The sequence below is a fragment of the Micrasema longulum genome, unplaced genomic scaffold, assembly GCF_059751315.1.
Source record: "Micrasema longulum isolate JH-2025_06_02 unplaced genomic scaffold, ASM5975131v1 h1tg000689l, whole genome shotgun sequence".
NCBI classification, from domain to species: Eukaryota; Metazoa; Arthropoda; class Insecta; order Trichoptera; family Brachycentridae; genus Micrasema; species Micrasema longulum.
Genome location: NW_028277885.1, coordinates 237 through 144,415, shown reverse-complemented (window position 1 = coordinate 144,415; position 144,179 = coordinate 237). Strand labels below are relative to the sequence as shown.

At 32.0% G+C, this 144,179-nt stretch overlaps 2 protein-coding genes and 1 pseudogene across 4 annotated transcripts; 1 reads left to right on the top strand and 2 right to left on the bottom strand.

The window, feature by feature from the left end:
• Window positions 1-23,788: 23,788 nt before the first annotated feature.
• LOC148279646 (sodium/potassium/calcium exchanger Nckx30C-like) lies at window positions 23,789-38,947 on the bottom strand. The gene is made up of 4 exons (XM_088229631.1): window positions 38,932-38,947; window positions 37,257-37,480; window positions 33,450-33,582; window positions 23,789-24,045 (listed from the first exon to the last, which is right to left on the bottom strand). Exons 1-4 carry the CDS (start codon window positions 38,945-38,947, stop codon window positions 23,789-23,791), a joined length of 630 nt encoding a protein of 209 aa, XP_088085757.1.
• Window positions 38,948-70,323: 31,376 nt separating this feature from the next.
• Window positions 70,324-118,768, bottom strand: LOC148279645 (sodium/potassium/calcium exchanger Nckx30C pseudogene; annotated as a pseudogene). Its single transcript, XR_015822822.1, has 3 exons — window positions 118,687-118,768; window positions 116,300-117,132; window positions 70,324-70,745 (listed from the first exon to the last, which is right to left on the bottom strand). The product of XR_015822822.1 is annotated as a sodium/potassium/calcium exchanger Nckx30C pseudogene (transcript).
• Window positions 118,769-131,088: 12,320 nt separating this feature from the next.
• On the top strand, window positions 131,089-143,572 carry LOC148279644 (uncharacterized). 2 transcript variants are annotated; one of them, XM_088229629.1, is made up of 4 exons: window positions 131,089-131,159; window positions 134,401-134,614; window positions 138,161-138,332; window positions 143,192-143,572. In XM_088229629.1, exons 1-4 carry the CDS (start codon window positions 131,105-131,107, stop codon window positions 143,513-143,515), a joined length of 765 nt encoding a protein of 254 aa, XP_088085755.1. In that variant the 5' UTR covers window positions 131,089-131,104; the 3' UTR covers window positions 143,516-143,572. The 2 variants fall into 2 exon arrangements, with proteins under 2 accessions (XP_088085755.1, XP_088085756.1); XM_088229630.1 differs by lacking the exons at window positions 131,089-131,159; window positions 134,401-134,614 and adding an exon at window positions 137,796-138,030.
• Window positions 143,573-144,179: the final 607 nt, after the last annotated feature.

Below are 144,179 nucleotides of genomic sequence, written 5' to 3'. Positions count from 1 at the left end.
CGTGATTTTCACAAAAATGGCGCCATATAAATCAGCCAATTATAATTATCATCATCATTACAGTAGGCTAGCGAGCACGCGTGAGTAGGATATTTTATACGTGAGTAGGATATTTAAAAACACATTTTTCGTAGGTACATGAGTCAACAATACCTCAAACGACGCGACCGATTATAACCTTTTAATATTTTATACGTAACTACTTATTAAGTAATGAAAAAGTTCAGTGCCTTCTTTTAATTTTTTATTTGTTAATAGACTATCAAACTAAGTCAAAAATTTTATATTTTATTTTTATATCTCATTTTATCAGCGTTTTGATTTTTTCAAGTTTTGTATTTCTAAAATAACTCCGCGCGTGACGTCAGAGGTTGTTCTGCATTAGTTCTTCAGATTAGTTCATTTACGGTAAGCCAACCGGATACCCTTTACAGCTTTTATATCATTGGTTGGTTTATATGAACTAGTGACGTCAATCAAAAGAGTGCATTTTTATTTCAATATGTTTTATTATTTTTTTCGTACATTTTCAAGAAACTTTGCAGTAAAATTTTAATGCTCAAATTTTTACCGCGCGCAAGAAAACATTTTTGTATCCAATTTCCCGTAGGACTGAAGTTCCTTATTGCGATTACGTCAAGAAAACTTAGTGAAAATGTACATTTGAAATTAAATGTTAGTAAAACAAAATATATGGAAATAGGTAATAAAGCACATGGCATAACAATGAATGTAAATATTGATGGTAAAATTATTGAAAGGGTTGATGAAATGAAATACTTAGGAATTATTTTTGACTCCAGATTAAATTTAACATCACACTTTGAATATATACATAAGAAAATTTCAAAAAAGATTTTCTTCCTAGGAAGAATTCGAAAAAAAAAAAATAAAAAGAGTGCAGAACTTATATACAAAACAATAATTGCCCCTCATTGGGACTATTGCTCTACTATATTATATTTAGCTAACGAGGGAGACATAAACAAGTTTGAAATACTACAAAATAGAGCAATGAGAATTATACTGAAAAAAAGCAAATATAATAGTGTTGAAAAAATGAGAAAACAATTGAACTGGATAGGAATAAAGAAAAGACTATTGTATAATGTATTTGTATTTATATATAAAGTGTTTAATAATCTCATGCCAAAGTATTTTATAAGTGAAATTATATTAAATAGAAATGTACATAAATATAGGACAAGAAATAGAAATAGGATAAGACTACCACTTAAGAAAAAAACAAAATCACAAAATAGCTTAATGTATAAAGGGTTAAAACTGTATGATGAGATGCCTGAAAGTATGAAGAATGAAAGAAAACTTACGGATTTAAAAAAAAAATCTTATGTTTATTGTAATAATGTAGTTTTGTAAGAAATATTTAATAAGTATTCGTTATAAATGTAAATATATTAGTTAATATACAATGTAATATTAACTAACTTAAGTAAATAAATAAAATAAAATAAATTTAATTTAAGAAATTGAGAACTTTGCAATACTTAAGTTAAGGTTGTCAGGTTTGCAACAAACCTAATTATTTGAAAATCATGTTCTCACAAACAAAGCATTATTTTGAACTTGTAATGTTTTAATTATTGTAAACAATTGTATTCTCCATAAGTTTCAATTCATATTCCTCTTTTTAAGATTTTGGTTCACAAGTAATACTCTCACTTTTTTATGCCCGTTAGTTGAATTGACAATAATTTAAAAGGTTTTAAAATGAAATTATTTACGATCAGAATTTAATAAATTGTTTTGTTGATAAAATTACAAAAATTTTATGAATTCTTTCTCCGATTTTCCATTATTAATCATTTGTCATTTCATTTGGTTTCAATTAACGAGAAATATGCTGTCACTCTAAAAAACGAAAATAAAACCCATACACCAAAATAATAATTTTGCTAAGCCTTTCGCTATATTCAGGAGCACTGTCGATATTAGCACTTCAAAAACAGAGCGTTTTTAATCCTCATCAAATGGCGGCTGTAAAAAGCTTTACAGACAGACAGTGAGTACTTTAACATACAAACGATTTTTATTTGTGATGAATGTGGCTAATAGCAGGTTTTACAAATATCTATAAGTAAGCTTCATAAATATGTATAAATTATTCGATGGCTTCATCCCATTCTTAACTAATATGTGGTATGACTCCCATGGCGTTTTATAAACTTTCGTAGCGTCACGAGTCGTTAAAACAATGGTTAAATGTCAACTACCCAGTTTCTGCCGTGTAAATAGCTAATCTTAGGCATGTTTCACATTTTGTAAAATGTTTCCCTCGGCACGGGACACCCCAGTGAGGGAACATTATTATGTTTAAAAAAATAATACAAACAATGTAAAAGTCTAAAGAAACAAATAAATAAATGCATTATGATTCGTTATCTTTACTCCTACGCCGTATTTGACACTGACAGATGAAGATCACAAGTTTTATTTTCTCAAACTGAACGGTTTAAGTAGGTAGGAAGATATGTACCTCTTTAAGCTAGTAATAAAGCATTTTGATGAAGGAAAAACCCTGCTCAGTCACTAACATGGAACAAGATCGCAACAGCCATGAAACTGGTAGAGTCTAGAGCACAAAACTTCTGAGAGGACGACAGAATATATTGTACCGAAGCTATTTAATAAGCTTCCTGCCGATCGCGATGCGATGTAAACAACTCTACCAGTTTGCAGTAAAGAAGCAAACGATTGAAGGATTTCCTCATCGAGAATCAAAACTTCAAGGTGTAAAGTTGTGTTTATCCAGTCCAAATATATTTGTGTTGTTTAATTTTTACAGTGGTTTTTTTTTGTATTTATTTGTTTTTTTTTTTGTTGATAATTTACCATTAGGAACGCGCCGATAAACTTGTATTTATTCCTAGTTTAGCGCGATCTAGATTTTGTTTACCTTTGTACATTAATTTGAATATATTATAAAAATTTTAAAAAAGCAATATGCCCGCCCTTTTTTGCATACAAAATGTATATGTACAAAACATAAAGTGTAAAATAAATAAACAATGTTTTGAGTATGTTCAAATGTTTGTAGACAGGTTGAAATAATGAAAGTAATTGAAAGTGAAATAATTGAAAGTGAAATAATTCAAGCAGATAATTATTACCCACATCAACAAACTTTTCAGCAAAAGTAAACGGATGGAAGAGTTGAGGAGATATAATAAAAATTTTAAAAAGGCAATATGCCCGCCCTTATTTGCATACAAAATGTATATGTACAATACATAAAGTGTAAAATAAATAAACAATGTTTTGAGTATGTTCAAATGTTTGTAGACAGGTTGGATTAACAGGTAAAATAATTCAACCAGATAATTATTACCCACATCAACAAAGTTTTCAGCAAAAGTAAACGGATGGAAGAGTTGAAGAAATATTGATGTTTAAATATAGGTAGGATGGTGAAATTTACACAGTGTGTGATATGGCCACTTAAACCAACCAATGACAGGTTATAAGCCCTGTAAATACATAGACTTCCATATTTTCCATCTCTGTTGCTATAAATGTAAACGTTATTATGTTGATATGTGTTAGGCTGTCTTCTTTGACACAGAAAGATTAGGATAAGACTCATCTTTGCAGTTTTGCATACGGGACGGGATATTGTCGGGGCGCGGATTGAACACGGAACGCGGAACCGGGAACAAGGGAGTCGGCACACCGCGGTGGAACAATGGCGGAAGTGGGCCGGAAGTAGGCTTCACTTGACCTGAAAAGGCCGGAAGAATGGAGCGTCAAATGTCGAGAGGAATTACTCAAACGAGCTAAAAATGCCACACTGCACTGTTTACTATCTCTTCTCTAACTAAGTCCGCCCGACAGACGAGGATCGTAATTTAATACGCAAAAGACCTTCGGTGCACAACTCATCTGATATCACTGGTCAACAGGCGGCCTCCGTGGTGTAGTGGTGAAGACGCTTGACTCACGCACGGAAGGTTCCGGGTTCGATTCCCGGTGAGAACACAAAAATTTAAAAATGTGATTTTTCTCAACCCTGGTTGTTCTGTAATGTAATTCATCACTGTAATTGGGCCTCCTGGCCTGTTGTGGTGCAAAAAAAATGAAACGAAATGAAAAAAACATAATTTTTGTCTCACGGGTACCAGTAGCTCAATCACAAATAACTATCGCCGTGATAACAATTTTTCACCATGGTTGTTTATCGTATTCGCGATCACAATGGAACATCCGTGAACACCTTATATTAATGATATATTTTGTTGCCTTCTAAAAATAAGGAACATTTTATGTTTTTTTATATTTTTTATTTCCTTTTTCAATTACTATAAAAAAAAATCCATATTATCATTTACAGAATATTTTATTTTCTCTTTCTTATGTTTTACAAAAATATTATAAGTGTCTATTTATTATGGTAGCAAAAATCAATTAACATTTTCTTGTATACCCACGAATAGGCCATGCCTTTGTGGAATTTTTTCGTTTACTATTTTTACTTTAAATATGTATTTCATTGCTATGTAATTATCCTTTATTTTTTTAATTCTCTGTTTTACCTCTTTCATATGTAAATTGTAAAAAAAAAAATCAATTAAATTAAATAGCAAAATATTTACGTTTCGCGACGTATAATCTCACTGCGCAATCACACATTTGAATTTCACCGGTGTAAATATTCCAAAACCGCAATTTTCATTTATTTATTTATTATTTATCATGCTATTTATTGCATTTAGCCGTCGGTTGGCAAGCCAAAGGTCAGGAAAGCAGTTGCCATAGTAATTGTAATAGAATTTTCACTTTTTTGTATTAGATACTCCTTACTATTTTGCAAATGCATATTGTATTATTTTTATAGTAAACGCCAATTTTTCGCCAATGAGCTGTATTTATTTACAAGGAAAACAAAAAACAAACCAACACGAGCGTTGACTTAGAGATTACGCACGTGTTGACTTAAGCATTTTCATTATTGTTCATTGTGATCGTTTAAATGTTTAGCATGTTTTTAAACACGTCGATAGTTATTTGTGATTGAGCTACAGTAGATGAAATGAAGAAGTTCAGTGGTTTTTGTTTGTTTTTTAATAGACTAGTAAACTAAGCCAAAAACTTATTTTTTAATTTTTTATGTTTATTTATTTATTTTACAGAAACAAACAGTAAACAATGATATAATAACATAAAAATATACAGTTTAAAGACAGACCTGCGAAGTTTCTAAATAAAAAATCATACATATTAAATTGTGGCACGACAAAAAAGTGTGTTTATGTGTATTTGTATGAGAGTAAGTGTAGAGGTGTGTTTATGTGTATTTGTGTGGGAGTAAGTGTTCAGGCGTGTGTCAGTGTGAGCATCATTAAATAGCAAGTGGGAGCATATTGCTGCCAGAAAGAATAAGTCTTAATTTATTTTTAAATAAATTAAGGGGCATTTTAAATATATCAATAGATGAGAAAAAAGCATTTTAAATTGAGCAAAAACGATAGAGGAAAGAATGTTGTTCATGGTTAGTGCTACAGACGTGCAAGGGGACATTAATATTAATTTTGAAGAGTAGGTTAAAAGAATCTATTTTATAATCTATTGGCGGCCTCCGTGGTGTAGTGGTCAAGACGCTTGACTCACAAACGGAAGGTTCCGGGTTCGATTCCCGGTGAGAACACAAAAATTAAATGTGATTTTTCTCAAGCCTGGGTGTTCTGTTATGTAATTCATCACTGTAATTGGGCCTCCTGGCCTGTTGTGGTGCAAAAAAAAAAAAAAAATTATTTAATAATTTATATAAATAGCATAATTCAGATATTGTGCGTCTATTTGTTTAGCAGACTGGCTGTAAGTGCAAAGCGTTTATATATCGTATTATCAGCGCTACGATTTTTTTCAGGTTTTGTATTTTTAAAATAACTCCACGTGTGACGTCAGAGGCCCTTTTCCGCTTATTCTCATTCAGTTCTTCTCGTTGGTCTATCCATGCTAAGCAAACTGGAAATCTTCCATTGCTCTCATATCATAGGTTGATTCATATGAATCAGTGACGTCATTTAAAGTTGTCCGTTTTTATTCAAATGTTTTTTTTTTTTTATATATTTGCCGGAAACTTGGCCGTACAATTTGATGCTCCAATTTTTATCACTAGCAAGAAAACATTTATTGTTTCCAATTTTCCGTAGGGCTGAAGTTCCTCATTGATGCAGTTTTATATCCTGTTTTCAAATATGTATTCGGAACTTCTCTGTCACCCACAGAATTTCGTCAAAAGCATGGACCATACTCCAGGGGCGAATCGTCAAAGTAAGCGATTATGCACAGCTTACCATTATATTTAACTTTTAATAATAATCATTTATAGTAACCATGTTTATGGGAAAATAAATAAAGTAATTGTTATTTATTATAAATCACCGTTTATATATTTCTACAAAAAAAATTCTATGAAGTGCGCCCAGCCCATTCTTACTGAACGATGAAACTAGCCGATTACCTCAGCTTATTCTTCCATACAAAAAGTACACTGTATGTTTCGTCTTTAACCCAAGTCGGCTTTTTTAGTACTAACACAAACTTGCAGATTACAAATATTATTATAAGATTCTCTATTTGGAAACTAGTATTTCGAACATTATTTCCGAAGTACTATTTTTCTTTGATGGGCTACCGTTGACATATTATGTATCACATAGGACAGGTGGCGTTCGCAGTGGCCGTTTTAGGCATTATTCATTTAAAAAGAAATCGGCAAGTGCTCAAGTCTGGACAGTACTGTCAATGACAGATCATAATAGAAATATTTGCGGAATGTCATTGTGGTATCTGTTAATAAACTTTTGTACAAGTATTGTATTAAAATAGTGTATAATAATGCCACGTTTATCGCGCGGTTAATAATAATTGTTGTTTGAGTTGATTTTCACAGAACCACAAAAAAGTAATCATTTATAATTACATTACTTACATGTTATGTAAGTACTTATATGTAGTACAAATTAATGAATATTTTTAATAGATTACCTATAAAATAAAGCACGGCTCGCCACTGCCATACTCCTGGTTTCATGTACCTCAAATAGAAGGTTCCTTAAATTAGTTATGGAAAAATTAAATAAGAAATATTTGTGGGTCCACAAATACAATCACTTATGCTTGATGAAAAGTTTAAGGAGCTATTAAATCCACTGGAGAATGCAGCTTGGCAAACTCTTAGGTAAGTCAAAACGTTTGAATATCGAGCAGTTAAGAATGCATAAAGTATTTAAATTTTTGAAATCGTAAATGCCTGTTTCTTGAAAACCTTGCGTGATAAATAAAAACCAGATTATCATATTTGAATTCAGGAGAAAAAATACTATCAGAATCACAAATTTTTCGTAATGAATTTTTTTTTGGTTCCCAGTGTCTTCAATATAAATAATAGTCAATGAACTCTTTGCTATTATCATAGATGAAGAGTATAGGATATAAAGGCTAAATGTCAAAAAATGTTTGAGATGGAGGTATAACGATTTTGAGTTTTCAAACCTCTTGGACATTAAAATAAACTAATAAGTATTATGAAACATGCTTAATGTTGACAGCCTATCTTGTTTTATATGATCTAAAATTGGTTTTATTCATATTAAATTATCGCTTTATTTACAGTATTTAACTAACATCAATCCACAAAAGTGAAAAGGTTGCTCTTTTTTTACTATAGCGTTTTTTTAAATATTTTTTTATTCTTTACTTTTTACAATTAACGTTACAAATACATTATCACATAAACAAATCAAAATCCCATAAAGGCATGGCCTGTGTGTAGTAATATATTAAAACAAATTCTTTGTATGCGTTTTCCATACCTTTTTAAGTAAAATATTGAACTAATATTTAAAATGCGGTCTATCGGGACAGTTTTTTTTCTGAATAAAGACTTGCATGAAAAAAAACACGTAATTTTCACCTCTTTGAGACCTTTCTGTGATATTTTAGTGATCTTATCTTCTACATTTCTTTTATTTTACACAATTTGAATAACTGTCTTCAGTGTAACCAATTTTTTGGTGCGTGCATGGGTGTCCTGAACTAATATACATTTTCGACACTTCTTGTTTACCCAATAAAATAAATAAAAATCTTGTAAATGCAAACAATATAAATACGAAACATGATTTGCTCTGATATGGTATAAGATTGATAGGACACTTAAAAGGCTAAGTGACAAAGTCTTGTTGTTAGCGTCGTGAGATCTTTATGTCCCAAAAAACGTTATCTACAAAATAGGACATTTACTTTAATACACATATTGTTATTATTTATCGGCCATCTTCCGGGAAATTTATGACGCTGGCGTCATCTATCGCAGGGGTGCTAAACATTTGCTAAAATCTCTGAAAAAACTAATCTTTAAAAGAAATACAAATACCTTTATATCGGGTGTACCTAAACTCACGCAAGAAGTCATTTGGACAGAAAATACAGGCCTTTAATTAAAGATTGTAATTTTTTTATCGGTTCATAAAGTTTACAGTATAGGATTAAGTATAGTATATCATATCGGATAAATGGCCATCACTGCTTGGTTGGCACTTACGTACTCTTTTGTCGTAATTTTCCATGACCGTTTTGCATAAATGTGAGTGAATTTCGTTAATACTGCGCACCACTTAAATTCCTCCTTCATGGTGTCAGTGGTCGTGGACTTGTTGACATAAACCTTAGCTTTTAAATAACTTAAAAGAAAAAATTCCAACGGCGTTAAATTGCATAGCCAACTCTGATAACTAAAACGGAAAATTACACGACTATGGGTGATATTCCAAACGTTCTCGCAGCCGTAGAAAAAACATTTATCTCGCGTATACATACAAAATACACGAGATAAAATTATTTTCTACGGCTGCGAGAGCGGTTCAGAATAGCACCGCAGTAAATAAATATTGCAGTAATTGAGTCGTTTCTCCGGCTGTATGGCATGTGACACCATAGTGTTGAAACCGCGTGTTGCTTTCACCCATATATTGCAATTTAGGCACAAAAACTGGATTATCATGTCACGATAGCGAGCAACATTAACACATTTTGCCTGATCTGCCGTATTTTCTAAGAACGGTCCGATGATGCATTCACCCCAAAATCCACACCAAACAGTGACACGTTATGGAAGTAAGGGATTCATAATCATGATCGATGACACACACGTGCTAAATAATTTTACCTGAAATATAGGGTCATGACTCCAAGAAGAAACTCAGCGTTTTCTATTGAATTCAATTCTGCGAAACACGTCTTGCAGTACATTAACATCGTCCCTGCCATAGAGATATGAAGAACAAAATAACTTGGCCTATTAAGAGACCATATAGCGCAGTCAACGCCCAGTCTAGTAAAATTCAGCCTGTTCAGTTCAGTCCAGTAAAGTTCAGTCAGTCAGTCATCTAGTTCTAGCCTGTAGTTTAAGTGCAGTCTCTTCAACTCATCGCCGCTACGCTCGTGCTACACAACCAAGTGCTGTATCTTATTCGCCATGTAATAAATACGCATTAAACAGCAACCTCGTGTCTTCTGTCAATCTCTAGCTGGGGTTAAACTCCACGAACCCTCAACAACCAAAATCCTACAGAAGCGTTTGTTTCTCAACAATTGGTCGTTGATTTATAAATCCTAATTGCGACAGTTTTGACGATTAACGAAGCCATAAAGATGAAAATTAGCCCCACGAAATTGCGAACTGGCTGCCAAACCTTTCATTATTTTCAAAATATTACTGAACAGTGGAAACTGCATTGTTTTTTCATTTAGCACTCCATTTTCAATAACTTTTTTTTTTAACTTTCGGCAATTAGTCTATCTTTTTTTTAGTTGGCAACATTTTACCGCACAAACGGCGCAAAATTCAAATCTTGTGTGAATTCTGGGACAATAATTAAAATAAATCTTTTTACCGGACTTGCTATATTTGTGTGACCAATAAACATTGTAAATTGGTTAGCTCGGTTGTTAAATAATGTCATGGCGTCACTAATTCCTATGTCCGTCCTTCTTGCACTTTGCTAACTCCAATCTTTTGTCCCTTGCAAATCTGAAAAGGATTACAGCGAAGCGAATTAATATTGGTGATTTTTTCGCTTAGGCAGTGACCGAATTGACCCCAATAGATATACTCGTATAATCACCGCTAATCGACTCACACGATTCACGCCTCGAAAATAAAAATATAATAATTATTCAAAATAATACGTCGCATTCGCATAAATTTAAAACAAATAGATAACCAAAAGATCTTCCACCAAGTAAAAACTACTGTGATTAAAAAACTATTGATACTATGTTGTGGAGTTTGCGGTGAACGCCATCCATAGGAATTGCATAATATTAAAAATTATAATAATCTTGTTTTAACCTCAAATATCACGAACCAACAATTTTGCAGTTGAGTTCTTGAAGTTATTACCATGGTTTTGCCAAGGTTTTAAATATCAATATGAAGAAGTGAAGGCTTGTCAGTACCGAGGTTAATAAACAAGTATGGCTAAAGAACATTTCATTATACAATTACTTAAATCTTCCATAAGATTCCTTTGCCGATCTTAAAAAAAATGTTGACAAAACTTTTAAGAAAAAAATAATTCAATGGGTAATCTGTAACAAGGATTTATTTTGATTATTATTTTATTTTAACAGTCATCTATTTAAATTTGTGCAGAAAAATACGTTTGCTCTTAGTACTTAATAATGTTTATATTACTTTTTAAATTTATATAATTTCTCCAACTTTTTTCTTTGTAGAGGTGCTGACAAGCCGGTTTCACGGTTTAGCGGGTTTCATTATTTTTCCTTTTGCTTAATCTGTTCATGTTTACTTTCTTAAACAAAATAAATACAAAAAAAGATTAATCGAAAGGAAATAATTATTTCAGTTGATCGAGAGAAAGTTATTTTTTTTATACCGTGATTATTGAAAATTGTTTGTTTGAGATACTGTTTTATATATTTTTACTGTACGTAATTTTAACAGTAAAGTGCAAATGCGTCTGAAAAAAAAGGTAACATTTGTTATCAATCGTTTCATTTTATTTATTATAAAATACATATTAAAAACCTAACAGGACGCGTTATAAAGCGATTTTATGAACATAAATTATAATCTGACTCAGTATCTTGTGTTGTCATTTTGATTGAAAAAATAGATAGGTTTTATTGTATAAATAAAAGACTAGACAGAACATTATTGTCCCATCCTTCGTGAGTGTGTTAAAAATAAAATACTTAAACTCATTAAAATAGCATTATATCAACCCATTAGTTAACCCAATTTTTTTTTTGATAATGATCCTTAAGATAAAAAAACCTTTATTTAATTAACTTTCATATGATTTTGAATTATCTATCCTTACTTCTGTTTTGTATAAATACATTGAACTCCTTAATAAAGATACCAGTCTCGAAGATGTCGCGAAAGCGATGAAACCGGTTACTGAAACGGATATTTCAAATGTGTGGATTAAAGTATCACTCGTCTTTAATTTATAAAATAAATTACAATGAACTTCAATCAAGAATTTTCACTTACAAACTTAAATGTTTTATATAGGTTTTATTTATTTGTTTCTGAAACATCACTTCACTCTTGCCATTTTCACACCCCAGCAAAAATCCATCCGGCCCAATATAATAACATAGGGTGGATTGACTTTTATCGTACAATATATATTTTTTTTATTACTGTTAGGTAAACGCATGAACCAGTACCGTGAGGCCGGCTAATCTTCACTCAATTTCCTTCACCAAAATTATAAATAAGTATTCACCCACCCTTATCTTACGGGGCCGGGAGTATTGGCACAATATGTGTGAAATGAGCCTTTCGTAGTTCTACTGCGAGAGCATTCTATGCTATACGGCCCTCGACGCAAACGTTTACAAAATTTAATGCGCTGATTACGCAGGGTTAAGATGCCGACAATGGCTTAGGTGGGTAGTGCGGATCAAGCACATAAAAGTATAAGGACCACAACTTAATCTTCCTCACAGTAAGAAGGTCTCATAGGGCAAACAAATCACGAAGGGCGTCCATTTTTTTTTTTTTGAGTACGAAAATTAATTTTAAAAGGTTGTTTTCGTTGTTTCTTATCTGATAAGCATGTATCATTTGCATATGGCATTGATTTTATTGTAAACTACGTGCACTCTGGTAACTATCATGAAAAAACTTAGTAATTTGTGTTTGTTTGACTACGAAATCAAAATGGCCGCATGGGGTACAGTGGATCAAATACTGTAGTACACAGTGAATCATGATCCATTGTGCACCTAAGCAAGTACTCGTAAAAGTATTTCTTATGCTGCCCACATATTCACTTAAGTCCGTGTACTTGAATGGGTCACTGTTTATTTATTTATTTTGTTCATTAACGCCCAAAAGGCATTTACAAAAGATAAAAATGAAATACATGCTAACATACTAAATAATAAACACAGAATATACAAAAAAAAATATGTGTAATTAGTTAGAAAGGATATAATAAAAAGTTTTACAAAGTGAAAAAAAAACCAATAATAACGGTATGCAAGAAAATACAGTGAGCATATAAACAAAAAATGCAAAGATTTAAGCTTATGAAATAAATTCTGTAAAGCAAACAATAAATAAAGTGTTACGGTAAGCAAGAAAGACAAATTTGAGTTGAATTAATAAACAAGCAAGCATATATTATCGCGAAAAAAGAAGAAATAAAAATATGTATATATGAAATGCGTATTTGTCAATACTACAATGCAATTTGATATAATAGTAAAAAATAAAAAAACAAGTATAAGGTAATAAAAATAAACAAGTAAGTATTTTTTAATTTATGGAATTAAATTGTCAATAATAGTTTGACAAGCAGCTACAAATAAACTTGATATTGTGGACTTATAAGATAATAAAGAATTGGACAGGATGTCTGCAGCCGTTCCATAAGTGTTACCTAACCTATGCAGTCTCGGTATCAATGAATTGTTGGTTGGAAGAAGTACTGGAGCAATGAAACAATAAAGTACTCCTAGTGTTGACAGCAGGTACTCTAAATCAATCAATTCAAGTATTTTTGGTACGTCAAAAAGAGAGTTTACAATTTTATACAGTACTGCTGATTCATTTGTGATCCACTGTACCCAACCTAGAGTACACGGTGAAACACTTCTCATTCTTTATATACTATGACCGTTGTAACTCTTGATATTGTTAATAAATCTAAAAATAAATGCAGTTCAAAAACACGATAATTGAGCTACAGTGATACCAAATTCTAGCTTTCGTGTTCAAACCATTACAAAATTACAGCCCTCCAAAAAAAGGATCATTTACTATCGGCACCTTGACCCTACAGGTATTATGACTTTTCCTATCGCTATATACAGCAGATCTATTCGTGTCATCTAGTTATTAAAACATTTATTACGCCTTCCCAAGGCAAACTGCAACTATTTATTTCACATACATAAAATAAATAAGTTCCTAATTCTAGAACAAGTGAGATATTCACGATATTCGACCCAAAAAGGTTCTTCACTCGCGATTCAAAATAACACAGCAATATTTTTGTTTCTGTTTATCGCTTCACCGAGCTATTCCACAACTCTTTAACAATCGTTTGTCCTTGTCGCGTGATAAATATCCGACACCCCACCATAACTGGCAAATATCTCCCTCGAATCTCGGCCCGATCTCAAAGGGTTAGTTCTTATGCTTAGCCAAAGGGCAGATCGCTAGATTAGCCAAGCCATCATAATACATCTCACGAGGAAAAAACGTATTATGGTATTTAAAAAATGAAAACAATGTTTTATTTACAAACAAGCGCAAGATTAAACCCTTGGGGGTTTCATTGTTCTTGGACTTAGCAACAATGGTGATTGTATAAATGAAAGCATTAAAGTAGGTGGGTAATTGACCAAAAACAATGACCTTAAAAAATTTAACTACTACTACCATCACGCCATTTCCCCGTAGGAGTAGGCAAAGAGAATGGACCGCCACACACGTCTATCCTGGCATACATTCCTAGCTTCTTCCATATGCATCTTGTCATACATCCCCTTTGGTTATATCTGCTTTTGACATGACCAGACTTAAGATTTTGATTTATCTGATCATGCCACGTCTTCCTTGGTCGTCATCGTCTCATGTTACCACCCAGGCAGAATGGTGAATGTTACACAGTGTGTAAAGTGGCCACTTAAACCAGCCAATGACAAGTCATAAGCCCATAAATGCCTAGAATTCCATATTCCCTTCTTTAAGGTATTCTCCACCCCTGTTGAAATTTGTTAATCTTTATGACTCCCGAGGGGGTGAAATCAAGTATTTTGTCTACAAACATTTGGACATTCTCAACACATTACAAAATATACACATCAGATTTATTAAATAGAAAAGAGAAAAAATGTCATGTAAAATGGACATATGTACATATTTCAATTAGTAAATTGCCTTCCTAAGAGAAATCCCACTGTCATGAAATATATCGATGTCCGAGGCGATACGATTGAATCGGGTTGTGGTCCTGTGGCTGGTATCTCGGACTCACGGACCAAAGGTCCGTGGTTCGAATCCCATTCTACCCCAATTTGATTACCATTTTCTAATAGTGAATTATTTACAACTCGTTGAAAATGGCCGTCAAAATTTAATATTTGGGAAAATCATAAGAGCGCATATATCTCTTTTTAAAAAAAAAAAGTACAACACGATTGCTCTACCTACCGGCATAACATTGGCAGGTAGGTTCTGCATTGTGGTAGGTAGAAAAATAGACCGAATTCATTCAGAATATCGGAATTATGTATGCGACCACCAATGAGTTGAAAACAGTGAACACCCAAATGAATATCCCGTCTCCTCAATAATGATTGGTAGCCCTGCATTCCTAGTAAGAGGTCAGTCGGGAAAAGCCACGGGTAATATCCATACTCTGCGAGATACAGATAACGCAGAAAATTTTTCTGCACCCCCTCTATCATCAAGGAATATGTGGTTTTATTTGGCGAACAAATGATGAAACTAAATTCCAAGCGACTTCTAACAAAGGAATATTTTCAGAACCTTAATATTTGAAAAAATCTTGGCATTTTTAAGAACAAATCCAAGTATTTTAAGGGAGTTATTGCAGAACGATATTATATGTAGATTAAATGATAACTTTGCGTCAAACAGCACCCCGAGATCCGCACGTCGACGCTTGTTCGAGCTTTACTTCATCCATGATATAACGGAAATACATTGTTTTGGACGCTCTTGTGTACGACATGACAAAACATTAAGAGACATTGAAGAACAGTTTGTTTCGTTTACTCCATTGTATAATATTTTGAAAGTCGTACTGAAGTTTCGAACAGTCTAAAGGAGTTTGTATTTCACAGAAAATTTTCACGTCGTCAGCAAATAACAAATATTTGGAAAATATTACTTCATAATAAAATACTAATAAATCGAAATTAAAACCTCTCGAATATGCTCAAAAATCAATAATTAAAATATTTTTTAAAAAGCTCTTCGGGTATCCTAGCTTCAAGTTATTTGAGGAATTTGAGATCTTAGATATAAAGGCAATTACATATTTTTAGATAATAATGTTTGTGAAAGCAAATTATTCTATCAAATCCCAAAAGGAACACTCCCACACTACCAGAAGTCAAACTAGAGGATGGGTCATGGGGTCTACCACAATTTCTGAATTCGGGCAAAGAAATCTCAGGCTTCTAGGCCCTAAAATATTTAATATGTTACCCGAACATTGCAAAACCATGACCCGGATTCAATTTAATAAATTTGTAAAAAATTGGTTACTGAAAATTTGAAAATTTACTCAAAAACATTATTACATAATAAATGGCATAAATTAATATTGTATAACTGTATATTTTATTAACTAACAGGTAGTAATATTATTCATATTTAAATTTATTTCAACAGAGAGGGAAAACATTTTTGAGAAGGGAATATGGAAGTCCAGGTATTTACAGGGCTTATGACCTGTCATTGGCTAGTGCCTTCTCAAAAATGTTTTCCCTATCTGTTGAAATAAATTTAAATATGAATGACTCCCTAGGAAGGAAATCCAGCCAGTCTGCAAGCATTTGGACATACTCAAACATTGTTGAAATAATATTATTGTTTATTTTGCATAAAAATATCTGCTTTAAAACAGGTCTATCTAGTTAGGCAGACTAGACATGATCCAGAGAAATCTATTACCTATGAGTGTATGTAGTAGATAAAGTAATTGTTATTTTTGTTAATAAAACATTATTATTATTATTGCTAATGTCATTTATGAATATTGTGAACAACATTGGTCCTAAATTAGACCCCTGGGGCACTCCCGAAGAGATGTGAAAAGCTGCACACATGACTTTTTTTTTCTTTTTTTTTATATGGGAGTTGCTTTATTATTTACCTTGCTTATAATATACAAGGTTTATATATAAAAAGGTTGATTTTTCTGCAATTAAATTTCTTTAGATTTATCTAAACTGTTAGGATCAGAAGGGATATACTTATGTGGACCAATCGGGAACTTCTCAGCATGACAGCATGCAGACATGACTGTAAGATTACTTATTACAAGCGATCAAACTTTTTGTACATCTATATATATAAAAAGCGATTTCGTATGTGTGTCCTCGGTGGACTGAAAAACTATTGGACCGATTTCCGTGCGGTTTTCAGCAAAACGAGCGTATTTATATCTCTTAGTTTTGTCAATTTATTAAGTAGAAAGAAGCGTAAATGTCTATTTAATCCTTTACCCGGACTGCACTTGCCTAAAATGCATATATAAAAAAAATAGAAGGACGTTATTTTTTTTAAGCAAAAAAAATTGATTTTGAATGTTTACAAACAACATTCGTTTTTATGGATCCCAATCAGATTATTTCCTTAAATTCTTTATAATTTCTACCCATTCATATCTTATCTATTGGATTTTCTGGTAATACTAAAATAATGTTAACTGACATTCAATACATTTTTGAACATCGCATTCCTGAATAGAGTGTACCCCTTTTTATGAGAAGAGCAGAGTTTGACATTTACAAAAAGATTTGAAAATTAATTATTTTATGTTTTGGAATTCAAACGTAAACAAGTACCAAGGTTCCTACTTTTCAATGAAAAGTTACACCATCTGTTTTCGTGACAACGAAACGACGATTTTGTATATTTTAGTTGGGCATACAAAGTCCGAAATGCAGTTGTCTTTTTTGCATAGCATCAGGAAGGTATCTTCAAGACAGTAACAGGAAAACAATGTTCAAATACCTATTTATCAAAATTCCCCATCATTGCATATCCTCACAATTTATGTAATCCGAAACACAAAAACAATAATGTTTATGTACATATTTAATTTTAACTAAATACAATAATTGATATCAAACTTTCGATTGTGTTCATTTAATATATATGTACGAGTAAGTACTCAAACTTAGCAATTGCAAAGCATTGCCGGGTTCAGCTCGTAAATAATACAAAGTCATTTAATGAAGTTAAAGTGGCATTCTGCCTACGTTTGAACATCCCCAATAATTCGTTTATATGTTGATTTTCAGAATACAAAAACAACTGAGGATCAAGTCTAGTACTTGCGTTAAGGCTTTTGGGTAAATCATTTTTTGTCTAAAAACAACTGGTCCAAAAGGAGGAATAATTTTTTTATAGTATTTTCAGACATCATTGAGAAGGTGAAGAATTTTGAGGAATCTCACATACTGAGCCGATAATTTGTTTCGATGTATTTTAGCCAGAAAAGTCATATGGGAGTAGATACTGGCTAATTTTGGTTTGTGAGGTTTCTACGCCTGACTGGACATTTTTGGTTCGGCAACACTGTTTTCTCCCGCGCGCGCCACTTCGCTTTTTCGACGTTTATATGCACGCACGCTATTTAAATTCATCTGTGAGCGAAAAAAATATTTTCCGCTGTTCGCCGTGTAAGTTTTTTATAGCTACGCCTGCACCCGCACAACGCCGCAAACATTGAATATATCATCATCCATCGTCTTTCATCGTCATCCTTTGTCTCCAGACGAAATTGTGTGCGTACAGTGTTCCTAAAAACCAATTTCACTGATCATGAGCTAATGGCCGACAAGGAAAAAAACTTAACACCAGATTAATCAGTGTTATTACATGTTGATTTTCTCGATTCCGAGTATATCTCTAATAAATGGTCGGCTGCGTAATACACTAGCTCACATCGTCAGTTTGGAGACATTAATTTATTGGTCTGTCTGCTATCGCAAATTTGATTTTACACGCAAAAGGTGAATCTATTTACACGATTCACCACTACTTGTATAGTCGTATATCTAATCAACAAATGAGCCAACCGTTTTACTTCACAAAAAAAACAAATGGAAGGTTTAAGGATGTTCAACCCTAGGCTGAATAGTAAATGTTATGCAGTGGGGTAATAATGATATGTCGTATCGTGTGTTATAATAGTTAAACAAATTTATTCGTTCTCAATCCATATTGATATCTGTCAGATAAGTATTTTCTCTACATTGTGCTTATAAAACCGAGAAATTGATCATAAAAATATGCATGGATATGTCTTCATTACACACATCATGAATATAACATTATGATACTTTTATATCCTGTAAAGCGGTGATACTGAATATTCGACTTTATTTATTGGTCGTCCCGCTTTACCAATTATCTTGTATTCGTTTATGGTATAATATAAAATAGTAATAAACGTTAAACAAAGAACGTAAACACGTAAACGAAGCTTTTTTTATGCGGTTATATAGACTCTAGTTGTAATGAAACATTGAACAATAATATATTTAGTCAAATACGAATGTTACTCTGAATTGCTTGATAAGTTAGAACGATTGCAGAATATTTGTATTCGTTATATCTTTAATCTTCGCAATTTGACCACATATCCGAGTATTGCACGCAACTACACTGGCTCAGTATCAGGCATAGAAGAAACATTCACATTCTATCACTTCTTCACAATATTTTAAATAATCCCACTTCGCCTGTTTATCTGAGAGAGCTCATCCAACCTCTTTCACAACACGGACTATCTCTTCGTTCTAGTAACGAGAGAACCCTTTTAATACCCTGTCACCGCTCTATTTTTTTTGCCTCCTCTTTCACAGTAGTAGCCGCTCGATTGTGGAATAATCTACCCACTAATGCCCCTTCTTTATTTACATTTAAGTCAAGATTGAAATGTCACTATCTAAATATTTAAATTGTTCCTTTATCCTTCTTCTTTCCTTCCCATCCCCTCTCCTCTCTTCATAGTTTAGTGTTATTTTAATATATATATCTATTTTCATTAATCTTTGCTTTTAATTTTTGTATAAAATTGTAAGATTCAATATGTCCATGTATTTATAATTTTCTCAAACTGAACGGTTTGGGTAGGTAGGAAGAAATTGCCTTAAGGCAATATGTCCGCCCTTATATGTATATTTATTGTATATGTATATAAAGTGTCAAATAAATAAATAAATATGTTATATCCAACTGAAGAATACAAAAAAATCAGTTATAACCCTTAAGAAAAGCTTTAACTCATCCACGAATAGTAAAATCACGAGTTAATTCCACTTTTAATGTCGTTATTAAAACGTACAATAGCAATGGTCCGAGGTCAAAACCTTGCGGAACCCCGTATATTATTTGTAGTGTCTTTATATAAATCGTCGTGATCGTAAAACAACTACGGATGTGTGAAAAATGCAACTTTGACTTTCTTTTATATTTGATTATGAAAGGGCTTAGCATTCCTGGTTTGAAAAAAAATGTATAACTTACCTAAGTATCAAATGATATATTTTTGCACTTATCAAATTGTCATATAAAGTGTCAAAAAAAAATCCTAAGCTGCTGTCATATAAAGTTGAAAAAAATCACATGCTTCGTTGTTCTACGCTCATGATGAAATAGTTGTAATCATGGCGCATAGTATACTGTAATTTTTAATAATTACTTTTTTTTTATAAAATCGCAAAAACTTTACACTAACCCTTTAATGCCCAATTTTTCTAATTCTAACTAAAAACATATTTTTACGTATGTTTTTTGTTTGCAAATACTGGGAAAAATAATGGAAAAAAAGTTGAATTTCTTCAGTTTTCATTTCATATTTTTGTTTATGTGGACAATATGCTACACCGGACATTAAAAGGTTAAAAAATACAAGAATGTTAGGAAAACAAGAGATAACGATACTTATGAACATATTTATATACAAAATAATTAGAGTTGCGGAAACAATTATGCCTACATTCTATGTTGCAAATACATGACGAAAATTATGCGTTCGTAAATAATTTTCCGATACCGGGAAATGGAAAATAAAATTCTAGTTTTCGAATTTAATTCGAGTTTGGGCCAAAGGACCTCGGTTCAAATCCCACTCTACCACAACTCGATTTCTTTTTTTTCAACACGAGTTATTTGTGGCTTTTAGGAAATGGTCTTAACATTGAAATATTTGAGTAAATAATAAGAACTCAAGAATTTCTCTTTATCGGAAAAGAATTCTGCGGAGATGCAAGAAAATTAAGTGTTAACGATGGAGAAAAAAATATTTATTCGGACAGGATGCTGTTGAACACCGTCGTAAACATGCATGACTAGTAGATAAAATCTTAGTCGATATACCAGAAAACCATTTTAAAGACCATGGGTCTTCCTGTCGGTTTCCCTTATAGAAAAAAAAAATGTTTAAAATCGATAAGCATTAATTTTTTTTCTATGAAGTTTATATTTGAAGCACTTACTTTGTAGTTATTCGTTTTAATAAAATAAATAAAACAACTTTGTTTTTAACCACTATTTTTTCAATTATTTTTTTTTCACCGACCGGTTTTAAAGCAAACAAGCTTCTTCGTCAAAGTTTACGTAACTAATGAATTAATTCCTATTTTATTTTTATGATATTAACTAAATACTACACGTGGACCCAATAAATCAAGTCTTTTTTTTCTTACAAGGGTGGTAATTTGATATCAATATTTTCGAAGCTAAACAGGAGAGGATTAAAAGAAATATTGTTTATTTGGTTATTCATTATTTTTTTCGCTTTTTTAATTTCTAAGATTTCTAAGTTGTCTAATTTTAATATTTTATTTTCAACATGAAGTTATTTTTTTAACATGAAGTATCCAGTGTATTTATTGAAGTTATGATTATTATCTATCAGATGATTTGCGAATTCAGAAAAATTATTATTATTTAAGCATCTTAAGTGTTCTCTTACTTTATTGTTAAGTTTCTTTTAGTTATTCTAATGTAGGTTGAATCGCAATCGTTACAATTTAATTGGTATATCCCAGATTTATTATATTTATGGACTTTGCCTTTGTGATTTTTTAACAATGTTCCTATATTATTAGTTGTGTTGAAAGCCGTTTTAATGTTTGATGGTAGGGAATTAGATAATTGTTTTGAAAAAATGTCATTTATAAAAAAAATCCGCCTCCAAAATTAGAAAAAAAAAATAATAACCAAATAAACAATATTTATTCTAGTCCTCTCCTGTCCAGCTTCGAAAATATTGATATCAAATTACCATCCTTGTAAGGAAAAAAAGACTTGATTTATTGGGTCCACGTGTAGTATTTAGTGAACATGATAAAAATAAAATGGGAATTAATTTATTAGTTACGTAAACCTTGACGAAGAAGCTTGTTTGCTTTGAAACCGGTCGGTGAAAAAAAATAAAATTTAGTGGTTAAAAACATAGTTGTTTTATTTATTTTATTAATTACTTTCATTTAAAATGTCATAAATCACGATTTTAATTTGATTTAACTTTAATGCTTTCATTCTCCCTTTCACTGAGCGTTCGTGTAATTATATAAGGAGCTTATTTCGGATATTATTCACAGGCATAGGTCGTTCCTGATTGTGTCGCAATGAACTGTGTCTCTGTCCCTAATAAATGTATGTATAATGTTATTAATAAATAAATAATAAATTGTCTTTCTCCATCGTGATCAAATTGCAATAACGCAAACAGAAGCAAAAACTATTTATTCACTTGCGTAATCTAGTTAAAAAGCCATTATATTATAATCGTCATTATTTTTAAGGATTACCTAACTACCGACACCCTTCACACAAGTCCACCAATTAATTTCAAAATTATAAACTCTTAAAAGGCTGTGCTACAAAATTCCTTTACACGCGGCTATGTTACATCGTGTTACCTCAAGCAAAAGACAGAATATTCTGAAGTTCAGACATTTGAAAAAAACGTAGAGACATACTGTTCAATAATTCCTTTTATCTAATTGAAATCACTCTTACTCTTACAAATTTTCTTCATTTTTAATATTATTTCCATTTGTAAATACTCACTACAAACTACAAACCTTAAAATATCTTTTTTTCACTTAAATTTTAATTTTTAAACAACTTTCATTTATGTTTTCTTTTTCCTTCTCTTTTTTATACTTTCATGATTAACTTTACATATAATTGCTTTTTAATATGGAAACTTCACTGGTCCATTAGAATTAAGTCTAATTGTGTAAAATATTAAACTTTGTAACTGTACTGTATGTTTCCCGAATAAAAGAAAAAAAAAAACAAAAGAAATACAAATTCATAATTAAGCCGGTCATAAACTATAGTCCTTAAAATATTATCATCGCTTTCATTCTTATAATCATTCTTTGCATAGTAAGGGTAAATGTTTTTTTGTATTAAAATCCAGCATATTTATACACATTTTGCTTTCCAAATCCGATGTGAAAATGTCAATTTGAAGATTACAAAAAATATAACTTCATCATTTAAAATAAGAGAGATATATTTATTTATTTAACTTTTTGTACATAATTTTATTTGTTCATTGGTGGGCTTATTTTCAAATGGCAATTTCTTCCAACCAACCAATAAAATAAAAGTTTTATTTTTATAATTCAAGTTACATAACATATTCAATAGAAAAAAAAAGATTTAAAAGCTAAAGATACACAAAAATAGAAATAAACGTATTTGTTTATAAATTACCTTAAATCAAATCTATTACTCAGTGGGAAAAAAAGGAAAGAGGAAAAAGGAAAGGAGGAGAGATTAAGGGAGAGAAAAGAGATGTTTCTTCAGACGTGATTTAAACAGATATAATTTAGTAACATCTTTGATGGTGGATGGGAGATGATTCCACAGTCGAGCCGGATAGACACTATATGAGTTAGAAAAGAAAGAGGAATTGTGGATGGGTATTAAGAGTGTGCCTTGAGAATTAGAACGAAGAATAAACGTTGAAATTTTTTACGCAGGTATATAGGAGCGTTAGGACTATGAAGTACATTGAACAGAAGTGAGAGGGAGTGATAGTATCTTCGCTGTCTAATTTTGAGCCATTTCAGTTGCCTACGATAATCAGAAATGTGGTCATATTTCCTAAGACCAAAAATGTACCTTATGCATGTATTCTGAAGTCGTTCAAGTTTATCGAGTTGCTCACAGCTTAAATCAGTCATGGAAACATCAGCGTAATCTAGAATGGGTAGTAGTAATGCTTGTACAAGGGTGCATTTAGTATTAATATTAATGTATTCATATATCAGGTCCTGTATCATATGTAGACTCTTGTTACATCATAGCCACAATAGAGTTTACTATTTTAATTTAATCTTGTCACAGCGAAATGATTGTAAGTTCTTTCTACATTGCACGATTGTGCGAATTGTAACCTACCCCGCAAATCATTATTTCATTTTACCCCGCTGAAGACCGCTATGTTAAAGGACGGTCAAAGATGGATATGCTAACATGAACTGTGACTCACCCGACTGTGACGTCGAAGATGTTGCTCCCCACGCTGCTGGAGACGGCCATGTCCCCGAACCCCTTGCGGGCCACGATGACGGAGGTGATGAGGTCGGGGATGGACGTGCCCGCGGCCAGGAAGGTCAGGCCCATGACCTCGGGCGGGATGCGGGCCGTGTCGCCCACCACGTTGGCCCACCACACCATGAGATAGGAGTAGGCGGCGATCCACATTATGGAGCCCAGAAACGTGATGGGGAACCATCGCTTTCCTGAGGACAAGTTTGAGAATAATTAATGTGTGAATATTTTTTCAACTAGACGCTGATGTTGTCACAGAACACAATATTGTGAATAATGTTATAGATTGTCTATGTCTATGATTGTCTACTAATAGTGAACTGACATTTGTTGATAAATACATAATATTTCAAATTTCTGCCTTCTAATAACATACGAAATGATCTATCAAACCGCTCATACACGCGTTTGTGTAATATTCATGTAAAAAGTGAATTGAACAGGAATGTTGCGTCTCATAAAACGAAATAATACGTACCAAAATGGACACCAAGTCGTTGGAACAATAGGCATAATCCCCCAGTAACTACGCACGTGCGTTTCCAGAAATTATCATCATCATATCAATTATATCAATTATAACACTTGATTAATTTACTACAATGCTCTATTTTTTGTAAATTTATTGATATTATTTTAAACTTGCTAGAACTCCACTCGTCCATGCGCTTTGTAGCTGCTCGATTATTGGTTATCTAGCTTTAATTAATCAACTTTAAAATACCTAAATTTTGTAAATGGGGTCTAGAATTCCAATCTTCTATACGCTTAGTAGCTGCAAGACGTGTTGTAATCTTACTCCTTTTTATTACTCATATTTTTTTTTTTAAATATCATTAATACAATAAACTTATTTGTCAATTTTTTAAATGTGTGAATGGGGGCTGAATTTCTAACTGTCTATGCGCTCTGTAGCTGCAAGACGTCCTGTAATCTAGCTCTTATCTGTTATAATTTTTTATTGATCTTAATTGAAAACGAGGAACTAGAATCCCAAGCGTCCATGTGCTCTGTAGCTGCAAGACGTACTGGGATATTTATAAATTGTACAGCGCCCTTGAGGTGATTTTCACAAAAATGGCGCTATATAAATTATCCTACTAAATATATATATATATATATATGCTTGCTAAATGAAAATTCCATTTAAGACCAACAGACTTAGATGTACTTTTCACACAAAATTATTTCAAACAAATTATGCTCAGTTCTCTCCGTTAAGCTAGGGTTTCTTAGGACAGCGGTGCCCGTATTTTAACGGCCGTAGTGAACGGTGATGCGGCAGACAGCCGTCGTAACGACGACTAGAGAGTGGTTTCCTAGTGAAACGGTGTTAAATGGTGTTGATAACACCGTTTTCCTAGGAAACCACACTCTAGTCACCGTTACGACGGTTATCCACCGCATCACCGTTCACTAAGGCCGTTAAAATACGGGCACCGCTGTCCTAGGAAACCCTAGCTTTAATGATTTACACATAAATGCCAATAAATTGAGTGATCTTTTTGATGCGATTACATATCCTCAAAAATGCCAATAAACTGAGTGATCTTTTTGATATATTTAATACTTCGCCTGCGTTAATCAAATCAAAAATTATGTAAAGTACAATATAATAAGTAATGGCGGCCTCCGTGGTGTAGTGGTCAAGACGCTTGAAAATTAAAATGTGATTTTTCTCAAGCCTGGGTGTTTTGTGGTGTAATTCTCAACTGTTATTGGGCCTTCTGGCCAGTTGTGATACAAAAAAAATAAATAATTAAAATTAAAAACGATTTTAAAATTAGTCACTCTTTCGCCACTTAATTATTATATTGATGAAATAACCTTTCCATATTTGTATATATATACACATGTGCGTGCATTTTTTATTTCTTTATTTTCAGTTTTCTTATTTTAGATATTAAGTTACACTTTGTAGAAGTAAATTGGGTATTTTTAAATAACGCCTGTTGTATATTTTAAAACATGTTTTTATTACCTTACTTGCCACCTATTATTGTTTATGAACTGAATCATGTATTACAAATAAGCGAATTTGTATTATAAAAGCCCTATGAGCGTTTAATGTATAAAAAATAAAATTAAAAACACGACATCAAAAATACATACTAACAAACAACAAACAAACTATCACGCCGTTTTCCCGTAGGGGTAGGTGGAGATGATAGAACATCACATCACTCTGTCTTTGCATACAAACCTCGCTTCTTCTAAATTTATATTTATTTATTTAAACACTTTATACAGTTTGCAAACATATGCATAAGGGCGGGCATATTTTACTTTTTTTTTATTGTTATTTTTCTCATAAAAACAAAACACATTATAGAACAACATGACAGAGAGAGAGTCAGAAAAGTTAATGCATGCCACGGATTGGAGATTCTAACTGGGTGTCGAAAATAAAATATGATAATAAGGAATAATTTTAAAAAATATATTTATAGATGGCAACCATGAAGTTTCGCATAAATAAATTGTCTATGTTTTTATGAATGTATGTATGTGTATGCGCATGGGTGTATGTATGTGTGTGTATGTGTTGTGTGTATATATGTTTGTATATATGCGTATGTGTGTATGTATATGTATCAAAATGTGTATACGAATAAGTTTATATTTTATTTGTCTGTGCTCACTATTCATTTGTAAACTTTTATTATATATTAGAATGTAATTGCCTAGCTTGGAACGGGGTATGTACCCTTGTTAGCTCGGCAAAGTGAACGTAAAAATGTATTTTGATAAAAGGCGTAAATAAATAAATATAGTTTAAAAAAAAAAAATATATATATACAGTGGTTTTAATATATCGGTAAAAATATATATGTACATAAAATGTGTCTCAATTACATTATGAAGATAACTTTTATTATACGTAAAATAATAATATTATTCATGCTAAGTACTTGTTTTAGTGTAATCAGTTTTATTATTGTACATGTTAGTGAGGGTGAGTATAGCAGGGGCGAATGCTCCTTATAATCGATTACATGCAGCTTACCATATTTTTTTGACATCGAAAGTTATGTTTTATGTTACAGTATTATTAGGAAAAAACATATCACCAAAAAAATATATTACTTTTCTTGGGTAAGTAAATTTATATCATATTCCTTTATTCCATACAGCGACCAGTTGCGCCTCTATTGGCCAAAATTATTACTACTAGATTACACGAGATTACTCGGCTGACTTGAAAACACGAATTCAAATACGTCTTAAACCTAAAATTTTAGAATCTGGTTCGAAAAATTACACTTGCGATTACAGTAAAATCTTGCAGCTTTCATTTATGCAATTAGTCTTTCAATACTTCTTCATAAGGGCTAGTATTCTTTAAAATACATCAATTTGACTTACGACCGTCTAAGGTCGGTGACAATATACGCACTCGTTATGTGTGAGAAAGAGATAACGAATATATTTTGTATGTCTTAACACGGAAGTTACAATAATAAGTAAGTAATTGACAGTAATTGATCATACTTATGTTTCGGTGGTTTGAAAGTAAATTTGCTTTAAAATAAATTAATATTTTGATATTTTAATCGATATTTTAATCCATAATATAGTATAAATCCTTTAGTGGGTTTTTTTTTTTTTTTTTTTAAATTAATTTCATTCGATATTTCATTACTTCATTTCATTTTTTTTTGCACCACAACAGGCCAGGAGACCCAATTACAGTGGTGAATTACATTACAGAACAACCAGGCTTGAGAAAAATCACATTTATAATTTTTGTGTTCTCACCGGGAATCGAACCCGGAACCTTCCGTGCGTGAGTCAAGCGTCTTGACCACTACACCACGGAGGCCGCCATTTTAAAAAACAAAGATTCGCTAATTGTTTTTTAACTGTAATTCGTTTTTGTGCATACGATGACAGTTAAATATTGTAGGTTATTCTTCAGTATCCATTTAAACTTTAAAAATTAAGTTAGAGTTATGATAAAAACGTTACTAGTGTATAGTGTTAAGAATAAATATATTTGAAAAATTATAAAACGTAAAACTTATGTCGTTTTGTGAATAATAATGTGAAATAAAAGTCGATGAAACAATAATTCTTAAAACGTAATTTATGTTTTGTTTGGTGAACTATCGTACTCGGTAAGGAATACTTTAAAATTATTTAGTTTTTATCTTACTTACTAAGAAATATTGTTTTATTTCAAGACAAGTTGTAATAGTTAGACTTAAACAATATGCACCGGTACGCTTATTTTTTTTCCGGTTTTAATTATGAATTTTTCAGCGCTTCACCCAAAACACGTAATAGCTGCGCGGATGGGTCGTTACTTTCTAATGACCGGGGGCAGTTAATGTTTTGTTCGAGTCCTCACGGGTTCCAGTTTTTTTGACAATCATGTTTTTTTTTATGCATTTTAAAAAATCAAATGTTTGTTCATTTATTAAGAAATAGTGTTTAATTTCAAGACAAGTTATAATAGTCAGACTTAAACAAGATGCACCGGTACGCTAATGAATTATCCAGTTTTAATTATGACTTTTTCAGCGCTTCACCCAAAACACGTAATAGCTGCGCGGATGGGTCGTTGCTTTCTAATGACGAAGGCGGGGGTTCGAATCCTTAGAGGATTTCATTTTTTTATTGCAATTATATTTTTTTAAATTGTATTCTTTAAATCAATCAATCAAATGTTTGTGCTACATTAGAAAATATTTGTAAACTTATAATATTAGAAATCAAACACTGATTTTCGTCTACGAACACTGTTTTAGATTAAAACTTATTGCAAAAGTGAAGGCAAAAATTTTTGAGAGAGGTGTATGGAAGTCTAGGAATTCACATGGCTTATGACCCGTCTAAGCTGGTTTAAGTGGGCTTACAAACTGTGTAAAATTTACCATTCTGCCTATGTTAAAACATCCTCATTTTCTCAACTCTTCCATCTGTTGACTTTTGTGAAATAAAAGAGCTGAAACCTTTATCATGTGGGTGAGATTTATTCACCCACTAGCCAACGCCATCCACGTTCCCTTCTCAAAAATATTTTCCCTTTCCGTTGCAATAAATTTGGATTTAAATAACTCCTTAGGGAGGAAATCCAGCCTGGCTACAAACATTTGTACATTCTCAAAATATTGATTATTTTACTGTCTGTGTACGCATTATAATGTAAATTATTAATAAAGCTGTAGTTTCCTTGGAAAGAGGTGCCATTATCTTTCTCAATTTAAGTTTATTTTATTCTAAGACTCTACAATACGCATATATGTAAAAATAAATATGCTTTTTGTTCCAAATAAATAATTAAAAACACGTAGACTCGTAAGCCAATACTCGAAACATATTATTTTGTAAGCAATATTTTTAATAGTGAAAATACACCTGCATAATGTACTAATGAGAAAGCACGAAATTAAAGATCTTGGGATTGTTTTAGACTCAAAACTACTTTTTGAATCGCATATCAATAAAATTACCTCCAAAGCATTGAGCATGTTAGGTTTCATAATTCGAATGAGTAAACACTTTGATAATCCAAAGGCCCTTATTTCATTATATTATACATTTGTCAGAAGCCATTTGGAATACGCCTCTCAGATATGGAATCCCCAGTATGCCATATATATAAGTAGAATAGAAAATATTCAAAACAAATTTATAAAGTACCTTAAATACAAAACCGGCATTTCTTATGTATCTACTCTCACTGCCTCCACCTTCCATGGAATCATTTCTCTACAATACCGCAGAGTGTGTGCGGACCAACTACTGCTTTGCAAAGTTATGACAGGAATGGTTGACTGTACAGAGCTGCTTGGTTTAATAACAATACATGTGCCAGACAGGATTTGTAGACGGTACAACCTGTTTCATGTACCAATAAGTAAAACATCGTATGTTAAAAATGCTTTTTTTCGTAGGACTTTTTCAATGTACAATACAAAATTTAAAAATATAGATTACACAAACATCACTCTGTCAGATTTAAAATTTACACTCAAAATGTATTATGTAACTTAGTAGACAATAATAAATATGTACATCTCACTTCCCCTCCTTATCCTCTCTTCAAGCATTCTTGTCCTAATCCCGCCCAATTTACAGTAACTTAATGTTCTCAAAATTAATATTTAAAAAATCTTTGATTATTGAGTACATGAAAATAACATTTTTATATGTAGAAATTATTGTATTTATTTGATATGTAATATATTTTCTTTACTAACTTTGTATACTATGTGGAAATCTGTTATTAGTTCTGAGTATCTGTACTCTATATCTGTTTGTTTACTAAAAATATATATGTAGAACTGTTGATTTCCCTATTAAAATAAAATATTACAGGGTTTCATTTTGTTATCAACGAAACAGCACAATGGTAATTTCCACAGGGATCCATAAAAACTTATTGTAAACATTTTACACTAATTGAAAGCTATTATTTGAAATTAGAAATATGAAGAAGGATTTTTTAAATTTTGCAAAACTATTGTAATACCTTCCGCGAACCACAAAGCGGAAATGAAAGTTCCCCCAGTGTTGGAAACGTGATTTTTTTGTTCGGCTTCATTGTTTGCTTATGTCTACCCAGAACAGATTGGAAACTGGGTCAGAAGTTTCAACCCTTAACTACAATCGTCCAAGAAATATTACGTCCCCACCGTGTATGGGTCAATTTGGACCACAATTTTTATTAAAGTTTAATGTGTATAATAACAATATTTATATATATAATTCCTCTGTACGTTTGATGTCACAAAACTCTTCCTTAACGGCTAAACCGATTTACGTTCGGTTTTCAGAGAAATATAGATCTTTACGCCGTGCGTGTTCGTAGATATTGAAATCTTCAATCCAATATGTAAAAAAATAAGTAAGGAGCATAAATATTTTATTCATCGATCTACCAGGGTTACATTCGAGGAAAATGCATTTACAAAAAATGGAAAGATGTTTTTTAAGTATAAAAAAGTTTGTTTTTACATGTTTACAAAAAGCATTTGTTTTTTGTGGATCTTAATCAGATTCATTCCTTAAGCTCCTTGTAATTTCTACCCATTTAATTCTTTTTACTGAATTTTTGGTAATACTAAATAAATTTTAATTCAATACATAAAAAAAAAAACGTTTTTTACATAAATACACCCCTCTGTTGGTGAGAAGACCGTAGTTTAACGTTTGCAAAAAGAATGGCATATTTGAAAAAATAATATATTATATATTATAGATAGTAAGTTATAAAAATAAAATATTTTTATAACTTACTATCAATATTACATTTTATCAATTTTTTTTTTACTCAAAGTTTTACTTTTGATTTTGCATTACAGCGTGCTTTTTTGGTTTATACACATCTTGAAAAATCGTGCTCTTGCTATATTAGGCGGCCTTCGTGGTGTAGTGGTCAAGACGCTTGACTCACACACGAAAGATTCCGGGTTCGATTCCCGGTGAGAACACAAAAAAATTAAAGTGTGTATTTTCTCAAGCCTGGGTGTTCTGTGATGTAATTCACCACTGTATTTGGGCCTCCTGGCCTGTTGTGGTGCAAAAATAAATAAAATAAAATAAAAAATTAAAATTAAAATTATTACCATGTTTTCACTTACCTGTATTTTTTGTAAATGGGCGTATTGTAAAATTAAATAAATAAATAACAACGAACCAAAAAGCGATAAAAATCCAAAATTTACTCATAAAATTTACGCCTTTTATTTCATTTGTAAGTATTTTATTTAAGACACATGTATTTAAATAAATTAATAAGGTTTAACAATAAAAATGCCTCAATTTGGGGGCGTGTTGTAGCGATTTTTAACTTAACATTGTTTTGAGAATGTCCAAATACTTGCAGACTGGCAGAATTTCCTCCCTAGAAAGTTTTTTTTTTTAATTTGTGACCACAGAGAGGGAAATCATTTTTGAGAAATAAATATGAAGGTTTACAGGGCTTATGGACCTGTCATTGACTAATTTAAGTGGTCATTTTACACACTGTGTAACACTCACCATTCTGCTGTTAAAACATCCCTATTTTCTCAACTCTTCCATCTGACATTCATCCGGCTGAACCACATAATAAGGGTTTCAGCTCTTTTACTTCACAAAAGTCAACAGATTGATGGGCTGGGGAAATGTAGATGTTCAAACATAGGCAGAATGGTGAAGTTACACAATGCGTAAATTGGCCACTTAAACCAGCCAATAACAAGTCATAAGCCCTATAAATGCCTGGACCTTCATATTCCCTTCGCAAAAACGTTTTCCCTATCTGTGGTCACAAATTTAAACTTTTAACTTATTTAAATATGTTATTGTTATCGAAAACATTTTTCACTTTGTGGTATGACATTTTACACTTATTTGTTTATAAATTTGTATAAACCACTTAATTTTATTTATTTTTAATTACACTTCGACCGGTTTCGAGGTTACTAACTCATCGTCAGGAATTTAACTAACTTATAATTACACGCGTTGCTATTTATATAATAAAATATTGTATGAAAGAGACAGAAAATTGAAATAAAGAGATAATAATAATAATTTTTCAGAATTCGCAAATCATCTTATATCTGAAAACCATGAATTCAATCAAGAAACGTGTGTAGAAATTTTGCATGTCAATAAAAATGGTTTTCGTTTAGATAATTTAGAACGATTAGAAATTAGTAAAGCCATTAATCAAAAACTTCAAATAATAAATAATCAATTAAATTTAACTTCGAGTCCTCTTTTAAAACTATTCCCGTTATGATTTATTTTATCTTCTTTCTCTCTCTTTCTTTCAATTTTCTGTCTCTTTCATACAATATTTTATTATATAAATCGTGTAATTATAAGTTAGTTAAATTCCTGACGATGAGGTAGTAACCTCGAAACCGGTCGAGTGTAATTTTAAAAAAATTAAGTGGTTTATACAAATTTATAAACAAATAAGTGTATTTTAATATGTTTCAGTTTTGGCTGAAACTAAAGCAGAAGCCGCAATTCGGTTTCAGATTAGGTTAAAAGTTAAAACTCTTGTTTTGATCGGTCACTAAAAAATGAGTTGTCAATGGGCTTTTTTTACTCATACATAGTAGTTACGGGTTAAGTCTTTGATAAAACAAATAGTGTAGCACAGTCCGGCTTCAAGATGCTCAAACTTTCTTCGGGACAATTTATCACAAAACTGCTCAGTGTAAATAGGTTATCAAAAGCCGTCAAACGTAAGAGCGCAGTTTTTATTTTCATTAAATTTTAAATCACTTCAGTGATGTAGAAATTCTAGACTATAGAAAGAACATAAATACACGTCAGCAAATTTTCGCAAAATTAACAAATTTGTTGTTTTATTACACTGTATACTCAGAATACCACACATAAAATTTAAAAAAAAAAATAATTTAATTCTCGTCCGTAATATAAATTTACCATCTAAACAGTTACAACAAACAAGTGTGATTTTCCTCAAGCCTGGGTTTTCTGCCCCTGCGATTTACCACTACTCTTTAGCAACGCTTTCATTACCTCCTAGAGAGCGTCTTGAATGGCACTGTTGTCTTGGTTGAGGTGAGAAAATACAAATAATATTTCGAGCATGGTGATTATTATAAAGGCTCAAGGGTCTCACCTTTGGGCGTCCTGGTGTCAGGTAAGGTAATCCACAGCGGAAAGATGATAGGGGCAACGAGAAGATAAGTAAGGCGCTTCTTCCACCCCTGAGGCCAGGACATGTCCAAGGGCGCTGGGGGTGGCTCGTCATCCTAAATAAAAACAGGCTATTAGGAAAGATATATAAATGATACAAAATACATACATATTGTTACTTTGGGAAATAAGCAATGGTTATTTTTATATTACGATGTGTTGTGGCCAGAGGTTCAATTTACGCGATGATTATCCATGTCAAGAAGAGGTAAATTAAATCGATTTATTGACTGCACATTTAATTGAATTTCGAATCAAATGTGTAGTTGAATCCTTCGCCCAGATATGGCGGGATCGTTTTCGCTTGGTCAGTATGATCGCGCTCGAGGCAGATCCGTAGTGCGAACGAAAAAACAGGCGGACTTAATAGTTTACGTTTGTTCACGCTCTGGCTTGTTCTGCAAGATTGATTTGTTCTTCAAGATTTTCATCGCGCATTGTGCTCATTAAAACTATACAAATTACCACATTGAAGTGCTCAACAAATAGCGGATAGAAGTGGACCACCATTGGATATTCAAAGGTCAGTTTTCTTTATCCTTTCTTGACGGGTAATTATTTGTCGTGTTTTGAACTGCTGGCCGTAAATATTGTATGACATTTTCTATTGAATATGAGAAACTAAACACATAGCTTAAAAAAGTGTTTATAAAATTAATGTACTATTTACACGTACCGGAATTTATTATACACGATGTTTGTATTGTACCTTGGCCCATCTCTAATATTTCATGAATGGAATAAACTATTACTTGGTACATTATTAATAAAAAATAAAATAATATTTAGGAGTATTCTAATTTTACTGTACTGTGTAACACTTCATGCCTTGATGCCCGAAATCCTCTAACTCAGTCCAACCAAGTCACCGAAAGGGTCGAGAGTTTCAAATACCTGGGAGTATATGTTTTTTTTTCTGTCTGGTAGACATAATTATTTTGTAAATTATCCAATCGTCAGACTACACTGACTCGGAAACGAGTATGGAGAAGTTGGTATGCTTCGATTGCAATTGTCAGTTTTTAAATCATGAATCAGCGCCTTGAATCAGTTCAACATCGTTTTATAAGAAAAATTGCATGGAAGATGGGATTGGAAAGAGGAGACTATTCATATTCTGATATGGAGAGGTTTTTAAGCATATCAAGTCTTGAAAAACGCAGATGCATTGCAGATATAATCTGCATGTATAAAATTATGAACTGTCTCATTGATGCCCCTGAAATTTTGCAAAAGATTCTTTTTAACGTTCCCACCCGTAGACTAAGAAATAATGAAATGCTTTTCCTCGGTCACTACAGGACCAATTATGGTGCACAGTCGCCTTTGCCCAGAATGATCAGGCGGGTGAACGATCATCAAGATCTTGATTATTATGGTGTAAGGATGTCTTTCTTTACAAATCAGCTAAAGAATCTGTATAGTTAGCCTATGCTTTTTACTTAATCTAAAAAATCTATCATCTGTCTTTGCTGCTTATTTCTGTTCCTTATATTTTTTTATTCCTTTGTAAAAATTTCTTTTAATTGTAATGTTTATAATGGACTTTGTCCGTAAATAAATAAATAAATAAATAAAGTAAAAATTCTTGCGGTGATAAAATCAAAATAAACTGCATTATTCTAAAGCCGTAAAAATCACTCTGACCTTTTCTATTTTACTTACCTATACATTAATAATACATTTTGTAAACTTTTTTATTTTTCCCTAGAACTGCTATTATTTAGCGAACACATTTAATTATGTACCAACCTACTTTGACGTATTGTGTGTTAATTTCAGTTGTGTTCGTTTTTTTCCGATTTAAAAATGAGCACTAAAAGTAAATCAAAATACAAAAAGTTCTACGCCATTCGAAAAAAAATATTCTGCTCTACGAGATATTATACTTACTTTCGTGTTGCAAATTTTATTACAAGCCTTTAAAATGAAATGTCAAGTAGACGAAAGTGAGCATTTTAAACACCGTCCTACAGAATAAGATGAATACATTATTGATTAGTTTTTTTGTAAAATAATGCAAGAAAATACATTTTTGACTAATTTGTTGTGTTATCGTGTAGTCTTCAATAAATAAAAAATACAATTAAAAATAACTGTCGTTATCATTGTCATACTGAAGGTTAAGTGATCATTTGAATGCTTCAGGGACAATTAGTTCAGTTTTCCAAATTAGACAGTTTGCAACAAAGCACAATTAAAGAAAATATTTCATATCAACCTTGCCAAGAGTTAAAACCAAAACTTCGGGCATGGTAGGCGAACGTTAATAAAACTGGGAGCTTTAACAGGTTTTTGTATGGTTCTAACTCCTATAGTAAACAATTTATCCTAACCCTTTTTTTCTATGATATATTTTGTTTCTATTTAAATTTATTTCAACAGAGAGGGAAAAAGTTTTCGAGAAGGGAATTTGGAAGTCTAGGCATTTACAGGGTTTATGACCTGTCATTGGCTGGTTTGAGTGGCCACTTTACACACTGTGACAGGTCATAAGCCCTGTAAATGCCTAGACTTCCATATTCCCTTCTTGAAAACTTTTTCCCTCTCTGTTGAAATAAATTTAAATACGAACAACTCCCTAGGGAGGACATCCAGCCAGTCTGCAAGCATTTGGACATAATCAAACATTGTTATTTTGTTTCTCTTTAATGATAAGGAATATTTTAATGTTTTTTTTTACTTTTTTTATTTCTTTTTTTATTTGCTGTAAAATAAAAAAAGTACGTCCTTATCTTTTACGAAATATTTTTTTCTCATTCTCATATTTTTCAAAAATATTATGCCTATTTTTAATTGAAGCAAAAGTTCATAAACATTTATTGTAACCTCACGAGCAGGCCATGCCTTTGTGGGATTTTTTTGTTTACTATTCTAACTGTTAATATGTTTTTCATGGTTATGTAATTATTCTTTATTTTTTTAATACTCTGTTTTACCTCTTATGATTATTGTAAAAAAAAAACAAAAAATTAGTAAAAAAAAAAAATTATAAAAAATCCAAAATTTATCATTGAACTCATATTTTCTGTTCATTTACGACTTTTAACCTTAATAAAATATGTTCTTTTTAAAGATAATAAACATATTGCACTAGAAACAGCTGAGTGGAAGACTGATTCAGCAGTACACGTTATAATTTATTTATTTTTATTTGGGAAAAAAACAACAGTGTTAACATACTTTTATATAGAAAATAAGAATACATATAAACAAAAATTGGGAAAACAGTCAATATAAATTTTCCACAGTGGTGTAAGCTATTGATTAAGTTCAATATCGGTATAAAAAAAAGCAATTTAATAATTAAGAAATGTTAGGCACTTAGAAGTTGCAAATAAAATAAAAATACATATATTTATACACAGTAATAAAAATAAAGTAAACAGAAACAAGATAAATTTTAATTTAAAGGATAAGGAAAGAAAAGTTTTATGAAAATAATGTAAGAGGTACAAAATATGATAATGAACATACGAGTACATACATAATTACGGACATCGTATAACTAAATTACCACAGATATAGTGTATTATCTATTCAGTGGTTATTACGATAATCTTGAGACATTAAATTTATTGTTCTGTTGGTATATGCAAGTAAAGTCGTCGCCAAATAAGAATGCCTACATCTTTCACTCTGCGGTCAGCAAAGGCATTCTTTTCTGGCGATGAGTATACCACTTAGTTTCAGGTGTCCTATAATGAGTTAAGCAATAATAATGTCTCACTATGTCTGGCGGGTCGGGCGGTATGCCGTTGGGCAGGTCGCTGGCGTTGGCGGACGCCGTGCTAGCGGTGGACAGCGCCGCGCCGCCCGCCGCGACGCCGGCCGCGCCGCTGGCGCCGCTGCCGCCCGCGCCGCCGCTCACGGAGCCGCCGGGCCGCGTCGCGTCCAGCAGTACCTTCAGGGAGGCGATGGCGTGCAGCTGCGTGGCCTTCTCGTCGACCTTGCCTGAAAATTTACCACATTTACACTATCGACAATTGCAACAGATGGAAAATTATTTTGGGAAGAAAATACGGAATCCAGCATACAGGCAATTTTCATTCTATATTTCAATGTTAGGGTTCGAAGGTCGCAGTGAGTCACATCTTTCTGAAGAGTGTGATATTCAAACATTGGCAGAATGGTGAATGTTACACAGTGTGTAAATTGGCCACTTAAACCAGCCAATGACAGGTCATAAGCCCTGTAAATGCCTAGACTTCCATATTCCCTTCTCAAAAATATTTTTCCTCTCTGTTGAAATAAATTTAAATATGAATAACTCACTAGGGAGGAAATTTAGCCACTCTGCAAGCATTTAGACATACGCAAACATTGTTGAATTAACTACCTGGTAAAAGAAGAAGTATAAAAATAGGGAAATTGTTTTCAGGCGTTGCCTAGTAGGTGATTTGGTTCAGCCGGATGAATCTCACCCACGTGATAAAGATTTCAGCTCTTTAATTCACAAAAGTCAACAGATGGAAGAGTTGAGGAAATGTGGATGTTCAAACATGGGCAGAATGGTGAATGTTACACCATGTGTAAAGCGGCCACTTAAATCAGTCAATGACAGGTGATAAGCCCTGTAAATGCCTAGACTTACATATTCTCTTTTCAAAAATGTGTTCCCCTCTCCGTTGAATTAAATTTAAATATGAATAACTCCCTAGGGAGGAAATCCAGCCAGTCTGCAAGTATCTGGACATACACAAACATTGTTGTAAAAATATGAATAACAAAATACAAAAATAACGAGATACGTTCTTGACATAGCTGCGATAAACGAAATTTCACGATCAACGAAGGATTTTTCAAGGAACTGGAATATTAAATATTTTTCAGCTGATTCTGATTCTGATGTTTACACTACTAAAATGTTATTTTTCATGCAATTTTTTCGAATATTTTTTATATGTGTGCCATATACTTACATCTTAAACACTTAATGTGAATTAATTTTTGTTATTAATTTTGAATATTTGTTAAAACTTTTTTTTTCACATCGTTTTGTTTATTTTATTTACAATTGTTTTTAAAATATTGCTTTATTTGTACTTACCTGCATTATTGTTGTAAATGCCCTTTGGGTGTATTTTAAAATTAATAACTGAAAAATAAATAAATGAGGAGCGGATAGGGTGTTGCTGATGATGAAACATGAATCTCATTTTTCAAAACACTGCGGGCAAGTCGCTAACTTTGTTTCTCGTGATAAACAACTTGAAAGTGTATGAAAAAATCTGCCATGAATACTCTCATTAAAAGAGGGGGAGAGACAAGCTAATGAGACCCCTACTTCCACCGCCTACTAGCCAACTGAGCACCTTCCCCAGGCTGAATAATTTATAGCGGACAATCAACGTAATGAAAAGCGGAGCGCTTTTAAAATAGTTTGACAGAAATGAGAAGATTACCCTCAAGGACCGACATACAAGCAGGGGCGCGCAACCAGAGAAAAATGGGATTAAAAAATTTGGTTCTGCTTTTAGATTGTGTTTATTTGATATCAATTTTTTTTTTCTATAAGTCGAGAAAATCTTATCGGCCAAGAGGCCGCCGCCAGAATTGATGACCATACGCGCCCGATTTATGGCATTTTTCTATATTCTTTCCAGAACTAAATTAAAAGTTGTATTTCTAGGTCATAAAACGTAAGTACGCGACCTAGAAAAGGTGGTAATATCTTAATTCCTAAATTAAAAACAACTACTGCCCGACATCATTATACTTACAGAGGAATATTTTTCTTTAATGAAATGTACAAAGATAATAAAAAGTACAGTCAGGAATACAATATACGTAAGAAGTGAAAAATTACGTCTATAACTCTTATTTATGTAACACTGATTGAAAACGTCGTTTATATCTTTTTTGTAATTTATTTATGTTATCCTAAAAACATTATTAATTAAAATAAAATGAACTATTGTAAGACGTCACTCTCCATTATGTACACAATAATTGTTTATTTCTTTTACGTAATGGGAAACGTTAATGTAAATATATGTATTTGATTAATGTAAAAAATTGTATTTAGTTGTGATATTTTATTTTTATTTGTTATTAATAAAAATAAAAAAACGAAACTTCCGGCTCTAGGTTTTCGCATTCATGACGAATATTCTCTTTGAAGACTTCAAGGGTCTAAAGCTTTTTAAAAAAGACTCTTGACTTCAAGAAACCCCACAAAAAGAAGTCTGGAATGGTTAAATCGTGTGATCTTGCCGGCCAGTGCAAATCACCAAAACGAGAGGTCGCTTAGACCCGGAAATACAGTCCTCAGAATATCGGTTGTGGCTCGTGCAGTATGCGTCATTGACCCATCCTGTTGGAACCACATGTTTTCCAGTCCCAAAATTCTCAGCCAAGACCGCCAATTGATGCCCAATTGCGTGGTATAGTAGAGTTTGCTGGTTAGTGCAATTAGTGTCTTGATGAAGAGACGGGTACGTCTCAAAACCGGTAGACATAGAAAAGTTGTCAAATGTTCCATACAAATAAATACTAACTTGTTCGTATTCACTTCTCAAAAAATATTTTTCTTGTCTTAGTTGAAACCACTGGGACCAAACTTATTTTTTTTTAGTTTAATAGACAAAAAAGTTTTAAGTATGTCAAAATGTTAGTAAGGCCTTTCAACGCACAGATTTCTATATTCCCTTCTCAAAACGCAAACATTTGGACATAGTAAAAATATTGTTGAATTAAATAACTGGTATTAAAATAAGTGTGAACATTGGAAAATAGTTTTCAGGCATTGCCTCTTAAGGTAAATTAGTTCAGACAGATGAATCCTCACCTACATGATAAAAGTTTCAGTTCTTTCACTTCACAAAAGTTAACAGATGGAAAAATTCAGGAAATGTGAATGTTTAAACATAGGCAGAATAGTGAGTATTACACAATGTGTAAAATGACAACTTTAACCAGTCAATGATAGTCTAAAAAGTCTGTAAATGAAAGTACTTCCATATTTCCTTCATTAAAACGTTTTTCCTCTGTGTTGCAATAAATTTGAGCAAACGTACATATCAAGGTATATTTATTATTTTTTGGGACAGTGAGTTATAAATACGTATTTTCTAATAGTCAGTATAGTTTTGAAATCAGAGTCTCTATTTAACTATAAAACAGGTGAAAAATCAAACTCAACCGAAATTGTGTTAAAAATCCCCAGCTTGTTCACAAAAAATAAACGTAAGAACAATGTTCTTAAACTAATTAACTAATAGTTATATCGTGTATTTTAATTGTTATTTATTAAAAGATAAATTCGCATGCTTCCACACCCCCTGCCTTAATATATATTCAATCATCTTCCAAACTTTTTTATTTCTAGCTTTTACCCGTGGCTTCGCTAGCATGGTATTCGGGAGAAATGAGTTAAGTAGTTAATTAGGTATGTCGTTTATCAATAAGAATTTTCTTGACGAAATAATATACCTTTTCGACACAGAAAGTAGCTTGTATCAATTGCCGGTCGATTAATCGTGCTACATAACTAAAACGAAAAGTAAAAAGTAAAGTAAAGTAAAAGTAAGAGGGAGTCAGAGAAATTGTTGTCCGATGTAGAAGGGCGTAAGCTGATTTCTTGTTTTACTAGTAATGACTTAGGATTTAGGATATAGAGATTTTGGTATTATTTATGTTTTCATTGTATATTTATTATATACTTTTAAGACTGAAAAAGCACACATAATAATAAAACTGTAATTACTTTTTAATATTATTATAAAATATATAATTTACTGTCTTAGAACTGGGAAGCTATCTCTAGTTAGGAAGTTTTGATGAACCACTAGCAAAAATAAAACATATGTACGAGTATGTTTACTTTTACTACCTCATTAATTTGTTGTATAAATAATTCATCGTAAATTGCTGTAAAAAATATGCAAAAAAAAAAAAAAATTATAAAAAAATTAAAAATTAAAAAACCAAACTAACCATAGACAAAGCAAGTCAACTATTGAAATTTAAAGGATAAATTTCAAATTGATTAATTTTGACATCCCACCTTATCGCCCACTCATTTTCAAATAATGTTGCTCATTTTCCACATATTATATATATTTTTTTCTTTTTACTTTTATTTATTCGGGGTGGAAAAACAAGTAGGGTGTTTCAATGGCAATGCGATTTGAATTTGAAAAAAAAAACCTTTTGTCATTTAAACTTTATGCACGCCGAAAGGTAACTAATTTTTCTTAATGGTAAAACCAAAATCATAACACTTTCCACCGGTTAAATACATTTATAGATGTAACGTTCAATGTGGGTTCACTGGGTATCAACTGTTGAATTTCGTCAACACGTATATCTATGTAGGTACAATTTACTTTTTGTTTAAATGGGCCTACTCTGGCGCTACATGGCCATCCTGGCAACACCGCGAACACGGAAACCGGAAACAGGCGGATTGCACAACGCCGCGATAGGAGAATCAGAAGTCGTTTGTCTACGATCGGCTTTGGTCTGAACCATCTGAATGCGCTGTCGCTCCCTATAACCCAACCCTATAATTACCCGCATATTATAAACCTTGAGTCACGGTTAAATTCATTCAGTGTTTGTATTTTAGTATATGATAACCTTTGTGTAATGGCATTGAATTTCATATTCAACTAGCGGACCCGACAGACGTTGTCCTGCCCGAAGCCCGAACGTTGGCAAAACACTTTTCATTTATAAGTAGGTACCTGGATACTTGTTTGTGATTAAATTCCAAAACTAAAAATTGTTCATGTTCAAATATTGAATTCAAGTAAGTACCTTGGTACTTGTTTATGGTTGAATTCCAAAACATAAAATAATTATTTTTTCAAATATGGCATTCTTTTTACAAACGTTTTTTCGATTTTAGAATTTTCGATATTGTAAGGATTATATAAGTATGAATTGATTAATGAAAACTTTGTTATGAATTTACACATATATAGTTGGATAATTTATAAAGCGCCATTTTTTTGTGAAAATCACCTCAAGGACGCTGTAAAATAAATACATTTCCCAGCACGTCTTGCACCCACAGAGCGCATGGACGATTGGGATTCTAGTTCCTCGTTTCCAATTAAGATCTATTTGAATTTTTTTAAAACCAACTTAACTTTAAAACACAGTTCTATATTTTATTACAGTATATTGTATTTTTTTAAAAAATTTATGTTGTTAATACACTCATCTTTTTATTTTTATACCAACTATACTTCTTAACACTGTTCCTTTATTTTGTTCCTTTATTTTATTTCTTTATATTGTGTTTTTTTTTAAATCTATGCTGTTTATATACTCATCTTCTTTTTTTATACCAACTTTACTTCTTAACACCGTTCTATCTTTTGTTGCTTTATATTGTATTTTTTAAATTTAATGTTGTTTATATACTTATATTTTGTAAAATTTTCATGTATTTAAAAGCCTTATGGGCGTGAAAAAATAATAAAATAAAAATAAATAAAATAAAAAATTATTAGAGATAGGAGCTTGATTACAGCACGTCTTGCAGCTACAGAGAGCATGGACAGTAAGAAATATAGCCCCCATTCATACATTTTGAAAATTGACAAAGAAATTTGGTGTATTAAAAAAAATTCAATAACAATAATATCAATAATAAAAAAGAGGAAGATTACAACACGTCTTGCAGCTACTAAGCGCATGGATGGTTGGAATTTTAAACCCCATTTACAAAATTTAGGTATTTTATAGTTGATAACATTTACACATGGAAACTAGATTACCAAGTCGCGTCGTGCAGTTACAAAGCGCATGCACGAGTGGAATTCCAGCAAGTTAAAATGATATCAATAAAATTACAAAAATAAACGTAAACATAGAGCATAGTAGTACATTTAGAAAATAATAATAATAAATAAATTTAGTTAGAGACCCTTCTTTATTTACATTTTAGTCAAGATTGAAATGTCACCATCTAAATATTTGAGTTACTTTATATAAGTGCTAAATAAATAAATAAATTTGGCGAGTGTTCATGCCAAAAAGTAAATAATATAACAATATATGTATCGATGCTGATATTTTTTGTGACAATGTATGTAAATTTAGGTCAAAAATTTTAGAAATTTTGAGAGAAGCAGATATTTAACTTTATTATCAAATACATATTTTTTCATTTTAATCTTTTACTTTTATTATATTGAACATAATTTAAATTATTGTATTAAGTGTAAAAATTTTTTTTTGGTGTGTGCATGAGTGTCTTACACTAATATACAAAGAAGTTTGCAATATTTGTGTACATACTGTTTGTTTACCTAATTAAATAAATAAAGCACTGTTTCAACCTTGAATATATCTTCTCTTCAAGACCGTCGAAATAAATCCGAGCCATAGTCCTATTTAAAACTGTCAACTCACTGTAAAATTAAATATCCTAACTAGAAACCTCAGACAAAACTAACTCTTTCATACCAATAACCATATAAGTAACTGTGGTTTTCATTCCCCTATGCGCAGAATTCTTAGGTCTGCCAACAAACATACCAGTCTTGATTTCTTTGATAACAAGTTGTCTTCTTTCAAACGATCACTGAATCAAATTCAATTATAAACACCTCTTCCGCTTCCACTCCCACAAAGTCTACTATAAACAGTTGAGTTTCTTTCTACTTTCTACTACTATCTAATTTTTTTATAATAATTTTCAATGTATAAATGTGTCCAGAAAAATGCCCAATGGGCGTATATATATGTATAAATAAATAAATTATGATTAGCAAAATTAAGATAGATGTCTGAAGAGAAGCTTTTGTAGATAGTACCTATTATCTACTACCTACCTATCTACCTAGATATCGCCGCTATGTGGCCTACTGGCTGCTTGATAATTCCAGGAAGATGGATTATACACATGTGTCGTTACAGAAGGATGATGCCTAATTTTCCAATGACTTGGTGTCCATTTTGGTCCTTATTGATCATTTTATGAGTTCAATTAACTTTTTTACATTAATATAAGACAAACGCGTGTAAAGGAGAAAATATACAGGCGCCGTGGCGCAGTTGGTTAGACGGCCGACTGTGAAACTGGCGTCGCGGGTTCGATTCCCGCCAGTTGCAAGAAAAATATCCATGAAAGATTTATTTCTCAATTGGTCCGGGCGTTGTGGTGTATTTTTCATTACCTCCTTCCATATTCCCTCTATCCCACCTGCTGACAAGCCTCAAAATAGAGGCTTAGCGGGTTATTCCTTAGATTATTTTTTTTTTAAATACCTACATTAAAGAAGAAAGTTATCTAAGCTCTGTTTTTCGATCCTAGGCAATAAATTGCGTTTTAAGTTTGTAATTAACAATGCTTTAAAATTTGTTATTTTTGGTATTTACTCCTTAGTCTCATTGAGGGGTGTGAAAATTTTTCTTGACCTATTTTTTTTTGCTACAAAACGTTTGGTAATCCCTGCCAGTGGATATGCGGAGAATTGCGTTCTACAAATGAAGATATTTCTACATTTTCATTTATTTTTATGGAACTGACAAATGGGGTCCACTTCGTCAATGCTATTGTAAACTATGTATAACTTGTATTTCCATATAATTTATAAGCACAGTCGTTTGTGGAAATGATATAACTTTTATTACGTGCAGACTGATTACTAAGCCATCCATTCCAGGAACTGATTGAAAGAGATGTACTTGATTTCTTTAGCTAATTTGCTAGCAAAATATGTTATTTTAGTTATGAACACATGTATGTTGGATAATTGTGTTTTATAAAAAAACATTTAAAACTAAATGTAGGGAAAGGGAAAAGGGTCCCCTCAATGAGGGTGATATGTTCCCCCCACAAGGGTTATTTTTGTTCCCTATATATTGATATGGAAAATGTCATTAGACATACCACGAAAGTCATAAATAAAACTCTTATTTAATAACCAAAAAAGATTTATTAACTTTAAACTATATATATATATTATGATTGTAGGAAAGAAAAGAAAAGATAACATAAAATAATTATTTATTTAGGCTTTCATTATCCAAAACTTGCTTTTTTTTCGTGTATATTTTTTATTGATCAACACAAAATCAAAGTCTCGTTTTCTGGCAAATGAAGTTATTTAAGAAAGTTATGTTTATGACAAAAATAACTTTGAAAAATACATTATTTACTGCCTTAGAACGGGGAAGCTATCCTAAGTCAGGCAGTTTAGATGACTCACAAGCAAAAACAAAAAAAAAATATGTTTACTTTTATTACTCAAATAACCTACTGTATAAATAATTAAGAGTAAATTGCTGTAGTAAATATGCGAATTTGTAACAATAAAAAAAAACAGCAATCACTCACCCTCGTGTAAAAAACCAAATACCGAAGTTGAAAGATTGAAAAAAATCGTTTGACAGACGTTTTTTTTTTTATTTTCATTTTATTTATCTTTTTTTCCATGCACATATTATTTACATAGAAATATAATTACAAAAATACACTTAAGAAAAATACATCTTAAAATTAAGCTGTGACTCTATATCTGTATCTCTTACTCTACTGATTTTCACGACTCTAACAAACTCTGACGTCTATGGTAAATGACAGGTAGAGAGTGTTGCCAGCATTGGAAGAAATTTTTCATTAAGTTAATAGATCCAAGTCTCTCGAGGGATAGAATGTCCCTTATTTACCATATATACTTAAATTTGGTAAAAGAAAACTTTCAATACCTCGCAACTCCGTGGTTACTAAAATAACCGAGCGAAGAAATACGAATACAGATTCCGAAAAGCAGAAATTCGATTGGGCGGTATTAGGAATTGAGCCACCGGCATGCGGCATAGTGGTGTGCGTAACCGACAGAAGTTATCCAGTTCTTTATTCATAACGCGTTACGTAAATAACTCGTCGATCATAATATTCAAAGAACGGTTAAATCATTTGCTGATTTCTTCGAAAGTTCGAACGAATATGACAATAACAATGAAATATTTATTTGTAGGCCGACGCCTTTTCTGCCAGGAGCCTTTTGCTGGAAAGATGTGACATTTTGTCACCCACTCGACAATAGTTGCTTGAGCATCTCGATTGCTTTTTCATAATGCTATTCTCGAAAACCCTCCGACACTTAAATTACAAAGACGAATGAAAAAGTGGCAACACTAACAAATCCGTATTTATCTATGGCTCTCTTGCCACACGTAAACAGACTTCTTGTCAGTCTTCTTCCGATGAATATTTCGTCTATGGAATATTATGAGAAAAATAAAAGATAATGTTTTACTGAGACACTTCAACATTTATAATTATTATTTGCCTTTGACATAACACACATCTACATGTTATTAGAAATATTTCATATCAATTTAATGGATTTTAAAAACCTATTTTGTAATATAAATCTCAAATACGTATTTTGACAGTGACTAGCAATAAAATAGTTTTAAAATCATGTTTCTAGAGAAACTGAATTTGATAATGGATTAAAAATAAGTACAGTTATATTTGTTGCACATTTGTTGATACGCCAACATCATAACATTGATCAGTGTTGTAAATTTTAAGTTAAAATACAGCAAAAATACCTACTTGTCATTCAAACGTGAATGCCGAGCGTTTTACAAGAAGGTAGTTTGACGGCTGAAGTTTCGATGTCGCATTTGATTGTCAATGTCGAGTGCTTTGTGGCACTCGAGATAAAGTCGATTGGTTTTCAATCGACTGCATTCATATGGGTGGTTTAAGAATGCTGTCACTCGTCAAATTGCGGAAGTCGCATACGATTCTAAAGACGAACGAGTCCAGCATAAGACCCCAGAAATTAAACCCAAAACCTCAAGAATCCGGTTGTGGTCCCGTGTTAAGGACTGGAGGATCAGTTATCAATACAATACAGTTTTATTATCAATAAATAAATAATAAAATAAATAAATAAATAAAATTGCCATTTTCTAAGTGAGTTATTTACAACTTGTTGAAAATGGCCACCAACCTTGAAATATTTGAGTAAATTATAAAAACGCTAATATTCATTTTTCAATAATAAAAAAAAGATAGATAAGCAAAACCGCCAATCATTAATTTCACGAGGAGACAAAACTACAAGGTGAACACATCTCCTTTTTTTTATTTAGAATGTTTACCTGAGAACAGCCATCGAGTCGAAAACACCCATCCGGGGTTCATAATTTAAAAAATATATAATTCAAGTTATTTTGAGTCCTCATCACTAGGAAAACCTGTTTTAAAGACTAGGAAAACCTGTTTTAAAGACAAAAAAATCATTTATCTGAGTGAATCGAATACCGAAATAATCAAATTGAAAGATAATCGTCTGTCTGTCTCTAAGTCACTGCTATTCGACGAATATAAGGGTTGTTGTGGGTGGGAAGGCAAATAATCATAATTACGCAGCATATCTATATCGACCACACAAACCTTTAAAGTGTAGTCACGGATAGAATTTAACCTACACTTCGTGATAGACAAATCTCAGCAGAGACGAAAAAAAAAATTTATGTACAGAAGATATAAATGTCTATTTATTTATACACTTATATACACATACAGTTTATATTAATCATATTGCCTTAAACCTTTGCTCCTTGGCGGTACAAATTTCATCAGAAAATGAAATTGTTGGCATATGGGAACTTGCGAAATCGATTGGACGTGACATTTTTACCATATAATATGTAAAAAGCCTATGTAAAATCCGTAATATGTTTTACTACTACCCATTCTAGACCACGCTGATGTTTCCATGACTGATTTAAGCTGTGAAAAACTCGTTAAACTTGAACGACTTCTGAATACATGCATAAGGTATATTTTTGGTTTTAGAAAATATGACCACATTTCTTATTATCTTAGGCAACCGAAATCGCTCAAAATAAGACATCGCCAGCGGAGAGACTATCACTCCCTCTTACTTCTGTTCACTATACTTCATAGTCCTAACGCTCCTATATACCTCTGTGAAAAATGCTTTCCCTCTCTGTTGAAATATTTAAAAAAAAAAGACTTAACCTTTACAAAAGATGTTTAAAATATTATTATTAAAAATAGAATATGAATTTGGAAAAGAACAAATATTTTGTTAAATGAATGTAATCCGTAAGGGTTTATAAATAAATCTATTTTAAATAAAGAGCATACAGAACTATCAAGATGGAAGATGAAATCAGCGAAGCAGATTTGCCGCAAATGGCTTCAGAAGTTCAAATCGATTTAGAGGAGAATAACAGTGATGAAGATTGAAAAATAAAAGAATTGACTTTAAAAAAATTTAAAAGAGGTTAAACCTTAGCAGTTAATCTAAAAAAAAAACTAAATGTAGATCTATCCGTTGAAAGAAGCCAAAAAATAAAAAAAAGAGCTGCAAAATTGTCTTTTTCTCTACCACAAAATCTACAACAATATAAGGAACAGCAGCAAACCAAAATCACAGACTTTTTAAAGATGGCGTATAGCGCAAATGACAAAAAAAACTGAGAGTGAAGATGTCAATTTTATCATTTAACAGAAAACTGAGAGTGAAGATGTCAATATTATCATTTAACAGAAAACTGAGAGTGAAGATGTCAATATTATCATTTAACAGAAAACACGTTTAAGTTTAGTTGTATTGAGCAGCAATGAGAAAGAACAGATAAATATGATATTTTTTGATTATCTTTATTTATTTATTTATTTATACACTATAAACCTATACAGTTTACATAAATATGCATAAGGGCAGGCATATAAATATTTCAGAATATTTTGAGTTTGTCCAAATTTTTGTAGACAAGGACTGGATTTAACTCCCTGGGGAGCTGTTTATATTAACATATGACAACAGAGATGAAGAACATTTAAGATAAGGTAATATAGAAGTCTAGGCATCTACAGGGCTTATGACTTGTCAATGGCTGGTTTAAGTACCGTAAGTATGAGAGAAGAGGGTGAAGGGGGAGGAGAAGGGAAATAATATTCAGGAAGTGAAATTTCATACGTGATTTGAATGTAAATAAAAAAGGGGCGTCTCTGACATTGGTAGGTAGATTATTCCAAAATCAAGCTGCTACTACTGTGAAAAAGGGGGCAAACAAATTAGATCATTGAATGAGTATTAAAAAGGTTTTCTCGTTACTAGAACGAAGAGGTATTATTATTTAATTATTCTTCAATGTAGGTATAATTTACACGCTTATTGAAAGTCTATATACACATATGAATAAACGGAACAACACAAAAAGATAGTCAGGTTTAATAAATAACTACAAATTCTAAAAATAGTCAAATAAATTGACACAAATAAAATAATATTGTCAGTTACATATACAGCTGTCTTCCATGTACTAATTTAGTCTATAATAGACCTTTTTAAGAAGTACGCCTTTTATAAATAAATAAAAAATATTGTCCGTCATAATTAGGACATTGTCGGGTATTCTATTGTAGAAGCGTGCGCAGTGCCTCACAAACGATGTGGTTTCATTACTCAGCTTTAATTTCGGGATTAATAATTTGTCTTTACTTCTAGTATTGTAATTATGTTTGTCGCTATTTTTTTTTTAAAGAGAGATATATTCTTACGCACATACATATTATTCTCATAAATATACTGACACTGGCTTTTACCATCGTAATGTTTATTTCTTAGTAAATCTTAGATAGTCCATGTTGTGATAGAGGTTAGAAGAGCTCTCTCAGAGAAACGGACGAAGTGGGATTATTAAAAATATTGCGAAGAATAGATATATTGTGAATGTCTCTTCTATATCTAATACCAAAGCAGAGTAGTTGCATGCGATATTCAGTGGTCGAATTTACGAAGATTTAAAGATAAAACGTAAATAAACATTCTGAAATCGTTCCAACTTTTCAAGCAATTCAGAATTAGCATCTAGATAACATACATCTGCATAATTAAGGAGTAGAAAAAGTCAGCTCTGGACTAATGTTTGCTTAACATTAATTAGAATATTTTTAGAACCTAACACCGCTTTTTGTAATGACTCTGAGTTTCCTATAACACTGTTTTACATAACACTGCGTTTTATAGGAACCTATCTACCGTGTAGTAGGAGGGTTACCTGTAATCGAAAAGTTTTTTTTCATTTTTCAAAGAAATACCCAAATACCTAATACCTATATTTCTTCTTATGAATTAAGACTACGTAATTCATAAGAAGACGTAGAATCACTATGTTCTTGCGTGGGCTGCACCAAAATTCTGAAGGCAGTAGGCATAAAACTTAAATAGAATGGCAGGTACAAGATAAGGGTCGATATACGAGTCGAGCCAATAGCGGGCAACCTTTGCACATACAGAGCTAGATAGGTCAAGGGGTAGGTTTATTTATATTTTCCATAAACGTGCTTGATTCACTACAGGAATATAGATTGCCTGAAATGAGATTAGGCTCAGGTCTATACAAATCCTTACAAAGGGATGTTTGATTTCTCTGGTATTTCTCGGTACCCTATCCAAGTGTCTTTGTAGATAGTTACTCATGTTTGAAATTTATGCAAAAATACATTTAGTTAAGTATTATACATTATGATTAATGGGAGAATCAAGCTATAGTAAAATCAATACCTTGAGTTTGCACAAAATTTTGTTTTGGAGGTGAAGACTGGAGTTTTCAATATAAACGTGTTTATATATTCATTAAAAATAATTTACATAGGCTAACAGTTTACATACATTTAAAATGCGTGATTGTTTGTGTTTCCTTCAAGTCTCAACGGAGCAATTATGTTTTGCGTAGGAATAGCCGGAGAGGAGAGAAGAAAATCAAAATACTTATTTTTCTTTACTAACCAGTCCAACTCGTTAGCGTCCACGTCGCGAACCCTGGGTAATGTGATCACCCTCATAACGGTGTGATCACAGCAGATAACGAGAGGATGAAAGGCGAGTTTCTGGCGCCTCCAAACCAGAACCAACCAACTAAGGGAAGGTAAATCCGTAAAAAATCTAGGAGTACTAATGAATGAACATCTATGCTGGCGAGCTCATACTAATGAATTAAGTCGCAAAATATTTTTCAGTCTACAATCACTTAGAAGGTTGCAAAAATTCTTACCCATTCATACTAAATGCACTCTCGTACAAGCATTACTACTACCCATTCTAGATTACGCTGATGTTTCCATGACTGATTTAAGCTGTGAGTAACTCGATAAACTTGAACGACTTAAAAATACATGCATAAGGTACATTTTTGGTCTTAGGAATTTTTACCACATTTCTGATTATCGTAGGCAATTGAAATGGCTCAAAATTAGACAGCGTAGAGACTATCACTCCCTCTCACTTCTGTTCAATGTACTTCATAGTCTTAACGCTCCAATATACCTGCGTGAAAAATATCAACGCTTTTCAGTTCATGGTTTACCTCTTCGTTCTAATTCTCAAGACACTCTTTTAATACCCATCCACAATTCCTCTTTCTTCTCTAACTCATAAAGTGTCCATGCGGCTTGACTATGAAATCATCTCCAATGCGCTATCAAAAATATTACTACAAATCACGTCTGAAGAAACATTTCTTTTCTCTTCCTTAATCTCTCCTCCTTTCCCTGTTCCTCTTTTTTCCTTTTTCCCATTGAGTAATAGTTTTTATTTAAAGTTATTAATAAACAAATACGTTTATTATATCTGCTGTAACTTGAATGACAAAAATAAAACTATTATTTTATTGGTTGGTTTGAAGAAATTGCCATTTGGCAATAAGCTCGCTGATGTACAAATAACATTATGTACAAAAAGTTGAATAAATAAACCCCGACGAAAAATCCACCAGAGAAGGCAACGGGAAACCACTCTGTTCATCTATTCCCAGGAATCAATATGGCGAGTACATCCAATAAGCAGTTGTCCTGGCTGCGGAATATAAGAGTATCACAGAACCGAGATGTTTTCGCTGTAGCGATCGCCAACATCGGTGTGACCTGACAAGGCACCGCAAGAAGAAAATTTATTGAGATAATAACTAACAACAAGATTTTAATTTCTGATTTGGAAGATCACGACAGAAAACTTTTCCACGTTCCTTACAAAAAACCAACCAACACCATCGAATTCTAAATTGGCATTGCTGTATGCAATAAAACTCTCCATAGTACGATTATGCTGCACTCTGTCGGCAGACTATAAAAAAAACAACAAACACATAGAATTCTAAATTGGCATTGCTGTAGGCAATAAAACTCTCCATAGTACGATTATGCTGCACTCTGTCGGCAGACTACAAAAAAAACAGCCAACACATCGAATTCTAAATTGGCATTGCTGTAGGCAATAAAACTCTCCATGGTGCGATTATGCTGCACTCTGTCGGCAGACTACAAAAAAAACAACAAACACATAGAATTCTAAATTGGCATTGCTGTAGGCAATAAAACTCTCCATAGTACGATTATGCTGCACTCTGTCGGCAGACTACAAAAAAAACAACCATAACATCGAATTCTAAATTGGCATTGCTGTAAGCAATAAAACAAAGAAAATTAATTTATTTTTTTATTATTTTTTTTTATTATTTTAAACTTCTACTGAATGTGTTGAATAATTTTAAGGTTTAATTTTTGTTTCTAAATCTTAGGTAAAAAGTAAAAGTATTGTATGCGTTTTTTATGAAACAGTGCTTTATGGTTTTATTTTCATATTAATCCATTAAAATATTTTATTATCTAATTTGATTTTAACATTTATTTTTTAATTTTTTAAACTTCTTTTGAATGTGTTACTTATATAATTTTTAGGTTTGATTTTTCTTTCTAAATCTTGGGTAAAAAGACCAGCCTGAAGATGCCCATTAGAGGGTGAAAGCACTAATTGGTCAAAATATATAAGTGGAAGTGTACCAAGTATTTTTTTAATTAATAACATATGTAAATATAAGTAATTACATCATTACAATGGAATTTCATCAAGAATTGTCAATAAATAATTTAAATGAAAAAAAGTATTGTATGCGTTTTTTATGAAACAGTGCTTTATGATTTTATTTTGATATTAATCCTTTAAAATATTTTATTATCTAATTTGATTTTAACCTTTATTTTTTAATTTTTTAAACTTCTTTTGAATGTGTTACTTATATAATTTTTAGGTTTGATTTTTGTTTCTTTATCTTGGGTAAAAAGTATTATATGCGTTAATTAAACCAAATATGTTTATTTTATAATTTTCGTAAAAGGCATTTTTGCCATATATGTTAATAAAATAAAATAAAATATCGTTAAAGAGAAACTATTGTTGGTTTATTAGAAAAAATTGTAAATATTTAAGTTAGTTTGAAACGTTCTAACAAGACGAAACGCGTCACAGTATACGAGTTCTCTTGTATTAAAAAAAAAAAGTTTTTTATTTTGGATACCGTAAAAAATTTAAAAAAAATATTTTATTCACCCCACATTACCGGTACCAATTCAATAAATGAAAAAACGTGAACAAAATCACGACTGACCCATAGTATAAAAGAAACCGTAAAACTGGAAGATATGAACATAATTTTTATTTTAACTTAAAGCAAAGAGATAAATTTGAAATTAAGATCAAAACGTAAATGAAAGTTTCTAAAGTAGTGATTCTAGAAATAAATCAGCTTATCGGTTTGTAAATGTCTGGATTTAATACTCCGGAGTAGGTAGTTAGGGGGTTAAGGAAGAATTCACTCATCCGAAAACGCTACTAAACGACTAGCCATTATCTTGGTCCTTAACCTTTTCGAACCGCGGTATTATAAAATACTGTTTTTATGTTTACTTATTTGAAAATATTAACAGTCAACCCTTTATATGAGTGATGAGTATTTTGAACAGAACGAATCGAAAAAACTGAATGTTTTTAAGAGCATGCGATAAGGATTAAGACCTAAATATGAAAAAGCAAAAACACAACATATTTTAACACAGAGAAAAGTTTAAGAATTATATTGCAAAAGAAAAAAATTAATCAGACTAGTTTTAACATTTTTAACATTTTTTTTGCACCACAACAGGCCAGGAGGCCTAATTACAGGGGTGAATTACATCACAGAGCACCCAGGCTTGAGAAAAATCACACTTTTAATTTTTGTGTTCTCACCGGGAATCGAACCCGGAACCTTCCGTGCGTGAGTCAAGCGTCTTGACCACTACACCACGGGGCCGCCTCCGGAGGCTTTTATAACTATCAAGTCCAGAACTAAATACATCAACCTTGTCCTTATACTGATTACCATATCTGTGGAGTCGATAGATAGACGAGTGCATTTGATAGTTAGTCCTAGAACTTGCAGAACAAACAAGAGATGTGTGGGTATAGATATGCAGCTTTAAAACAGATATTTTTTGTATCTAGTGAAGCTGTTAGAAATGTTTTCTTGAAATTTTACTTGTTCAATCATTACTTATATTTTATTGAATTTTTGTATTGCATGCATGTATTTGATTTTTTAATAGCCTTATGCGTCAACGTTAAAGATAATAGTAATACGTTTTTTTTTTAAATATGACATTATGATTCTTTAGGACCGTGGCGCTAAAGAGTTACGGTAAGGGCTTTTCTTCTTAGATAATAATATGAAGTTATCTCCTTTAAGGAAACTCAACTTAATAAGCAGGCATAAATTCCACGGTTAAATGTAAATGCCTAAAAAAATAAACAAATTTATTTTGGGAAGGATTACAAAGGATTTCTCACTTGAGCGACTTGGAAAAGCGTAACGCGAACGCGGGAATGTCCTTTTTAAAATTGAGATTCACATTTACTAAAAGTACATTTTCCGCTTATGGCGAAAAAAGTATTTTAAACATGCAAATAACACGAAGAAAGCTATTAAAATTTTATTTTAGTATAAAGCGAAAAATTAATAATTATGAATAAGTTGCTAAAAATATGTTTATCTTTATATAGGGACGGGGTTGTAAATTTAAAGTTCGAGATTAGCAATTATCAAAAATAGATAAATCTGCTTTTCTTCCATACTTTAACTTTTATTTGGTTTTCATATATCCTTATATTTTTATGTTTTTTCATTATATATTTTTGTATTATTTAATTAAGTTCTCTCTGGTTTGGCATATTATTTATTACTCCTATTTCTTCAATTAAATATATAGTGAGTTTCTATAAAACCATATCTCAATTATCCTTTCAATTTTGTTTGTAAATATATATTCTTTTTCTTTTGATTTCATTGATACTATTATTTTGTTTTTTTTCAAGACTTCTATATTTTACAATTATTTTGTATATTTAATTATGGATGAACTTAATTTGTATAATTTATATTTTAATATTTATATCTGATTATCTGATTATCTTTGTCGGCCTCGTAATGTAATGGTCAGCGCGTTAGCCTGCCATGCAAGAGGTCTCGGGTTCGATTCCCGACATGGTTGACGTGAAATATTTATTTAAATGGGTGTTTTCACATTAGAATATTTCTTAGTCCCTAGACTGGTTCCTGAAGCGTAAGACTGATCATCTTACCTTCATGTAACAAAAACGATCAAGATACGCTGCGATTGGTGTACCAATGCAGTGCCCTATGCACCATTAGGTGCGGAAAGGGAACGATGATGATGATTTATGTTTATGTTTATATTTTATTTTAATGGGTGATTGAAAAAATACCATTTGATAATAAGCTCGCCAATGTACGAATACATAAAATGAAACTACAAAAAAATAAATAAATTATTTATTCATAGCTAACTAAAAATGCCCTCAAATGTGAAATATTTCGGTAAATCAGAAGAAATCCTATGTCCTATCAAAAGTAATATAATGATGAACCAATAAAATTAAAGCTTAGTATTTTGCAAAGCTTCGCCGACTACTTAAGATGACTAAAATAAAATTTGGATACGAAACGTTTCAGTAAATTAGCATAAAATATGGACCAAGAGACCTTCAATTTGTGAACAAAGGAAAAAACATTTAACAAATGTTGTGGTACAGTGAAAAACGGCAATTAATTATCTACTGAAATGCGAATCGAGGAACAAGAACAGAAAATACAAAAGACAAAATTATACAAAAAAATATATCATTTCGATTCGTGATATTTATTCGTAAAGTTTTATTATAAAGATGCTAAGTTATTCCGCGTTCTTTTGGAATAACGATTCTGAACTAATTTATTTATTTATTATATATACGGCCTAAGCGAATCACAATAGTTACATGAAGAAACATAAATGCAAGAAACTGAACAAAAAAAACGTAAAACTATGTAGCAAAGACGAAAAAGGGCAAAACAATAATGGTATACAATATATTCATAAAAACGGAAGACATTAGACTTCGAGCTAAACCATGCCAATCCAGATTCATCCCACACTGTTTCGTCGCGAAGAGATCTACGAAAAGCCGGAAGATCAATCCCAAAGAATTCCAAGTCGTGTGATGAATGGACTAATCTACACATTCTGGACATTGGGGCATAAAAACAAAAGTTGATCTTAGAAGATTTTATAAATAGTAGATTTTGACTTCTGGTGACGCAGTTGGGAACATGAAAAGAAATTGATTGCAACAGAGATGGGATATCAAATATAGTATTAAGTATTTTGAAAATGCATATAAGGTCCATCTCAGTTCTACGTCTCTCCAATGAAGACTTATATGACAAGAGCGAAAAAGTTACCAGTTCAAGTGAAATAAAGCACTCCCTGCTAGAAAAGGGGCACCACTAAAAAAATAGACTTTTGAGCATATAATTAAGAATAGTCCAGATGCGCATCAAACAGAAGGCGACTAAACTACTCTTAAACGAGTATTTTTAGGTTTTGACCCATTAGTTTCTTTGTAGACGTCGCTCAGTACGCAACTTCCTATTTGAATTCAACTATGCCGTGTTGTGTCGTTTTAAAGTGTACAAATAATGCTGGGATCAAAAAGAAACAGGGTGGGATCACATTTCATGTGTAAGTAGCAAATGCATTACTTAAAAATTTAATTATTTTTGCATCAGTTGGATTGTCAAAGAAAACAAAACGGACATTTTGTTCGTGTTGCCAGGGTAGTCAAATTTTTAAGCTACTTTGCTCCTCATATATTATTTAACATAACGTAAAAATATCCGCTTTATGCAAAATAAAATTTTCATTAATTCAATTACTTTTATTAAATGAACCTTTCCTTATCTATGTACTCTGTTGTGTCAAACAATGTTTCCGCGCGTACAATAAAATTTTAGAGAACTTATCAAATATATCTCATATATATTTTTTTATTTATTTTCCATTTTTATTTATTTTTATTTTCTTTTATTTAGGAAACATACAGTACAGTTACAACGTTTTATATTTTACACAGTTAGACTTAACTCTAATGGACCAGCGAAGTTTCCATTTTATAAAGTACTTATATGTAAGGTTATTAATTAAAGTACAAAAAAGAGAAGGAAAAAAACACAAATAGAAGTTGTTTAAAAATTTAAATTAAAGTAAAAAAATGAAGAAAATTTGTAAAAGTAATTAAAAGTTAAGAATTAAAAAAATAATGAAAAACATGCTCAGATGTAAAAATAAAATAAAATAATAATAACATTTTTTTAAAAAGGAAAAACATAAATATACACATACATATTTAAAGGGATTCAAAGAAACGATGAGACGAATCTTTAAAGAATCTTTAAATAAGAAAATAAATTTAAGTCAATTAAAAAAAAAACTTTAAAATTAATGACACATAGTAAGAGCAGCAATATATTGATTTTTTATACATATACAATATAAGTAATTAAAGTAGTTTAAAAGTATAAAAACATGTCAATGCGGCAGAGAAAAAAGAAAGAATAACAGGTATAGGAAATATTTAAATATATATATATTTATAATTCTCTTACATTTGTGTTATGATTATATTTTTCGCGATCTGGCAACATTTCGCGGCGAGTTCTCGCATGCGCGCGGTGAAAGTGGGGAAAAGGGGGGGTTTTATGAACATAGTCCGATGTATTCAAATATGATTCTACGCTCCTTCTGGACTATTCTTAATTCTATACTTTTGAGTTAAACAAATAAAAAGAGTGCAGAGCTCGTAAAAAGAGAGAGAGTGATAATTTGCTAGAAAAATCCTTTAGCTCTATAGCGTAGAATAAAACCGTTCCGATTTTTTTTTGGTTTTTGGTTTTACAACAAACGTTAACATACGCATGAAATAACTGAAAGGCTTTAGAATGGGGGAAAAAATGGGTGATTTAACTGTCAATTGTCTTTTGTATGTTGATGATGCCGTGCTTCTTATTAACAACAGAGATGAACTTCAATTCTTGGTAACAAAGGTCTACGATGTATGCAAGGGAAGAGATTTGCTGATGAATGTCGATAAATCGAATATGATGGTTTTTGAAAGAAAGTATGATTAAACGTGGTTATACTAAAACAAGACGATAAATTTGTGTATCTTGGGAGTATGTTTAATAGGGACGGAATGACTAAGAAAGATATTGAAAGGAGGGTGAGTTCCGGGAAGAAAGTGAACGGTGCACTTAAATCACCCTTGGCAAATTAATGTTTGTTGCAAGAGGCAAAATTAGCAGTTCACAATGAAGTCCTGGTCCCGACCCTGATGTATGTGAGCGAAGTATGGACTTGGAAAAACAGGGATGAAAGTAGTCTGAATGCTTTCGAAATGCTATTTCTCAGGCGAATGTGTAGTAAAACTATTTACGATAGATGCACAAATGTCGAGATCCGTACATTATGTAAGGCTGAGATAAGCATTATCGACAAAATCAAGAAAGAAGCTTGGCGTTGGTTTGGACATGTATAGGGAATAAACAGCGAAAGAACGGCTTTAAATATTTACAATGCGAATGTTTATGAATGCAGAAATAGAGGAAGACCGAGAAAGATATGGCATGACCAAATCCAACAAATACTTGAAGATGGAGATGTTAAAAGTCAGAATAATTGACGTGCGAGAGTGAGAAGATGTATAAATGTAGAGGAAGTGAAATATGTATGGAAAGATAGAGTAATGTGGCGTTCTACCCTCTCTGCCTATCCTTTCCTTTTCTGGGAAACAGCGTGATGGTTTGTTTTGTTTGTGTAACATACGGTTTCTTGCAATTTTCAACCTGACTTCCTACGGCCTGTCGTGTTGCTGCATACTGTAGCTAACTTCGTGGTTGATAATCATAGAATTGTAGAAGCCCTAAGGCTTCGCCCCCCGCTGTTTCGTGCCCCGCATCCGCATGGAAATTCGTTTTCACAATAAACAAGTTAAAAATATTTATTTACACAAAAAACTATTTTTAAGCAGAAAATTCAATAATTATTTGTAATGTTTCCTTCCTATCACTAACACTTATCTAAGATTGTTTATACGAGCTCACTAAATCAAATTTAGCCACCTTGCCACATTAAAAACCTTCCAGATGTATGAAAATGCATCTGAAAGAAAAAGTTACTAATGGAATTTATAAAAAAGTCATAAAGGAAATGTATTATCTACATAAACCTTTCCAAACACGAACATCTGATTTTTCCTAGTTTTCCAAACTTTCGAATTGCGATTTCTCAAAATGGCGTTTTTTGGGTTAGCGACTTTTGCCTGAACGACGACGATAAATAAAACAATAAGTGGAACCATTGCTCTTCTATATTGTATTTGGCAAACAAGAGAGACTTAGTTAGAAATACTCCAGAATACAGCAATGAGAGTTTTCCTGAAAAGGCTAGTATAAAAAATTTCATGTAATGAGAAAATATTTGAACTGGGTATATATATAAATCAGACTATAAAACCGCTATTAAGATATATATATAATGGAGGTGGGATGCGCGCGGATTGATGAGTGAATCAGACCAAATAGGTAAAAATACGTTTTTATTTTTAGTGTTTTTGTTTGTGAGTTTTATGTGATGTTATTATGTTTTATATGTATTTGAGATTATGATTCAATTGTTTTTTATAAGGCACGTTTCAAAATGATATAAAATGTCTCCCTCCGCACTGGACTCCCCAATGAGCGAATATACTCGTATCTTTAATGTAAAAAAGTCGCAAATTGTAAAATAACAAATGAATAAATAATGTATTTGTATTTATATCTCATGCCAATTTTTTTTAAGTAAAATTATATTAAATATAAACGTATCATTATAATATGATCAATATTCCTATTTTTAAGAGCATACGCGTATACCACTTATTCCGTAGTACCTTAGCTTTGTATTGGGAGTTAACAGTAAGTAACATAATATATTAAAACATAGACAAAATAGTGTATGTAAAGTGGCCACTTAAACCACCCGACGACAGGTCATAAGCCCTGTAAATACCTAGACTTCAATATTCCCTTTCTTCATCTCTGCTGTAATATTAAGAAATTACAACAGGGATGGAGAATACCTTAAATAAGGGAATATGGAAGTTTAGGCATTTACAGGGCTTATGACCTGTCATTGGCTGGTTTAAGTGGCCACTTTTACACACTGTGTAACATTCATTATTTTGCCTATGTTTGAACATCCATATTTCTTCAATTCTTCTTCTCAAAGTTAAAGAGCTGAAACCTTTAGTGTTGTAAAGAGATTCATCTGACTGAATTATTTCACATACTAGGCAACGCCTAAACACAATTTTTCAATTTTTAAACTTCTTCTTGGACCAGTTAATGAAATCTGCTGTAATACATTAATATTGATGACTCCCACGTGGGTTGAATCCAGTTCTTGTCTACAAAAATTTCGACAAACTCGAAATATTGTTGATAAATCCACCTGGTCTATGAAGAAGTATATAAATTGATTTTTTTAAGGCGTTGCCTAGTAAGTGGCGGCCTCCGTGGTGTAGTGGTCAAGACGCTTGACTCACGCTCGGAAGGTTCCGGGTTCGATTCCCGGTGAGAACACAAAAATTCAAAATGTGATTTTTCTCAAGCCTAGGTGCTCTGTGATGTAATTCACCACTGTAATTAGGCCTCCTGGCCTGTTGTGGTGCCAAAAAATGTAAAAAAAATGTAAAAATGTAAAAGTAGGTTAAATAATTCAATCAGATGAATTTTACCAGCATAATTGCAGGTTTCAGCTCTTTAAATTCACAAACATCAACAGATGAGAGAATTGAAGAAACATTGATGTTCAGATGTGGGCAGAATGGTGAATGTTCACAATGTGTAAAGTGGTCACTTGAATGAATGAATGAATCAGGTTGTGGTCCCGTAAGTAATGTCTCGGACTAACGGCTCAAAGGTCCGCGGTTTGAATCCCACTCTACCCCAACTTGATTCCCATTTTCTAATAGTGAGTTATTTACAACTCGTTGAAAATAGCTCTCAAAATAAAATATTTGGGTAAATCATAAGAACGCAAATATTTCTTTTTCCCATTTCAAATTTCATATATTTCAATATGTAAAAAAGCAGTTTGTAAATTCTCAACTAATTGTTATGGAAATAAAAAAAAAATTAAAAAATAAATGTTAAAGAAAACACAAAAAAGAACTACAAAAAGCGTCACGTCCATAAAAAAACCGAATTGAAAATGACACCAATGGGAGTACAAGTAAAAAATAATACCATCTCTTTTTATACTCGTTTAACTTATTTATCGGACGTTAATATAAAACTTTTGGGAGATTCGCAACTTTCGCATGAACCGTAATATACAATTTTTACTCCTAGCTTTATTAATGAATTAACTAGGTAATAATTATGTACCTACATAAATAAAGCAGGTAGTTTATTGATTTTAAAGTAACTTTACATTATGTAATGTTTAACACACGTGTACAATATCGCATGAGCTCAATTTATTGCGTGTTGAGTAGGCTTTAATCTAAAACGCCATTATTCAACATGTAACATTTACAAATAATAAAAGCTAAATTTATACTTGATTTTCTATTTATATTTCAGCGGCTGTTCGTTCAGCCCACTACCTTTAAGTTTTTGTCCACTGATAACAGATGGAATGTTGTGGATTATATAGAAATTTGTACTCAATTTTAAATTGTTCCGTTTATCAGTTCTGCCGATCGGTCCGTTGACGATTAATAAATCGGAAATCTTCCCCAACTCTCGTATCGTTGATGGATTTATAAGAACTAGTGGCGTCGTTTAAATTAGTTCGTTTTTATTAAAATGTATAAATAATTTTTTTTTAAACTGTGCTGTATAATTTAATAAGAAATCATTATTTGTATTTAATTTTCCGTAGGGCTGAAGTTCCTCATTCCACAGTTGCCGGTATTATGTAGATTTGGATAAAATGTATGTTTAAGACAGTTTATGGAACACTTTACTTCAGTTTATGATAAAGACCTATCAAAGTAACATTTAACACATTTAACTTACAATATTTGAGTTTGTCTAAATATTCGTAGACAAAAGACTGGATTTCACCTCCTTGGGAGTCATTAAGATAAACAAATTACAACAGGGATGGAGAATACCTTAACTAGGGGGTTTTTGGAAGTCTAGGCATTTACAGGGCTTATGACCTGTCATTGCCTGGTTTAAGTGGCTACTTTATACACTGTGCAACATTCACCATTTTGCCCATGTTTGAACATCCACATTGTAACTTGTTCACATTGAGTTATAATGTATAGAGATAACACTCCATACAAATCCGAGTTAAAAAGTCGTCCCCAAAGGACAAGGATTGACCAGCGGAGATAGTCAATATTGTTTACATCGACTTTTACAAGCAAAACAAGTAGTACAGTAAAAAGCACGGGCTGTTTACATCGGTTTACTGTAAGTTCTATTCAGTATGTCACTCCCTTCCGCATACGCGTCACCTTTATTTGTCGTTTTGCTTTACGCCCGACTAACTGAGCAGGACGGAGACAGGAGATAATTCGCGGATCGTAACATATCAGTAAGACGTTTTTTGAACATTACTTGCCGGTGAAAGATTATACCATCGCTTTTCCAGATCGATGTGTGCAGCATCTTAGCGTACATATAGGTTGATATAGACCGAAAGTACCGCTGTGCCAAATCCATCAATTCTATAATTTCTTGTTTAAAAATAATTTCTGTAAACGCGTCTATATTTTAATAAATACCGTTAGATTATTTTGGAACCAACAAGGACCCGAATTGCGCCTTTCGCAAGGGTCGCTGAAGGTAATAAAAGTCCGTTCGCCCAGGCAATCGGGAGCCTATTGTTCTTGCCGAGAAGGTACCCCCAAGAACCAGCCACATGTCAATATTTGTGAAGCTCAGGACACTTTTAAAAACGCGAATAATAATAGTTTAAAATAATATTTATATTTTAAAATCCAAATCACTTTATTTACAGGAATAACATATTTATATTTTACAATTTTTATGAAAATTATAACGGCGACCATCACGCCGTTCCCCCGTAAAAGTAGGTAGAGAGGATGGAACGCCACGTCACTCTATCTCAGCATATAGACTTCGCTTCTTCTACCTTCAAACCTATTCTCTTGCACGCTCGCCGATTATTCCGATTCTTATCATAAGTTAATTATAAGACTAGGTTAATTTAATATTTAAGTTTAGTAAAATAAGTTTTATGAACACCATTTGGCGGGAAAGACGGAATTCGGCGGGAAAAGAAGACCGCCCCGACCGAAGCGTGCGCCCGCCAATCAGAGCGACGAGACCAACCGGGAAGGGGGGACGTCTAAAAGATGATAAAAACCGTGACGCCCGCTTCCCGGACTCTCTTCCTTGTTGGACTCTCTTCCTTGTTGGACTCTCTTCCTTGTTAGACTCTCTTCCTTGTAGAACTCTCTTCCTTGTTAGACTCTCTTCCACTTAAACTCTTTCTACGGAACGCTCTTCTCTGGAACTCTTCATCTTCGGACTCTCTTCTCCTGCGTCTGTTGATCTCGAGGGTCACGGGCGGGTGCCTTGCCATCCCCGTGGCCCAGTCAGCAACCCAGTCAGCAGCCCAGGAGAGAAACCACCGCGCTGGCTGACCAGCCCTGACGCCGTAGCCCCGACGCTGCCGCCTACGACGCAAACCACGCGCTCACGTCGCCGCACCACGGTGACGCAGCCCACGCGCCCACGCGCCAACGCGCCCACGCCGCTGCGCTCATGACGAGCCGCCCACGTCGTGCGTCCCTCTACGCACCCGACGTCACTTCTCATGCCCCGCCATGGGACAGGAAGCCACGCCGCCGCTCATGACGAGCCGTCCTCGCGGCATACCTCACCGCAGCTGGACGCCGCCGTCCCAGCTACCCCTGTCGCCGCAGCCAGATGCCGCCTCCCCCTACGATGCACCACGCCGCCGCCCCCATCGCGTCCTGTGCCCACGCCGCACGCCAAGAACCCACGCCGCCTTCGCGTCACCACGCCGCGCGCCGCATCAGGGCGTAAGGTTAATTTTAAGTTTATTGTTTAAGTAGGTTAAGGCTAATTCTAAGTTAGGTTAGACTTTGTTCATTATTTAATTTAAATACATTTAATTTCCATAATTTATCTTTATTTCTTTCTAACCCTCCACATTGACATAATTAAACTGAATGCAACTTTAATCTAATTGTTATTCTTTACGGATAACTGGCGCCCGACTAAACCAAACGTCCACCACTCTCTTAATATTTTTTTTTTTAACTATCATTTTAATTTAATTTTCTATATTATTAATTTTTAATTAACTTTTTCGGGGTTGTCAAGGTATTTTAGTAATTTTGAGGGGAAAAGTAGCTGGCAAACGCTTGCAACAGACTAAAGCCTACAAATTTTTATGCCTATGATTTCAGGAGAATGCAGAAAGCTGGCTACGAGATCACCCAGATTCTCACGGGTCATGGTGGATTCATGAGCTACCTGCATCGCTTTAAGCTCTCGACAGAGATCGACAGCGGTCCATGCGACGATGAAACTCCTCAAGATTTCCCTCACCTGTTATTGACACATTGCCCCTTTTTCAGCTTCCAAAGACAACAGTTGAAGACGCGATGCAGAAGCCTGGGTGAAGATCTTTGCGACATCCCATCGGTGATAGGAAATAAAGAACTCACACGAGAAGTAGTATCATCCATGATCAATATAGTGCAGGCAATTGGTAAAATAAACCAAAATAGGGAACAAAATGCCGAACACGGGTCGTGGTCCTGTGGCTAGTGTCTCGGACTCACGGACCAAAGGTCTGTGGTTCGAATCCCACTCTACCCCAACTTGATTCCATCTTCTATTAGCGAGTTATTTACAACTAGTTGAAAGTGGCCCTCAAAATTAAATATTTGGGTCATTAATAAGAACGCAAATATTTATTTTTGCTTTAAAAAAAACACTTTTCTAGTAAAACGGAAGGCCTGTTGACTGCTGTCTACGGGCCGGCTTCTCTTGAAGAGTTTTAAGTTGTTTTCTCTCCACATGAGCAAACGCTGAGAAGTACCTGATTGGTCCGCATTAGAATATCCTTCCCGATCCCAACAGTGTAGCTAAAATAAAGTAATATAATAGCAAAACAATCCTGTTTTCCAAATATTAATCTTGTATGTTATAAGCGAGGTAAAAAATAATGCAACTCCCATATAAAAAAATAATAATTAAAAAAACCGATTAAAGTCCGTTCTATCAAACATAGACCAATTGGCCGTAGGTTGAGGGACCATATTTTGAACGTTCATGTTTACTCTAGTTATATACCTCAATGCTTGTTCACAGAACGATAGGTCAACGATAATTTTAATTAAGAAGAATGTAAGAAGGATCGGATTATTTACAGTTCTATATGAGTTGCAAGTGTAAAAAATGTAAATGCGTGAGACATTATTTGTGCCTGATTTATTTGAAATTCAGTGAAACGTTTTTTAAATTAAAATAAAGAAAAACATCATTATGACGAATTGAATTAATTATTTTAAACTCGAGAACAACGCCTACGCCGAATATTATGGTATAGTTAAATCAGCCAATCAACAGTCTGGCTAGGCTGTTCTTTAAATACCGACATTTAACTGAATGACTACGCCGTTCGTTGAATCAATTAAGATAAATCAACGTTTGACGTGTTGGCTGGTTGTAAGCTAGCCATTTGGAAACAGCCAAACTAAAAGCCGCAGGGTTGGGTAAAGATAGGTTGGGTTGAGTTTTATACGAAAAAAAACGGCATTTTTATATAACTCATTAAGCTATGTTTGGGATATATTATTAAGTCGAATTGAGGATTAAGTAAAGTAAATAAAGCGTTTCATTTTTATTATTAAACTTATCCTCACCTAACCTAACTTCAAATAACAAAATAAATAAACAATTATTACTGTTGTATTCAAACTAATTCCATTCCATTGACGGGATTCAAACCGTTGCGTCAGTGGGGCGCGGTGAGTCACATCTTGCTGAAGGGTGTGATTCTATTAAATGCTGCGAACGCCCAGTTGCATTCTACCAGCAACACTACTGATTAGTCCAACACGTTGGCGTCCACGATGCGAACCCCGGGCAATGAGATCACACTCATAACGGTGTGAACACAGCAGATAACGAGAGGGTGAAAGTCGAGTTTCTTGCGCCTCCAAACAAGAACCAAACAACTAAGGGAAGGTAACCCTGACAGAAAAATCCATCAGAGAAGTCAAAGGGAAACCACTCTGGTCATCTTTTCCCGGGAATCATTATGTCGAGTACATCCAACAAGCAGTTGTCCTGGCCTTTAGTTATCGCCAACGTCGAGGGGACCAGGTAAGGCACCGCAAGAAGAAGATCAAAACTAAACTCGAACTCTATCTATCCTCGCCTCTGTTGTATACACCATGATTTGGTCTGACACAAGTTTTGTATATCCGAATTATGTTTCCAATAATCACGTGTTCATCGTACTATACGACATTTCTTAGGCATCCAGATGTTTACTAACTGAGATGGATATGTTCTCATCATCACTATGGCAGCATCATCTGCATGGTGTGTGATGTAAATGACCTTATCTCCTTTAATAGATTCACTACTTTTTTTTTATTCTTAAAAGCGTTTTTTTATATATATTTATTCTGCTTGTGTAAGAAAAGGTTTTAGGCGTATATATTGTTGTTGTATATTTAGTTATAAAGGTGCTATGTTTCTTTGTTGTTCTCAATATGTGTTATTTTCTAAATGCTAATGTTATTTATGTCCCGAATTGAGTTGTTGTAACTCCTGGGAATGTAATTCAACGTATTATACTTGTAAAATACTTTGTGTTGTATGATTTATAAATAAAACAAAATAAATTTAAAAAAAGAGGCTAAGCGACTTTCAACTCTTTCGTTTAACGTTCATTCAACGAACGGACAAGCCATTCAACTGAATGCCGGCATTTAATGAACTGCCTTGCCGCTCAGTTCAGTGGCTGATTTGACTATTTGGCGGTGACAAAAATATTCCTCTCCGGTATTGTGCGAAAAAGTCATGCCTAACTAAAATCGACAAAATCGAGGTTTTGTTGTACCGTTTTCCTGCCCCCCAAAACTAAACCGTTTTTTTTAGGAATAGTATCAAAATTACATTATGTGTCTTGATACCTTTCCCGTTTTTCGAAATTATTTATCATATTGTAACAATTCAATTTACAGTCGTGGGAACTTTAGTAGTTTAACTTTAGGCCGGCTACCATAGAATTAAGAAAAGTCCAGAAACCGCATACGCACATCAAACAGAAACCACATACGCACATCAAACAGAGGGCGACTCAACTACTCAATGATGATTGAGTAGGTTTACGTTTTGCCATATTAGTTTCTTTGTAGACGTCGCTCAGTACGCAACTCCTGATTTGAATTCAACTATGATTTGATTTATTTTTAAAAAAACAACAGCCATTACAACAAAAAAATATATATTTACAAATAAACCAAAATTATAGGCCAATTATAGTTTTCCATACATTACTAAATACAATTTCAAAAAAATAAGAAAAAAAGCGTATGTAAAAATAGCCAGTCCGCATCATTCTACGTGTAAAAAATAAATAAAATCTTACAATTATAATGAAATAATAAAAAAAAAAAGAAAAAGTTTTTTGTTTTCTCGGACTTAAAAATCCTTTCGGCGTTGGATCCATACGGAGCAATATGGAGCTATCAGTCCTCCCTTCTTTCTTCTTTCAAACAGGAGAAAATAATTACAATATTAAAGTGTACAAAAAATGAAATTTTAGGTAGGTACAGTTAGATTAAATTATAATATTTATTTTTAATTATGGTTCTAGCATTTTCTTTAAATTAGTTTAAAGTGAGGAAATATATATTTGTTTCAGCAAAAACCGTGTTATAATTATTTAAAATTCTGAGCAAAGATGCATTCTTATTCGTGCTTGAAATACCAACATGAAATAATTGTTGCAGCCGAGTTGTACGTTGAGGAATACGAATTTTAATTTTCTCAAGCAGTTGAGGGCAATCTAAATTGTTATTGCATATTTTGTACAGGAAAACGGTATCATTGATGATTCTTCTAGATTGTAAGTTATCGATTTTGTGATGTACTGCAGCTTCTTCATAATTATTGAAATGTAAATATTGACGATAGTTTAGGTGATTCAATTTTTTTTTAAATTCTTCAATTCTTGAAATATATTTGAAATATTGAGGAGATCAGACTGTGGAACAATATTCAAGGATACTGCGTACATGTGCAAAATATAGTGTTTTTAATGTCTGTGGATTGTTTAATGGCTTACAGACTCTTATTATAAAGCCGAATGTTTTGTAAGCTTTGCTTACTGTCTTCTCTACATGTTCTTCATTTGTAAATTTTTTATCCAAATATACTCCAAGGTCACGAATACAGTCTACTTCAGTAATTTTTCATGCATTTATAAGGTAAAAGGATTACATTATTTCTGGTGAAGGTCACTTTGTAGCATTTGGAGACATTTAAATAAGGGAAATTATCATTGCAGTATTTAACGACCCTATCTAGGTCTCTTTAGAGGTTGTTAATATCTTCTAATGATTTAATTTTGGTAAAAAAAAATATATCGTCGGCGTACAGAGAAAAAAGGGCAAATTCAAAGCAGTAAAAAATATCATTTATGTGAATATTAAAAAGAAGAGGACCTAGAATCGATCCCTGGGGAACTCCTGGGGGGGCACATGCGTATTTATTTATGTATTTACATATTTGAACATTAAGTAAATAAATTTGATATCTTGTATTGAAGGAGATATGATCAACTTTGAATATATCCGGATTACGTAGTCGCCTACTAAAAGATACTATAAGCAATCAAATACGCGTTTGTGCAAGAGCTTATCGTTATTTCATTTATGAAAGGACGTGATCAAAACAAATAATGGACTGCTATCTACGGAAAATTTATTACTTAATCCTGATATTCATTTCCCAGTCGCGAAGCAATAAATAATCATGAAATGGAGTTACGTAGAGTACACTTAAAAATGTTATAGTTCTTTTAAAACTCTTCGAAAGAGTTCAAATAAAGAAGTTCTTCTCGCAAAGCTTATAAAGAAAGGGGGGTAGGGGGTGGAACATAGCGCTTCACTCTCGTAAATCCACCATAATACGTCATCGTTTATTTTGATTATTTTATTTATCGATCACCGAGCGCCATCGATCAACCTATGTTGGCGTCTTCAATTTTTTTTTTAATACTAATTTTGTACGTACATAATTGATTGTTTCTAACTGTTTAATAAAACGAAAAGAATGAAAAGGCGGAATTTTATTTTTCAAGCTTGATTTTTATAGTTAAGTAAAATAAAAACAAAAAAACAAACCGACACGAGCATTTACTTAGAGATTAAACACGCGTTGACTTATGACTTCGATAACTTAAGAATGTTCATCATTGTTCATTGCGATCGCTCAAATGCTTTTCATGTTTTGAAGCACGTCGATAGTTATTTATGATTGAGCTACTGGAACTCAATTATAAACGTAATCTTCATCGGAACATATCGAGACGGTATAAAGTAAAATCGATATTTATGTTTGAAAATGTGTATATTTGGATAAAAATTTAAAATATCTTCGTCGGTAACTTGTAATTGAACATGTTTAGAAAATCAAAATGCTAAAATATTATATTTTTCATACAGGAAAATTCATTTTATTTTGTAAATAAAACATGAGATAAATTTAAACGTGCCTATGGAATGGGGGCCCTGGTCACTGGTTTTAAATCTACTTTTTTTCAATGAAACAATGTCTCACCATCGTGCATGGGGTCGATGGTGTGTATCATCAGCTGCAGGAGGCCGTGGCGAAACTTGGCGCTGCCGTGGTGGTGTGAGGAGGGGGGCACGGGGGCGGCGACGGGGGGCACCCCCGGGACGCGCCCCGCGGGGGCCCCACCACCCGTGTTGGTGCCCACTGACGTCTCGCTGGAAGTGGCAGCATTACCCTGCTGGAAAATTCATTAAAAAGTCAGTAAGAAATATTATTCTTATCAATAAACTGTAAATACTCAAGTCAGCAAAAAGCTTATCCTACCAGTCAATTAAGTCAGTAAAAAGTCAAGCTTTATTATTTTTTATTTTTTAAAGTGTTTATTCAATAAGATACACATGTTATGTATTTCAATATTAATAAATTATAAAAACCCTATGCCTAGAATTCTTTGGTCTGCCAACAAACATACCAGTCTTGATTTCTTTGATAACAAGTTGTCTTCTTTTAAACGATCACTGAATCAAATTAAATTATGAACACCTCTCTCCGGCTTCCACTCCCACAAAGTCTACTATATACCATTGAGTCTTTCTATTTTTTTATAATAATTTTCCATGTATAAATATGTCCTTAAAAATGCCCATTGGGCGTTTATATAAATAAATAAATAAATAAAAATAAAAACATAAAGTATTAGAACGTATTTGGCGCGATAAACTATAGTAGTTTGTCATTGGGTTCTTAAATATTAGTTTTAATTAAGATTCAAACAAAAGAGTACATACTTAATATCGTACACATATAAAGTATATTTATTTTATTTTTGATGCTTTGAAAAAATAAAAAAAAGTATCAAGAAAGCAAGGAAAAAAAATCAAAAAAATAAATAAAATGACTTAAACATTTTCTAAGTCTTTTTATGTCTGCCATGATAGTAAATTACTTTTCGACGCCCATGTTGACAGCATCATAAAAAATTCATCGCGTGCGCTTGGCTTTGTTATGCGTAGCTCTACGTCGTTCACCATAGCAAAGACACTCAAAACCCTTTACTGTACATAGGCATCGGTGCGAAGCGATTTGGAATATGCATCACAAATATGGAATCCTATGAACAATGTGCAGATATCGCGCATTAAAAATATTCTAAAGAAATTTGGCAAGTACATGTGTTACCAGTTGAAACTTGAGTTTAAATCTGATCAATATATTTAAATATGTAAAAAAACATCACCTCTGCAAAAACGTCGTGAAATAGCTGATAAAATTTATCTATTGAAAATTGCCTCTGGTTCAATTATTGACTATCCTAAACTACTATGCCAACTCTCTATTAATGTTCCTTCCAAAGTTCTAATCAATAACCTTCTTCTTTATATTCCTCTTGTTTCATCTAATTATAGGCAAAATTCATATTTATGGCAAACTTTAAATAATTTTAATATAATTACAAAATCATTAAACATAGATTTATTTGCGAATAATGATAGTGACGTGTGGCGTTTGCTTTCGAAATAATTCGTAGAGTTTTTTTCTTTTCTTTTGGATTAACATTAAATTACAGTTCATTTTATGTTCGAGAATCTTTTTTAACTTGCTGTGATGCTTCTTGCGAAAACCTGTAATTGGCTTATTTGTAATTTTTTTTTATTTCTATATATCGTGGGCATACAAGAAAAATTGACCAAGTGACAAAATCAATAGTGTTCAGGGGAGCCATTTTAGTGTTTTTCTAGAGTTCAATTGCTTCTCAAAGATCATATTTTTCAAGTAAGTAGTTGGTAATTTTACATTATATGTATGATACTTTTAACTTTAATGTAAAATATAAACGTATTTTAAAAACATTATTAATTTTATGTAAAAAAATAATTGAAGAACTTAGTCAATTTTACCTGTAAAATTTGACATGAAATTTTGCAGATAATCATTTTTGTTTTGTTCATTGAGGGAGGTAGTATTTTATTTCAAACCTATAAATTATGTTTTTAGGATAACTGTCAAATACAAAACGTATACTAACTTATTAACTACTAACTCTAACTAACTCTTCACTGGTGACATAACCTACAAGTAAAATTGCCTAACTGTTACTTGGTCAATTCTCTGGATCTTAAATTTACTAATAAAAGTGACTATGTGTGTTAGTCAGTTTTACTTGTCGAAAATCTGTGAGCTTCTATCAAATGGTCACATATTTTACAAATTATTTTTTTTTTGGAGTGTCGGATCGACTTGGCATTTTTACCAGTCAAGCATTATGCTAATACGATGTCAAAAAGTCAATAATCTCAATTTCGTCTTTTTCGCAAATGGTCACTTTTACGTGTATTACCACGATATAGGATAAATAAAGCAGTTGGTTATCCAAATAAATATATTATTTATTTTTTTACATGACCAAATCCATCAGATAGTTGCAGATGGACATGTCAAAAGTCGGAATAATCGGCGCGCGTGCATGAGAAGATGTATGAATATAGAGGAAGCGAGATCTGTATGCAAAGTTAGAGTAATGTGGCGTTCTATCCGCTTTGTCTTCCCTTACGGGAAAACGGCGTGATGGTTTGTTGTTGTTGTGGTTATAGTTCTTAAATCCATGTAACTTGTTTTTTGCCGATGTTATCATTTTTCGGTAGAAGGCCGTAATAAAGGACAAAAAAGGATGCTTTATCTATGGTTAGTTTGGTTAATTTTTCGTTTTTGCTTTGTAGTAGGATTTTGGATTTGTGAACAAAATGCTACGTTGCAATAGACTAACGCTGTGGTCGGCAAACTCATTAGTCAAGATCAGCAGTTAAAGAATTAAGATTTCCTTTAAGGGCCAAATTCCTGTTTTCAACTGTTTCTTCTGTAATGCCAACGTACTTTTATGATAAAGTTCGTGCATAAGCATCAGGAAATATACGTATTCGCTCTCCATGTTAACTTGAAATCCTTTAAATTGGCGATGATAAAAAGCTTTAGCTAAACTTGTGATGGCAATATTGATCATTACAACATTTCTTCTGAAAATGTATGCGCACAAAGCGGTTCTTGATGAATAATGCAATGGTAAAGAAGTGTCTCATGATTATTTTTTGACTTCGAAATCTTTAAAAAAAAAAGCATTTTGCCCCATCTACATCGTTGAAAAATTTTTATCGAGTTTAATATGATGTTTTTCCATGCATTTAATGACAGCATTTGCAATATTCTCGCAACATGTTGGAACTTTTAGTGCCAATAATCGTGAAAGTTTTTCTGTAGAACCGGTAGACGAAATCAATCGAATAAATGAGAAACTTGCGCTGTGCGAGCCGCGGTCAAGTGGCTAAAGAGCCGCATGTGGCTCGCGAGTCGCAGTTTGCCGACCTCTGGACCGACGAATCGTCATATTTTTTTCATAGCGATAGTTAGAAGACCGGCAATCGAAATAAGCTACTTTATATCTCGAAAAAAGATATTATTCCACCCGGAAAATTCTTATTGATAAACGACAAACCTAATTAATTACCTGACTTATTTCTCCCTAATACTATGCCAGCGAAACCGCGGGTCAAAGCTAGTGGAAAATAATTTTGTATAAGGAAAAATGTCCTGACACAAAATACATTATTTTTGTACTATTTTTTAAAAATTCATTGGTAGATTATTTGCCACGTATTTCGATTGTTTGTTTGTTACGTGAAGGTAAGATGATCAGTCTTACGCCTCAGGGACTATGAAATATTCTAGTGTGTGTACTGTTTGTGACACCTGATTTCTATAATCCGAATCATTTCTATCAAACTTATATGTTATTCTTATTTATATATTATGTAGGTGCATATAATATGCATTTGTGTGTTCGTTTTGAATCAACGTTCGCGTATTGTCAAACCTTATTTTATTGACATTATATCGTATTTACTGCTTTTTGTGGTTACCTACCGTATTGTATGGGACTCGCCGCACATTATTCATTTGATGTGTATCAGTTAAATTTTAAAATAAAATGCTTTTTTTTTCTGAATACGGTTTTGAAATTTAACATACTTTAAAAAAAATACAATTTATATCATTTCTTGATTTAAATTTTAACAAAAAGGTTTCTAACTTTTTACTAAGCTCTTTATTGTACCATTTTTAAAACAATTACAAGTTTTAAACAATTATTTTTTTATACTTACGCACCCACACCCACACACACGCACCCTCTCCCTCATTCATTCCCACACGCACATGTATCATCTCCCTCATTCATTCACGCATACACACATTCACACATACATGAATACAAACGTCACACAAATACAATTACGAAACTTCTTTTCCTATATATTATGTGTCATTATATTAACAGTGGATTTTTTTAATTGGCTTTAGCATTGTTAATATTTTTCTACTTATTTTGTTTATGTAATAGCTGTAAAAATCCCAAATAAATTAAAATAAAACAAAATAAAAACACTCATTTAAATCAATATTTCATATCAACCATGTAGGGAATCGAACCTGAGACCTCTTGCATTGTAGGAGCATTGTCGATTATAGTTAGGCAAAATTAGTCCGACGTGCAGCTGTCTTTTTCCCACAGGATCGGGGAGGCATTTGCGAAAGAGTGCCAGAAATACCAATTCATCAAAATTATCTAGAATCGCTTAGCATCGTAATTGAAAAAAAAACTTAGTAATTTTAAGATTCATTTTTTCATCTACAAACTTCATAACGGATTGATTTATTACACTTAATATGCCAATTACAACTGTTACACGAAGAAACATATTTACAAAAAACTGAACAAAAAGAACATAAAACTATGTAGCAAAGACAAACAAGGGCAATAAAATAATTCATAAACACGATAAAAAACAAGACTCCGAGCTAAACCATGCCAATTCATCTTCATTCCACACTGTTTTAGACGCGAAGAGATCTACGAAAAGCCGGATGATCTATCCTAAAGAATTCCAAGTTATGTGACGAATTGACTTATCTACACATTTTGGACATTGGGGCATAAAAACAAAAGTTGCCAATAAAGGATTTTAAAAATAGCATTTGTTGACTTCTGGTGGCATGGTTGGGAACGTGAAAAGACATTGATTGCAACAGAGATGGGACTCACTTTTAGCATAAAGTATTTTGGAAATGCATATAAGGTCCATCTCTGTTCTATGTTTCTCCAATGAAGATAGATTAAGAGATTGCTATTTTTCAAAATCTGATGTAAAACAGATGTAAAATGGTTTTATTTTTAAAAGAAAATATATTTGTTAGGTCAATTATTATTAGGTCACAAGATGTATATAGAAAATTATTATTAGGTCACAAGATGTATATTAATACATTTTGTGACCTAAGACCTACTTTCGTAGTTATCCATAATCTATTTCTGTTCAATCTACTAAAAGCCGAAACAACCTCAAAAAGTAAGTTTTTCGTTTCCTAATCGAACCTAAAAGGTCAAATCTTACCCCGGAGACTAATTTACGCAATCATATTGATTTCTCAAACTTTGTAATTTCTAATGAGAAATCAGAGCGCTTTTGGCATTAACATATCAATACATAGACATGCCCTAGGTCCTAGAGCCTAGAGAGTAAAATATTTTTGAAAGTATTGACACGAAAACGAGCACATATAGTCCTTAAAATGTAAAATGAGTAGAAGGACAGTTGTCAAAAAAACTGACGACATAACTTTGTAGTAACGTCTAAGGACTGATTTATATTGACACACGAAAAATCATTCGTATTTGGTAAGTATTTTTTTTTTTAATGAATGTAAATATAAATATAAATTTTTGACATATGAATCAACAGAAATATATAAAATCAGCTTTAAAACTAAAAAAAAAAACAAAATAAACTTAATTATTACCGACGTTCTTACAAGGTTACATCATTTTGCAAAAACGTTAGAGATAGGACTAATAGATTAAGGTAATTTGATCTAATAAAAAAATAATTCGTTTGATAATGTTCACGAAAAAAGTATAAATGTCTTATTTTTGGTAAATAATTGTATTCAACATACTAAAATAGGCTTGTTATTGCGTTTTTTTTTTTTAATTTTCGGAAACAGAGTTTCGTGATTGCATGAAATAACTGATAAAATCAATTTGATCAGTGATCCGTAATTTCCCATCACTAATGAAATTAGTTCGACAGCTGTCATTCTAATCAAGCTATATTTTAAGGACTATTTGTTTGTTTATGTATACCGGGGTTTCATTTTACGATTATGTATATTATGCTACCAAAAATTGGAGGAAACTCATTTTTGGTACACAAAAAAGTTTATATTTTAATGTTAACTATTATTAAACATTCGCTTTCGGTGGGTTCCAATCAGATTCTTTACTTAAATTCCTTATAATTTCGACCCATTTATTTCATTTCACTGGATTTTGGCGAATGAAAACAAATTATTAACTCATGTTTATTATATTTAAAAACGTATTCAAATCAGTGTCATCATTTTTGAAGGCTCAGGGCATGCCTATGTGTATTAATATGTCAATGGGTTTTGATGATTATTATTATTTATTTATTAAGTTATTCATTAATATACACGACAGGCATTGTTTTTTACCTTACAAAGATACATATTTAATAGAATATAAACATTTAATATAATGTGAAAAACAAAAAAAATAATTAAAAAGTGTTATTTTATTTATTTATTTATTTTATTTATTTATTAAAAGAAAACTACAGCCATTACAACAATTTATTTTATTTACAAATAAACAAAAATTATGGGCCAATTATAGCTTTCTTTCTTTTGACAAATACAATGTCAAAAAAAGAAGAAAAAAATCGTACATTGAAATAGCCACTCCGCATCATTTCAGACGAAAAAAAGAAATAAAATATTACAATAATAATGAAATAAAAAAAAAATACAAGATAAAGATTTTTGTTAACCCCTGCACAAACTTTACCCTATAATGGGAATCGCTCCACCCAACATCAGGAGAAATGTAGCAGCGGACACGGAGAGACACAAACGGATCCATGACCATAGACGCCCCTTTACGACCCTCGAATGGCTCCTCAGAGACTGGGATCGAGAAAGAGTTTCCGCAAAGTCACAACTGACTTCGAGACCTCTGCAGAAAGTGCAGAGAGGATCTATGAAGAGAAGAACGCGATAATAGGTTCTGGATAGTGCCATCCGAAAGCACAAACACCGCCCACAGTTTGGACTTCCCTAAGTGGAAAGTTCTCAACAGACTAGGGTAGGGGTGTCTAGGTGCAAATACAATCAACAGAGGTGGTGTTTTCTGGAGGTAGATGATATAAACTGCGATTGTGGAGGTGCAGCCTCATTTGCTGCGGTGTCCACAAATGCAGTTAACTTTTCAAGGGGTTGATTTAAGGATGACCACTGACAAGGCGATATCTGTCGCTGCACATTAGAGAGGCTAGGTCTAAAGTCCGGACCCGATAAGTAAGTATGATACAAGTCGTGAAAGGACACAAGTCAAACTTTTTAAATCGTCTGCGATACCGTAATTAATCAAATTAATTTCATAAGGGTCGACAGAATTACACCCAGAATTAAATTGATATTTTAATTCAGACATCATAATTCCTCGCAAAAATTTATGGTGACACAAAGAGGCTTCATTTCCTTCATGTTACACTAAAAACAATGAAGATAATAACTAGATTCAATTAATAATCTCACTTCCAGGACTGGGGAGAATAATCGAGGATTGATCAGGACAAAGGGAACCCTTTTGTTTGGGTGGAAATATCACTAACCCTCCCCCCATCTTTCCACCCTCTTTAGATTATTCGAGAAAGATCATTAGTTCTCATCAATTAGTCGAAGGCTATATAAACGCGTAAAATCGGGGCGGAGATTTATGGCCACATGTTATTTGACAGTTCTGGTTCTTTTGGAGAAGGGGAGGAATTAATTTTCCCGTTTGCATTCATCAAGCGATTTTTCCTAATTACTCATTTACGAAATCGCGTTAAATTAAATTAAGTTTTTTAATCATTTTTTCTCACCCTGAACACATAATTTATTAAGGAATTACTTTGGTTGATATCATGATTAATCGTGGGGATTTTTAGCATCGTGCATTTTAGAATTAAAATCTAACCGTACAGTTTTTTTCTTAATTATCACTAATTAATACATATTTTTAACTCCATAGGCGAAACCGTTAGATGGTCAATTGAGGGTACTATTTGCAAACCCGGCAAAATCCATCTTTCTTTATTTTGAGTAAATCACAAAAAACTGATACAAAACTTGACTTCAACATTTTTTTAAACTTAAATTTTTTATCATAATTAGTAAATATTTTATACTTAAGCAGTGATGACATAAGCATGATTATGTCAAAAAACAGTAGTGAAATAATAAATTAAATTTTCAACAATCCAACTTTACAATACTCAAGTAGAGGTGGCCATGTTTGCAACAAACCCGATTGTTTAAAAATCAAGTTCTTACAAAAAAAGCCAAATTTTTAACTGACAATGTTATAATTATTGTAAAAGTATTCTGAATGAGTTTCAATTAATATCTCACTTTTTTCTGATTTTGGATTTTGCCGGGTTTGCACTCGTAGTACCCTTAATTGATAAAAATAAAACCTAACCATGGAGTTTGATTGATGCATTGTATCAAAATAATAAACATATTTTATTTATCTGTCTATAGTATCTTTATATTTTCTTTTAAATACACATATTTTTATTTTATTTACAGTAAAAAAATTGGGCAATTTTTTATTTATTTTTATTGTTACTTTGGATAGTGTAAAATGGAAAAGTGTAGAATTTTGATTCAAACATTTTCTTGGTTAATCTGCAAAATTTCTATTGATAATGATGCATAGTCTTTTTTAGTTTATTAGCAAAGCAAATTTCCATCGATGAAGATTTTGTATTGCATTTATTAGTTATAAGTATTTTTAATTAATTGAGGTGCTCAACGTGTCTTTTAATGAATACGTATTGTATTGTTTGTATGTATGTTACACAATTATATCTAAATTTTAATGTAAATACTTAATTATATAAAAAAATAAACATAAAACAACTTTGTTTATAACTATTTTATTTTTCAACCTACCGGTTTCAAAGCTACGTTAGCTTCTTTATCAAGGTATACTAAACGAATGAATTATATCCTATTATCTTTTTACAGCGATTACTAAATATTACATCGATCATATGTATGCCTAGTTTTAAATATCGTTTTTTTTTTATTCATTATATTTAGATAACCAACAGCTATATATATATCTTATATATATGACAAAACAAATAACAAATAAGCCAATTACAGGTTTTCACAAGTAGCATCACAGTAAGTTAAAAAATATTTTCAAACATAAAATGAATAGTAATTTAATGTAAATCCAAAAGAAAAGAAAAATACTACGAATTATTTCGAAAGCAAACGACGTACGTCATTAAGATTATTTGTTAATAAATCTATGTTAAATGATTTATTTATTACATTAAAACTATTAAAAGATTGCCATAAATATGAATTTTGCCTATGATTAGATGAAACAAGAGGTATGTGAAGAAGAGGGTTATTTCTTAAAACTTTGGAAGGAACATTGATAGAAAGTTTGCATAGTAGTTCAGGACAGTCGATTGAACCAGAGGCAATTTTTAGTAAATAAATCGTATCCGCTATATCACGACGTTTTTGCAGAGGCAATATGTGATGTTTTTTACATATACGAATATACTGGTTGGATTTAAACTCAAGTTTCAACCGGAAACACATGAACTTTACGATTTAAAAAAAAAATATTTTCAATGCATGATATCTGCACATTGTCCATAGGATTCCATATTTGTGATACATATTCTAAGTTGCTTCGCACTAATGTACAGTAAAGGATTTTAAGTGTCTTTGCCATAGTGAACGACGTGGAGCTACGCATAACAAAGCCAAGCGCACGCGATAACCTTTTTATGATGCTGTCAACATGGGCGTCGAAAAGTATAAATATAAGTCTAAATACTCGTATGTCCTTTGGGCGTATATATATAAAAAAAAAACAAGTCTTCTATCCTTATAGAGTATTTTTATCACACCGAAAAATAAATTACATATATTTTTTTATTATTAATAAAACATATAATACAAAAGTACATATTATACTCCCAGGAATTATTAAAGAAACTCATTTGGGACCGTACATAAGAAAAAGCATTTTTTGGACAATACATAATATCATACATATTAATACATCCGAAGTAGAAAGAAAACATTATTGTATAAGAAACATAAAACACCATCCATATAAAATAAATTAATAGTTATCACGATCAAAAAGATTTAAGAAATATTTTTTAATTGCGACACTTCTGAATTTTTTATTCAATTTTTCGTGTCTTAACTCATTTGTTATTGTTTTCTGGGCTTTTTTTTCTTCGAATCTAAGCAAGCGTAGGATATTTTTGTTTGTGTTAAGTATTTATGCGTGGTACAGATTTATAAATGTCACTAAATTGATATTATTGTAGCTGTCATTACCAGAGATCTAGAACAGTTACGTATTGATACAGACGTTCGGGCGTGCAAGGTATAGTAGAGTGCTGTTTCTCCTTTCAATTGCTTAACCGGTGGAGGCAGAACCAAAGACTTGAACAAAGAGTTTAGGGAAGGTGGATGGAAATAGATTCAGGGTGTTTATATTTAAATGCATAAGAGCAGGTTTCTTGTAAAACATCATGTTTCACATGGGTTGGAATAAAATATTATGTGATCACATAATAATAAAAATTACTCCAGAAAGCAAATTGAAGTAGGGTAGTAGAATACTTTTCTTTCTATATTTATTTTATAATTTACACTTTTTATTACGTAATATATAACTTTTTTTCGTGAAAACAAAAAAACCAACATAAGCATGGCCTGTGCGTGGGTATACAAAATCTAGAATACATAATAAAATCCAAGGTGTAGATGTATATATCTATATATTTTAAAGGCAATGTTCGTATGTGTGTCCTCGATGGACTGAATAACTGATCTACGTCTGGTTTTCAGCGAAATGTACATATTTGCCTAGAACAGATGTATAGCTCTTAAAATCTCCAATTTATAAAGTAGAAAAAAAAGTTAGCAACACAAATGATTTTTTTAATCGCTCACCAGGGTTGCATTCGTCGAGAATGCACATACATAAAAAATGGAAGGACGTTGTTTTTTTGCGTGTAAAAAAGTTTGCTTTTGAATGCTTACAAACAACATTAGCTTTTTATGGATCCCAATCAGATTTTTTCCTTAAATTCCTTATAATTTCTACCCATTTGGATTTTTGGTAATAATAAAATAATGTCAACTGACATTCAATACATTTTTGAAAATCGTATTCCTAACTTAAGTGCGCCCCTGAGCAAAGTTTGACATTTGCGTAAAGAATTCTATATTTAAAAATGAATTATTTTATGTTTTGGAATTCAAACATAAACTAATACTTAAGTACCTACTTAAATTCAATATATGAAAATCTATTATTTTTAGATTTGGAATTCAATAATAAACAAGTACCTAGGTTTCTATTTATCAACGAAAAGTTACATCATCTTTTTTACTTTAATCCGAACAGTTTAAAATATATATATATATATATATATATATATATTTTTTTAAATTCATTTTTTTGAATGAGCAAAACCGATAGAAAGACCTCCTCTGTCTTTAACACGCTTTTCAAGTATATAGGGGGAATGCTTTTACTAGAGAAAATCAAAGAAGGATCTTAATTGTGTCAAAACATCTCTGTTACACTTGTTTTGTTGAAAATATTTAACATTTATTTATTGACATATGACGTCAGATATGAAGAACGTTTCAAAGAAAAAAAATATATAAAAGTCTAGATATCTACAGGGCTTATGATCTATCATTGGCTGGTTTAAGTAGCCACATTACACACTGTGTAACATTTTCTATTCTACCAATATTTGAACTTCTATATTTCTTCAGTCCTTCCATCAATTGACGTTTGTGAAGTTAAAGAGCTGAAACCTTTATCGATGCGGGTGAGATTCTCTAATTGAATTATTTCCCCGGCATACTAGGCCATCCCTAACAAATATTTTTTTACTTCTTCTCGGACCTGGTGGATTTATCAACAATATTTTTAGTTTGTCAAAATTTTTGTATCCTTTGAAATCTGTAGCTTTTAAAAAAAAAATACTATTTACTACAGGTTTCACTATTCAAACTGAAATGTCGACACTACGACGAAAATGTGTATATATTTTGTTACACTATTAAAACTATTAATTTTAAACTCCACAATGCCCAATGTAGACGATCTGCTACATACCGATAATCGGTGTATAAAAGTGATTTCAAACATGACATGTGTATCACTCGGCGACTAGTTTATTATATTGTATACATAGGGGAGGGTGGGGCATGATGGGGCCTTTGAGGTAATTCGTCAATAAAACGCGCTTCCTTTTTTGAATCCGTTAAAAAAAGTTTAATTTTATAAACTTTCATCTTTAATCTAACAAACGTGTTACAAAAAAACTAAAAATGAGATAAAAAAACTAGTGAAATAAATCAATTCAAAACAGTCGTAATTATCCCGTCTTGCCCCACTGGTGGGGAAAGATGGGGTACCGCCTACTGCGGTTCGCAACTAGAACAGACAAGGATGGTGTCTTGGTTTTTTTCGTCTACTCCAGCGCATGAACAGTGTGCCCAGCTCTGGCACATTTGACACGCTATCCAGCCTTTATTTGACTCAACGTATGATCCTCTACAAAACAGGCATTGTGTATCATCTTCATCATTTATGGAAGAAGAGTTACGTCTTGATCGTTTCGATGGCTACTTCATTTTCATTAACACCTGTATGTTTAGGACCCAAAAGAACCTTCACCTTATCTATCCTGTTATTATTTTGCCTGGCCAACGTAACTTTTCGCTCCAAAGTAGTTTGAGGAATTGATTAAAATCTTGCAGCTAGTTTATATCCTTTTCTCCCTTCTAAAATGTCTTCTTTATCTCGCTTCATGCATTCTTTTGACCGACTCCCCCTCTTGATCTTTCAAACGTAGTTTCGGACCATATTCTGCTTACACAAAGAAAATAAAAACTGTTACTACATTGTGTTCAAGCAATGAGGTAAGATGGGGTACCGATACCCTGTCTTGCCCCTTTTACTATGCTTGTTAACAACGTTTATTGTTTACGAAATACAATTTCTCTGGAAATAGTTGATGAACTTACTGTAAATTACAATACTTTGAGCTTGTAAAGCGACCATCAGCCAGTTAAAATCACGATATGCTTCTTTTAATGTCACAAGCAGCAAAACTCGATAAAATAACATAAAATTTGCAAAAAACACGTTTAGTATCGCTGCGTATCGGAGCGTGCACACATGTCCGCTGCAATTGCATCATTGGTGGGGGGTCTAAGGAGAGCATCAAATGGCGTAATGTGCTCGGAGCTACTCGGCAGATTTCGGCTTTTATCGCAGGGTCCCATCTTGCCCCACTACCCCATAATGCCCCACCTTCCCCTACTACCCATAGTAATTTATTTTTAAAAATCGCCACCAGGGTAAAAAATTTCGATAAAATTTAAAACAAAAAGTCGGTTGCACATATTCTGTCTAAGGTTCAAAGGGTAATTTTATTGTTTTTTTTTTAAGATGTGAAGTTATAATTGTTTCTGCAACTTCCATTATTTTACAAAAATATGTTCATAAGAATCGTTATTAGTTGTTTGTTTACATTCTTGTATTTTTCAACTTTTTAATGCCCGATATAGCATATTGTCCACATAAACTAAAATATGAAATTAAAACTGTTTTTTTTTTTAAATTTTAATTCATTATTTTCTCCAGTGTTTGCATAAAAACATAAATAATATGTGTTTTTAGATGAAATTAGATAAATTAGGCATTGAAGGGTTAAACAATTAAACCGAGGCACGCCAATGACCACCTAAAGAAAATGATCCAATGACAACTATGTTGAAGGTGTATAGTGGGATTTGCATGTTAGTTTAATTGGGATCCTGACAAATATTACCATCAAATATTACAATTCTTTACCATCTATAAGTCCACAATATCAAATTTATTTGTAGCTGCTCGTCAAACTTATTGACAATTCAATTTCATAAATTAAAAAAAAAAATACTTGTTTATTTTTATTACCTTATACTTGTTTTTTTTATTTTTTACTATTATATCAAATTGCATTGTAGTATTGGCAAATACGCATTTCATATATACATATTTTTATTTCTTATTTTTTCGTGATAATATATGCTTGCTTGTTTATTAATTTAACTTAAAAATGTCTTTCTTGCTTACCGTAACACTTTATTTATTGTTTGCTTTACAGAATTTATTTCATAAGCTTATATCTTTCCATTTTTTGTTTATATGCTTACTGTTTTTTCTTGCATACCGTTGTTATTATTGTTTTTTTTTTTTACTTTGTAAAACTTTATATCCTTTTAAACTAATTTCACATATTTTTTCTGTATATTCTGTGTTTATTATTTAGTATGTTAGCATGTATTTCATTTTTATTTTTTGTAAATGCCTTTTGGGCGTTAATGGACAAAATAAATAAATAAATAAATAGACGGGAAGGTCTTGAAATTGATACACATAGAAAAGCGTTTTTGTAATTTATTTTTTGTGATTAATTTATATAATTACACAAAATAATTTATGTTTTTTTTTCTATTACAATGTACTTTTATACATAGTCTATCTTATAACTGAAGCTTTCCTTTAAGAAGACTAGGTTTTGTACTTGAAGAGTGACTTACACTGATTTAGTTATTTAGTAATTTAAAGTTTTATAATTCCGAATACAAGTGGAATTATACGTTTTAGATATTAGACATTTTCAGGCGTTGCCTAGTATGTAGGGGAAATCATTCGATCAGATAAATCTACGCGCAACAATAAAGGTTTCAGCTCATTGACTTCAAAAACGTCAACAGAAGGAATAGTCAAAGGAATATAGATGTTTAAATATAGGCAGAATGATAAATGTTACACAGTGTATACAGTGGCCACTTAAACCTTCCTTTTGACAATTTATTGTTGTATTATTTCATTTTGTACTCACTGTTATTTGGCATATTATTTATTACTCTCATTTCTTAGCACAGTATATTGTGAGTTTCTAGAAACCATATCTTAATTATCATTTCAATTATGTTTTCAAGTTTTGTTTTCTATTGATTTCAATGATTCTATTATTTTGTATATTTGATTATGTATGAATCTAAATTTGTATAATTTGTATGTTAATATTCATTTCTGATTGTACGTTTTTTTTAGATTGTCTTCTTTAAAATTTTATTATTTATACTTTTTTTTCTGGAATGTTATTCTATCGCATTGCATGTCTTTATAATTTAATTAAATTAATTTTACTGTGTATTTTTTATTGTTAATTATTATGACACGGGCACCGTTTAAATATTAATAAATTTATTAATATTTAAACGAGTGTAAAACCAGTCAATGACAGGTCATAAGTCCCGTAAATGCCTCGACATGTTGCTTACTGTAAAATTTTCTTCATATCTGTTGTAATATGTTAATATCAACAGCGTCCTAGGGCGTTGAATCTAGTCCTTGTACACAAAAATTTGAACAAACTTAAAACATGTAGTAGATAAAGACTATATTTTTTGAGGATATTTCTGTTAAAAAATTCGCTGAAAAGTTTTATACAACGAACACGCAATCAATTTTCGACTGGCAGATTACATTTCTTAAAATTTTGACCAGACTTAGGTACATGATTCTAAAACTAAACATTTTAAATAGCTAAATTGTATGTGTGTTTGTTTTTTTTTGTTCTAGCCTGAATAACCAAACATGTTCCAACCAGACACAACAACAACAACAACAAACCATCACGCCGTTTCCCCGTAGGGGTAGGCAGAGAGGATAGAACGTCATAATACTCTATCTTGGCATACAGACCTCGCTTCCTCTACATTCATACATCTTCTTATGCACGCACGCCGATTATTCCTACTTTTGACATGTCCATCTTCAAGTATTTGATGGACTTGATCGTGCCATGTCTTTCTCGGTCTTCCTCGTTTTCAGCATCCATCAACATTTGCATCGTAGATCCTTTTAGCCGTGTTTTCGCTGTCCATTCGCTCTACATGTCCAAACCAACGCAGCACCCCTTTCTTGATTCTGTCAATAATGCATGTCTCAGCCTTACACACTTCACGGATCTCGACATTTGTGCACCTATCATACATCGTTTTACCACACATTCGCCTGAGGGATCGCATTTCGACAGCATTCAACCTACTTTCATAATTATTTTTCCAATTCCATACTTCGCTCCCATACATTAGAGTTGGAACTAGAACTCCGTTGTGAACTGCTAGTTTAGCCTCCTGCGATAAACATTTGTTTGCCAAAGTAGATTTTAGTGCACCGTTCATCCTGTTCCCGGCACTCACCCTCCTTTCAATATCTTTATCGGCCTTTCCGTTCCTAGTAAACATACTTCCCAGGTACACAAATTCTTCTACCTGATTCAGAATATCTCCGTTCACGCTGATCTCACATTTAGTTATATTTTAATCCCTTTCAAAAACCTTCACCTTCGATTTATCAACATTTATAAATCGAATTAGTTTCGTTCATAACTTATTAAGAACTAATATAAACTTTTAATAAAATTACAATTTTTTTTCATAAAAATTTCCTAAGAACATATTTTTTCCAATTAATTTGAAATATTTCAATCTTTTCAATCTCCTTTATTTCTTCAGGTAACGCATCATACGGCTTCAATCCCTTGTACAATGAGTTTTGAGATTCTGTTTTTCTCCTCATTGGTAATCTTATATTTTTCCATCCCTTGTTTCATATGTATGACATTGTTGGTCCAATTTTATTTTATTTATCCCCTTAATTATTTTATGCATAATAATTGCTACATTATATTAAATTTGCTGCTTTACAGTGAGCAAGCTAATTTACTTGTGCATTCTTTCTACATTTGAATAGATATTTTTTTATATGTATGAGTATAATCCTTATTGTTTTATTTGAAAGAATTTTTAATTATTAATTTCTCCTTCATTACATAAAATGAATGGATAAACAATAATTCATGTGTGGACATATGGTTGATTTATATATAAGAACACTACTTATTATATATAATACATTTTGCAATCTTCCCGAAATGTTCTGCGTCTCTATTGTAATACGTCAAACTTTAGGAAAGACTTTTTATCCGAAACTTATTTTTAAAGGATGATGACTTTGTTTTTTTGTCTTTGTAATTATGTTGATTCAGACAATATTTAAAATTAATAATAATATGGTACGAGTAAATGGTTAAGTACCTACTTAGCCTAGCGTACGTGTATTAATGCTTTGGAAATGCGACTAAAATACAACCTACTTCGTTTGAGGTCATAAAAACAACAACATTTTAAAATAAAAACGCAGGAAATCGTGAAAAACGACGACGTATCCAATCGCGAAATGCCGACGCTAAAGCCAACACCAACGCCGGCTGCTGAAATTACGCCAATGGGGCGTCATTCGACATTAGCCTTTTTACTCGGGTCACGTGATCCTCCGATTAGCCCGGCTCTAATCTAACCAGCGATCTTGCTACAGACCCAGAAGCTCTCCGTTTTTAATTGCCTTTGTCAAATTAACAAATTCAACGGCAGCGAAGCTTAAATATTTCCACGCAACGAAACCCACCGATAAAGTTTTAATTCTGATCAATACAACCCCTTAGAATTTTAAGGAAAAACTGCAAATCACACCACTAGAGTGAAGATAAATTTCAATTTTTAAATTTATTGCAAAAAAAAATAAAAAAATATGCATACTTAATAACAGGGAATCTATATAAAACCAATTAATGTAAAATGAAAACGGAGTGTTCTCTATTTATGATAGTCTCCATCTAACATGACACAGCCTGTTCTAAGATGAAGATTATCTATCTTTAGAGCATAAGTAGTTCTATACTAATAAAACAGTAACATAAAAAAGAAAAAACTGAAACTACTTAATTATAAATGCCTAGCTAATCAAATGTAAGAAATTAAAAATCGTTATTATACAAATATAAAGTATATTTATGTGCCAAGAATACATGTTACTTAAACATAAATAATATAGTATACTATATAATAAAACAAATATAAAGCAATGAAATACATAAAAACATAAATAATATGTGTACCAATTATATAAAGTACTACATTTTTTTATTTAAATATACTTTTCAAAAAAATCTATCACTACACTATTTATATGTGCAGTTATTTTTATTTTAAAATTTCTTTTACATTTTGAGTCTTTTATATTTGGCAATAAATCATTAAATATTTTTGGAGCAATTACATTGTATTGCTTTTTACCAAAGGCGGTTGATACAAATGGGACAAAAGGGGACAGAATGGGACAAAACAGTTAATTTGTGTTGCTGAACGAGTGTTTATATTTTGTTGGGTTCTTTAGACCTCACTTAATTGACATTGTAATGTCTAGTATTTTTTGTGATATTAAATTTTCTCATTTGACTGTTAATATTTTATTTTATTCGTTCATACAGTACAAACAAAACAAAACAAACAAACAAACCATCACGCCGTTTCCCCGTAGGGGTAGGCAGAAAGGATAGAACGCCATCTCACTCTGTCTTTGCATATGGACCTCGCTTCTTTTACATTCATACATCTTCTCATGCACGCACGCCGATTATTCCTACTATTTACATGTCCATCTTCAAGTATTTGATGGACGTGATCGTGCCATGTCTTTCTCGGTCTTTCTCGTTTTCTGCATCCATCGAAATTTGCATCTTAGATCCTTTTAGCCGTTCTTTCACTGTCCATTCGCTCTACATGTCCAAACCAACGCCGCACCCCTTTCTTGATTCTGTTGATAATGCTAATGATAACATCGGCCAAAAACAAGTTACATTAATAATTATAAGAACAACATAAACAGAATGGAATAACAATATAGATACAAACAATAGCCAAAAATATATAAGTACAAGAATAACATCAAAATATCAATTGTAATAACAAACACATAACCAAACCAACAAAAATTTCAACATAAATTGAAATAGGCACTAGATAGTTCATTCAGTAGACACTATTTATAAAATAAATACCAGTATTAAAATTTATAAAGAAGAAAAAATAAAAGAATTTGAGATGAATAAGTCACTCAGATACCAACATAATATCTAATTTCCTCAATTCCACACAAGTCATGGTTAAAATGGCTTTGTCTTTAAAGGTGTAAAAAATTACAACAATCTCCCCTAAAAACTATTAAAATTAATATAACAATAAATAAATTGAAAGTAAATCTAAAAATTTTTTTAGAACAAGTGTAAAAACTGCATTTTATTTTATGAATGTATTATTATTTTCCGTTTTTTTTTTATATCCTATGTTTTTTTTTTCTTCTCTTGTACTCGTATTTTCAAAATTATATAAACATTAATAAATAAACAACTATAACCGTGTAAGTCAAGCACAATAGTTAGTCCCTTTTTTGGAGGATTACAGTTATAACATTTACATTTTTTAAAAACATGTACCATTTATAAAATTTATTTTAAAAAAAATATGTTTTAAAAAAATATACTAACCATAAAACGTTGTTTTGCAGAAAGCAGCCAGCCATAGAATAGTGAAACCGAGATAATAGTACTTTGGTAAAAAGAGAGAATAATCAAATCTACACAAGAGTTGGAATGTTTTTGACTTTGGCAAATGATAAACAATGAATAAATTAGTTTTTTTAATATTAAACAAGAATCTAAAAGGGTATTAGACGAGTTTTAATGATTTTTAAAGTAACGTAAGATTTTTCTAGTGCTGTGGGTGTTATCTGCAAATTTAAAAATGCCGTTTTCGTGATCGACACCATTTTCAAAAGGTGAATTATACAGTTTTTTGTATGAAAGCGGTCTGGCTGTTTTTAACAGAACATTGATTTAATTGACCTTACTGCACCCGATAACATCAATATCTAATTTTTTCAAAATTGTGGACTAGCTGCTTTCTGCATAACTACGTTCAATTTATTTTTAAGAGATTTTTCGCAAAAGTTCTAAGAGAATCGTAAAAAATTACGATTTTGTTGTTTCGGCAGTATATGATATATTCCTGACACATGCGGACCATAGGTGTGTGGTATGTTGCATAACTTGAAAACAAAGGCAGTTTAAATATGTTTCGATGTCTGAGTGTTCTAAATCTCGTATTTATTTCTATTTAATTAAGGAGGTTAGTTAGTATCTACTGTATAGTTTAATATTTTAAAGATAAATTTTATATCGAAAACAACGCGGCGTTTTGTAAGGAAATCAAAACGAAACTGGCTTAGAAGTTGCTATATGAGATGAACACTACATCATTATCATACAAGATTGTTTTTCTCAATTTTTTTTATTCAATTTATTCCAAAGAATACTAAAGTTTGTTATATATCAACAATATTTTGAGTTTGACCAAATTTGTTTAGCCCTGTAGATGCCTAGACTTCTATATTACCTTCTCAAAAATATTCTTCATCTCTGGTCTAATATGTTAATTTTATCAGCTCCCCAGAGAGTTGAATCCAGTTCTTGTCTACAAAAATTTGGACAAACTCAAAATATTGTTGATAAATCCACCTGGTCCATGAATAAGTATAGATATTGAACATTAAAAATTTTCAGGCGTTGCCTGGTATGTGAGTGAAATAATTCAATTAAACGGATCTCACCCGCAAAAATAAAGGTTTCAGCTCTTTAACTTCACAAACATCAACAGATGAAAGAATGGAAGGGATATAGATGTTCAAAATTGGGCAGAATGGCGAATGTTACACAGTGTGTAAAGTGGCCATTTAAACCAACCAATGACAGGTCATAAGCCATGTAGATGCCTAGACTTCTATATTTCCTTCTCTAAAATGTTTTTCATCTTTGTTGTAATATTTTAAATTTGTTGTATATAAAAAAAAAAAATGCACCACAACAGGCCTTAAGGCCCAATCACAGTGGTGACTTACAACACAGTAGACCCAGGCTTGAGAAAAATCGCATTTGATTTTTGTGTTCTCAAAGGAAATCGAACCTAGAACCTTCCGTGTGTAAGTCAAGTATCTTAACTACTACATAACCTTACATATAATTATTATATAATATGGAAACTTCACTGGTCGATTAGAGTTAAGTCTAACTGTGTTAAATATAAAACTACGTAACTGTACTGTATGTTTCCTAAATAAAAGAAAATAAATAATAAAAATCACGTAAGCCGCCGAGGAAATATCTCGCATTAAAAAAATTCGTCAAGATACGTGAGTCTTATCCTAAGAAAGAAAAAAAAACATGATTAAACCGCATTCACAACTCAAAACATTTAAATTTAGACAAACTATTTTCTAAAATACAATTTGGTCACAAAATTGGTAATAGCTTAAAATCTGTTTTCAATTGGGAATAGCGTAAGCGTAATTACGTGGGTAAATTTTCTGCTATCTAAACACCATTGAAATTAGATGGGAGACTCGGGATCAATGAATCTGGATTGATGGGAAGAGAAATTGTGATGATTGGATTAAATCAATCGAAATTTACTTCTCTACACCTTTAATTAACCTCTGACATTATCAATATATTACACTTGTAAAGAACATTATGTATAGGCGATTCCCAGGACGCTTGGATCCAGATTCTCTTAATTACATTTTATGATTATTATCATTGAACGAGTTATGTATGTGGATGGTGAAATCATATTAGAAATGCGAGGTCAAATAAAAGATAACTCTCAGATCTTTCGTAACCTTTTCAGCCCAGGGGTCTTATGTTGGTTAATTCGCCTATAGAATCGTATGCGACTTATGTAAATTGACGGGTGACAGCATTCTTGAATCACCCATGTGACTGGAGTCGATCAAAAACATGCCGAATTTATTTTCAGTGCTCCGAAGCAGTCAGAATGGAATATCGAATGCATCATCGTACCCTCAGCTGTCAAACTTCCTTCGTGCAAAACGCTCGCTTTATTGATTATAATGGAGGCAATATTAAAATTCAAAACCTAAAAATACATGGACTCCATATTTATGTTTAATGGCTCGATTGATGTTCTATTCAATGTTTGTTTAAAACTTCAAGTACAAAGAATAAGTACTTTGGTGGACTTATTGTTTTAAAAATATCTTTCAGCCAACCAAAAAACAGACTGGTCGAATGAAGAGATTGGTCAAAATTATGAACTAAAAAACCATAAATATATATCAAAAGAAACATACACAAGTTTAAATAAAATATTTTTAAAAAACCTGATAAATTAAAAATAACAGCTATTTTTTAATTGGGAGATAAGGCTTTCACATATTAACATTAATATTTAGTTTTTTTAAGTACGTTATGTTATACAAATTAAATGATGAAAAAATCTGGGATCAGATGAGTTTGGAAGGAGAGAAAAAGAGGAACCAAGGAAAGAAAAAGAGATTTAAAAAAGCAGTAAAAACTCAAGAATTTCAGGATTCTGATTTCAGGCGTTTCTTAAAGTTGGCTAGAGAAGGTGCATTTTTTATATGAAGAGGGAGTTCATCCCAAAGTCTAGCGTTTTGGACGGAAAAGAAATAGCTTAAAAATGATGTGCTATGTTGAGGAATGGAAATTGTTCTTTTCTGAGAAGAGCGAAGTGAAAGACCACGATCAGAAAGGTAAATGAAATTCTCAGCAAGATGTTTTGGAGCGTGAGAATTGTAAAGAATATTATGAAGAAGTGAGAGAGATTGAAAGTTTATGCGCTGATAAAAATGAAGCTACTTGAGTTTGGAGCGAAAGGGGAACATGGTCATACTTTTTGAGATTGAAAATAAAGCGGATGCATTGATTCTGCAAACGATCCAGACGATCTTTGAGTTCCGTATTGGCGTCAAGTTAGCAAATATTAGCATAGCACAGAAAAAACAATATAAAAGATTAGGACAGATTTTTTTTGGTTGAGGTCGGATGAAAATTCTGCAGTCTTTACAGTGAATGGAGGGTGCAATGAAATTTCTTCCCTACCTCAGCAATCTGTTATTGTCACGTTTGGTTTTGGTCCATAATAATACCAAGAATTTAAACTGTTTTAGTAAAAGGAAATGACTTTAAATGCTCTTCTTGATGCTTGGCAATCGCGATGGGAATCTTCCCCTTCAGGGAGGGTTACCTTTCTTTTTTTTCCTTTGATCCGCCAGCGCTTAGAATCTTCTTTCCATCCCTAGTAAACATACTTCCCAGTTCCGTTCACACTGATCTACCATTTAGTTATATTTTCATCCCTTTCAAAAACCATCACTTTCGATTTATCAACATTCATAAGCAAATCGCTTTTCTTGCATCGGAGACTTTTGTTACCAAGAATTGCAGGTCTTCTTTGCTGCTAGCAAGAAGCAAAAATGAGAGGTATAGCTGTTAATAGTCTTCTATTTCACACATATCATATTAATCTAAACGGCACGGTAAAATCATAGTGTATTGACATTTATTAGATTCGTTCGTACTTTTATTATTAATTATTATTTTTTGTTTATTAAGAAAAACAACGGCAATACAGAAAAAAATACATACAATAACTTTTTCACTTTAACTACGGGTATGTTTCTTCCAAATATGTTGTTCCAAATATGTTTCTTATTTTTTTCTGCTTATGTTGGTAGTTAAATTGTACTATTAATAAATAAATAAACAAGCAAGCATATATTATCGCGAAAAAGGAAGAAATAAAAATATGTTTATATATATATATATATGAAATGCGTATTTGCCAATACTACAATGCAATTTGATATAATAGTAAAAAATAAAAAAAACACGTATTAGATAATAAAAATAAACAAGTAAGTATTTTAAATATATATAAAATACATGTATATATATATATATATATATTATATACAGAATACAAGATATTGTTCATTTCGGCAGGAATTCATTCTGGTGTGAAAGGGTAAAAAATACATTTTTTAGACGTGCGATGTTTTCAGTTTTATATTTTTACATTTTTGATAACATGAGAACATCAATTTAATGTTTCTGGAATCAAATAAAACTGAAACAAACATGAATTCTAAGTTTACTGAAAAGTCTTTTTTCTCGATTCAACCTCGCTCTATTTGTGGTGAATGCTATCAAATACCTTCCTTCGTATAGTGCGCGTCGTGATATTACAGATGCTGGAAATGGATCTTGTTGTTTATATCCAATCAATATTTTATGAAACTCTAGCGTTACGTAATGTGATCAGGTAAATGATGTAACAACTTATATTTACATGTAAGTTACTAATTAAAAATACTTGGTACACTTCTGCTTATCTTTTCGACCAATTAGCGCTCTCACCCTCTAATGGGCATCTTCAGACTGGTAAACATTATACAGTGTAAGGATAATTTATATAAAACTAAATATTATCTAAAGTGTGGGTACATTAAAAAGTATGTTGAAAGAGATACAAAACGTAATATTTCATAATTGGACAGTAAAATTAATTCAACTCTTGAAGCTTAATGTTCTTTCAGTCTATATTTGATTGCTCTCCCACTTTGTCATATATATGAACCAGGACAATTACATGTTGATTTATATAAATTTAGATAGTTAGAATTCAAAAACTCACCATTATTAGTCCGCTTAGTTGGACCCAGTACATTGTTATAAAACAATACATATTTTCATGGAATAAATTCCTCTTACAGTACACCGCCAACACATGTTTCAATAACTTGTCCCACTTTGTTTCATTGAAATAAAACGTATTGTATCTCTTTCAACTTATTTTTTAATGTTAACTTAAGATAAGATTTAGTTTTATATAAATTACCCTTACACAGATACAGATAATGTTTACCAGTATGAAGATGCCCATTAGAGTTTATGAATATATTGTACAACATTATTTTATTGACTGTTTGTCTTTGCTAAATAGTTTTATGTTCTTTTTTTTATTTTTAATTAATAAATTTCATAAAAGGTAGACGTTTTTTTAAAAATTCTATACATATCTACTTTTACACATCTAGTAAATATTATCACTGTAACTCTCAAAAAAAAAGACTAACTCTTGTGTTTGGAGAGTGACTTACACTGTTGTAGTTGTTTATTGTTTATTATAAGAATTTATATAATTTTAAACACGAGTACATGAGAAAAACATAGGATATATAAAGAAAAAACATAAAACAATAGTTCATTCATATTAATTAAAATTTAATGTAGTTTTTACACGTGTTCAAAAAATTTCTTAAGATTTATTTTAAATGTATTTATTGATGTATTATTTTTAACAGTTTTTAGTTTATTGGGGAGATTACTATAATTTTTTTCTTGTATTTATCTTTCTTCGTGTAACTGCTGTAATTGGCTGTATCTTTTTTTACTTCTTTTAATTAAGGTAACACACAGTATAATAACAAATTTTTATAGTATACAAAGTTAGACTAAACTCTAATGGACCAGTTAAGATTTTTATATTATATTATCATTATATCTAAGGATATCAATTAACTATTTTTATTTTTTCAAGTACAAAAAAGAAAGGAAAAAACATTAATGAAACAACTTAGTTTAAAAATATAAATCAAAGTAAAAAAGTTATTTTAAAAGTTCGTAGTGAGTATTTAAAAAAAAATTATTTTTCAAAAGTATTTACAAAATAGTCTTAAATTAAAGTCCTGCTGAGTTGCATACATACAACTCGTCAGCAGGTTCTTATAAATTGCTTCGATTATTCATACTTAACCTACTATTACATATTACATGCCATAACATTATCAAAAATAAAAAACCATCACTAATACAAAAACCTTTTTTCTATTAACCATAATTTGAGCAAACGTCTCACTCCTGTATTTAACTTAGTATTTTTAATATTATTTAGTAACATGTTAAATATTTTAGGTATACTGTATTGCAGTGTCCTTTTGCCATATTTATTGCAATATTTAGGAACAGCTAGCCCTTCCATACTAGTTGAGGTATTTTATTACGAAAATGGCGCTATATAAGTTATCCACAATAAATAAACCTGGTGTTGTAATCATGTACCAACTTGTGTTTATACTCGGAGTGCGACGCCTGCTGACAAATTAATTTGTACAAAAGTAGAGCCCTTACATAAATGAAATAATAATAAAAATGAAGAAAAAACTTGGTAAAAGTAATTAAAATGTAAGAATTAAATTAAATAAGAATGAAAAACATGCTCAAATGCAAAAAAAATATGGTGAAAACAATTCTATATTTAAAAATTAAATTTTATGTTTTAGAAATAAACCATAAACAAGTACCTAGGTATCTACTTAAATTCAAAATTTGAATATCAATAATTTTTAGTTTTGGAATTTGATCATATAATTAGGAACCTACTAATCTTTTTTTTAAAATCCAATCTAATAGCAGGCAAGCCAATGTTCGGGCAGAACAACGTCTATCGGGTCCGCTAGTTATACAATATATAAATAAATAACGCCTCTTTTGTACTAATTACAAAAGAGTGTTTTTTTCCATCCGGGAGAAAACATATTTGGATTTACCATTGTTTTTCAATACAACATTTGATGTTGTGCCATAAAGGTATTTGGGATAAATAAATATAAACTTTACTTTATAAAATGTATATCCATTGAAAAGATATTGTGGCATAAATAATAAATAAAAAATTATATTTAATTGAAAGCAAATTTACTTTAAAGCCTCTCACTTAAAAATAACAGAATTTTTAAAGCATAAAATATCACTTATTTTTTTATTTTTTTTAGTAAAATAAATATTTGCGTTCTTATGATTGACTCAAATATTACATTTTGAGGGCCATTTTCAACGAGTTGGAAATAACTTACTATTAGAAAATGGAATCGAGTTGTGGTAGAGAGAGATTCGAACCACGGACCTTTAGTCCGTGAGTCCGAGACACAAGCCACAGGACTACAACCCGATTTTAATTGTCTTTCCTATAAAATTGTGTTTTTGGACTTTCTGTTGATTACCTCCTGTGCATGGATTTTGTTTTAGTTTTGGCTCTCATTTTTAAATTTGTAAAAAAACTGACACAGTTTATGTTGACACTTAATATATTAAAGGATAATATCTATGGGCGGAGGGAACAATCAACTATGTTCACACGTATTCCTAAACACGAAAGTCAAATAACGTTTTCAAAAATAATATTATGAATGTACAAAAAATAAATTTACTTATTATTGACTACAAAAACAGTTTTCTCGAAGAAGAACTTTTTTTAACTTTCTGCCTTAAGCGACTTAACATTAAAGAGTATGTATTCTCAATTATTAGCAATAATTCCGACCATGCTCTAGGACCCGTTTCGTCTGCTCTAAGGTCTGAGAGATTGTTAGGACGATTAGGGTCTTTGCATAGGATTGTTTCTACTGTTGGTATTAGGATAATGGTTTTTGCGAGGAATTCAGTGTTATGACGAAAAGTAATTTTGCCTGAGTTCGATAGGGATCATGTTAGGATCTGTGTTTGGATTTTGCCAGTAGTGTCTTGATAATTTGATGTTCCTCTGTGATTTGGTATAGATACGTATTGTTTTTTTTTCTGTTGCTTGAGTGCATGTTGTATAGGGCAAATTATTCTAATTTTTCCTTTGTGTATTTGGGTTTTGTGTCGTTGTTTGATTTGTTTGTATTACTACGTTCTTCTTCCTTTCCGAGGCGGGATCTGGAGCGTGCGGCCGCGGTCTCAATTTGGAACTAACACTGTATTCCTTCACTTCACATACAGGGTAATTAGAAAAAGGTGATTGTGCTGACCATGTGTACTTAATTGATCACAAATTGACAATAATACAGTGAGGAGTACAATTAAAGCTTTTAAAGTATCTTTGTTTTGTTATTTCCGCGGTTTGATTGTGAAGAAATATTAAATTTTCGCTCAATTAGTTTTAAAAAAATGATATTGATATGCAAAACTGAAGAAAGACTCGAGTCTTTATGAACATTTTCAGGAAAGGGGTGGATGTTTTCATTGTAGCAATAATTCAATTCCTATAAATATGGAGAAATAAAATGACATTCTTTCAATGTTGAATGATTCCCGCAATGTTCCAGACAACTGTCTCCTGAAAAGTAAGACATTTTGACCTGTGATAAATTGACCATAGATGAATTGATATATATAGGATATTTTGATATAACTTATTAAAATATCGTGATATATTTTAATCTTGAAATATATAAATGAATAAAAAGTTTTAAATTTTCAACCTAATTTTTCACAATTACATTTTTGCGTATCCGTAATTTTGGCATTGACCCGACAAGGCATATTACATACTTTATTTGACCCCGTTTTTTTGGCGTGTAGAGTTTCAACTTAGTTGTGTTTTCAATTTTCACAGCCACGAAAATAATAAGTATTAATGAACGCAAGGAGAAGTTCCCGCGAAATCGCGTGTGTTGGAAAAATCCACACAAATAACTATCGTAAATTCGGGGTATGTTGTGAACTAAGTGCGTATTTATACCTCTGCCTGCATGTTCGTTGCCAGTCGTAAGTTTTCGGGGATGTTCGTGCAATCACGCGATTTTGATCTCTTTAGAGAGGAAGGACTAAGGCGATAAGGGGATCGATTTCCCCGAGGAATGGGGAAAACATATTTCCCAGGTTGAAAAGTAGCGGAGCGCTTTAAAACACAAAACTTTAAATCGATTTCGATTTGGTCGCAGATGTGTGTTTGATTCGTTTATTTGATGCGTGCGATGTTAAAATTTGCAAATTATCTTTTTTTTTACTAAGCTATTTCGTTTTAAAAAAAAGAGGCACTTTTCTAAACGCAGGAAAAACTTATTTTTGGTAAAAATTCATCGAGGAAGATTATTGTTTTTTTTTTAATCATAGGAGACCCGATGAGGAAGTTCAGTGCTACGAAAATTGTATAAAAAATAATCAAGATGATTTTTATAAAAGTGATCGACTTTTAACTACGTTACAAGCATTTGCTTATCAACCAATCAGCTACAGCGTTGAAAAGATTTCAGGTTTCCGGGAAGCCAACTCAACAGTCGGTACAACTCTCCGCCGAAAACTATTGACGTCACGGGTGGAGTAATTTCAAAATTACAAAACTTTAAAAAATCATGGCGATGATAATACTATGCGGAAACATACAAAAAAAGGTTTAATAATCTATTAACAAACAAACAAACATCACTGAACTTTTTCATTTCAGTTGTGAATTACAGCACAATCGCATTAAATACTCTTATGTAGCTAAAATATAATTACCTTTCCACTGACCTTTTTTTAATTTAGAAGATTGCAGCTTGACGATCGTCAAGCTGCGATTACCAAATATCGCGATTTGACACCAGCGCAACGCCCCGATTACAATGGGATGTTATTATTTATCTTCAATTTTTTCTCGAAAATGAAATTAAGTTTTATGTATAAAAAGCAGAAAATACATCCATTTTGTTCTTCTAAACACGTTCAATTATAGGTTACCGACGAAAGTTCTTTGAATGTTCATGCAAATACACTCATTTTCGTACACAAATATCCGTTTTTCTTTATAGACAGTCGAAGATAAGGAGACTTATTATGTCGCAATTTCGTTTCGAAAGTTCGTTTGTTCGTCATATATTCATCTTATTCTAACGCAATCAAAATCATATTTCACTCTCGTTTCCTCTCATACGAAACGAATTAGTTACAGCATAAGGCCACATATATTATTATGCTAGATTTGTGACGATCGTAAAGTCTTGCTGATAAACAATGTCGAACGTCAAATAGTATCGCGAGTTGGTACCAGATATATTCGACTTTCAATCGTCATTTGTCGACCGTCAAATATCCTGAGTTGTTAGAAGATATTTATTTATTTATTAATATACACGGCACGCAGAGCCTTTTACCTTACAGAAATACATATTGATTAGAATATAAATAATCCCATATAATGTGAAAAAGAAAAAAAAGTATTGTAACATAAATTCTATAACACAGCAGTTTCATATAAAGAAAATGCTTAGATATAGATTATAATAATAAAAATAAAAAATGTGTGTGGTTACGCCACATTTACTATATGTGTGTTACACGTTTGATTTATTTGCTGCCTACTGGGCCCTGGTTAAGAAGTTGCAATTCCTACTGTAGGTAGGTACCACATTTTTGTCTCCGGCCCAACATAAACATACTTTATTCAAACGCATTTAACAAAAAAGAACAAAATATAACAACCGAACTGTCGTCGTGTGTGCACGTCCTTTTGATATTCTCACCGCGATCGCGAATAAGTTTTTTTTCTGATCAATAACTCATTAAATTTACTGTGTCGTGATATAATATAATAATAATAATGATCAAGGAACCACGTCAAGTGCCCCTTCTTCCTGACCACAGGATCTGATCTGATTCTGTCTGCTGCGAGAGAAGTTCCAAACAATAAGGTGTCAGAACCCCAATACAAGGTAGGTAATTGCATTCATTGTATTAGAGTTCGGTTGTAAAGTAAAAAAAGATAAAACATTCCACGAACCAAACCAATTTTGAGCATTCATCAGCAAACAGGCAAGTATCAGTGTGCATATAAAGTTTTTAATTTTAAAAAGAAGTTTTTTTTCAATTGTTTAAGAGGTGTAAAGTATGCATTATATACATTATATACAATATTTATAAATGTATAAAAGTACACATATTTTCGATTTTTAACGATCATAAAATGTCGGGAAAAATACAGTTCTGTGCGGAATAGAACCAGAGCCCTGGACGTTTGTAAAAATCTAGAACCCTGTAGTCCTGGGTTCAACTCTGGCAGGGATTACATTGTTTTCAAAGGTTTTTTGAACTTCAATATTTCATTGTTTTTGGACCTGCACATAAAGTGTAAGAATTTGACGATCGTCACGTGTCGAAGACAAATTATTGGGTATATTTGTAGATGCCTTTACATATCGATGTATTTCAATCTAAATGCTTTTCTATCCGAGTTAGTAATGGAAATTCTAGTGTTACGCGTTAAAAAATAAGTATATCCGACAACAATTTAATTTACATGCGAAATGACTTATTTTCCTGGAAATAGTAGGATATTAGAGAATGTAGAAATTTCTAGGTGGGAAAACAAAGAAATTGGGCAATCATAACTCTACAGAATAAATTTACTATGGTTTTTACATTTCTGATATAAGAATCCCCGTTTTTTTATTCATAGTAATTTTATGAGTCTTGGGAATTTCTATTTTATTTTCATAAGAAACAACTACAGAAATTATATAAATAAATAAGTACAAAAATAATAGTGCGTTAATTATGTAACTTGGTATATTTAAATAAAAGATCATAGAATTAAAAGCAGTCCAGAAAACGCATACGCGTATCAAACAGAAGGTGACTAAACGATTCTTAAACGAGTAATTTTACGTTTTAACCCATTAGTTTCTTTGTAGACGTCGCTCAGTACGCAACTCCTGATTTGAATTGAACTATGCCGTGTTGTGTCGTTTTAAAGTTAAGAAATGCTGCTGGGATCGACAAGAAACAGGATGGGATCACATTTCATGTGTAAGTAGCCAATGCATGTGTAAGTAGCAAATGCATTACTCAAAATTTGGATTATTTTTTCACTTGTCAGATTATCAACGAAAACAAAATGGATGTTTTGTTAGTGTTGCCGGGGTAGTCATCTTTTTTACGCTACTTTTTATTAATAAGAACATTGGTTTTATTTTTTTTTAAATTTTAGCTTCCCTGCTGATAAAAAAAGGAAAATGGAGTGGATAAAAATAATACGAAGAGTACAGCGAGATGAGTTTTGGAAACCCACAAAGCGAAGCATAATTTGCTCTATGCGTTTTGAGGAGAACTGTTTTTACGGCACAAAAAGTCATTTATCTAAATGTAAAACTTTAATGATTCGTTCTGTTTCTAAAAGGCAATATTACAAAAAGCTTTCTCAACAAAGGGGAAATCAAAACTATCGGGTAAACTGTACTGATATGGTTTGATTAAAAAGGTATTTTTGATAGAAATGGGGAAATTGGTAAAAAGTTTTACTAAACTATTCATTCGAAAAAAAACGTTGATATCTTTCTCTCAAAAAGAATTAAAATGGCTTTTTTTTGGACTTTAATAAACTTTCAATTTCATTATCTTTTATACAACATTCTTCGAAACCCGGCACCTCGGTATCTATCTGAGAATTTAGTTTAACTTTCCAATCATGGACTAGCACTTTGCTCATCTAATGAGAGAACTAACGAAAGTTTGACCTCTCGGATTAAACAACACCGTGGTGGACATTTGACCGACATTATCTTTAAAACATTAAATATTATTTAACGTGACATAAAAATATCCGTTTTATGCAAAATAAAATTTGTTTAATTTTTTAAGTTCATTAATTCAATTACTCTTATTAAATGATTATTTACTTATCTATTATGTTGTGTCAATCAATGAATCCGCAGAAACAATAAGATTTTAGAGAAATTAACAAATAGCTTTTTTTGTTATAAAGTTATCTTACATTCGTGTTGTGGTTATATTTTTGCTATCTGGCAATAATCCGCGGCGGCTTCAAGCATGCGCGCGGCGAAAGTGGGGCAAAGTGGGGAGATTTTTGGGCACAGTCTGATGTATTCAAATGTGATTCTACGCTCCTTCTGAACTATTTTTAATTATATCTATAAGATATAAATTTAAAATACTTGTACTAGTACACTTTCACTTATTTATTTGACCAATTAGAGCTTTCACCCTCTAATGGGCAGCTTTAGACTGATAAACATTATACTGTGTAAGAATTATTAGTTAATTCAAAACTAAATATTATCTTCAGCATTAGTACATTAAACAAATTTGGTTTCACTTCCAACCTTTTGGAATTCATGTCAAATTCATGTCAAACATTATCGTCAACAGTATGTCACCTACGGAAACCACATTACAAATTCTGGAACTCCCCAAGGACCCAATCTGGGGCCTCTTCTTTTCGTTATTTTATAAATAATATTGGTGACTCGATCAAAAACTCCGACTGCCTTTTTTTGCTGACGATGTCAAGATTTTTAAATCTATTAAAAGTGCTGAGAACTCATCTTGCCTCCAAAATGATTTGATAAATTTATGGCATTAGTCTGTATCTAACAAATCACATTTTAGCATACCAAAATGCTGCGTTATCTCGTGTATCCGCTCTAAAGAAACATTTCTATTTCCTTACAACATAAATGATGTAGTTTACCTAGAAACTAACAAATTGATATTGGTATTATTTTTTAAACAAATTTTACGTTTAAGTCCTATATTACTAGTATTGTAGATAAATCTAGTAAGATGCTTGGATTTGTACTTCAAAACTCTAGATATTTCAATAATACTACTGCAATTTGCACATTGTATGACACACTAGTCCGCAGCATACTAGAATTCTGTTTCATAATTTGGAACCGTTCTGAATCAAACCACATCCTCGAAATAGAAAAGGTTCAAAAGCGATTTTTGCGATACTAAAATCTTTAAAAAAAAATCTGCATTCTTGTATCCATCATTATTTCTAGCAGGAGATGCTGGATCAAAACACCCACAAATCTCGTTGTTAAATTTTTTTTGGGAAACATTTCTATAAGCTAATTGCTGGAAGTATATAAAATCCAAATACACTGAAAGAGATCAGCTTGTATGTTCCCAATATTAGAGTAAGATTTCATGCATTGTTTTACACACCCAGAAGCCGTACAAATGCAAGTCAGAATTCACCCATTGAAAGGACAATTCGATTGCTGAATACTGCGTATAATATGGATTTATTTGTCTGTACATATCGGCAGTTGAGCAGCTATCTGCTTTCTATTATTTTTTTTCTAACTTATTTTTACAGCCTGCATTACTTGATGGGTCAAACAGCCGTAAAATAATACCAACTAAAATTGAGCACCGTTTTAACAAAGCAAAATATCTACAAAATGTAAATTTTTCAGGAGAAGGTTTTTTCATGTGAAAAATAAAACTATTACGATATTAAATAAAATAAAAATTACATTTTATAGATTAAAATTAAAATTATTAAAATTATGAATTAAAATTATGAATTTAAATTATTTATAAAAATGTTCTAAATTCACGAATTTTCACAAAAAATAAATATTTAAATATTTTTGTGATAGGAATGTAGGGAAAATTGATTTATGCTGGGAATTAAATAATTTTACTTTTGCGTGAAATCTTTTTTAACTGATTTTTTAAATAAAATTATATGTCTACTGACATATCTAAGTACCTATATGTAAATATATACCTCCTATATATTTTTAACATACATGATAGAACAAATAAAGTGATAACAAAATATATTTAAAATAATATTATTTTATTATTATTATTTTACTTCTTTTTTCTTGGCCGAAATTGTGTTTTGTTTGTGATTTTTTTTCAATTTTAAAACACCCCAAAAAAAAGTATATATATTTTTCTTTGTGAAAACTCCATGTAGTGTAGTTATTCCGTTTTGTAAAAATTCACGATATTTGAACCGCTACAATTTCACATATATATATAGTTTTGTTAATGTTTTATTTCACCAACCGATAAAACTCACATGGAAGAACCCATTTCAATAAAAAAAATGCATATGTTTTTTTTGTAGAAATTTTGCTTTGTGAAAACGGTCCTCAATTGTCAAATAAATAAATAAAAAAACGTAATAGAATTTCACCAAGAATTTTCAACGAATACATAAATTAAGTCAAAGTTTTTCATGAATACTTTTTTTTCATTGTATGCAACACTAAACAATAACAATAATGTATCTTCACTGGGGTAACCCGTACTGCGAACATTTAAATATATACTTTTCAATTTCTAAATGTGAAATTTATAAAATATTTAAACAGTTTAAAACACTACGAGTACACACATAGTGAACATAGAGCGAAAAATAGTCAGGTCAAATATTGCTATTTAGAGATTTTCTGACTAAGTTTATAGTGCTGCATGGTATTTTTTACTGAAAAAAATCAAGTCCGCTTATATCTAAAAGTTTTTTACAAAAATAACTGTATTGATCAAGTCAGTCTATGAACATCTGCCACAAGAAATATTGACTAAATCAAAATACATCCATAGTAATATAATACATCGCTTTTGTTTTGTAATATGTAAAGCAAAAAAAACTTAAAATCAAAAGTGTACTAAATAACAAAACTAAGTTCGTGTCTATGTAAAAACATCAATCCTAATTTGCCAACAAACGTGAATTCTGACTTGGTCAGTTTTCTTTGTATGCTCACAATATGTATATTGAATTTCTGTTTCCCCGTATATTATTTATAAGAGACGGCTTGTAGACATTCATATTCTTATTCTTGGTGGTGGGGGTCAGTGCTGTGAAAGCTCCTGACGTCACTGCGACCTGTGAAGATTTTTGTGACGGGTCCCCCTGAATAGTTCTCGACCTCCTAGCCCAGGTCTATAAAGAGTTCGTCTACTGTGTGGAAGGCGAGAGTTTACATTTTGCTAAATCTCCCCCTCCAAGCCCAGATCCGTAAAGTATCGGGCTATTATATACAGTTTTTACTATGGTATAATTTTTTTTTTTTTGTTGATTGGCAATAGAAAAATAATAACGAAATTTCCAAATTAATAACTTTTTAACGCTTTGTCCTCAGGAGGTTTTTAATTTTAAAAATTTAACTTTTTGTGCATTTTATTTATTTACGAGATAAACCCGGCTATGCTTTGCTATTGCTATTGAGTCATGTAATTAGAGTATAGCATTTTGTTTAATTACAGGGATTATTGGATGATTAAGGAAAGTGGGAGATTACTGTGATTTTAAGAACTTTTTATTGTTAAAAAAATTAGTAAATGTGATAGTTTAATTAATTCAATGCAAAAGTGCAGAAAGTAAATATTTAATGATTATTTTGTTGCTTTTTGATGAGTAAGGTCAAACCTACAACCATTCAAAATCTTAATTTCCTTAAGCGGGTAACCTACTTAACCCTAAGTTTTTTTTTTTTAATTTTAGGGTGCTGAAAATTTTGTAAATATGACTTATTTAAAAAATTGCCCATGAAGGTAACAAATACTACGTCAAGTAAAGGTAAATCGTTTTCATAATAATTTTCCTATCTGCAACCAGTGGTGCATTGGGCAGTGCACTATTACGCCAACTGCAACGTATCCGGATAAATTGTATTACCTGGAATATAAGGTGATCAGTCTCGTGCTTCAGGCGCTAGTCAAGGGACGGTTAAAAAATTGCCAAGATAAACAATTTTCCACAAAAGTTAAATCAATGTTCGCAAATGTAAAGAATTGGCCGTATATGTAAACAATTTCCCCTAAAAGTAAAAAATCGGCACGAAAAATAAAGAATTGTCTGTATAATAAAATTACAATTTATTTGTATGAAAGATAAAAATTCACCTTAAATGTAATCGTCTTTTGTTATAACTGTATAACGCTAATAATGATTTTAATTTTTGAATACGATTTTCATAGTTCGCGTTGCCATTTTATAAACAATGAACGTACATTTTCCAAATAAGGTTAGTCGACAGGAGTCAAAATCAATATAACAATGCAGTGGGAAAATGTCAAAGTGCCCTTTGCACGATTTGACATATTGACATAAAAACAACAGTGCTATGAACTTACCTATAAGTGTTATGATAACTGCCTAGCAAACGGATTTAATGATTGTGTCTGATTTTAATCTATTTTAAATGTTTTACCTGCGGTTTTGTTCGCGTGGTATTAGGAAGAAATTAATTAATTCTTTTCCTTAAAAGGTAAAACAAGGGAGCCCATTTTTTGTAGTTTTGATGTTAAAAATGTAGAAATTACCGCAATGAGCTCTTCTTTACGTGAACAAAACACCAAAGACCACTTTCGTTAAAAAAATGTTTTAATAGCCCAAATCAATTCAACACAAGACTTTTTGGTTCCATGGAGTTGGGACTTGTATCTCAATAAATGTTTAAATAAATATATTGTAAATAAAAATAATAATGCAAAAAACATCAGTTGTCCCAGATTTAATATGTACTATCATAATTAAATTAATCATTACTTTACATTGAAAATACTTCATAGTTTTAATTATCTCATTCTTTTAAATTTATTTGTTAATTATGTTGTCAATTCGTTCTCTACCACAAAATTTTTGATTTTTGCTGACGATAATAAGATTCTTAAAGTATTTAAAAATGTTGGTGAATCAATTTACTTTGTTAAAGGCGTAAGCCATCGAATAAATAAGTATCATTATATTATACATTTGAAGGGTACGGAAATTAAAGGATGAATGTCAAATAAGAAAGTTTTGAGATGTAACGTTTTCAAGTTTTGAACCCTCTTGGACATAAAAGTAAACTTTTAAATATAAAATAACAATAATTGAATAAAAAGCTCGTACTGTTTTATATAATCTAAAATGCTTTTCATTTATATTAAACTATCGCTTTTTTCCAGTATTTAACTGAAATTTATCATTTATTACTTAAATGCAATGTTTTCTTGTTTAATTATCTTAGAACGTAGAGCCGTTATGTCAAATTTTACTAAACAGAAATGTAGATCATGTGAACTGCTGTCTTATGCCATAATTATTTATTTTATTCGATTTACTACGGTCCACAAACAATGAACAATACATACGACATAAGAATCTAGGACAAACGAAAAAAGAAACAGCTTCGTGTATACAGCAATAAAGTTCTACAATTCACTTTCCGATGATTTAAACAATATACAAAATATATACGCACTAAAAAAACATATTAAAAAGTGATATGTGATGTTGTTTTATCGACTTTTATTAGTGTCATTGGGATTTTTTACCCTTGAAAATAGACGCACTGTATCTAAATTATGCTATTTACATAAATTATTAAATAACAAAGTAGACTCTTTTAACTTACTCTCCAAAATTAATCTTAATGTCCCCTTTCACGTGACAAGAAATAAGAATTTATTCCATCTGCCAGTCTGTAGCACTAACTATGCACAACACTCTTTCCTCTATCGTTCTTGCTCTAACTATAATGTTTTTTTCATCTATTGATATATTTTACATACACCTTAATTTATTTAAAAATAAATTAAGACTTATTATGTCTGGCTGCGATACGATCCCACTTACTATTTAATGATGCACCCTCCTGAACACTTACTCCCACACTAATACACATAAACACACATCTACACTTACAAATACACAAAAACACATCCTTTTGTTGTAAGACAATTTAATAATATGTATGATTTTTATTTAGAAACTTTTCTGGTCTGTCTTTAAACTGTATTTTTTTTTTAATGTTATTATATCATTATCGACTTTTTGTTTCTTTAAAATAAATTAATAATACCTATTAGTCCAGGAATATTAGGTTTTAAACACAAAATGTTTCATAACCAGCTGATTTTTTGCACATGTGTTCTAGATGTGGTACTTAATTATTGCGCTTGCGTTTTAAAATATTTCATTGTAATGGATGTCCGGTGGTATTTTATATACTTAAAACCGTTATAACTTTTAAACTCAAATAACAAGAATAATTTGAAGAATGGCGTTTTAATCACAAAATAACTTTTACATTTATTTTAAAAAAAACACTGATTGAAAGAGCGGCGTTGTTTCGCTATCAAAGCGTAATTAAAATACGATTTTTGCTCACTGTGACGGCGGCGCCAAGCAAATTCTGTAAAAGTTGCAATATTTGCGGAATAAGTTACGTGCCTTGAATAAAATAAATGAGAAATTTAGTTGACAGATAAAAGGCTTCAGAAACAGCTGTAAACAGTCCTCGCCAAAGCCAAGCTTCATCTATATCGTCTGCGTCTGATAAAAAGGTCTAGTACGGAAGTTATTCGGTGTTGAAAAATCTACAAATAACCGCCGACAGCAAAAGCATGCCGCTCTTTCGTTCAAAGTATAATAATAATTTAGAAATCTGCAACTTCTGTTACTTCAACGCCATACTCTAAATGTTTCTAGCTGCTTGCGTTCAAAAGTTTAAGGCTCTAAAGATTGGAAGGCGCCAATGAAAAGCTTGCTCTTCCTAATAGAGAATTCTGTGCTGCTCTTGTGTTGCATTTGTCGTTGCTTTGTAACGTAGTGTGTCTAGGGCAGCAAAGGGGAATATTGAAATTTATTTCTACCAGCAAATTGGCACAGTCGATATACACAATCGATCAATAGCACCCGTAACTAGCGTATTGTATAGACTTCGAGGCTTGCTTCCTCATTCCGTTTTGTTTGCCGTCTTCTACGCTTTGATTCATTCCCACCTATCTTATTTATCATGCATATGGGGTTTTACCAGCAAAAATCAGATCTCGAAAATACAAGTTCTTCAGAACAGAGCTCTTAGAAACATTCTTGGACTTAAAAAGGATTCCCATATCAAGGATATCTACCGACAAACAAAGATACTTCCTTTTAAGGTAATGCCACTGCATGACATAACCAATACTATTTTAAATATCATCAACTTTTCTGCTCACTCAAATGTAAAATACACATTTGGTCATAAAATTCATAATTAAATAAAATAATACGCGTTATTCAAGGAATCTTCATGTGTCTAAGTTTCGCTCAACAAAGTTTGGCAGTAGGTCCTTGGAAAATATTGGCCATTCCGAATATAATAAGCTGCCTGATGAGCTAAGACACGAAAAACTGAATAAAAAATCCAGAAGTGTCGCAATTAAAAAATATTTCTTAAATCTTTTTGATATTGATAATTATTAATGTAGTTTATATAAGATGATATTTTATGTTTCTTATACAATAATGTTTTCTTTTTATTTCGAATGTATTAATTTGTACGATATTATGTATTGTCAAAAAAATGTTTTTTCTTATGTACGGTCCCAAATGAGTTTCTAATAACTCCTGGGAGTATAATATGTAATTTTTGTATTATATGTTTTGTTAATAATAAAAAAATTAAAAAATAAATAAGAAAAATATATTTACTAAACGGTGTTCTGTAGCACTGAAACTAGAAACACAAATCCAGGGTTCTAATTATCTTAAAGGTACCATGTTTTTCTTCGTTTCGCCCGGACACGGGGAAAAGAAAGTTGCGACGACTGTGAAAGTCATCTTGTCGCTAAAATCCACCACTTAACATAATAATTCTTTCTCCCATAGATTATAGGCGGATAACACGCTACCATTAAGATACACAAAACACAAAATAAGCTAACCGAAATCGGGTGAAGTAATTAAGCAATAATTCCTTTATTATTCCCAGTTGTCCTCCCAATTTAACCGTTTCGGGGACTTTCAAATCTAAATATAGTTAATTTGAACCCGTTTATAGTAAAAGTTTTACGGTAATTTACTAAACGGTGGCCCGCGGTAAGGTAAACAGACCCTTACGGCTTACTTAACAAAACGTTATTCATTAATTTTTCGCTTGAAAATTCACAAGGTGGACATAGAAATTAGCGCTCATTTTACAATAATTAAGTGTTTTATTTATCTAATAAATTCGACAACAGAAAAACATTAATATTTTACGTAATCTATGTACATCATCACCCCCTTCTAGGGCAGCTTGCCCACTACACACTCCACACTCTACATTGCATCTGAAGTCTCAAATATAACCGAATTTCCGAACGAGAAAAGCTGCGAGAAGAAGCTTTTCGTAATCAGGGCCCGCATAACAATGGAAAGTTAACAGTGGAATTAATCATTTGGTGAATTGTACGAAGGGCGTCGGAATGAAGTCATATTTCAATATAATAATCTTAATTGATGTTTTAAAATTTATAATAACTCATGAATTGGAAGAAGATTTTGGTAACTGAGTTTGAAACAGTTTTTTCTACCATTCGTGTTTGAAATATGGTCATGAGAAAGAATAACAATATCCGACATAGGCCCATCATATAATTTGTCAAACTCACTGTAAAGGGGCAATGAAAACGGTAAAGTTAAAGGCAATTGAAATCGCGACTCATTAATTGAGAAGTTAAAAGTTATTTTGTGTGAGGGATCTTTAAAACGGTGTTCAGTTATGTGGAGGGAGTGTTTTTACTAAAAAATGGGACGTTAAAAGAGTTACGTTCAGTACTTGATACAACAGATAAAATTAAATATCTCGGTGCATACATAGACCAAAACTTAAAATGGAAAGACCATATCAGTGAACTAGTTAAACGAATTAGAAAATGTTTATACATATTTATTAGATTAAGGAATATTTTAAAAATCAATAATTTTAAAATAGCTTATTACTCAATTGTACAATTTTTGTTACAATGTGGTATTCTAGGGTGGGGTGGTTCATACGCCAATAGATTAAACCCTCTTAAAATAGTACAAAGATTAATTAGTAAAGTAATTCTAAAGAAACCCTCAACATTCTGTACGGAAAGTCTATTTAAAATATTTCAGGTTCATACAGTAGACACTCTTTATAAAATAAATTATATTATACAAATAAATAAAAAATAAAATAATTTGAGATGAATAAGTCACAGATACCAACATACTATTAAAATTCCTAAATTCCACACAAGTCGTGGTCAAAATAGCTTTGTCTTCAAAGGTGTAAAAAATAATAATAATCTTCCCAATGAACTAAAAACTATTAAAAATAATATATCAATAAATAAATTCAAAGTAAATCTAACGAAATGTTTTAAGCACGTGTAAAAACTTAATTAAATTTTAATTAGTATGAATGTATGAGTGTTTTATGTTTTTTCTTTATATATCTTTTGTTTTTATTTTTTTCTCTTGTACTCGTATTTAAAATTATATAAACTCTTATAATAAACAATAAACAACTACAACAGTGTAAGTCACTCTCCAAGCACAAGAGTTAGTCTCTTTTTTGGAGAGTTACAGTGATAACATCAACTAGATGTGTAAAAGTAGATATGTATAGATTTTTTTTTAAACATGTACCTTTTATGAAATTTATTAATAAAAAAAATTTAAAATTTAAAAAAATATTTTTTTTTTAATCATATGATAAACTTCAAGTAACCGACGGAAATGCATGCTTCAAATTTTTGAACGAATTTCCTAGCAGAAAATAGATCGAGCTAACAACAAAGAGGAACTGCAATTCTTGGTAACAAAAGTCTACGATGTATGCAAGGAAAGCGATTTGCTGATGAATGGCGATAAATCGAATGTGATGGTTTTTGAAAAAAATAAAAGTATGACTCAGTGTAAAATCTCTGTGAATGGGGTTATACTTTAGTATGTTTTAAACAGGTAGAGAAATTTGTGTATCTGGGAAGTATGTTTAATAGGGATGGAATGACTGAGAAAGATATTGAAAGGAGGGTGAGTGCCGGGAACAGAGTGAACGGCGCACTTAAATTAACCTTGGCAAATAAATGTTTGTGGCATGAGGCAAAATTAGCCGTTCACAATTGAGTCCCGGTCCCGACCCTGATGTATGGAAACGAGGATAGACATGGAAAAACGGGGATGAAAGTAGGCTGAATGCTGTGGAAAAGCGATCTTTCAGGCGAATGTGTGATAAAATTATGTACGATAGATGCACAAATGTCGAGATCCGTACATTATGTAAGACTGAGATAAGCGTTATCGACAAAACCAAGAAAGGAGCTCTGCGTGGGTTTGGACACGTAGAGCGAATGGACAGCGAAAGAACGGTTAAAAATATTTACAACGCGAATTTTGATGGATGCAGAAATAGAGGAAGACCGAGAAAGACGTACGGTATGACAAAGTCTAACAAATACTTGAAAATAGACATGTTAAAAGTTGGAATAATCGGCTCGCACGCATAAGAAGATGTATGAATATAGAGGAAGCGAGATATGTATGCAAAGATAGAGTGATGTGGCGTTCTATCCTCTCTGCCTACTCTTACGGGGAAACGGCTCAATAATTTGTTTGTTTGTTTTGACAACTGATGAGACATTCGTTTACATTCAATTGTAATCAGAGCCTCGGTAACATTGGCATAGGATACTTCATTGGTATTCCAAATGCGACACATCTAACATCGGTTACATAAGGATATTGTTTAAGGTCTTACGCTTCAGATGGCCAGTCCAAGTAGTGCTCATTTGACACTTAATAATATTTATTATCAGCGGTAATTAGATTTTTACATATTTAATAATTTCAACAACTTTAAAATGAGTTTAAAATGAGTCTGAAATGTGTTTTTGCGTATTCTCTAGATGATCAGAAGCTCAATCACAAATAACTATCTACGTGCTAATAAACGACGTGATAACAATTTCTCGCCGTGGTTGTTTATCGTATTCGCGATGACGAAGGAACGTCCTGGAACACCTAATGTTAAAGCTCAAAATATTTACGTTTCGCGACGTATAATCCTGCTGCGCAATCACAAATTTGAATTTCACCGGTGTAAATATGGAAAATATTCCAAATCTGCTATTTTTATTTATTATTTATCATGCTATTTATTGCATTCTGCCGGCGGTTGGCAAACCAAATGTCAAGAAAAGCAGTCATCATAGAAATTGTAATTTAATTTTTACTTGTTTGTATTAGTAGATACTCCTTACTATTTTGCAAATGCAATTTATTGTATATTTTTTTATAGAAAAAGCCGATTTTTCGCCAATGAACTATATTTATTTACGAAGAAAAGAAAAACCAACCGACAAGAGCGTTGACTTAGAGATCACACACGCGTTGACTTATGACTGCGACAACTTGATTGAGGTACAGTTTGTATAACTTACCATTATTGGTAATTTAATAGGTAACTCGTGCACCAACTCAGCTCATGTTTTTAATTTACAAAAAAAAAAAAATATTTTGAGGTAACGTTATTTTTTTTATACAAAAAAATCAATATTTGAATTATTTAGGTCGGGGAAAGTTAACCGACATAGGTCGCTCCTGCTTATATTACTATAATTTCTGTCTTTATTTGTAATATTTTTTTTATGTAAAAGTGTCAATGAATAATTACTTTATATGCTTTCACTGATTTATTTGGCCAAATACTAGACAGGTACCACCATTTTATAGCAGCAATTCACGGACAGTGTATACTTATAATGCTGTATTAAATAGACTCTAGGAACTCGACTATAGTTCGGGGGTTAAGGGTCATAAGGGCGAAACTACAAAAACACAGTTTTGAGATAAATGATAAAACAGTTTTCAAAAAATAATACTGTCTTTTAAGGGTAACAAATAAAGAAAATAAAAAATACAGTTAATAGAGCATAAAATGTTTTAGAGACAAAAATATGAAACTACGCTTTCGTCTATATGACCCTAACTTGCGCTTACATTAGTAAATTAACAAAATGATGTAAAAGGTGTTTTATTCTTCTGACTTTAAACAAAACGCTTCATTTGTAGTTTCACACAAATTTATCTAGGTAACTACTTATCGGATGAGTTTCATCTTTTTGTCACTAACAGGAAATTTTGTTTGGATATCAGATTAGTACTTAACACAAAACAGCATTTTTTGTAGTTTCGCCCTTATGACCCTAAGCCCCCGAGTTATTCCCACATATCGGATATATTTATGTAGGATATTGTTCTTATAAATCAAACTTATTGAACTTTTTTAAAGATGGCGAATGGTAATAAAGCCTTTTGTTTAATTGTTATATGAAACGGTGCTTTATGATTTTCCTGTTATATTTATCCTTTAAAATATATTATTATTTTATTTTATTTTTACACTTGTTTTTAACTTCTACTGAATGTGTTAATTTTTGTTTCTAAATCTTGAGTATAAAGTAGCGTATGTTTTTTTTTAAAAATAATTAAACCAAATATGTTTATATTATAAGTTTTATAAAAGGCAATTTGCCGTATATGTTAATAAAATAAAATAAAACGTGTAAATATCTGACCTAAATTATCAAGGAACGTTGCAGTTGGAAATGAGATGGTACATAAGAAAATCTTCGTATTTTTTTCATCGAGTTTGCTAATCCTTTCAGTCTAGTGTCATTAAAACTAGCATCAGTTTCAGAAACATGTAAAATATAATATAGTGCAAGTTTTTTAGTAAAATATATTCTATTATATTAATACAATATTGGTTTCGTTTAAATAAGCTCAATGTTACTCGCTGGAAATACTTTCAGGTTCCTGAAACCTGTATACATATTATTTAATTTAGATGAAAAGCTGTCCTGCGCAACATTCGTTGTATTATTTCATGCTCAGATTATCAAGGATTTCTGAACATGATTATGAATCCACACTCGTAGAGTTTCCGCAATCATATTCATGCTTTGAAAAATAGTATAATTTGTTACCGTTTTAATACGTCTGTCACGTAGAAAAGGACATTCACTCGTGATTGGAACAAACCACCTTCTGTTCGATGGGTTTTCATAAAAATGGATTCTTCCGGGATCACTTTCTGTCTGTCAATGTTTAGATATTTGGGAAACGCTTTTGTTTTGTTGAAATTTCTGATAGTTTTAATATTTATTAATTCATTTATTAAAAAAATGGATGAGAAATTTATGCAAATCTTATCCTGAAGATCCTGACTATCCCACAATTTTAACAAAACGTTATTTCGGCTTATCAGTTATTGAAAAACTATTTTTCCAAACCTTCGTTTTTTATCAATGTCAAATTTAAACTGGATTTTTAAAACGACCTACAGAGTGATAATTTTGGGTCTCTCTTCCGTAATCATTCAAATGTTTGTTGAATTTTTCAAAAAGAAAAAAAGTTATGGGTGGGAAATTAACCGGGAGAGCTTGGCATTATTTATAACAACACGCAGAGAGATAAAAATAGCCAGACAGCACTCACCGTCGGCATCAGCTGGTCCGTACTTCTCACTCGAGTCACCCTGTTCCTATACAACACTTTCTTAACGAGTCTCTCGAAGTGCGTGTTCCAGCGCATGAAGCTGACGTAGGCCGCGTAGATGGAGAAGAGCACGAGCGCCTCGTGCCAGTAGATGTGGTTGTCGCGGAAGAAGTAGATGAGCGCCATGAGGCTGGCCGAGTAGAAGGTGCAGTCCCGGAACAGCGGCCACCACGTGAGCGTGAGCACGGTGCGGGAGAACAGCGCGCACATGCCGATGACGAACAGGATGTTGAACACGGCCGAGCCGACGATGGTGCCGATGCCCACGTCGTCGAAGGACACGAACACGCCGATGACGGACGTGAAGAGCTCCGGCGCGCTCCCGCCCGCCGCCATGAAGGTGGCCCCGGCCACGTCGTCGCTGATCTCCAGCTTCTCGATGATGACGTCCAGCGCGGGCACGAAGAACTCGTCGCACACCACGGCCAGCGCCACGAACATGTAGACGAGCCCCAGCACGTGCAGCACGATGGCGCCATTGCGGCGCTGCTCCTCCGAGAACAGGTCCTCGGGGAACAGCGGCGCGCGCTCCGTGAGGTTGGCGGGCGGGTAGTCGTGCGCCGCGCCGAGCGCCGCGAGGGCGAGCACGCAGGGCAGGCTGGCGAGCATGGGGCGGCCGGCCGCGCACTGCCGCCGCCGCCGCTGCCGCCGCCGCCGCCGCTCGATACCCCCTCCGCGCGCCGCCGGCGCCTGCGCGGGCCCCGCGCGCCGCACGCGCCCTCCGCCGCTGCCGATGCAACACCGTTGGTCGGCGGTCCGCGGCTCGCATCGTTCTTCGGATGGAAGGGATCCAAAAGACTACCATCGTATTGCTGTGGAAAGATAACGATAAGAGTTATATTCAATTGTATGAAAAATGTAATAATCAGTATATTTTTTTATCATGTTCAATTGTTAACCGACGTAGATACTTCAAATTTTTATTAAAAAATTATACATTTCGTACAGAACTAAATTTTATTTTATTTTATTTATTTCGAATACAAACAGATGTACAGGTTAAATGAATATTTTTTTTTTTTTAATTTTTATATAAAATGTATACATAGTAGGGCCTGCCATCCAATTATATGTATTCACTAAATACTACTGTAATAAAGCGACGACGGCTTGAAGTTTAAACTATACAAATAATAAATATACCATATATTAAAATAAGATAAATATGGACAAAAGAAGAAGATAGTGGAAAGGAAAAGAAGGAAATTGATAAGGAGTGGTAAAGGATGATTGAAGGAAAGTGAGAGTGGAAAATTGCATTTGATTTAATGATTAAACGAATTATGAATGAAGAGCATGAATCAAGCCTATTAATTCTCTTCTGTACATATTGTATGGAGTGTTAAATATATCAAGACTATTAAATTTTTTGTTAAATGTTTCACATATACGAGGGATTGTAGAATGTTTCCGATGATTAGTTTTAAATTTACGAATATAGAAAATATCAGAGAGTCTAGTTGGCCTGGAGGGGACACGGTAAGCAAGTAGATTAATGAGTTCCGGGGAATCGAATTTATTATTGACAATTTTATAAAGCAGGATCTGATCAAACATATCTCTTCTGTGTGCTAATGAAACAAGGTTATAAAATTTTAATGAAGCTAAATAATTTGGAAAATGCAAATGAAATTTGTATTCTAGTTTTTTCAGGAATTTTTTTTGAACATTCTCGATTCTATTAATATTTAATTTATAAACAGGAGACCAGATAGCAGTGCAATATTCAAGATGGGGGCGTACGTATGTTATGTAAAGCAATATAAATGAACCTAAATTTTTAAAAGATTTACACAGCCGCATGATAAATCCAGTCATTTTGTATGCCTTGTTAATTATAGTTTCTATATGACTATTGTAATTTAAGTTTGAGTCCAAAATAATTCCCAAGTCACGTATTTCGTTTACTTCTCTAATTGTATTTTCATTTATCATATAGTCATATTTTATTTTATTTTTATTACGAGTGAAAGATATTTTGTAACATTTAGACACATTGATATAAAGTTTGTTTACAACACAGTAATTCGATAATGCATGTAAATCTTGTTGTAACTTTGCACAATCATCTCTACACTTGACTTTAAGGTAAATTTTTTTATCGTCAGCATAACAAAGGTAATGGGCATTTTTGAAACATAACTGAATATCATAAATATAGGCATTAAATAAAAGTGGCCCAAGATGTGAGCCCTGTGGTACACCAGACGGAATGGAGATGAAATCAGATTGATATCCTTCAATCATAATTGACTGAAGTCTATTATCTAAGTAAGAGATAAACCATCTGTATAAGTCACCGTGAATTCCCAGATATTCTAATTTACGCATAAGAATTCGGTGATCCACCTTATCAAACGCTTTAGAATAATCTGTGTATATGACATCAACTTGCGTTCTGTCATCCATATTGGAAGTGACGTATTCGGTGAAATTTACCATATTGGTTAAAACAGAGCGCCTCTTCAGAAAACCATGCTGAAAATTTTGTATATTTTTAAGAATTTTTGGATAAATTTTATCATAAACCATGAGCTCAAATAATTTTGAAAAAACTGAAAGAATTGAAATGGGACGGTAATTTTGAATATTATTTTTAGATCCAGATTTGAAAATTGGGACTATTATTGCTTCTTTAAATTTTGTAGGGAAAGTTTTTTCGTTAATTGATCTATTAAAAATAATAGTCAAGGGTAGTGACAGTGAGTGCGCGCATTGAAAAACGAAAAAAGGAGCAATCTCATCATTTCCACTTCCCTTGTTTGGGTTAATGTTGAGCAGATATTTCGTTACCTCTTTTATCTCAAAAGATGCATTACCAATTGAGTCGTAATCATTGAGTAAATTTGGCGTAGATGAAATATTAAGAGGTTGATCATTAGTATTATTGCTAGGTGATTCATAAGATGTTTTAAAATATTTTAAGAATAGATCGCAGATCTCCTTTCCCCCTGTACCAGATGTCTCTCCATAATGCATAGTTTGAGGTATATTACCTCTTTTGTTAACATTTTTTGCAAATGACCAGAGTTTCTTAGTATTACTTGGAATTTCTCCCTCTACTTTGGCAATGTATATCGCGTAACATTCTTTTTGCTGAGTTTTTTGACGTGATCGGAGCATTGAAAATTCTAAGTAATCGAGTGGGTTTTGATATTTAATCCATCTTCTATGAACTTTGTGTTTATTTTTTATTATCTTGATTAAGGCAGATGAGTACCAAACGGGATATTTGTTTTGTTTAATTGACTGCTTAGGAATAAACCGTAAAATAGTATCTTTGAGTATTACATAAAAAGCGTTCACGGAATCATCAATAGTCTCAGCATCGATTAAAACCGACCAATCAACCTCGCGTAGATAAGAATTTATGATTGAGTAATCCGCCCTACGAAAAAGAGTGATTTCTTTATGCGGTATAATTAGAGAGGGAGATACTTCTATTCCGATGTCTATATGTAATGCTGGATGGTGAGTATCTTCAGTGACAAGAGGTGCGTCAGAATGCGTTACGCGGCAATCAATATCAGAAATAATTAAGTCGAGAAGCCTTCCATTTACATTACGGATATTGTTAAATTGATTAAGTTCCGCGTATGATAACGTGTCTACTAAATGCCTGCTAGCTTCATTACATGATGTATCAGAAATTAAAAGAGCGGAATCAGGTTGTGGAATCCAATCCAATGTTGGCATATTGAAATCTCCCATAACAAATATCAGGTCTTCGGGATTTTGATCTCGTAATTTAGTTAAAACAGAAAGAAATGAATTTACAGCAGTGTCGTAATTGCGTCCTTGAGGAAGATATACGCATGCAATATGAATGTTCTTCTTAGAGGTAAGTCTGCAGGCAGGAATGGTAACCCAAATGCTCTCTGCTGAACATGCTAAGTCATCCCTAGCCTGAGGGTGAAGAACTTTTTGGCAAATGATCATCACTCCTCCTCCCCTTGTTTGGTTACAATCGTCATATTTTCTATCAGCTCTTAGTATACAATACCGACTGGAAGGAGCAATTTCTTCATCTAAAATACTGCTATGGAGCCAGGACTCTGTAATACCGTATAAACAATAAGTATCATTTGACAACAGATTCTGGTAGAATATGTCTAATCTACCACGAATGCTTCTACAATTTTGATAATATGCCGTGAAGTTCATTGCGAGTGTTGAAATATTAAAATATTAAAGATAGTAAATTCAAGCATTTTTATAGAGCCCCAAAAGGTAAGTAACTGTAACAGTGAGTTAAGCAAAAAAGAAATAAATATTCTCGTACCGGTAAATAGAGTTATATGAATATAATATTTATCTGCATACGTACAACTAATGTAATCACGTAAGGTTTTAAATATATTATAATAAAACTGTACAGAACATGTGTTTTTTTTGTGAATATTTATATAAAATTTTAAAGTAAAAAAAAATAATATGATACATAATTTGCTAAATAAGCATAATATCTGATTTATTACCCGGCGTACATGTATTGACTCAAATAAAATTAAATATGTATTTGTATGCAGTAGAAGTGGGCGTAAACAATCCAGTAAATCAAAACAGACGTAAGTAATACTTTTACTGTCATTGAATATAAAAAATGCGAAACACTTTAAGTTTATCGAGTAAAGTACAAAAAACATACTTGCGTTTACAATTATTAGTCTATTGATATAGATTTTGTAAGCGCTAGATAATTGACTGTTAACATTATAATAATAAAATATTATAAAAACTATGCGATAGTAATATAGACGGAGATGTAGCGTATTTGAATTGCACGAGTTATTGAGTGAGTTAGAATAGTATATATAAATTACGATGCCAGAGAAAGAGTAAGAGATACACTGATATTCCATGCGTTTAAAAGAGAAATAATAAGCTTGTAATGCAGCGCGGTAATCAAATGCAACAGATTGAGGAATATGCGCAGGGATAAACAAACGTTGGAAAAGGAAAAAAAATGTAAGTGAATTACAATAATCGAAGACAAATAATTTAAAGATAACGTAGATAAGTATTAAAATAAAAGAATCAAAATAATACAAATTAAATGACACATTGTGTGTTTCAAAAATAATACAGGTACCTATATTTACCAAGCTCAAAATACCTAGCGCAAAGTAAACATCTGTATTGATGACAGGGTGGGGGAAAGGAAGGATGACGGGGGTTATGTAAAGGTAGAATAGGGAAGCGAGGGGAATATAAAATATAGAGATAATACAAAAAAAAATACAAAAAAGAAAATTGAAATGTGAATTAATAAGGTTATTCGGTGCGAAACTTGTCGAGGTCACTAGTGTTAAATATTTTGATCACCGGGGATGTAGTGTTGCGTCTTATGAAGATGTTTCCATTCCGGGTCCAGCAGAAATCGTGCCCTTTCTGTCGCGCTATGTTTTTGCTTTCAAAAAGGAGTTTCTTCTTTAAAGATGTAAGGTGTTCATTACAAAAGATTGGTTCCGCAGTCCCTTGTAAGCCAATATCCGAAGTAGTCAAACCCCGACGTTTCTTGACGGCTGCCAAAAATCCATCTCTGGTCATCTGCCTTAAGAATCTGACTACTATGAGTTTCGGCTTATTAGGTTGAGACGGCAGTCTGGAAAAGTAGTCTATGTCGCATTTTTCAAGGGGAAAATGAACAGTTTTGGCAATTTTATTAACAATTTCCAATATGTCTTCTCCGGTTTTATGAGTGATTCCTTGAATTTCGATATTGTTCCGGCGTGACCATTGAGCCTGTTTATCAGTGAAATACTGAAGGTTGTTTATTTGTTTTTGTAATTCCTCAAATTTCCCTTGCATGCCATCTAACTTATTAATTTTTTCCTCTTGCAATAGAATTTTAGCCTCCATGGCATCAAATTTGTCATTTATAAATGACACGCTCTCTCTCATGCCAACCAATTCATTCCGTAAGGATTTTATGTCACATTTTATAGTCCGTAGTTCGGTCAATTCCATACGAATATTTTTAATTTCAGCGAGTATAGTCTTCGCCTCCGAATTGTTGATAACCCCTGATAATTGCTCGTTATCAGTTCCGAGCGATGTGTCCCGAGCGATACCAGAAATACAGTCAGTGCACTTTACCTTACCACGACGTTCGATAGATAACTTTTTGTAAGCAGCCTCTGGCAAATCTCCGCACACGAAATGATTTGCACCTTTGCACACTGAGCACGTATAATACGCTCCGGCCGTGACCGGCTTTTTACACACTTGACAGAGGTTAGACATATTGCAAAAATAAATTTTGAGCTACCCACTATTCACTTTTAATGTAATTTTAAAAATAAGCTAATTAACTGCAGAAAAGAATAGTTTAAATCACTCCAAGATGTATTAATTCGCAAAGCCTTTCGTTCAAACACTGCTAGAATAACACAACCACTTAAAAATATGTTAAATAATACTTTTTATACAGAGACAAAATTAAAGCCGCCACTTCGTATCAGTTTGATCAAATGTCCATAAATGCTTTTCTGAGTCTGAAATTTGTTTCTAGATTCGATTTGATAGTACCTACCAGAAAAGGTATATACATTTATACATAATAGCACAACGTGAAGGCTTGTCAGTACCGAGGTTTTTTAATAAGTATGGCCAAAGAACACTACATTATACAATTTCATAAATTTTCAATAAGATTTCTGAGGACATCTTAAAAGAAAATTTTGACAATACTTTTAAGAATAAAATAATTCAATGGCTAATATGCAACAAGGCTTTATATGTTGATTATTCTTTTCTGTTAACAGTCAACTATTTAAATTTTATGTAAATATATTTTGTGTGAAAAATACGTATGCTTTTAGTTTTTAATAATGTTCATATTACTTTTTAAATTTATATAATTTCTTTTATTTTTTATTTGTTAAGGAAAAATAAAAGACCTGCTGACAAACCGGTTCCACTATTTAGTGGGTTTTATTATTTTTCCTTTTATATTTTATTTTATTTCACCTTCTTAAATAAAATAAAATAATTAAATAAAATATCAATTTCACTTATACCGTATTCAATAAATTATTAGAACAATTATATACAATAAATAAAAACCACTCTTTTAACTGTAATTATAATCAGGGCCCTGCCCATGGAGAAATCTTTTTCATCTGCACGTATACTAATTTCAACTAAGACAATCCCCAGAAATACAAGCTCTATGCATATAATGAAGAAAGGAGGAGAATATATAGATGGTGGACGAGACGTCGTCCCCACCCCTCGGGTCCTCTCAATGTCTCTATTCACTGTTTATTCAAATAAGCGAAATTAACAAATCACTGAAAACGACTCCCCGATTGTACTTAACGATCAAATGAAATACTTGTGGAAAGGTTTGATTAAGGTATCAGACAACAAGTGTACGGACACGTCGTACAAGAGTAAACATGACAAGTTTTGTACAGCGCTTATACTTACAATAGTGAAAAATAAAGTCAAAAATCAGTTTTTTTTCATTTTTATAAATTGTTACTTATAGGAGCTAGAACCATTCAAAAACCCATAAAAGCGCCCAGCTTTATCTGCTGTCTTTGGACGAACGGAATACAAAAATGATGAATAATTTTGAAAAACAGAAAAAATACCAAACACATAAAATTTCATTATTTACTCTTTCTTAAAAAAAAAAAAAATTTTGGGGTGCGAAAAACGAGATAACGAAATATCTATTTTGTTGTTTTTTTTTTTTAGGCATAATTATTCCAACGTGGAGTTCTCTTTTATGCATAATATCGGGGAGGCATATGCGAGAGAGTTACAGAAAAATTATGTAAAAATACCTATTCGTCAATGTTATCGTACCCCGCATATCTTCTTAAGTAATTAATATTGTTTTCCAACTGCCTTCCATGAATGAAAACCCTGTGCAGGCTCTGCATGAAAGCACTGTAAATATGTTAATTAAAAAGGCCTCGTGGAAATCAAAGCTCTATCACTATTGGTTTTTCAAAAATTTTAAAACTGATGTTTGTATTTGTACGTGAAAATACTTTATTAAAGTGAACAAGTTAAAAATAACATTTTTTGTAAGCGGTGTAAAGAAAATGTTCATCACCCCTGGTTTTACAAATCCCGAAATATTAAATTACTCTATTTGATACGCAAAAGATAAATGCATGTTTATAGAGAGAAAAAATAGTCGCAAAAGTAATATAACACTAATAAAAGAAACCTTAACTATGTAAATAATAAACTATATGTACGTATGTTCAAATATAATACAGAATTTTCCTGGGGGGAAAAATTTCAGTTGGAAACTATTCGATGGTTTTTCAGTAATTGAACTCTTGATGATTTTTCAGTACGACATCGACACCTTAAATATTAAAATATTCAACAATAATATACGACATGTACGAATGTCTAGAATACTGGATTTGAAAACTCTTTGATTTGAAATGTTAAATAATGATAAATATATATAAAAAGGCAACGTTCGTTTGTGTCCTCGATGGACTGAATAACTACCGGACCGATTTACGTGCGGTTTCAGCGAAATGTAGATCTTTGCCACGGGCATATTTATAGTCATTAAAATCTTCAATTTATTGAGTAGAAAAAAAGTTAGGAGCGTAAATGTGTTTTGTATCTATCACCAGGATTGCATTCGGCGAGAATGCATACAATAAAAAATTGGGTAGATGTTATTTTTTATTGTATAAAAAAAATGGTTTTGGGATGTTTACAAACAACATTCGTTTTTTATGGCTTCTTATCAGATTATTTGCTTAAATTTCCTATAACTTCTATATTTTTTTTTATTTTTACTGAATTATTGGTAATGCTAAAATAATATTAACTAACATTTAATAAATTTTAGAAAATCTCATTGGTACATACAGTGCACCCTTGTCAGTTTGAAGAGCAAAGTTTTTGATATTTGCAAAAAGAATTTCGTATATAAAAATAAATTATTTCAAGTTTTGTAATTTAACCATAAACAAGTACCTAGGTATCTACTTACCAATTAAAATTTACATCATCTATTTTGCGTTTATCCGAACGGTTTTTATACGCTTTCACGACACAATCAAGCATTTTGATTACGAATTAAATATTAAGCTCACGTCAAAACTCGGCTGGAGAACGACTAAATACGCTTTGGACATGACTGATTGTTTGGACGGTTAAGTGTCATAATTTTAGAGGGCTCAAGGTGCATGGTCAATGATTTTATTTTCAAACTCGAAACTTCAAAACTCCTTGATAATTTATCATTAGGGTCTTTTCACGTTTTTTTATTTTACAATAATTTGCATATTTTAATTACATGGTAACGGTATTAACATTTTTTTGTGGGTGGTCGGATAAATTTTCAACATAGGTTTAAAACATGTGTATTTTGAATTACCGGAAAAAGAAACGTTTCGCGCCCTATTTAAGAAACAGCACATATGGCGTTTTTGTGCCATACTTGAACAATATTTATTAGAAGCGCAGTCGGAGAGCATGATGTGTGACGTCAAAATGGCGTGATGCCAACTGCGAATCGTTTTGTATGTGCTCGTTCTTAAACCTGAAGATTATAAATGAAAACTTTTTTTAATGCAGTCGTTAAAATCTGCTCTAAATATGTATTGTTTTTAACGTTATTCCCGACTATTGAAAATAGCCTAATGTTTGAGTGAGTTGTTTCATGTAAATAAAATATTCGCCATTTTATATAAACGTGCTAGCTGTTATTTTTTAAGGTGTTCTTATTGTACTATAATGTTATTGAAATTAAAGTGAATGTGGCGTTTAGACATTAACAGGGCTTAAGCCCCTTTACGCACTGTGTAACATGTTTCAACATCCACATTATTCATATATTATTGTTGTTCTATATTATTATAGTAAATTATTCGTCCCATCTCTACACAGGAATTCAAGGTATTACCACATTCACCCGACCGATGTAGATCGATCTTATTGATAAAAAAATAAAACTTACTGACGTACTCGTATATTGACAGTTGTTACCTTACAAAATCGATCGGCCCAATGGCGCAATTTTTATCGATCTGTCATCGGCTCTCCGTGACCTCGCCGCGCCGTTCGCCACTCCAAAGTCAATCGATGGTTGATTAATATTGTCAATCGATGATCGATCAATTATCTATCGATGTTTGATCGATTTTTTTATCTACCCGTATCCGTCGATGAGCTAAGCCTACCACGCCAATCGATTCACGTCGATGAAAGTATAAAAAAGAGAAGGAAAAAGAAAACATAAATGAAAGTTGTTTAAAAATTCAAGTTTAAGTGAAAAAAATATATTTTAAAGTTTGTAGTTTGTAGTGAGTATTTACAAATGGAAATAATATTAAAAGCCTAGTAGGAGCCTAGTAGGAGAATTGGTTCAGCCGGATGAATCTAACCCAAATAATAAAAGTTTCAGCTCTTTTACTTCACAAAAGTCAGCAGATGGAAAAGTTGCGGAAATTTGCAAAACTAAACATATGCAGAATGGTGAATGTTCATAAGCCCTGTAAATGCCTCGACTTCCATATGCCCTTCTCAATAATGTTTTCCCTCTCTGTTGCAACAAATGTAGATATGTTCATTATTTTATGTGTACAACATTATGACTGTACTTTTTCATTTGTATCTTAATTAAAACTAATGTCTAAGCACCCGATGGTTATTTAATAGTTTGCCGGGACAAATATGATATAGTTTTTTTTATGGTGTATTAACATTGTAATAACGTGTTTATTTTATTGAATAAAAACTCTATAAAAGCATTCCATCTGATGATTTTTATAATATAAAAATGTATAAAATTATTACTGTGGTTAAGGTTCATGTGAATTAAAATCAAATTATTGGAAACGGCCATATACCGAAACAAAAATAATCGTAATAAAATAAATAAAACAACTTTCTTTTTAACCACTAACTTTTTTTTTCTACCGACCGGTTTTAAAGCAAACAAGCTTCTTCGTCAAGAATTACGTAACTAATGAATTAATTCCTATTTTATTTACATTATATTAACTAAATACTACCCAATAAAATAAGTTTTTTTTTCTTACAAGGGCAATTATTTCATATCAATATTTTCGAAGTTAGACAGGGAAGGACCAAAATAAATATTGTTTATTTGGTTATTTATTATTTTATTCTTATTATGAATCGCTTTTTTAATTTCTAAGATTTCAAAGATTCCTAAGTTGTCTAATTTTAGTATTTTATTTTCAATATGAAGTTCTTTTAATCCAGTGTCTTTATTGAAGTTATGATTATTTTCTATCAGATGGTTTGCAAATTCAGAAAAATTATTGTTATTTAATATTAAAATTTCATTGGTTTTTCAGTGTAGATTGAATCCCAATCATTACAATTTTATTGGTATATCCCAGATTTATTATATTTAAAGACTTTGTCTTTGTGATTTTTTAACAATGTTCCTTTATTATTAGTTGTGAAGAATGCAGGTTTAATGTTTGATGGTAGGGAATTAGATAATTGTTTGGAAAAAATGTCATTTATAAAAAGGAATCCGCCTCCATTGCTTAGGTGGGTTAGCTTTATTTACTGTGGGAGTGGAGAATATAAATATTTATTTATAAGTTTGCGTTTTTGTTTTTGATTAAATGTTTTATCGATGAAGTTCTCATTATATCCATTATTATTAGCAATCTGTTTTATTAAGTTCTTTTTTTTGGAACGTTCATTAACTTATGTATCATTGTATGGAATGCGGAATATTTATGGGCAATAGGATGATTTGAAGAATTATGAATAATTGTGTCTGTATATGTTGGTTTACGGTACATATCGAAATATTTTTTTAAATTTTTTATTGTTAAAGACAAGTCAAGAAAGTTTTTTTTTTATATTTTTCTATTTCTATTGTTAATTTTATTTCTTTACGTAATGAATTTAGGAAATTAAGAAATGTCTGAAGTTCTCGGTCAGACCCTGTAAATAAACAAAAAACATTTTTTTTTTATAACACTATTTTATTACAATGAATAACCATAAAGTTACTGCTTCCAATACATATTTATTTATTTTTTTATAATCTTTTTTCAAATATTTATTCGTAACATCGTCTTTCGTATGCTAATTTTAAGAGACACATAACAACTTTTCCTCTCTAGTTTTTTTGGTATAAATAAATATAAGTGAATTTTAAATGTTATGTTAAGTTATTATGCAAGTAATTCTGACCTGTCAGTTGAGTGCGCTTAAGTATTAAATGTCAACTATTTTGAAACGTGACAACAATTTTACTTTGTAACAATTTCTCAAGGTATAAACATACATATATTATGTACATAGTATTAACTTCATGATATAACTTGTTTGTGGGCGAAAACGTCATAGATAACACGAAACTGTCAAACTTGTGCATTCTAAACTACAAACAACGAAAACAAAGTTTTGTAAGTATAATATTTTACGAACAAATGTAGATTAGGTTTTGACATTAAAATGAATATGACTCATCAGACAAAACACATTTTCGCCCGTTTCCAAGTAATGTAATCTTTTTAAAAGTAAAAATACAAATCCTGGATCTGTCCACCTTGTGGTTTTGTATGTCTGTATCTTTAAACCCTACATATAATGAGGAAGTTCAGTGGTTTAATTTTTAAATATTTAAAAGACTATCTTTTAAAAACTTAGGTTCATTTATATTGCTTTAAATAACATACGTACGCCCCCATCTTGAATATTGCACTGCTATCTGGTCTCCTGTTTATAAATTAAATATTTATAGAATTGAGAGTGTTCAAAAAAAATCCTGAAAAAACTAGAATACAAATTTCATTTGCATTTTGCAAATTATTTAGCTTCATTAAAATTGCATAACCTTGATTTATTAGCACACAGAAGAGATATGTTTGATCAAATCTTGCTTTACAAAATTGTAAATAAGAAATTCGATTCCCTGGAACTCATTAATCTACTTGCTTACCGTGTCCCCTTCAGGCCAATTAGACTCTCTGATATTTTCTATATTCGTAAAACTAAAACTAATCATCGGAAACATTCAACGATCCCTCGTATATGTGAAACATTTAACAAAAAAATTAATAGTCTATATATATTTAACACTCCATACTATATGTACAGATGAGAATTAATAGACTTGATTCATGCTCTTCATTCATAATTCATTAAATCAAATGCGATTTTCCACTCTTACTTTCCTTCAATCATCCTTTACCACTCCTTATCAATTTCCTTCTTTTCCTTTCCACTATCTCCTTGTTTTGTCCATTTTTTTCTTATTTTAACATATAGTATAGTTATTATTTATATAGTTTAAACTTCAAGCCGTCGTCGCTTTATTACAGTATTATTTAGTGAATACATATAATTGGATGGCAGGCCCTACTATGTATACATTTTAAACAGTTTTTTTTTTAAATATTAATTTAACCTGCACATCTGTTTGTATTCGAAATAAATAAAATAAAATAAAAATAAACCAAGCAATTTTTAAATGTTGTATTATCGTATTATCAGCGCTATGGTTTTTTAAAGTTTAGTGTTTCTGAAATGAATCCGCGTGTGATGTCTCAAGTTCTCTTTCGCTTCTTCTCGATTAGTTCTGCCAATTGGTCCGTTGACGATAAGTAAACCGGTAACCCTCCACAACTCTCTCATTTGTTGATTGATGTGAACTAGTGACGTCATTCAAAGTTGTTCGTTTTTATTTCATTATTTTTTAATATTTTTTTCTGACATTTTCAAAAAACTTTGCCGTATAATAAAATGCTCTATTTTTTACTGCACGTAAAAAAACACTTTGTTTGCATATTTGTATCCAATTTCCCGTATTGCTGAAGTTCCTCATTCGTCATGATCGAAGAACAACTACGCATGTGATTTCCTTCAACTTTACATGATCGTCATAACTTTATAAGAACAAAAGTATACCATTTGATATTTGAGTGAGTTATATTTATTTTGAACCTGGAATATAAAGACTCCATAAAACATTTTCAAGATCAAATATAAAAGAAAATCGATATCGCATTTTTCGCACATACGTTGTTGTTATACGATCACGACAAATTAGTCAATGAAAGGAGCAATGAAAGGGGGTAGAGTCAAATTCAAGTAAATGGCTGTTAACGAAATTGGAATTAAAAATAAATAAGACTATGTAGGTACTCAATTTTGTCCAAAATATATGTTTTTTTAGTACGATTGAAACCAATAGGAAGACCCTTGGTCTTTCAAACGATTTTCAGGTATGTGGAGGGTGGTTACGTTACATTACTCTATGTGTGTAGAGCAGATTGAATAGGTTGAGGTGTTCAAATCACCAGAACCCTGGATGAGTGTTTTCTTGATGGCTGCTCTCAGGCAAAAATCCTGAACAAGGAAATCGAGTGGCGAAAAGTCCGCCTCGTTGTGAAGTGGTTGGCGCATTCGCCTACGGGGTATAGTGATAATGATTCATTTTTTCGTACAAAAATATTCTGATTTTTAAATAGTTGTTACTTATATTACTTTCACTTTTAACTATTACTATTTTGTTTTACGTATTACATTTATTAAACAACCGGGTCGAAGTTTTTTAGAAAAAAATAATTCAGTCTTTATTTTCAACAAGGTACCCCCTCCTGTTTTTCGTAACTTGTTTGTCAAGTAAGAACTTCTGTATCTTCGTATAGAATTATAGTGTAGTTTGACTGCATTCTATTTTTCAAAACGCTGCGCTCTGGCAATACTGTAACCTCACTGAAACAAAAGAAAAACATTTCATGCGCAGACGCAGGGAAAATGGCGCCGGCCCGTAACATGTGTCGCCGGGATCCGCCGCCAAATTCTACTAGGGGTAATTATCCACAACAATTATCAAAATTATAAATTAAACCGTGTTCTATATTATCCGATAAATGTGTATTCTTTAAACTGTATTCATTTAAAATTGGGGTTAAAAATAAATGGGTCAACATGTGTAAATATTGACAGGTAAACATTCTGGGTTTTTAGGTCAAAAATTGTCAAATTAAGATCTATTTCTTTGATTTCTTAACATGTAATTATAATGCTAAATATTTTGATAATAATCAAGCATTATTGACTTATCAAGTTTTTTTTAATTTTACATAAATATTCTTGGAATACGTTATTTTATTTACTAACCTCTTTTTGAGGCAAAACAACCGAATCAAATATTCATATTATGTTTTGTTACACGTTATCAAACTTCACACCCATAGAATTAAGAATAATCCAGAAACCGCATACGCACATCACACAGAAGACGACTAAACTACTCATAAATGAGTAGGTTTACGTTTCGACCCATTAGTTTCTTTGTAGACGTCGCTCAGTACGCAACCCCTGATTTGAATTCAACTATGCCGTGTTGTGTACTTTTAAAGTGTAGAAATACTGCTAGGATCTATAAAAAACAGGATGCAATCACAGTTCATGTGCAATTAGCAAATTAATATGTATGTAACAAATGCATTACTTAAAAATGTAATTATTTTTCCATCTGTCAGATTGTCGAAGAAACAAAATGAACCTTTCGTTAGTGTTGCCAGGGTAGTAAATTTTTTTACCCTTCTTTGCTCATCTAATGAAAGAACTAATAAAAATTAGACCTCGGATTAAACAACGCCTTAGGGGACATTTAAAGGACATTATCTTTAAAACATCAAATATTAATTAACATGAAAAAATATCCGTTTTATGTAAAATAAAATTTGTTATATATTTTAAGTTCAAAGTTAATTAATTCAATTACTCTTATTAAATGACCCTTTACTTATCTACTCTGCTGTGTCAATCAATGTTTCCGCGTGCACAATAAAATTTTAGAGAAATTAACAGATTGCTTTTTTTAGCCTATTTTTGGCCGCTATAATGCTCTATAAACGTGGCTTACTACGCAACTGCCGATTTAAATTTAATTATGCCGTGTTGTGTCGTTTGTAAGTGTCAAAATATTGCTGGGACTGAAAGGAAATAATGTTATTTAAGAATTCGATTATTTTACTATTTGTCAGATTGTTAAATAAAATTAGGTGGACATTTTGTGAATATTGCTAGGGTAGTCAAATTTTTCACCCGGCTTTATATTAATAAGCCTTAGTATAATATGCATCATCATCATTCCCTTTCCGCACCTAATGGTGCATAGAGCACTGCATTGGTACACCAATTGCAGCGTATCTTGACCTTTTTTTTCGTCATATGAAGGTAAGATTATCAGTCTTACGCTGTAGGTACCAGTCCAGGGACTATGAAATATTCTGATGTGTACACCATGAGGCCGATAATTAAACGGTACTAATTTACTAAATGATTTTTTAATGTTTTTTTTACATTTGCCTAATAAAAGAACTTACTTCTTAGCCTCAATTAAATCACATTCAAACAAACTTGTAAAATTTCCAGTAATAGTTTAACAAAATCACACTTTTCAGTTACATTCCTACAAATTTACACATTTTCAGTATCATTTCTACAAATCAACACACCGCTTTATTGCATTCTAATAAATTTACACATTTTTCAGACATATTTCCGCAAGCAAACAAACTTTTTAGTAATTTGTTTATTTGTTTATTTGTTCATTTGTTTAAATTTAATGTTGTGCACACAGTGCTATGTTAATATAAATCTAGACAATATTACGAACAAAAAATAAACCTAACACAGCACCAATTACGTACACAACACAGTATATGAAACAACTATCTAACAGTACAACAAGATGTAAGAAGAATTTGTGCTTTGTGTGAATTTACTAGTGATTGTGTTTTTATTGTTGTGAGTATGAAATGTAGTGCGTGGAGTGAGGTGTATGGAGTGATGTGTATAAGATGTGGTGTTTATGTAGTGTGTATTCTGGTAGTACCTAGTTTAGTATTAATTGTTTCTGTTTATTTTCAAAGAGGCTAAAAGATACTAATATTACAGTAACTTTAAACTTTGAAGTAGGGCACACATACGCAAATTCCCCTATGTGCTCCAATAATAACAATAATAACATTAGTAATACTAAACATTAAAATCTATAAGACTCAGCTTCCGTTTGTAGCAGAGAGCTGAGTCGTTAAAGATGTCTAAATCGTACATCTTCTCAATTTTAGAAAAGTTACTAACTGCTCTTCCTAAGAGCGAATAATATTTCTATCCAAAAATAACAATTTTCAGTTAATTCCTACTACTTAAACCCTTTTCAGTAACGTTTCTGCGAAAGCACTAATTATTTATTTTATTTTTTATGATCAACGATGTTTATAATTTTTGAATTGGTCCAAATTTTTGTAGACAATAACTGGATTCAACCCCCTCGGGGGCTGTTAATATTGACGTATTACAACAGAGGTGGAGGAAATTCTAGAAAAGGGAATATAGAAGTTTAGACATCTACAGGACTTATGACCTGTCATTTGCTTGCTTAAGTGGCCACTTTACACACTGTGTAACATTCACCAACATCAATGTTGATGTTCATATGCATGGAAGAATTGAAGGAACAAAGATTTTGTAAATAAGCAGAATTGTGAGTAGATGTCTAGACTTCTGCATTTTCTTTTCTAAAATGTTCTCCATCTCTGTTGTAGTATGTTAATATTAAGGCACTAATTTTTCAATAACACTTATATAAATAAATAAACTAATCAGTTGCATTCCAACAGCCTAACATTCATTTCAGTCACATGCATACAACCTTACGGACTTTTCAGTGGCATTTCTACTAATTTACAAATTTTTCAGTAAAATTTCTACAAACTTTACACTTTTTAGACACGTTTCTACATTCAAAAATAACGGTTCAGTCACATTCCTAAAAACACACTCTTTCTAGTAACATTTCCATAATCAAACCCACTTTTCAGTAAGGTTTCTTCAAAATTACAAAGTTTTCAAGTACATTCCTACAAAAATACTCACTTCTCTGCAACGTTTCTACAATCACACTTTTTAGTCACATACCTACAAACTAACACATTTTTGAATAAAATTTACACAAACAAACGCAATCTTCAGGTACATTTACACTAATCTTTTCGATCGATTTAAGTTTGAGCGTATTTTGTCCATTCCGCTCGCAGTGTGCAGCGTCGTGTCGCTAGACGAGCGCGAGCAGCGCGCCCCCCTGCGCCGGCAGCTGTCGGTGGACGAGGAGCGCCACTGCCCCGGCCACTGGGGGCCCGCGGCCCCGGGCGGGGGCGCGGCCCGGGGCCTGCGCCTGTACCGCGGCCACCTGCTGCGCGCGCTGGCGACTGCCGGCTTGCGCGCGCCCGCCTGCGCGCAACTCCCCGTCAGGTAGGCGATTTTATTTATCGCTCACCTAATTTTAAATGTTATAAATTAAAATATCAAGTATGGATAGGGAATGATGGAAAATATGAAGATGATTTTAATGAAGTATTTCTGAATCTATTTTTTTAAATCAATTTATTTCTACGATTTAACTTAACCCAGTTTGTAAGTGTTTATTTTTTTATATATTTTTTTTATTTATTTCTTAAGTCAACTTACATTAAAATACATAGTATATAAACTAATATTTACGCTTATTTTACCTACATATCTATTTACATCATTTTACAGTACACATAACATTTATTTTTAAATTCAGTCAAACTTTTTTCATTCTTCATACATTTAAGCATCTCTTCATACATTTTCGAACCAAAGGTTTGGATAAACTACATAATAAAATTTTGAGATTCTGTTTTTTTTTTAAATGGCAGCATTATTCTTTCTTTGTTTCTAGTAATATAATTATGCAAATTTTTACTAAGCACTATCTTATTAACAAAGTATTTGGGCATTCGATTGTTTAAAAATTTAAATATAAAAACAAGCATATTATATATTTTTTTTATTCCAATTAAGATCTTCTCATTTTTTTTCTATTTTATTACAACAACTTTTCTTTAGCACTAATCTCATGGCTCTATTTCGAAGTTTTTCAAATTTGTTTAATTTTATTTAATAATTGAATTTATTTAAATTTCTGTCATTGGCTAAAAATAATACTGTTGAGCAGTAATCTATATGTGGAATGATTATAGTTTTATATGTGAGTTCTGTAGTATTTCTATCTAATCTATTTCTCAATCTACCCAAAAAAATATTTTTTAAAAACAGCTCGAAGTTTGCATTCATTGTAAATTTTGAATCTAAAATAAAAATACTTCATTTCATCCACTTTCTCAATAGTTTCTCCATCTATATATATATTCATTATTATGCTCATGTTTTTTCTTCCTATTTCGATGTGTTTCGTTTTTCCAACGTTCACTTTTAGCTTGTTGACTTTCAGCCATTTTGAAATGCTGTTTACGTCGACTTTTAATTGTTAATGGTTTCTGCATAATCTTTACCCGATATTTAGATTAATGTGTCATCGGCGAATAGTTGCTATTTGCAGTGATCTGTGAACTGATCCTTGGGAAACTATAAATTATTTTCTATTTGTTCAGATATTTTGTTGTCTATATTAGTCATTTGTTTTCTTCCTTGCTTTAAGCAAATTAAGAACATAATTTGAAAGTCCTATTTTTTCTAGTTTTTGTAATAATTTTATTATATCTATTGTTTCAAATACTCGTTTGAAATCTAAAAACACAGCCAAGACATACTTATTTCAAACCATGGCCATTGTCCATGCATTAATGATAATATTTATTTCTGATTCACAAAAATTGTTATTTCTCAAACTTTATTGTTCCTAACAAAGCAAATGACATTTTTCTTAATATTCCACTAATTGTCTATTTTATGTCTATTTCTTATATTTGCTCGTATTTTGGTAACATGTTAATTGCTCGAAATTCTTCGCATTTTTTGTGTTCACTACTTTTGGCATAGGGATTACCATGGAAATTTTCCATGTTTTTGGAAATTTTCCTTTTAGTAGAGATTCGTTTATGATGCTCAATAGTTTATGGTTGGACAGGTTGCTGTTTCTGTAGAACGCTGGCTCTACTCAGGCTGTCATTCTTTCATCACATTCTTTTTTCATCACATATTGCACATCTCATCTGAGGACTTAAGTCTCCTTCGTGGGGGGTGTTCGCATGCAATGAACAATTGCTCGCTGCCAAACGATAAAACCTGCCTGAAAGAGCTCTCTTTTACCTAATGTTCTTGGCATTATTGTGCCAAAAGAAGGTAATCTAGAAGTACATAATATATTGTACGTCATTAGATTGAGGAAAAAGGAAAACGAATCCTTCTATCAATCAAATTGATTTGACATGATCAATATGCCTTTGTGTAGAAATCGCACAGAAGAGTATAATTAAGATAATGTACAAAAAGCATAGACTATTTCCTAGTAACGAATTGTACATAGAGAGCGGACTCCTTAATTTAAAAAAGTTATATTTATTACAATGCTTAAAATATGTACATAAAAATAGGGAATTGTTTGGCAATAATTTAAATAGGACTAGTAGCAGATCAGAAAGTGTACTGTCGGTTCCAGGATGCAGAACTAAGTTCGCACAGAGACACTCTTTCCATGTTGGTCCAAGATCTTTTAATCTCCTACCCAAGGAAATACAAAATATAGAATCCCTTCCAAAGTTTAAAGCGGCTTTGAGGACTTGGATTAGCATGGAAAATACAGATATAGACCTATTGTGAAAGAGTCGTGCAACAGCATATTCTAAACTTTGATGTCTTAATTACATTGTTTATGTCATTTTCCTGTTATTTCTATATGATTTTTTGGCATTGTCATATTTGTGTTTGTATACCAAAAAATTCACCAAAAACAATAAAAAAGGAATGGCCCACGCTCAGACGTTTAAGTCTTTGTGGGCATTTTTTCCAAATTTAAGGCTATGTTTATTTTTAGAATATGTATTTTTTCTGTTTTTCTCTTCTAATGTTTAATAAATATAATGTATAAAATATGTAATTTAATACATGCATAATATGTAACAGTATGGAAAAATAAACAAAAAAAAAAAAAAAAGCCATGAAATTGAAATCGGGAGATTTCCGACAAAGCCTGAATTACTTAACGGATCCGAACCTCAGACCTTGACCCTCCAAAACGCAGCAACGGATATCGCATTGTCATTTGTCATCCTCAACAATGTCTTAAAAAGCGCAACGGATAGTAACGAGAAGCCACATTCAATATTCTGTAGGGTCCATGATCCATAGTCGATGACACACACGTGTTAAATTAGTTTACCTAAAATAGACTAATGACCGACGATGCAATGTCATCGTTTTCTATCGAACCCAATACAATTTATATTACAACTCTAGCAATATTGCACATAAAGACGGGATCGTCGCCCTGCAGTACATTCACATCGTCCCTACCATGAAGAAATTAACTATAAAGGAATATGGTCTACAAAGAGACCACATTACGCAGCCAACATCAGTCAGTTCAGTTCACGTCAGACCAGCTCGACGACATCACACAGTTCCAGCATGTAGTTCAAGTGCAGTTACTTCAACCCATCATCGCCGCTACGCTCGTGCTACATAACCAAGTGCTGTATCTTATTCGCCATGTAATAAATACGCATTAAACACCAACCTCGTGTCTTTTCTGTCAATCTCTAGCTGGGGTTAAACTCCACGAACCCTCAACAACCAAAATCCTACAGAAGCGTTTGTTTCTAACTGGGGTAGGAACTCCAACTAACATCCAACAACATATAGTACAATTCCAAGAGAGGAAAAGGATAACACCACAAGATGAGGTCAGAAGATTGATTAGAGTATCCACAGCAGCTAGAAGGGAATCATTGATATTGAAAACGAATCTTAAATACCATGACTCGATAATGCTAAATAGTATTTCCTAAATAAATCAAATATGTTAATGTCTAGGGCTGATGGCGGGTGGTGGGACCTTTGGTGGGACAGCCGGGCGCTGTCCTCCGCCTCCCGGAAGTTCGCAGCGTCGCCGCAGCGCGCCGCGCTCCGCGTGCGCGCTGGCTCCGTGCAGCTCGCCGCACTGGACTTCCCCACGTTTCAGCACATTCTTCAAACCCTCTTCCAGGTTCGTCATTTCTTTTATTGATTGATTTGGTGTTTATTTTGTAGAACTCCATATTTAAACTTATAATATTAGAAATCAAACACTGATTTGAGTCAACTTAACACTTTATTTTATTTTTACAAATATAAAAATATAAAAACAAAAACTTCGTGACAATTGTTTCGCCTTGTTAGGGCATTTTCAAACGAATGTGAAGATTAGATGGATTGAATGTCCTTTTATAGTTATATAATTCAAGGTACTTAAGTAGAAAATAAAAATAATCTTATGAACTATAGCATGTACATTAATCATAATTGAGGGGAAAACCAATGGTTAAGGACGAGGCTAAGTGTTTAATAGGTAATGGGGAATTTGGGTATTTACATTTGAATTTCGGGAAAAATATAACAAATGTTTATTGACATACAAGTATGTATTGTGAGATAATTAATGAAGTTTTAAAGTTTTATAACTTTAGATAATTGCTGTCAAAAAAATATCAATAATATTACAATAGGTTGCTGTTCATTTTAATTTTAAAACATGATTGAAATATTATGAGGAAATTTATATAAACATAAATGTATAATGTTTCTTTTTTTTAAGAATTTCTTATCAGAATATATAAATGCAATTTTAACATGATTCACCTATTAATTACGCGTCATATAAGCGTGTACAGAAGTAAACAAAGTGAAGAATAACAGTCTATTTAAATATGTTTAATAGTGGTGAAGATATTAGGTTGGTTTGTTCATTTATTATTTTAAAATTATGATTGTTAAGATATTTATTAATTTCCAATTGTTCGAGTATATTAAGTTTACGTCATTTGCTTTTGAACAATTGTCACGAAGTTTTTGTTTTTATATTTTTATATTTGTAAAAATAAAATAAAGTGTTCAGTAGACCCCAATCAGTGTTTGATTTCTAATATTATTCATCACTTTATATATGTACTGGTTTATAAATTTATTGTAAAATACCACAGTGGAAATCGGCTTTTTTAACTAAATTTAATTCTAGTCCACACATTTTTTGATACCATTCGTGTTTGCAATATGATCCTAAGAGAGATTGACAATATCTAACATAAGTCTTCCATATAATTTCCCGAATCCACAGTGAAAGAGATATTAAAAACAATTAATCAACAATACTTTGAGTTTGTCCAAATTTTTGTAGACAAGGACTGTATTCAACTCCCTGGAGCTGTTAACATTAACATATTACAACAGAAATGAAGAACATTTCAGAAAAGGTAATATAGAAGTCTAGGCATCTACAGGGCTTATGACCTGTCATTGGCTGGTTTGAGTGGCCACTTTACACACTGTGTAACATTCACCATTTTGACCATTTTTTAACATCTAAATTCCTTCAATTCTTTCATCTGTTGATGTTTGTGAAGTTAAAAAGCTGAAACCTTTATTTATGCGGGTGAGATTCATACACAGTGGCCACTTAAACCAGCAAATGACAGGTCATAAGCCATGTAGATGCCTAAACTTCTATATTACCTTCTCTGAAATGTTCTTCATCTCTGTTGTAATATGTTAATAAAAACAATTAAGTTTAATTCAATTAAAATCGTGGTTAGTGATTTTTTTTAATAATAAAATTTATAAAAAAATTTAAATGATAAAAAACATTGTTTTTCAGTATGAGAGAAACCGGCAGTAAGACCCACGGTCTTTAAAATGGTTTTAGGGTATGAGGAGAGAGTGCTTTCACTGTGCTATTATTTTTATTTAGTTATTTCATTTCAAATATAAACAGATGTACAGGTTAAACGAATATAAATAAAAAATGTTTACATAGTAGGGCCTGCCATCCAATAATATATATTCACTAAATTATTCTTCAATAAAGCGACAATGGTTTAAACTATGTAAATAATAAACATACTTTTTATTAAAATAAAAGAAATATGAACAATATTTTGAGTTTGTCTAAATTTTTGTTGACAAGGACTGGATTTAACTCCCTGGGGAGCTGTTTATATTAACATATTACAATGAATCTCACCCGCATAAATAAAGGTTTCAGCTCTTTAACTTTACAAACATCAACAGATGAAAGAATTGAAGGAATATAGATGTTCAAATATGGGCAGAATGGTGAATGTTACACAGTGTGTAAAGTGGCCACTTAAACCAGCCATTGACAGGTCATAAGCCCTGTAGATGCCTAGACTTCTAAATTACCTTCTCTTAAATGTTCTTCATCTCTGTTGTAATATGTTAAAAGAAATATGGACAAAATTAAGATGTGGGAGACGAACAAATGTTAAGAAAATGATTCAACTTCTAGATATCATGACAATTGATCAAATAATCAAATTCAATGTTGCCAATGAAATAAACAAAATTATTAAAGGAATAGTTCCGAGATATTTTCAAAATAAACTAAAAAATAATGAGTTCTTTCATAGAAACTATGCAACAAGAGGATCTAAAAATATAAGACTGGAAAAGAAATCAAAAGCAATGTCCCAGAACTGCCTTATGTACAAGGGAATAAAACTTTTTGAAGAAATGCCAGAAAGCATAAAAAATGAAATTAATGTAAATATATTTAAAATTAAATGTAAACAGTTTATATGTGAAAAATATTAGGTAGTATATAGTTATAGTGTAAATAGTGAATTTAATTAATGAAAATGTACATATGAAACAGTTAATATTATAAATTAGGATACTAAGTGTATATTAGTGATAAATAATGTTAGAATAAGTATAGATGTAAATATTGTGTTATAAATATATATTAGACTATGTTACATAGAACTAAATAAATAAATAAAAATAAAAATAATAAAAAAAAACAAGGAGATAGTGGGAATGAAAAGAAGTGGTGAAGGATGATTGAAGGGAAGTAGGTGTAGAAAATTGCATTTGATTTAATGATTAAGAGCAAGAAATGAGATAAGAACATTTCTGATCATTAATTTTAATATTACGAATATAGAAAATATAAGAGAGTTTAGTTGGTCTAAAGGGGACACGGTAAGCAAGTGGATGAATTAGTTCTGGGGAATCAAATTACAGACTTACGGACTTATTCAGTCCACTCAACACTGGCAAACACATTTCCTTATAATAAATACAGGTACAATTTTAAATGAAATAGAACTAATGAATATTAAAGCTAGGACAAAAAAAAATCACTATCTCAAGACAAGATCCTGTCTATCTTCGTGATTGTTTAAATCTAGAAAGACCAACGCCAAAAAAGTCTAGATATTGTCTCGAGTTTACAATGCGACACAATCGGGTCATTGGTGCATGCATTTTGACGAACTCTCTAGGGGTTAAAATCCATTACTAAAAAAATAGTTTATTAGATCAAAATCAGACGAAAAGCAAGAAAACAAATAATAAAACTGAAATAAACTTTAATACCTATTCGTCGCACTCGACATACTGTATTACTGAGCTACAACAAATGTAACACCAGAGCAGCTCAAAATTCGCTCTTAGGAAGAGCAGTTTGTAATTTTTCTAAAATTGAGAAGATGTACAATTTAGACATCTTTAACGACTCAGCTCTCTGCTACAAACGGAAACTGAGTCTTATAGACTTTAATGTTTAGTATCACTAATATTATTATTGTTATTATTGGAGCACATAAGGGAATTTGCTTATGTGTGCCCTACTTCAAAGTTTAAAGTTACACAAATTCTTCTTACATCTTGTTGTATTGTTAGATAGTTATTTCATGTATTATGTTGTGTACGTAATTGGTGCTGTGTTAGGTTTAGTTTTTGTTTGTAATATTGTCTAGATTTATATTAACATAGCACTGTGTGCACAACATTAAATTTAAACAAATAAACAAATAAACAAATAATAAAATCGGGTTGTTGTCCCGGTGCTCATGTTGCGGACTCACGGATCAGAGGTCTGAGGTTCGAACCCCACTCTACGCCAACTGAATTCCCATTTTCTAGTAGTGAGTAACAACTCATTGATTGATTGATTTGGTGTTTATTTTGTAGAACTCCATATTTAAACTTACAATTAGAAATCAAACACTGATTTGAGTCTACTGAACACTTTATTTTATTTTTACAAATATAAACATATAAAAATAAAAACTTCGTGGCAATTGCTTCGCCTTATTAGGGCATTTTCAAACGAATGTGAAATTCGTTTATATGTTTATATTTGTAAAAATAAAATAAAGTGTTCAGTAGACTCAAATCAGTGTTTGATTTCTAATCATAAGTAACAACTCGTTGAAAATGGCCACAAAAATTGAAATATTTCCGTAAATTATAAGAAAATGGGTAAATTATAAGCTTATATTCCTTTTAAAAAAAGGAAAAAAAGAAGTTACGTATTTATTAGACCAACATATTGTCTTGTTATTCCATGAAACGCTTGATTTTAATTATGTACCCGTCATTTAAATGCCCGCTGGGCGTGTATATATAATAATAAATATATAAACGTTCTGACATATCGTTGCTTCAGTTCGTTTTTGTCCAACATATCATTTTTAGCGAAATTGAGTTAAGTGTCTGTACACTCCTGTGAGTTCGAAAAAGCCTTTATTTATAAAATTCAAATGAATTTTTTTATTTTTTTTATTGTTAAGAGCTTTTTTAAAAAATGCTGTCTTAAGTTGTGATCATTATTTATGCCTATATCGTAAACAAAACTTTAAAGCTCTATTTTGGCAGATTCGCGTTTTGGTCTGTTGGTTAAAAACGAACAGAAGCGACAATATAACGTATCAAAAATATTGTCGATATATTTTCTTTATTACACGCAGAAACTAACCTTGAGTACCGAGTATTGTTTTTATTTGAATTGTCTGTTATTTTCTCTAATAAACAAAAATAACAAATCGATTGGATCTATTGCGCCAGGAGGGGGGCGCATCCTTGGAGCGAGTGCTCGCCCTGTTCTACTTCCTGTCGGACCTGTCGTGCGCGGCGCTGCGCAGCGGGCTGCGCGCGCACTTCTGCCGCGTGACGGGCTGGGCGGCGCGCCACGAGGGCGAGTGCGCCGCGCCGTGGGTGCGCCGCCACGGCGGCTGGGGGCGTGGTGCGCGCGCCGCCCGCCGCCGGCCGCGGGCTGGGCGCGCTCGGGCTGGCCGCGCTGGCGGCGCTGGCGGCGCTGTGCGTGTACCGGCACCTGCGCAGGCACCCCGCGCCCATCGCCAACTGCTGATCTCACCGAATCTACTATAAAGACTCTTTAGTGGCCGTTTGCGGAATTGCAATATAGTATATAATATATTTTATATGTACGAGGTATGTCCATAAAAAAGTTCCATTTGTATTTATTGTTATCGTAGTTATGCGCATCTGTGGTACTTACCCTAACCCATTAAGAAGAATTTGACGCCATTATGAGTTAGCTGACTGCTGTGTACGCTTCGTGATGCTTGTTTTGTATGCCGAATAAAATTGAAAACCCCGCCGCTTGGGAGACAAGGTCTGTAACTCATTTCCTTAATCCTTTAACCTGTGAGGTGTGCGGAGAACATGTGATAAGTGATGAAGTGGGCGTTCCCTTTTATGAGGACGGCAGATCTCATTTATGAAGACGAAATACAAAAGCTTGTGCGGCGAAATGACAAGTGGGTATAAAATGATGAGAGTTATGTACAAAAATATTTTAAGGAGTTAAGATTTTTTTTTTGTGGAATTGTACTTGTTTTCTTTAACCTCTCAAACGGAACTTACTTTCTGGATATACCTCTAATATTTGTTAAATTTGCCTTATCCTCAACATTAAAAAAAGGGATAGCTAATTACGATACACATACATGTAATCATTCGTGTGATAACGATTTATGTATATATATATTTTACTTATAAATCATATAACACAAAGTATTTTACAAGTTTA

Coding starts and splice junctions, on each gene's coding strand:
- LOC148279646 (XM_088229631.1), bottom strand. Junction 33,583..37,256: donor CGCCCGACCCGCCAGACATA/GTGAGACATTAT, acceptor GTTTTTATTTAG/GATGACGAGCCACCCCCAGC. Junction 24,046..33,449: donor TGACACCAGGACGCCCAAAG/GTGAGACCCTTG, acceptor ACTTGTCCTCAG/GAAAGCGATGGTTCCCCATC.
- LOC148279644 (XM_088229629.1), top strand. CDS start 131,105: ATGGCGCCGGCCCGTAACATGTGTCGCCGGGATCCGCCGCCAAATTCT. Junction 131,160..134,400: donor GCCGCCAAATTCTACTAGGG/GTAATTATCCAC, acceptor TTCCGCTCGCAG/TGTGCAGCGTCGTGTCGCTA. Junction 138,333..143,191: donor TTCTTCAAACCCTCTTCCAG/GTTCGTCATTTC, acceptor CTATTGCGCCAG/GAGGGGGGCGCATCCTTGGA.